The sequence below is a fragment of the Halichoerus grypus genome, chromosome 13, assembly GCF_964656455.1.
Source record: "Halichoerus grypus chromosome 13, mHalGry1.hap1.1, whole genome shotgun sequence".
NCBI classification, from domain to species: domain Eukaryota; kingdom Metazoa; phylum Chordata; class Mammalia; order Carnivora; family Phocidae; genus Halichoerus; species Halichoerus grypus.
The window spans coordinates 95,206,698-95,344,521 of record NC_135724.1 but is presented as its reverse complement, the minus strand read 5'-3'; the positions used below and the strand labels follow the sequence as shown (position 1 = coordinate 95,344,521).

The 137,824-nt window shown below is 47.9% G+C and overlaps 4 protein-coding genes and 2 long non-coding RNA genes across 22 annotated transcripts; 4 read left to right on the top strand and 2 right to left on the bottom strand.

Annotated features, from left to right (window-relative positions):
- Positions 1-5,953: 5,953 nt before the first annotated feature.
- LOC118528914 (uncharacterized) lies at positions 5,954-6,563 on the bottom strand. Its single transcript, XR_004913855.2, has 2 exons — positions 6,392-6,563; positions 5,954-6,046 (listed from the first exon to the last, which is right to left on the bottom strand). It is a non-coding gene; the product is annotated as an uncharacterized LOC118528914 (long non-coding RNA).
- An 83-nt stretch (positions 6,564-6,646) lies between these two features.
- Positions 6,647-27,347, top strand: LOC118528707 (uncharacterized). Of its 8 annotated transcripts, none has more exons than XM_078061193.1 (7): positions 6,647-6,713; positions 9,246-9,374; positions 9,493-9,615; positions 11,730-11,906; positions 18,048-18,168; positions 18,404-18,496; positions 22,921-27,347. In XM_078061193.1, exons 4-7 carry the CDS (start codon positions 11,892-11,894, stop codon positions 24,714-24,716), a joined length of 2,025 nt encoding a protein of 674 aa, XP_077917319.1. In that variant the 5' UTR covers positions 6,647-6,713; positions 9,246-9,374; positions 9,493-9,615; positions 11,730-11,891; the 3' UTR covers positions 24,717-27,347. The 8 variants fall into 8 exon arrangements, with proteins under 8 accessions (XP_077917319.1, XP_035937201.1, XP_035937191.1 ...); XM_036081298.2 differs by having other exon boundaries at positions 6,667-6,713; positions 9,270-9,374; XM_078061192.1 differs by lacking the exon at positions 6,647-6,713 and adding an exon at positions 6,733-6,840 and having other exon boundaries at positions 7,448-9,374.
- A 3,286-nt stretch (positions 27,348-30,633) lies between these two features.
- On the top strand, positions 30,634-39,967 carry LOC118528898 (uncharacterized). The gene is made up of 4 exons (XM_036081564.2): positions 30,634-30,926; positions 36,360-36,486; positions 36,759-36,851; positions 38,135-39,967. Exons 1-4 carry the CDS (start codon positions 30,750-30,752, stop codon positions 39,196-39,198), a joined length of 1,461 nt encoding a protein of 486 aa, XP_035937457.2. The 5' UTR covers positions 30,634-30,749; the 3' UTR covers positions 39,199-39,967.
- A 14,530-nt stretch (positions 39,968-54,497) lies between these two features.
- On the bottom strand, positions 54,498-55,303 carry LOC144379961 (uncharacterized). The gene is made up of 2 exons (XR_013443578.1): positions 55,077-55,303; positions 54,498-54,720 (listed from the first exon to the last, which is right to left on the bottom strand). It is a non-coding gene; the product is annotated as an uncharacterized LOC144379961 (long non-coding RNA).
- A 100-nt stretch (positions 55,304-55,403) lies between these two features.
- On the top strand, positions 55,404-84,751 carry CHFR (checkpoint with forkhead and ring finger domains). Of its 5 annotated transcripts, none has more exons than XR_004913799.2 (19): positions 55,405-55,493; positions 55,689-55,832; positions 60,637-60,736; positions 63,655-63,764; positions 64,653-64,712; positions 65,072-65,281; positions 70,240-70,407; positions 72,113-72,272; positions 73,178-73,332; positions 73,421-73,583; positions 75,562-75,704; positions 76,728-76,844; positions 77,942-78,025; positions 78,729-78,799; positions 79,706-79,793; positions 81,905-82,012; positions 82,354-82,426; positions 83,531-83,888; positions 84,206-84,751. XR_004913799.2 is itself a non-coding variant. In XM_036081387.2 (19 exons), the coding sequence occupies exons 2-18, from the start codon at positions 55,700-55,702 to the stop codon at positions 83,571-83,573; spliced, it is 1,986 nt and encodes a 661-aa protein (XP_035937280.2). In that variant the 5' UTR covers positions 55,405-55,493; positions 55,689-55,699; the 3' UTR covers positions 83,574-83,611; positions 84,206-84,751. The 5 variants fall into 5 exon arrangements, 3 of the variants coding, with proteins under 3 accessions (XP_035937280.2, XP_035937256.2, XP_035937265.2); XM_036081387.2 differs by having other exon boundaries at positions 83,531-83,611; XM_036081363.2 differs by having other exon boundaries at positions 83,531-84,751.
- A 7,998-nt stretch (positions 84,752-92,749) lies between these two features.
- On the top strand, positions 92,750-137,349 carry GOLGA3 (golgin A3). 6 transcript variants are annotated; one of them, XM_078061177.1, is made up of 27 exons: positions 92,750-93,057; positions 95,072-95,178; positions 98,018-98,306; positions 100,721-100,999; positions 104,014-104,126; positions 109,388-110,046; positions 110,483-110,594; positions 112,238-112,544; positions 113,575-113,777; positions 116,249-116,386; positions 117,666-117,827; positions 118,123-118,491; positions 119,740-119,817; positions 120,574-120,837; positions 121,317-121,411; positions 122,152-122,368; positions 124,300-124,443; positions 125,002-125,199; positions 126,044-126,160; positions 128,737-128,876; positions 129,476-129,608; positions 129,838-129,960; positions 130,923-131,087; positions 131,972-132,135; positions 132,734-132,949; positions 136,249-136,316; positions 137,079-137,349. In XM_078061177.1, the coding sequence occupies exons 3-26, from the start codon at positions 98,198-98,200 to the stop codon at positions 136,268-136,270; spliced, it is 4,527 nt and encodes a 1,508-aa protein (XP_077917303.1). In that variant the 5' UTR covers positions 92,750-93,057; positions 95,072-95,178; positions 98,018-98,197; the 3' UTR covers positions 136,271-136,316; positions 137,079-137,349. The 6 variants fall into 6 exon arrangements, with proteins under 6 accessions (XP_077917303.1, XP_035937022.2, XP_077917302.1 ...); XM_036081129.2 differs by lacking the exon at positions 95,072-95,178 and having other exon boundaries at positions 100,721-100,879; XM_078061176.1 differs by lacking the exon at positions 95,072-95,178.
- Positions 137,350-137,824: the final 475 nt, after the last annotated feature.

The following is a 137,824-nucleotide window of genomic DNA, read 5'->3' as shown; positions in this document are numbered from 1 at the left end:
ACTTAAAAAAAAAAAGGAGATACCAATCTGTTCATAAAAGATTTGGGACAGTTTTGGGAGATCCATATGCATTAAAGAAAGTAGAGTTGCAACAATTGATAAATACATACATGTGATTGCCTTGTTTCTTGTTTTCAGTGATCTAGCTTAAGATTTTTTTTCAGTATTGGCATGGGAATTGATGCTGGAAACACCATATGTAATTAATTCATTAAGTTTGTATTAAAACTCCTGAATGCAAATGCCAGAAATATTGCTCAAAGTAGCTTAAACTAACAGAGGAAATGCCTTTTGTAACAGAAGAGGTCAAGCTTCAGGAATGGCTGGATCCAGGGCTTCAATCACCTATAGACTACTGTCTCCCTTTCTCTTCTTCCCAGTTGGCTTCATTTTCAGTCAAGCTTTCCTCATTAAGTAGCACAGGAAAATACACATACTTTTTAATGGTTCTGGCAAATATGTAAAGATTGACTCTCTTAAGTTCAGACACCCATCCCTGAACCAGAGTCACAATGACTGATTGTCCAGCCCTTGATCCACTGTATAAAACCAGTAGTTCATTGTCCTAAGCTTCACTGAAACCACACAGACTAAACACAGGAGAAGGGTTGTTTCCTTAAAAAATAGAGATAAATTATCCAAAGAAAGGGAGTGGATGTAGAGAAGGCAAAAATGAAATTTTTCAGGTCTAGTTCTAGAATTACTGACTCCCCTTGGTAATGGATTAATCCTGTTAATTGGGAAAGTCACAGCATGAGGAAGCACTGTAACATTTTCAGTGCTCAGGTGATGTCTCAAACCCTACAAAATTAATTTTTGTCTATTCTAACGAATTTTGATCTCATATTTATGAACTGTGGTATGATTTGTAATTTGAACCATGTTAATTATCCCTACGGCCTTTATGTCATACATCATTCTTTGTTTCCTGCTCACCTTTTTTTTTTTTTTTTTTTTTACTTAAAAGTGCTCGTATTGGGGCGCCTGAGGGGCTCAGTTGGCTGAGCGTCTGCCTTCAGGTCAGGACGTGATCCCAGGTCCTGGGATCAAGCCCCATGTCCGGCTCCCTGCTCAGTGGTGAGCCTGCTTCTCCCTCTCCCTCTGTCTACTGCTCCCCCAGCTTGTGCTCTCTCTCTCCCTCTCTGACAAATAAATAAATAAAATCTTTTTTAAAAAATCAAGCATGAAACTTCAAAGAAATTTTTTAAAAAGTGCTTGTATTTATTTTTGTTCCCGTATTTGGAAACAGGCTCTCATTAGATATAGGATTTGTTGGTTAATTTATATGGAAAATGCCTTAAAAAATTATTTCTTAATTTTTAATTGTCTTTTTCATAATAGTTTCTTTTCTGTCTTAGCTTCCCTGATTGTCTTTCCTATTTCTGTGTTCTTGTAGAATATCTACTATATAAGTCTAGGACTTTAATACTAAGGGACATGGCAAAGGATGAGACAAATTTATTTTTCTAACAGATTTATAAGCTAGCTCGAACAGTAAATATACACATGCAGGAGGTTGAGTTTTGCAGGAAACAGACCTTATAAGCAGCTGGTGTATTAGGGACTGCTCTCAGGATCGACCACTGTTAGGGAATGAGGGAAGCAGGACTGGACAGAAGAAAAAGTTGAATAGTGATGCTTTTACAACAGAGGCCTCAGCTAATCTCACAAAATCTCTGAAATTGGCCGTTCAGAGATGAACAAAATTGAGGTAAAGGAGTGGGGACTTTGTACCATTATATTGACCAGTTTTAGGGTATGGGCTGAACCCAAGGAGGCTAATTTTGGTGAAGCAACTCCCTTCAGCTGAGGGCAATTTCTTGAGAGGGACTCATTTATGGCCCCATTTATGGCGTCTGGAGAAATGAGGGCCTCCGTCCTGAAGGAGAGCGTATGCCAGAGCACCCGCTACAACACCAAAGGCAGTAAAACCATCCAGGTAAGACTGCTGAAATGGGTTACAGATTTTGCAGGAAAATCAGAGTATTATTATAAAGCCAGCTTTTAAGCAGAACCAGGCAAAACCATGGTAAGACATACCCAGGAGCACCTGGGTGGCTCAGTCAGTTGCGCATCTGCCTTCAGCTTAGGTCATGATCCCAGAGTCCAGGGATTGAGTCCCGTGTCGGGCTCCCTGCTCGGCGGGGTGTCTGCTTCTCCCTCTGCTCTTCACCCTACTTCCTCTCTCTCACACACGTGCTCTCTCTCTCTCAAATAAATAAATAAAATCCTTAAAAAAAAAAAAAAAGACATACCCTGGGTAGCATCATTGCCTATACTTAATATATACCAATTGTATATACTAAGACAACGTATTGAAAAGTAGTATTTATACCAATAATGATTTCCAGAGTTCAACCAGGTACATAGAGTGACCTAAATCATTTTTTAGCCAGAAAAAATTTCTCTTTATATTTCATTCTGAAAAGTGGAGCTTGAAATTTCACATGGATTTTATAAATAGGCCTGTGTTATATTTTTCTTTTACAAGTCACAACTTAGACCATCTAGGTTTGAATTTTTGACCTACTATTAAATAGCTTTGTGGCACTGGTTTAAATAAAAGTACTCAGTAAATGTTATCTATTATTACATTTGTTGTTATTCTGTCATTATGAAGTGTGTATGGTTGCAGAGAAGCCCCTGGCGGTTTTCGGTTAGCAGCAGTGATATAAATCAATATTTAAAAAGGATAAATGTTGGGGTGCCTGGGTGGCTCAGTCGTTAAGCAGCCAACTCTTGGTTTTGGCTCAGGTCATGATCTCAGAGCCCTGCATCAGGCTCCACACTCAGCGGGGAATCTGCTTGAGCCTCTCTCTCCCTCTCTCTCTGCCCCTCCCCACTGTGCTCTCTCTCTCTCTAAAATAAATAATTCATTAAAGTGTCAAAACAGATACGGAATGTTTTGGAGGACAGAAGGACTACAGCCTGGTGGAAGAGTTCACCACTTCTTACATGATTCCAGATATACAGTGAAGACTATGATTCCAAATTGCCTTCTCCAATTCCTTAACTTTGCCATGTTTTCCTATATTATTTCCCTTTATCTTATCCAGTAGTTTTCGAAGTTTAGGATTCAATGAAATCACTTAACCAGGTTTTTGAGACGTGTTCTTTATCCAGAGGATGAGATTTAGACATTTGTATTTTTAATAAATTTGCTAGGTAAATATGATGCTTGCCAAAGTGTGAGAATCACTGATTTAGCCCTTTCTCTAATATCCTTTCTCACTTTCCTACACAAAAATCTTCTAATTTTCAGTGTTATTGTCCAATTTTTAGATTACAAATCCGTAATTGAAAGCTGTCTGTCAGTCACGTCTCATTGATATCATTGAAAGTTTAATGATCGTACTTTTAACATAGAAATTTCCTTCCTTCCAGGAGTGCCTGGGTGGTGCAGTCGGTCGAGCATCCAACTCTTGGTTTCGCTCAGGTCGTGATCTCAAGTTCGTGATCTCAGGGTCATGGGATCGAGCCCCATATTGGGCTCCATGCTGAGTGCAGAATCGGTGTGGGACTCCCTCTCCCTCTGCCCTTCCCCCTGTGCTCTCTCTCTTGCTTGCTCTAAACATAAATAAATCTTAAAAAAAAAATTTTTTTTCCTTTCTTCCAAAGTAGTAAATCAAAGTAGTTTTTTTTCTTTCATGTTTCACACTTGGGAGTCTAGGGTATTTATGAACATTACTCATCCCAACACAAAATAATGGAACAACTTTTAAGCCACGAGCTTAAGTGTTCCTGATTCAGAGAAAATTAGGAATGTAAAAGCTGTATACAGAGCAAAAGGAAAATCAAAAGACATTTCAGCACCAAGCAAAAAATGTCTTCTGCTGGCCAATACACAAACCTTAGTCTTTATCTGAGAATTCTTACTTGAGAGAAAGCTTATTAACATTTTATCTTTTTTAACGATTTTATTTTATTTATTTGACAGAGAGAGAGAACGAGAGAGGGGAACACACAGAAGCAGGCTTCCCGCCGAGCAGGGAGCCTGATGCGGGGATTGATCCCAGGACCCTGGGATCATGACCTGAGCCAAAGGCAGACGCCCAACGACTGAGCCACCCAGGCACCCGGCTTATGAACATTTTAAATCTGAAAAAAATTTTAGTGATTTCTAACCCAACATCAGAAAATTCAAGCTGGAATCAAACTCTATGAAGATAATTTCCGCATGTACAGAACAGACATTACTCAACATGAAATAACTCATAAGGTAGAAAACCCCTCTAAATGCAATATATATATATATATTTTAATTTTTTTATTGTTATGTTAATCCCCATACATTACATCCTTAGTTTTAGATGTAGTGTTCCATGATTCATTGTTTGTGCATAACACCCAGTGCTCCATGCAGAACGTGCCCTCCTCAATACCCATCACCAGGCTAACCCATCCTCCCACCCCTCTCCCCTCTAGAACCCTCAGTTTGTTTTTCAGAGTCCATCATCTCTCATGGTTCTTCTCCCCCTCCGATTTCCCCCCCTTCATTCTTCCCCTCCTGCTACATTCTTCTTCTTTTTTTCTTTCTTAACATATATTGCATTATTTGTTTCAGAGGTACAGATCTGAGATTCAACAGTCTTGCACAATTCACAGCGCTTACCAGAGCACATACCCTCCCCTAAATGCAATATATATTGACAGTCCTTTAATTGTCATTCACCCCTTATTGAATGCCAGGATATTTATGCTAAATATAAAGTTTCTAACTATATATAATGTGGGAAGATTTTTAGTTATTGCTCAAGCCATATTAAACACCAGAGAATTCATACTGAAGAAAGACTCTATGAACCTAATGAGCATAATAAAGTCTTTAGATACCATTAAGACTTCATTACACATCAGAGACTTCTAGGCCAAGATCCAATTTTACCCAAAATAAAGGAAGAAAACAGGTCCCATCCCCATTGTGAAGTCTGAAAGAACTAGATATGGGGGGATAAACTAAATTGCCTACTTAAATGAGAAGGGCACTTGTGATGAGCACTGGGTGTTGTATGTAAGTGATGAATCACCAGATTCTACACCTGAAACTAATGTTATGCTGTATGTAAACTAACTGGAATTTGAATAAAAACTTGAAAAAAAAATAAACTGCCTACTTAAAAAAAATGCCTTCTCTTTTAAAACGCACTTAGCGGTTTGATCCAATTCACTTAGGAAATCAACTAATTTATCAAGAAATTAGTACCAGGGGCACCTGGTTGGCTCAGTCGGTAAAGCGTCAGCCTTCGGCTCAGGTCGTGATCTCAGGGTCCTGCGATCGAGCCCCGCATCAGGCTCCCTGCTCAGCGGGAAGCCTGCTTCTCCCTCTCCCACTCCCCCTGCTTGTGTTCCCTCTCTAGCTCTCTCTCTCTGTCAAATAAATAAAGAAAACCTTAAAAAAAAAAAAAAAAAAACCTGACAAGTTTGTAGTTACTTTCCACCCAACTTACTTTGGTACTAATTTCTTTTATTATTTTTTAAGATTTTATTTATTTGAGAGAGAGAGAGAGAGCATAAGAGCGGAGTGAGGGGCAGAAGGAGAAGCCGACTCCCCACTGAGCAGGGAGCCCCATGTGGGGCTCAATCTGGGGACTCTGGGATCATGACCTGAGCTGAAGGCAGACACTTAACCGACTGAGCCACCCAGGCACCTGGAAACTATCAGTTTTAGTCAAATCATCAGCAAATTGTGACAAGGTGTGGACTCGTCCCAAAGACTGAGCCACAAAAAACAATATTAAGGATAAGGAGTCTATCCAGTATCGTATGTACCATGTAACTAGTGTCTATAAGCAATCTAAACCGTAACTGATAGAGGATGAAGTAAACAGCAAGTCTGACGACCTGCTGCAGAGGTGATCCTGTTCTGTTGGTCTTGGGAAGACGCTGTCCACTTCATGTAGTTCTGTGCTCCTGAACATTTCCTAACAATGTTCAGGGAGGCTTCCAGCCAGTGCAGTTTTCCAGTTATTTAATAATGATGCCTTGAGACCAAGATCAGCAACTTGAAGATTTAATGTTTTCTGTCGGTAACAGCATTCATGGGAAGCTAAAACATATGAAATGTACGTGACATACATGATAAGTATAGTCTGCAAGTAAAAACTATAACTACGTTGAATGGAAGCCTACATGGTACGTTCGTTATAATGATTTCCCCAGGAGTGGTGGTTCCTCCCCATTTTTTGATAAAAATTTCTAGTAAGATTTTATATTTAATTTTTAAAAACTAGTTCATCAAGTTGTTTTTTGCTATTTTAATCCCTTAACTTCTGCTTTTATATTAATTCCTTTCCACCTCTTTCCATAATTATACTTTTTCTCCCTAAATTCCTCATGTCGTTTATTTTCATTCCTTTTGTCAGTGCTGTTGGTTGGATGTACCAAAACTTACCTAAATCATTTGTAAGTGACTTTGATCTAGCATGAAAAATGGAAAGGACACATAAGTTTCTTCCTGGTGACACATGCACGCTCACTCACACATACATCTTGGGCAGCGCAGACTCTATCCCGGGTCTCTGACGCAGGAACCCCAGGCAGCGCCGAGGGGCTGTCAACCGGAAGCCACAGAACTGCCAATCGGAAGAGGCGCGCCGCAGAGCCCTGGGGGAGATGTAGTTCCGGGGCGAGCGGGAGTCTGGGAAATGTAGTTCCGCGCGCGCACTTCCGCGGTCAGCAGCGTGAGTCCCGGCGCCGCGGGCCGGAGCAGGAGGGTGTGTGCGGCGGGGGGCGGGGCGGCGAGGCTGCGGGGCTGGGGTGGCCTCGGTGTCCGTGCGGCCCCGTGGTGACCCCGGCGCACGCGCGAACTGGCTCGGGAGCCGGGTGCGTCGAGGGTGCGGGGTGAGTCCGGGGACGGCCCCGCGGCACAGGCGCCGGTTCCGGCCGGGCGGGGCGGTCTTGGGGCTGCGTTTAGGGGACGGGGTGAGTAGAGACGGGGCGAGTGTGGGGGGCCGCCTGTAGTGGCCGTGATGAGGACCCGAGGGAGGTCGTGGAGCCGGGGGCAAGACACTGGCGTGTCTGTGATCCATCAGTGTGATCTGGGGCTGGGAACGGGACGAATGGTCGTTAGCGAGTTGGGGGGCTCTGGAGTGATTCTGTTGGAAGGGGCTGTGGGCGGAGGCCTAGACTGGAGGCGGGGGCCGGGATGGGGGTGCGGGAGCCGCTGGAGGCTGCCCTCCGAGTGTGGGAGAGGGTGAGGGTGCCGTCGGGGATGCAGCTTGAGGGCGGCTTTGCCGGAAAAACGGACTCTGGTGACCGGTGATTGAGGTGCCTTTGGGTTGGCAAGTGGTGAGGCCTTTGTGGGGAGTCCGTTTTGGGGGTGTTTAGAGGGCTCAGGATTGGTGGACCGAGGGTTTCATTGACTGGAAGGCCTGTTGGTTCGTGACAGTGTTGGATTTCACGGACGCAGGAAGGTTGAGAAATCTCCCCCACTCCCCCTGTGTTCCAGGAAAGACCTCGCTGCAGAGAACCGCCTTGCCCGGATGACCCCGTAACACATGCCCCCTTGTTGGCCTATGACAAGGCCAGGTGCCAGTCCTCCAAACTCTCATCCTGTGCCTCATCAGCGGCTAGCTGGACTGTAGTCCCTGCTGATCAATGGGTTTGACAAGGGGTCTGGATGCAAGCTGATTGGTGACCTATTGGGAGTTGTGAATGAGCGGACAGTGGGGGTAGGAATTGGAGGTACCAGCCTATTGGTGTTAATGCAGAGCTGGTGGCCCTTTTGGGTGATGATTAGGAGGACTGTAGGGGTGTTAGTGAATGGTGGGTGAGCATGGGGTAGATTAGAAAATGGGGTCTCATGGAAATGAATGGTTAGGGCCCCTGTATGATTAGGGATTGGCCATCCCTTGGGTGTAGTGATGGGGGCTAGCAAGCCTGAGGGGGCTCCGTGAGAACAGTGACTGGGGCACTTTTAGGGTGAGTGGATGGGTAACTGTAGGAAGGAGTTGGGACTCTGTGTTTAGGATTTCACTGACTCCACTTCTAGTCAACAAATAGAATAAACTCTGTCAAGATTATTGGGTGGGAGTGTGGGGGATCCAGTGATGGGTTTCGTGGCGTCAGTGTCGAGAAGCTAGTGGGAATCAGTGATGAGAGGCTGACCATGGCTGGTGTTTGGGGCTGAGTGAGGAAGAGCCTGGAATGATCAGGAATCAAGGGTCCTGTAGATACCTGATTGGGGGTGGGGCTGTGGAGAGACTTTGGATTTCATTGATGGATGCACTTCTGTGTCACCTGGGGGTTGATGATTGGGGGCTTTGCTAGAGGAGTCCCTGGGGATGTGTATGTGTAACTGAAGGTCCAGGAGGGACGCCTGTAAAGTCAGCAGTCAGGGTCCTGGTGGGATGAGGGGCAAGTGGGGGAAGTGATAGGCTTGGCGCTCGGTGACTGTGTGGTCTGGAGACTTGTGAGGGCTCTGTTGTGGTCAGTGAATGAGGGGCTGGAGAATTCTCAGGTGGTCAGTGTGGGTAAGTGGGAGCCTCTGAGTGCTGAAGTTCTGTCCATGGGCTGGGGTGGCAGGGGGGTTCAGTCATTCTGTGGGGACTTATGTGTGATTGAGGCCATCTTTGGTGATAGGACCTCTGTGAGTTGTGTTTGTGGGTTTGGGTGGGTCCCAATGAGTGTTGGTCACGCATTGGCCCAGGCGAGACTCTCACATAGTGACTTCTGTTGAATGACATACTCTTTTTTGTTCTTTGGTTCTTCTCAGCCAGCACGTCACGTTGTTGGTTTGTGATGGCTCCTTTTACTGGAATATTTCCTTATGTTCTCAGTGACCCCATTGGCCGTAAGGCCTCCCCCTTGCTGGCTGAGCCCCTGTGTCCTCCTCCATCCCTGAAGCACCTTCAGCTCTGTCTAGCTCCAGCCCTCTTGAATGTAGTGCCCTGTGATGGGCCTGGTCTTCCTGCAGCCGTCCGCTTCCTGCTCACTGTCTGCACAGGGCATGGGCTCGGCTGACTGAGCTGTGTAGGCTGTGAGCACAGCCTTGTCTCATCTCTTTCCAGCCCTCAGCCCAACTTGGGGTGGGTTGTAACTGCCTCGAGGGGCTGGTGTTCTGGCTCTGCTCTTGTCAGCTGCCCTGGGGCAGAACCCGGCAGCTGGCTAACGTCTGGGCATAATTTTCTCTCTCATCTGTGGCTGACTTTTCACTATATCCATTGGGACATTGGAGACCCCCCTCCCCTGCGCTTGAATGAAGCAGTGCCTTTAGACCAAGCGCTCTTGCTGTCCCTCTGGTACAGGTGCCGCACCCTCTCTCTGTTCAGCTTATTTTCTGGAAAGCTGCCTGCTGGCCCGTCCACCATGCTCGGGCTTCCTCGCTAGCCTGTCAGCTGCGGAGACAAAGCTCAGCAGCCATTCCTGGACCCCAGGTACAGACCACCAGTGCTGGACAAATCTCCGTTGGCAGGACTGCTATGAGAGGTGGAATTTGTCCCTCTTGTTCCCAAGTTGACTGGGTACTGTGATTTTTTGGACATTTCTTTTCAGGTATGTTCTTAGGAAGGAAATAACATCTCTGTGCGATTTCATGCCTCTGAAGTCCCTGGCTCTTGTCTCCTCTCTGGTTGAATGTAAGTGACCTGGTCCATGAGCAGTGAAGGAATTCAAGGTGTAAGTATGTGTATGCATCAAGATTTAGTATTTTTTGTTTATTATACTTACCTGAAATCTTAGTTTTGTTTTTTCCAATAATTCTGCCTAAGGTATCTGTTATGTAGTTTACAATCTCTTAAAAAGTTTTTAAAATAGCAGTTGTACTCAGTTATCTGGTTATTTGGCCTCTTGGGGAAATAATTAAATCCAAATCAGCCAACCCAAAAATCTCTTCGCCAAAGCAGAAGAAAAAGAAAAACAGTTTTATTGTTGCATAAAAATTAAACTTGAAACAAGAATGCACTGAGCTTTGCAGGCAACATGCTGAAGAGACTGCAGAGACAGAAATCTCACTGTTCCCTGCAGTCAGGCGGGTACACCCATTACACACCCATTCTCAAGATAAAGGATAATCTGTTACACACAGTTCTTACTACACTTTCCTGGTACTTGGGGTGGCCATTGTGTTAGCTTTCGCCTTTGTCCAAAGGAAAAATAGCCTTCTCATATCTTTGTGATTGAGGGTGGTTTTATACCTGGGAGCCAGGTGCCAAAGTCAGGCACTTGGTTAGGGTCCTGCCCTTCCTGAGACTCGGAAGTAGGGCGCCTATCCTCCTGGATGCCATCAAAGAGATAGCTCCTGGGTCCTTAAGAAAGACATTTTGGGTGGTAAACTAGATAAGGCTTATTAGCATTAGAAAAGATTTACACACATTTCAAAGGGGCAGAGAAAGAATGTACAATTACGGGTTTTCTGAAGTAAGTGCTTTTTGAATAGGAGTCGGGGGAGTCTCCCTTTTTTGCATGAGGGAAAATTAATTTTTTTTCTTACTTTTATTTTGTGTGCCGCTGATGGCCTCTGAGCTTATAGTCCCCTAGAGGTGTTAGCTGCTCTCCTGCATGCTCTGGGAAGGGCAGGAAGGGGCACCAGGGCCAACAATGTGGACCCTGTGGAACCACTGGACAGCCCTGTGTCCCACCACCCCTTCAAGCATCTCCTCCAGTCAAGGATCAGAGACCCTCAGAAAGAAGCAGATTGGAGCAGTGTCTTTGGGATATGGAGGGGGCTGGGAGATGAGGAAGCGCAGCCCTTCACTCATCAGGAATTTTTTTTTTTTTAAGATTTTATTTACTTATTTGACAGAGAGAGACACAGCGAGAGAGGGAACACAAGCAGGGGGAGTGGGAGAGGGAGAAGCAGGCTTCCCACTGAGCAGGGAGCCTGATGCGGGGCTCGATCCCAGGACCTGAGCCGAAGGCAGACGCTTAACGACTGAGCCACCCAGGCGCCCCTCATCAGGGATTTTGATCCGCTTCCATTACTCCTTGGAAATGAGGCCTGGCTGTTCCTGCTGGCTTCTGAGGGAAAGGCACAAACCCACACACGAGTCTCCCCCAGTACCTCTCTTCTTTTCACTGTTTCTGTTGGCTCCTCTTATTGAGGCTTGCTTTTTGCTCTCCGGCTGATTTTGGAGTTGAGCGCCAACACCCCAGTCTATCATCATCTTGATCTAAGAGCCATCATCTGTTTACCATCCTGCTCAGAAATGGGTTGCCTCTTGGGGTGCCTGGGTCTGCCTTCGGCTCAGGTCATGATCCCAGGGTCCTGGGATTGAGTCCTGCATCGGGCTCCCTGCTCAGCAGGGAATCTGCTTCTCCCTCTGCCTTTTCCCTGGCTTGTGCTCTCTCTTGCTTGCGCTCTCTGTCTCTCTCTCTCTCAAATAAATAAATAAAATCTTTAAAAAAATAGCTTTATAAAAAAAAAGAAACGAGTTGCATCTTACTCTATAGAACCTGTACCAGTAAGTTCATTTAAATGCTCTCTGAAAATACTGCTGCAGAATGAGTGAGCCAAGGTTCTATTTCTGGAGAGCGTCTTGGTGTGATGATGCTCCTCCGGAGATGTGTGGCTGAACTGGTGAGGCGAGTGGCTTGAATCTGGCATTGATAGGTGGGACCCAGGGACTGCAGAGTGTCGCGTGGTGCCGGCCTGACCTGACACAGACTTGCCAGGAGCTCCTCTTGCATCTGCTGCTTACCTCCCAGCCCTGATTCGAGTTGTTCGATTTCCCAGTAAGAGAGAACCCAGATTAGTGACATCATCTAAAATAAAATTCCCACTGTATCTCCAGGCCATGACTGAGGAACGAGAAAACTCGAGCGAGATAAGAAAGAAGAGGCCTCAGAACTAGGGGTGCTCTCTTAGTTTTCAGACATTTGACCAGAAGCCTCTCTCCAGAGCATCAGGACAGAGAGGAGTCACAGAACGGAGCCGATTTTCCAAGCCGCAGAAAATGATCAAGTCACAGGTGAGTTCTTTGTTCTCCAACAGTATTTTTCTGTAGGCATGACAAGACTTATGGGAAAGCTCTTAAATACATTTAAATCATACTCAGAAACAAACTTGGGAAAGAAGGTGTCAGAGAACAAGGTGGATTATGGAATCACACAAAAGTCTTACAGTCGAAGCACAGATATATAGGAAATAAGGTACTTCGTTGCCAGAGGAGAGGTGCAGGCTGTCCTCAGATATACCCGGAAGCGGACATGGGAAGGGAAACGGTAGTATTACGTGGTTTCTTCTGACAAAAAGCAGACCAGCTACTCAGTAGAAGCAGACATTTGCTAATGATTGCTTACAGTGAAGACATTTGGATAGCTGTTTATATGGATGATACAGTGGACAAAGTCCTACTAAATAGCGGCCCTATGATACATAAACCCTGCAATAAAGGAACTTATTTCCCAGTGCTATTTCTTACAGAGTTCCTCAGTTTGAACTAAGGGCATGAATCTAAGGTAAAATTCAGAACACATAGTTTGCTACAGGACCAAACCAGTGGGCCTGGACCACCCGTCTTATCTATATTCTAGTATTAGGAAAGAAACCTAAGTCATCTGGCAGAATTGATCATTAAAAACCTTCAAATGGCCCCCATAAATATTCCCTCAGTTGGAATTTTGGATACGTTTTAGGTAGACATGTTTTTGCTTCTGTTGGCAAAAGCTGGGCATGGGAGTATCTGCCTTTAGTCTTTTTACTTTTTTGACTTAATGGAGAGTGTCACGATGGTTGGGGAACAACATCAGCAGCGCAATCCCAGAGGACACGTGGTTCTCCTAGAAGAAAAGGAATTACAGAGGGGACCCCCATCAGGACCTGCTCTAGTCCACAGCTAGGTTAACACGGCCCCCAGTGTGGGCGCTTCTGCCCTGAGGTTTTTAGTCCAGTCTGGATAATGCGGTTTTAGAGGGACTGCTTGGGGCATTTCCTTCCAAATCACTTTGTCCAGGACCTCAGATTATTAGTCCACACTTTGTTAGATGTGGGCACCATCTGGGCATGTTTGGCCTGGAAAGTGCAGGAGCAGAGTCTGTCCTCTGCTGTCTCCCCATCAGCCCGTCAGGAAGGCATCTTTGTTGCCCCAACAGTCAGTCTAAACCCAGAGCATCCCCATGAGCTTGCAAAGGCAGCACTAGAAAGTTGTTTCTTTTGGTTTTTCTTTTTTCCAGTAGGAGGGGAAAGCTTTCAGGAGTAAGTCCAAAAAACAAAGATCATTCGTGTCCTCCAACCCCATGCTTCCCCAGGTGCTAGCTTTATTTTGTTTTTGTTTTTGTTTTTCTGTTGTTAGTATCAGTGTGTCCCATTTAGTAATCAGAACTTTTTAAAAGTTCATCTCCTGTTTTCATCCAGACCCTTTGTCTGGAAAGATTGTATGCAAGAAGGACAAATACTATGTAGCTTAACCAGAAAGATGCATCATGTTTAGGATTTGGCTGCTAGGGGCACTTGGGTGGCTCAGTCGATTAAGCGTCCACCTTCGGCTCAGGTCATGATCCCAGGGTCCTGGGATCGAGCCCCGCATCGGGCTCCCTGCTCAACAGGGAATCTGCTTCTCCCTCTCCCTCTGCCCCTCCCTCCCCACTCATGCGCGCTCACTCTCTCTCTCAATTAAATAAATAAAATCTTTAAAAAAAATCAAGCTTATTAGGAACAGATCTTACTTGTATTCAAATGTGTCATCCTGCAGGAGGGTTCGTTTTACCTGCCAGTCTGGGGCTCACCTGGGGCACGAGCTAGAGCCCACGAGGCAGGTTCAGTCTTCCATATACCTGCTGTCACGGCCCTGGCTGTGGCCGCTGCTGTCTGGGCTTAGGGACGAAGGCTGGCCAGAGTGTACATAGGCAGTAAGTCCACACCGATAGCACATTCAGCAGTGAGGACCAGAATACTAGTCCTCTCGTGCCACATCGGTGTGGGGAAGGGCAGCTTGCCCTGGGAGGCCAGTCACGTAAAGCCTTCGGTTTACCTGTGCTTGGGCCTTAACCAGGAGCTTGACTCCTCATGAGTTTTCAGACGTGTAAGCAACATCACAGTCAGGACTTGGAACGGGTCCAGGTCTCCAGAGACATTCCCTGAGTCTCGCCTTCATGCGTCCTGCAGTCCTGGCAACAACAGCTCTGCTCTCTGTCGCTGCAGTTCTGCCTTTTCTGGAATGTTGGAGAATGGAATCACACATATATACCCTTTTGATACTGGCCTTTTTCACTTAAATCTTTGAGATTCATCCATGTTTGAATCAGTAGTCTGTTCCTTTTATTGCTGAGTCACGGAACAGTAACCCATCACATGAACACACCAGTTTGCTCGTCCTTTCACTTTTGAAGGACATCTTGGTTGCTCAGGCTTTTAGCAGTTGTGTTCATCTGCATACAGGTTTGAACATAAACCTTGAGGTGAGCAGAAGTTCTCCGTGTACTTGGGCAGGTATGTGGGAGTAGGATTGCTGGGTTGTGTGGTAATTCTGCATTCAGCTTTATGGGAAGCTGCCAAAACCTCTTCCAAGGTCGCTGCGTTCCCACCTTCAGTGCATGAGAGTTGGAATTGCTGTGCATTTGTCACTTTTTATGTGGGTTTTTTAAATTAATTTCAGCACTTCTAATAGGTATGTAGTACCGTCTCATTATAGTTTTAATTCACATTTACCTATTGACAAATGATGCTGAACATCTTTTTGTATGTTTATTTTTTATCTGTATATCTCCTTTGGTGAAGTGTGTGTTAAGATCTTTTGCTCATCTTTCTTGTTTGTTTGTTTTTTAAATAAGAGGGGTTTTGTTCATTTTAATTCCAGTGTCATTAACATGCAGTGTTGTATTAGTTTCGGGCGTGCAGTATAGGGATTCAACACTCCCACACATCACTCCGTGCTCCTCACGGTAAGTGTACGCCTAGTCCCCTGGACCTGGTTCACTCCTCCCCACCCTCCTCCCCTCTGCTAAACACCAGTGCTCTGTAGTTAAGTCTGTTTCTTGGATTGTTTCTCCTTTTTTTTCCTTTGCTCATTTGTTTAGTTTCTTCAATTCCACATAAGAGTGAAATCAGATGGTATCTGTCTTTCTCTGACCGACTTAATTCACTTAGCATTATACTCTCTAGGTCCATCCACGTCATTGCAAATGGCAAGATTTCATTTTTTTTTTTAAGTTTTTTTTTTTTTAAAGATTTTATTTATTTATTTGAGAGAGAGAATGAGAGACAGAGAGCATGAGAGGGAAGAGGGTCAGAGGGAGAAGCAGACTCCCCGCTGAGCAGGGAGCCCGATGCGGGACTCGATCCCGGGACTCCAGGATCATGACCTGAGCCGAAGGCAGTCGCTTAACCAACTGAGCCGCCCAGGCGCCTCATTCTTTTTTTGGTTGGTAATATTCCATTGTGTGTACACACCACATCTTTATCCATGCGTAAGTCCGTGGGCATTCTGGCTGCTTCCAGATCTTGGCTGTTGTAGATAATGCTCCTGTAACAGGGGTGCATGTATCCTTTGAAGTATTGATTTTGTATCTTTGGGTAAATACCCAGTAGCCCAATTGCTGGGTTGTAGGGCAGCTCTATTTTTAACTTTTTGAGGAACCTCCATACTGTTCTCCAGAGTGGCTACACCAGCTTGCATTCCCACCAACAGTGTAGGAGGGTTCCCCTTTCTCTGCGCCCTCCCCAACACCTGTTGTTTCCAGACTTGTTAATTTCAGCCATTCTGACCGGTGTGAGGTGATACCTCATTTGGTTTTGATTTGCATTTCCCTGATGGCAAGTGATGTGGAGCATCTTTTCATGTCTGTTGGCCATCTGGATGTTGTCTTTGGAGAAATGTCTGTTTATGTCTTCTGCTCATTTTTAAATTAGATTATTTGTTTTTTGGGGTATTGAGTTGTATCAGTTCTTTATATATTTTAGGTACTAACCCTTTATCGGATATGTCACTTGCAAATATCTTCTCCCATTCTGTAGGTTAGCTTTCAGTTTTGGTGATTTTTTCCTTCACTTTGCAGAAGCTTTTTATTTTTATGAAGTTCCAATAGTTTATTTTTGCTTATATTTCCCTTCCTTCAAGAGATGCCTATTTTTTAATTGAATTGTTTTCTTATTGTTGAGTGTCAAGAATTCTTTATTCTGGGGGCGCCTGGGTGGCTCAGTCAGTTAAGCGGCTGCCTTTGGCTCAGGTCATGGTCTCAGGGTTCTGGGATCGAGCCCCACGTCAGGCTCCCTGCTTAGCAGAGAGTCTGTTTCTCTCTCTGCCCCTCCTCTTGCTCATGCTCTCTCTCTTTCTCTATCAAATAAATCAATAAAATCTTAAAAAAAAAAAGAATTCTTTATTCTGGATGTAAGTGGTCTGTCAGATTAGTGATTTTCAAATATTTTCTCATAGTCTGTGCCTTGTCTTTTCTTTCTCTTTTTTTTAAAACTTTTTTTTTTTAAGATTTTATTTATTTTTTGACAGAGAGAGACAGCAAGAGAGGGAACACAAGCAGGGGGAGTGGGAGAGGGAGAAGCAGGCTTCCCGCTGAGCAGGGAGCCCGATGCGGGGCTCGATCCCAGGACGCTGGGATCATGACCTGAGCTGAAGGCAGACGCTTAATGACTGAGCCACCCAGGCACCCCGTCTTTTCTTTCTCTTAACAGTGTCTTTCACATAGAAAAAAATTTTAATTTTGAAAAAGCCCATTTCATTGATTTTTTTTCTTAAGTTGATCATATGTTCAGTGTTATATCTAAAAACTTACTGCCAAACCCAGGATCATGCAGGTTTTTTTCCTAGAGCTTTATAGTTTTATGTTTTCCATTTAGGTCTGTGATCCACTTTGAATTAATTTTTATATAAGGTATGAGGTATGTGTTGAGGTTTATTCTTTTGCTTATGGGTATACAATTGTTCTAGCACCATTTGTTGAAAAACTCCTTTCTTCATGGAATCCTTTTGTCAAAATTCAACTGAGTATACTAAGGGGGGTGTAATTGTAAGCTGTTTGTTCTGTTCCATTCCTCTATGTATTTATCCTTTGACTAACACTAGGTTGTCTTAATTACTGTGGCTTTATAGGAAGTTGTGAAGTCAGGTAGGGTGAATCCCGCAACATTGTTCTTTTTCCACCTTGTTTTCACTTTGTAGCTCCTTTGCCTTTTGTCCCAAAACCCTCTATGTACTTTTTCCTGGCCTCTGTAACGCCTTCTTTCCTGGCCTGAAAAGACTGAAAAGTTTTAAGAACATGATTTTTATTTTACTCATCTTTATATTTTTGGCACCATTCACAGTTTGGGGAGCTCTGGTTGCTCCGTATGTGTGTCCCAGAGGATACGTGGAGGAGCTAGCTAGTTGTTACTACGTGGAAGCAGACGCGGAGGGAGGAGAGTGTTGTAGATGTGTAGTCGTGGTTTTGGTTTTGACAGTAACAGGAAAACAGGACTGTCATTCAGCAGGTAGGTGCCAGGCATGCTGGAGGTCTGACACTGCGTGGGGTTCGGCTAAGAATTGTCCCCACATACCAGTGGCACCTTCTTTGAGAAGGACTGTGCTTATTTAAACACAATGTATTCCAGTTTCTTAATGGATAGGTGGATGGATGGATGAGTGAATTCAAAATGATAAATAGCTTAATAACTTTTTGTTTCTCTCAAAGTATAATGAAGGTTAGGATATTATATGAGTTATCAATTGCTATGTAACAAATTACCCAAACTTCAGTGGCTGACAACATAAACATTTCTCTCACATTTTCTCTGGGTTAGAAGTTTGCCAGCCGTGCTCACATCTGGTTCCCGTTCAGGGTCTCACACAGCCCTGTAACGAAGACGTTGGGCCGGGCTGTGGTCCTCTCGGGGTGCAGCAGGGAGATGATCCCCTCCCAGGCTCAGTCACGTGGGAGTTAGCGGACCTCGGTGCCTCTCCACGTAGGCATCTCCACAGAACTGCCTCACCACGTGGCAGCTGGATTCTCCCCGAGAGAGCATGACAGGGCTCCCAAGATGGAGGTGGAAGTGAGTCAGTAAGGCCCGCCCACGTTCAGGAGGGGAGTTAGAGATGGGCGAGGCTGCCTCCCACGCTAGAGAAGAAAGCCTGTGTCCCGCCGTGAGTGCCACTGCAGCTTGAACAGTGATGACGCTTTTCCAGATCTCCTTTGAGGATGTGGCTGTGGGCTTCACGTTGGAGGAGTGGCAGCTACTCAACCCTTCTCAGAAGAGCTTGTACAGAGAGGTGATGCTGGAGAACTACAGCAATCTAGTTTTCTTGGGTAAGAATATTCGTATGTAAATAGTGTGTATCCAGTAACTGTGGGGCCTCTCAGATGTTTACTGATTTTGGATTTAAGTTTCAGATATCAAAAGATTCTTTGATGTCTAGACCCAATTGAAAGATTTTGGTTCACTTGCTTTGTTTTATAGCGTTCGTAGTAAATATTCTTCATATTTAAGAGTCCGTCAGCCCAAGGAATTGGGTCCAGGTTGTCTTATGTTTCTAATTAACAGGTTATCAAATTATCAAACCTGATGCGATTTTCAAGCTGGAGCACGAAGAGCCGTGGATAACAGACGAAGAAGTTCTAAATCAGAACTTTTCAGGTGAGAGGTCATCGGGTGCAAGCTGAATCACAGGTTTCTTTCTTTCTTTCTTTCTTTCTTTCTTTCTTTCTTTCTTTCGAGAGAGAGAGAGAGAGACACAGCGAGAGAGGGAACACAAGCAGGGGGAGTGGGAGAGGGAGAAGCAGGCTTCCCGCCGAGCAGGGAGCCCGATGCGGGGCTCGATCCCGGGACCCTGGATCATGACCTGAGCCAAAGGCAGACGTCTAACGACTGAGCCACCCAGGCGCCCTGAATCACAGGTTTCTGATGATAGGTTGTTTATAATGTTTTGAAAAGTTACTTTGAAATGTTATTTGTAAAACTGTGTGAAGTTCCTGCGTCTGTAGAGTTGGCTCAGGACTGGTGACCTGAGTTCTTCTGCATTTTAACGTGCTCTCTGTCCTGGTCTGTGCATCAGGATGTGCTCTTTGCACGAGCTCGTGATGGTACGTACCCCCTTCCCTGCACAGCGGACCTTGCTTTCTGGGACAAGGCTCCTCTTCCCAGCCTCCTCAGCTCCCTTCCTTCTCTCCTGCACTTCCACTCTGCAGGGGTAGGCTTCCTTCTTCCTCCTGAAGAGTTCAAAACTTTCTCCTGTCGCAGGGATGCCGACTGAGTCCTTTATTTTCTTTTCTCCCTCTAATTTGTCGGATTTCTGTTTTAAGCCCATAGAGAGTAGAAGGTGAATCCATGCATATAGAATAAAAACAGAACACTGTAAGCCTGATGAGGAGGCTCTGCCTCTCTCCCTCCTCTGTGCAGACTGAGCCCTTTGCGGTCAGCTCCTGGGTTCGTTTTGGTGCCTTGATGTTCATCTTCTCCAGGCTCCTCATTAACCCCCATGTGCCGTGTGATATTTTAACGACATTTATGTTGAAGAACCTCATGGTATGGCAACATCTTATCCATTTTTTTGTTTTTTGTTTTTAATTTCTGTGTCCAGAAGTCAGGGTTAACTCCATTAGAACTAGTTTCTTCCACGTGTCATACATTTTTCTCTGCACGTAGGCCTTTGATTATCGTATCCTTTCTCCACGTAGACACTATGCCTCTTCGGTTTTGCCCTTTTTCACCTCCAGTGAATGTTGACTCCCAGCCTTTCTGAAATCTCTGCCCACTTAGTGTTGTATTATAGGAACCCTGGCCCTGGTCAGGCGTTATCTGGAATTTTTCACCAATTTTTAACCAATTAGGTCTTAACGATTTTTTACTCACATATTAAGATGGCAAGTAACTTATTTTTCTCTTTTCCCTGTAGAATTTATGGTGTGTAATTATTAAATGTTTCATTAATTGAGTGTTGTGCGGCCAGGTAAGGCAGGACCTTTCTTGTTTATATTCTTTAGTGCAAAGGTCTACATCTAAGCAACTATCTCAGCTCACCTTAGGAAATATTTCAAATGATAGATGTCTAGGTACCATTCACATGGATGATTAGGTCTGGGTATGTGTACCTTAGAAAACACTGTCTGTGAAGTTAGATTTTTCTCTTCACCCATTAATTTAGAATGACTGCTATCCTGTGGAATGAGAGGAATTGAGTGAAAGAGTCGTGAAATAGCATTGCAGGAGCAGACAATTTTAACGTAGAAGAAAATGGAGAACTATATTTATTCAGTAATTCGGTATTTGAACACAAAGCATTTGTATTAAAATGCAAAGTTTTTTTTTTTAAAGATTTTATTTATTTATTCATTTGACAGAGAGAGATAGTGAGAGCAGGAACACAAGCAGGGGGAGTGGGAGAGGGAGAAGCAAGCTTCCCGCGGAGCAGGGAGCCCAATGAGGGGCTCGATCCCAGGATCCCGGAATCATGACCCGAGCCGAAGGCAGACGCTTAACGACTGAGCCACCCAGGTGCCCCTTAAAATGCAAAGTTTTTTTTATCAAGATTAATGATACAGAAAGGAACTTCTTTAGAAATCCAGTTGTGAGTGCACAGTGTTTATCCTACATGTATTGAGGACTTGCTCCCTGCATGCATTGGGGTTACATCAGTGAGAAATACAAACCTCTTCCCTGCCCTCACGGTCTACATTCTAGTGGGGGACGCAGAAGTAAGGTGATTACCTATTTGATAAGTGCTATGAAGGAAATAAACGAGATGTTGTTAGGATGACCTTGAAATGATTTTTACACTTGAATGAGCCATGCCGAAAGCTGGGAAGAGCATGCCAAATAAAAGGAACAGCCATTGCCAAGGTCCTGAGGCAGAAAAGGGCTTTGAGATCAAAGGGATGAGAAGGAATTCATGTGGTGGAGCAGCAGTGAGCAAGAGTGTGTGAGAGGAAGTCAGAGAGGTTGGAAAGACCGGGGCATGCTAGGGCATGTGAGCCATGGCAAAAGCTTGCATTTATCAAAGGGTTTTTTTTTTAAGCAAGGGGGTAAAAAGCCTGATCACATTTTTTAAAGCTCACTGGCTCTCTGGAGACTAGAATTGGGAGGGAGCAAGGCTGGAAGTAGGAATATTAGTTTGAAAACTAAAGTGAAATGCAGGCAGTATGGACCGGAGTGTGACAGAGAGAAGTGGGTTCACCTGTGCCTGGCCCTGCATAATACCAGTCGGAGACAACCTACTCGTTTTCCAAAATGACAAGATTTTTTTTTCTTTTCTTTTTTTTTTTTTTGGAGAGAGAGAGGGGGTGGGGTGCAGAGAGAGAGAGAGAGAGGGAGAAACGGAATCCCAAGCAGACTCCCTGTTGAGCACAGAGCCTGACACGGGGTCAGATCCCAAGATCCTGAGATTGCACCCTGAGGTGAAACCAAGAGTCGGACGTTCAACTGACTGAGCCTCACAGGCGCCTCAAGATTTTTTTATTTCTTAAATATTTTTTGATAGTTGAACTACTTGAATATTATTTTATATTATTTGTTAACTTGTATATATATTAATTTTATTTCTTGTTTTGATTTTAATTTAAAATTTTCATTTCTTTACTCAGATTTCATGAAACCATTTTTTATGAACTGTTCAGCTGGTCATGCTTACATGTCTACATATGACTCTTGCTTTTTTTTATTTTTTTATTTTTTTTATTTTTTAATGCTTTTTTAAAAAAATATTTTATTTATTTATTTGAAAGAGACAACACGAGTGGGGGCAGGGAGAGAGGGACAAGCAGACTCCTCTGGGGAGCCCGATGCGGGGCTCGATCCCAGGACCCTGGGATCATGACCTGGGCCAAAGGCAGGCGCTTGACCGACTGAGCCACCCAGGCGCCCCATGACTCTTGCTTTTAATCTCTAAACTTTTTCTCAGTCTTTTTCATCTCAATGAATAGTATTAATACCTCTACTCACTTAAGCTCAAAATATTGAGTCCTTTTATTCTTTATATCAGCAACTCTAGTTGGTCCTTTTTCTGAAATTCTGATATGTCTGAGCATTAGATAAGTCTCCCACACACACCAAAAAAAAAAAAAAAATCCTGCAGAAAAGAAGTAGTTGCCTTATATTTGAGGTCTCGCCAAATCTTTTGACTTGCAGGGTACCCCCTGGGAATATTACCTCACAATTACTAGTAAAGAATATTGTAAAGTAAACAAACCTTCACTTTAAAATATCCAATAAATGATCATGTTGTGGAAATCACAAACAGTTGTACTTACTGGGTAACAGAGAGTCTGTCCTAATGTGTTATACAGAGAGTTCTTGTGGTTTGGAATGATTTTCATGGGTAGGATTACATGTAGATTCATTATATAGATTATAGACTCTTAAAATGTCAAAAAAACCTAAATAAAACTGTCGATGCTGGCTATCAAGAAATAGCCTTGATGGTGAAGTCAGTGATTCAGGTGACAATCTTGAATGAGAATGTACTTTAAATGTAACGATCGTACAGGAACCTAATGTTTCTCATCTTTCGGATGAAAGCTTGATATCCTGTATTAGCTCTGTATTCAGTGTTTCTTCCTTCGTAGGATTCAGCAGTGTATACCAGTCTTGCTCTTTGTGTGCTGGTTGTTGCTAGTGTTCGCTGAATCATGAGGCCTCTGACTCGGGGGTGTTACCTGTGGTCTTCCCTTGTCTTCCCTCTGGACATACGGCAGATAATCGGATTGTTGTTGAATGAGGAAATTAATCACTCCAGTATTTGAGCATAAATTGCTCATGATCACTGCTCCTTGAGTGTATTTCATCTTTTCTAATTTAAAAGTTCATGTTTCTAAACATTTGTAACTTTTAAATGTTTTCATTTCTGTTAAAAAAATTTTTTAAGTTTTTATTTAAATTCCAGTTAGTTAACATACAGTATCTGTCAAAATTTCTAATGTCCAGTAAGTAGACATTATATTTGGGAGGGTTTGTTTTGTTTTGTTTTGTTTTGTTTTAATTGGGATCCTAGGCTCCATTTCAGTTTTATTCAATGAGTCTAATCATTGGGGGATTTACACAGTATGATTCATTTTTTTCCTTTTTAGAAGAAGTCTGGCTAGATAACAGTCTCAAAATGTGGCACCAGGATAATCAAGACAAGCTTAGAAGTATGGAGAGAGGCCATGAATATGATGTTTTTAGGAAAATATTTCATTCAAGCATTAACTTTGTTCATTTAGGAATGAGACCCCATAAATGTGGCACAGGTGAAAAAAGTCTGAAACATCCTTTTGAGTTTCTTATTCCAAAAAATAACCATGGAAGAAAGAAACTTGATGAGCTCAATAAGAAATATTTATTGTATGTCAAAGCTGATAGAACCCATGGTGAAATACCATACTGTGATTGCAGTAAATGTAGGAAGGCTAGCAGGACAGGGTCGTGGCCCATTGCAAACCGTAGAACGCACACAGGAGTCCATTTATGCATGGAGTGCGGCAGCGTTTTCAGTAAGAAGTCACAGCTCATCATACACCAGCGGACGCACACGGGAGAGAAGCCCTATGGATGCAGCGAATGCGGGAAAGCCTTCTCCCAGAAGTCACTGCTCACTATTCATCAAAGGACTCATTCAGGAGAAAAACCATATGGATGTGGTGAATGTCAGAAAGCTTTCAGTAGGAAGTCCCTGCTCATTTTACACCAGAGGACGCACACGGGAGAGAAGCCCTATGGATGCAGTGAGTGTGGGAAAGCCTTCAGCAGGAAGTCGCAGCTCAAGAGACATCAGAGAACCCACACAGTCGAGAAGCCCTACGGCTGCAGTGACTGTGGGAAAGCCTTCTCCCAGAAGTTAAAGCTCATTACCCATCAGAGAACCCACACAGGAGAGAAGCCCTATAAATGTAGTGATTGTGGGAAAGCCTTCTTCTGGAAGTCACAGCTGATTACTCATCAGAGGACTCACACGGGGAAGAAACCATACGCATGTAACGAGTGCACAAAAGCCTTCAGCAGGAACTCGCTGCTCATCAGACATCAGAGGATCCACACAGGGGAGAAACCCTATGAGTGCAGCGAGTGTGGGGAAGCCTTCATCAGAAAGCCACAGCTTATCAAGCATCAACTAACTCACACGGGAGAGAAGAACTACCAGTGCGCTGATTGTGAAGAAGCATTCTTTAAGAAGTCAGAGCTAATCAGACATCAGAAGACTCACTTAGGGGAGAAACCCTACGGATGTGTTGAATGTGGAAAAACCTTCTTTGGGAAGTCACAGCTCCTAACGCATCAGAGAACTCACACTGGAGAGAAACCGTATGAATGCAGTGAGTGTGGAAAGGCCTTCACCCAGAAGTCAAGCCTGATTTCACACCAGAGGACACACACAGGGGAGAAGCCCTATGAGTGCACGGAGTGTGGGAAGACCTTCAGTGAGAAGTCAAGCCTCATTCATCACCAGAGAACCCATACTGGAGAGAAACCCTTCGAATGTAGTGAATGTAGGAAAGCTTTTGCCTGGAAGCCACAGCTTCTTAGGCATCAAAGAATTCATACAGGGGAGAAACCCTATGAATGCAGTGAGTGTGGGAAGGCCTTTGTTCAGAAAGTGCAGCTCATTAAGCATCAGAGAAATCACACAGGAGAGAAAACCTATGGATGCAGTGATTGTGCAAAAGCCTTCTTTGAGAAGGCACAGCTCGTTATCCATCAGAGAATTCACACGGGAGAGAGACCCTATAAATGTGGTGAATGTGGGAAGTCTTTCACTAGAAAGTCTCACCTTATGAGGCATCAGAGAATTCATACAGGAGATAAATACTATGGGTGCAGTGAGTGTGGGACTGCTTTCGGCAGGAAGTCGCAGCTCATGATTCATCAGAGGACTCACGTCCTCTAGTAACCATGTGAATGCTGTGAACGTGGAACATTTACTGTCAGACGTCATGCCTTCTGACACGTCCGAGGACACACACACGGCAGGAACCCTGTCAGTGCACTGGGAAGGCAGGTCTCACCCAACAATTTGGAGAGAGGGAATTTGTTTAAGTAAACAGTGTAAGAGAGCCTTCTCCCAGAACACACAGCTTGTTACACATTAATGACTTAACATGGAAGTCTTGCCAGTATTGTGGTAGTACAGACCCTCGTAGTGAGAAGTGACAGCTCATTGTTAGAGGACCTACGCTTGAGGAGAAACTGGACTGTTGTAAAAAGCAAGTGAGAGGTTTCATCAAGAAAGGATAACTCACAGTACACTAGAGAATGCATACACAAAATACTGAAGAGTATGAATTAGAGATTTCAATAGGGAGAAGTCCTCATGTGAAGAATTTTGATAAGCATGATCCTGTTGAAGGAATTCTATAACATTGTGTTTGTTGTATGTAAGTTATAAAAAAAAGTTATTTTTAAAAGGTAGTTGTGTTTTAAGTGTGAAGACTTCTGCTTTCTGCTATGGTGGTACGGCAAGGACCAGATTACTCCCCTGCCTTCGACATCTAGAAACTGTAAAATGTATGTGAAAGAATAGTTTTGAGACCTATGGCAAGCAAAAGTTTGTGATCCCCGGCAGAAGGTGGACAGAGTGAGGTGAGCCCCACAACAGCCCAGCCTAGCGCCTGGTGGCAGCTCCCAGGCTGCTGTTCAGGGGAAAGGAACACGTGGTCTTGTTGAAGAGAGCTGCTGACGTGGCCTTTGGGGAGGCCACAGTAGCTAGAATTTGCAGGGAAAGGAGAAGAGGGAGCTTTCCAGAGAGAGGGCTGCAGAAATCTATGAGGAGTCCCCTTGAGTCTTTTGGCTTAGTGCTGATTTGCATGTGTGTGAAAGGAAAAGGCGTGCTGGAAAGCGGGCGGCAGAACAATTCCCAGAAGTCAGTGCCGGGCTGGGAATAAAGTTCCCACCAGCTGGATTGGAACAGCTTTGAACACATGGGGCATCGTTAGGATTCCCCGCAGAGTATGATCTTGTGAAGTAACTGACCCTAGATTAAAAGCTGCTCTGGACCCACAATGTCTGGCAGCTAAACACTTTCCTGACATGCAAAGAAATTATGAGAATACGACTTGTAACCAGGACAAAAATGAATCAGTAGAAAGAGACATAGAAGAGACTGGAGCACTTGGCATTGGACAAGGGTGTTCAAGCAGCTCTTTCGAATATAGAGGAAAATATGAACATGACAAGACCAGAATGGAAGGTGTATTTCAAAAAGCCCAAGTGGAACGTCTCAGGATGAAAACAGCAGTATCTGAAAATTAAAAAAACAATGACCAAAAAAACCAACTCTGGGTGAAATTAAGAACAGATGAGACATAGAAGAAGAAAAATTGATGAATTTAAGTAAGAATATAAACTGTCCAACTGATGAACAGAGAAAAAAAGCCTGGAAGAAAAGAGAGGAGGAGTCCTAGAAGGAGAGGACAGGGAAGAGAAGTAACAAAGTATCTGAATAAATAAGGGCTGAAATTGTTACCAATGGGATGAAAAGTGTCACTCCACATACTCAAGGAGTTCAAAGAACCCCAAACAAGATACATAAAAGAAATCCTGCTAATGGACATCATAGTCAAATGGATGAAGAACAGTTGTAAAGCGCCTCAGGAAAGAAAGGACACGCTCACAGAACAGAGTAGGACAGCTTGTTCCCGGGCAGAGACTGCTCGAGCCACAGGACAGTAGAGTGAGTGACCACTTCGGATTACTGAGGGAAAAAATAAAACCCCTGCAACCTGGCGTTTGTCTATTATCCATCAGAAATATCTTTCAAAAATTAAAGGGAAAAAAGAGACTTTCTCAGGAAAACAAAATCAAAGAGAATGTATTAGCCGTAGGCCTTCCTTCAGGAAAATTTAAGTAAGTTTGGGGGCAGCAGGAAAATAATCCTAGGTGGAAATGTGTATCTACAGGAAGAAATGAAGAGTTCTGGGAATGGTAAATATCTGGGTAAATATAAAAGATTTTTTTCTCATTTTAAAATCTTTTAAAAAGGTAATCGATTGCTTAAAGCCAAATAGTGACCATGTATTGTGGGTTATGATCTATTTAGAAGTAAATTATATAACAATAACAACACTTATGGATGAATTTTCTAAAATAGTTAAATAGACTGCATCATCTGAGTCAGAAATCTGCTTCCCCAGGGCTCAGGGTGACTTGTGTCCGTAGCATCTACTCAGTAGAGTTGACGTGTGATGGACCTGCATACATGCTGCTTGTTCCTGCTCCCGCTCCTCTCTCTGCACCCCAGGGGCTGCCCTCTAGGGTTTCTGCTGAGCTGCTAGATGAGCCGTGGGAGGAGAGAGGCTAGGGCATTCCTCCCTGCCCTCCCTACTGGGCCTTGGTTTGGGCAGAGTCTGTGCCTGCATGGCCACAGCTCCCGCCGGGCAGTCCTCCTCTGGGGCTGTCGACTCCGTTCTCAGTTCACGCCTCCCTCTCCTTGCTCTTCGGATGCTTCACCATCCCTAGTTGGTGTCCTTAATTCTGAACACATATCTGTAAATAGTCCCTCTATTAAATGTTCTTGAGTTAATATTTTGAGTGTACCCTTTGTTTTCTGTGCCGTGTTGAAGGATGAGCATTTAACAACATTTTGAGTGTGTCAGTTACTGGTGCGTGCGCCTCATGGGGCACAGACTGACGTCTGTCCAGATTTCCCACACTAAATGTCAGTATTTTCTCTTTTTTTTTAAACAATTCAGTAGCAATTATAACAAGTAACAAAGTTCTTTGTGTTTTTTGTTTTGTTTTGCTGCAAATGTAAATGCTCCACAGATTATCCTCTGCTGCGAATCCAGTGGTCTTGCAGTTATTACGAACACTTCTTCAGTAATAGGAACCAGAACATTTATGAAGTCTAATGCTACTCTAGATTAGCCAAGCAGTTTACAAAAACACATTGGCATTTATGTTCAATATGTATGGACAAGAAAAAAGATAACCAGGTCCTGAGTGAGGCAGAAAGGAATGATGCCTCATAGGTCCCAGTATGTCCTTTAGAAACACTGCTGTGCATACCCTCATTCCATATTCTGCTGCTTTTCTATATGATCCATGTACTCTGTAACCCATGGACAAGATTTCCATATCTGTAGTCGGAATTGCCAGAGTCTCTCTAAAGGCTCCACGCCAGTGCCCATCACCAACAGCATACCGTCTGGTGAAGTTAGAGGCGGTCAGGTTGAAGTAGACTACCAACGAGCCCCAACACAGCAGCCCCATCTGCTGTCATTTGTCAGATACCTCTTAGGAAGTTTACCTTTCTTTTCTTTCTTTTTTTTTTTTTAAAGATTTTATTTATTTATTTGACAGAGAGAGACACAGCAAGAAAGGGAACACAAGCAGGGGGAGTGGGAGAGGGAGAAGCAGGCTGCCCGCGGAGCAGGGAGCCCGATGTGGGGCTCGATCCCAGGATCCTGGGATCATGACCTGAGCCGAAGGCAGACGCTTAACGACTGAGCCACCCAGGCGCCCCGGAAGTTTACCTTTCTTTACCCTCTCTCACCTGGTCCTTTTCTCTTGGTACCCGGACGGCTTTTGAAGGGAAAGAATTGCCATCAGGCCACACAGCTGCATTTTCTCTCCAGGTGCTTTTGCATTTCAGTATGCATTTTGAAGAAGCTTTTTCATGCAGGTCTTCCATTTTGTATAACCCCGAAAGATACCATTCACAATATAGTCTGTGCCAGTAAACTCGTGTTTTTCTCTGGTCCTGTCTTTAGCGAATTAGCTAGCCAATGAAATCAGTGGACGTAATTGGAATACAGCACTGTTACCTGTAATGGTTTCTCTGTAATAGGACTGTGTGCTGTGTGATAGCAAAATGGTTTGCACCAGCACAACTCTCCCCTGGCCCCCTGTATTTGTCACAAAGTGAAGGGAAAGGCCGTGCTCACTCTCAGCTTAGAAAACTTTATCTCACGATGTCTGTCTGCAGCTTAGAAGCAGGCAATGTGACATCTCATGACCAGCTCACAAGGATGACAAGTAACTGTGTTACAGGGTTCCCCATCTGTGGATCAGGTGATGCTTATCTTATCATTGTTTATTTCCTTTGTGGGGTCTTCGCAATTTAGATCAGTCATTACTCATTGTATCCAGGTAGTCTTGACATCTTGTCATAGAGGCTGTTACTTTCAGAATTCTAAGATTAAATAAAGCAGGGAACACCAACTTTATTGAATACTTAAATCATTATACTTAGGTATTTTACAACACCTACATCATTAGAAATTCCCAACAAAGAGAGTGTAGCTATAGAAGCAGTCACTGGTAGGATGAAGGGAGAATGCAAGTGAAGTGACATTTGTAATTTGAGGTTCTCATTTAAAGCATTACTCTCATTCCTATCATTAAAATTTATTAACATATCAAGCTCAGATTCACAAGAAGATGGGGAAGCAGATCTAGTGTATGTAAAGAGAGTGGGCATGTTAAAGGAGCATTTAAACCATGGACTTGCTACCCCTGTAGCCATCAGAATGGTAGTGTGTGTTTATCTCCAAACTGTGATGATCACAGGGCAGCCCGAGGCACATGAGCGAGTTATATATACTTACTCTATGGTGTATGTTTGCACAGAGCAGAATGTGTCACGTGATGACCCCTGAGCTCTGGGCCAGCAGTGCTACACGTACAAGGTCGGGGCAGACAGCTAATGAAAAGGGTCGGGCTGCGGGCCCTTTTGTGTCTGCACTGCTGGCCTGTTTCCACTGACTGGTGCACCTGGAGAGCAAGGGCGCCTAGGGGAGCGGCGCTCACACCTATTGCCCACGCTTCTCTCTGCTGTATTTGAAAAGAAAGCCTCTGTACCTCTATGTTTACTGAGTAAACTGTTCAACAAATTAGTATGTGCGAGTGTGATCATTGGTAACGGTGAACTCTAGCTTCCATTCAGCTGGGTATCCCAAACCAGATCTAAACTCTGGCCAGTTTCCAACACGTTTATCATCCACATACGCCTGAAACGTAAAGAGAAAAGCACTGGTAGATTCAGTTGTTGGCGGTGTTAATAGTCAATGCTCTGCCTGGCCCTTGGTTCACCCAGCTGGGGTCTGGGTCTGTGCAGAAGAGAAACGGCCTGCTTTCTTACAAACTAAACTGGAGACTCCCCTAATCCCTTGAAGCTTCAATGAGTAGATACGGACAGTGTACCTATACCGCGAGCACAACTTGTAAGAAAAGTGGAGGTGGGGCACGCTGTGTGAGGTGTACTCACATGCACCCCGCACCTTCTGTATCCGATAACCCCCTGGGAATCCCCACTAAACAGATGGGCAGTGTCTGGCCCTGCAGATTGGGGGGCCTGGACCCCCCCACCCTTGTCCGGTGCTCCGCCCGCAGGAGACGCAGTTGTCCTTGGATGCCTTTCCTGTCCTTTTGTTTTCTTTTTATGATTTTAAGTATCTCTACACCCAGCATGGGGCCTGAATCCACAACCCAGAGACAAGGGGGGCAGGCTCACCCACTGAGCTGGGCAGGTGCCCCACATTCCTGTCTTAATGCCCTCTGGCCCAGCACAGACCCCCTGCTTTGATTAACACGTGAGTATGGTGTTAAACTGCATGCTTTTGCCTTGTTGGGAGGTCTTCCGATGGTAGGAACTCCAGCATTCGTTACGCTGCGCGCACCCCAGGGCTCCTTCCCCGCACCCCGGACTCTCGAAAAGCCAACGGAGCTTACGGCGAGACCCGCCGCAGAGCCCTCTGGGAGACGTAGTTCTGGGGCGAGCGGCACTCTGGGAAATGTAGTTGTGCGCGCCCACTTCCGCGGTCGCCGGGAGCCTCTCGGCGCCGGGGCCCCAGCGGGAGGGCGTGGGGGCGGGGCTGGGGCGGCCTCGCTGTCCCCGCGGGCCCGTGGTGACCCCGGCGCGCGTTCCGCGGGTGGGGGCAGCGTTCGGGGCCAGTGCGGTCTGGGCGGTCCGTTGTGATCGGAAATGCGGAGGTCTTGGGGGCGGCCGAGGGGCGGAGGACTCCGGGGATCGGTGACTGGGCCTCCCGGGAGGGGCCGCCGGACGCAGCGCGCAGCGGCTCTTGCTGTTTGGCGCGTGGCCGCCGGAGCCGGCCAGCGGAGGACTGCTGAGGGGCCTGCGGGGATCGGTGGCTGGGGTCAGGTGAGGAGCCGGGGCCTGTCGGGCTGAGGGCTGGCGCAGCGCCGGGGACAGCGGGGTGGGTCTTCCGTGAGCGCCGCTGCGGTGAGTGGTCGTGCGCCTGTGAGGGCGGCGTCTGGGCGTCTGCGTCGGGGTGAGTGGCGGGGGCCCGCAGGCGGAGTTGGTCTGAAGGGGCCAGGAATGGGGACGTCGGAGGTCTGGACTTGGGGTGCCTGCAGTGGTCGGGGCAGCCGTGGAGGGCGGAGATCGGGTGCCTGGTGGGGTTAGTGGAGGGCAAGTGGAATGTGCTGGCTGGAGGCACCACGGAGTTGAGTGTCTGTGGGGTGACCGACTTGGGGCCTGCGAGAGCTCTGCGAGTGGGGGGACATTCCTGGAGGGGGATTTTTCTCATTAACTTGTTACCGAGCCTTGGGGATGAGTGGCTTGGAGGCCAGCGGGGTCTGGGAGGTGCTGCGCGTTGTCACGAACCGTAGGCTCCTGAGGGAGTGAGTGTAGGACGACCGTTTACATCGGTGACTGGGGAATCAGAGATCAGGATTAGGGTGCCTGGTGGGCGAGGAACTGGGGACCACTGGGGATGATAGAGGGACTGGGGAGGCCCGAGTGTCGATCGTTAGAGAGTCCCTGGGCGCCTGGCTGGCTCAGTCGGTAGAGCTGGGACTCTTGATCTCAGGGCCCTGCGTTCGAGCCCCACGTTTGGCATAGAGCTTGCTTTTAGAAGAGAGAATAGTGACTGGGGAACTACGGGGTGAATGATTTGGGAGCTTGGGGGGTGGAGGTCAGAGATTGGTTGACATTTGGCTGAAACTGGGGGTCCGTGGGGCTGACTGGGGACAGAGTAGGTTTAGACAACTGGGGAGACAGTCTGTGGGGAGAATCCGACTAGTCGTCAGGAAGCCTGTGGGCTAATAGGTGTGAGGGTGAGTGAGGGAGTTGTTGGTGTGGCAGGGCTGTGGGAGTTAGCGATGGGCCGGCTGTGTGAGTGACTAAATGCAGGTGAGCAAGCTGGGAGCGTGACTGGTGGGGTAGCTTGTGAGGGGCTGTGGGGTTGAGGGGAGGTCTTTGAGGCTAATGACTGCGTGGCCTTGGGGGTCAGTGACCGAAGACTAGGGATGCCAGGATATTGGGTATTGGTTGAGAGCTGAATGGGTGACCTATATGATATAATCACAGGTCTGTGGTTGTATTTGTGGGTCTGAAAGTGGGTTTACCATATAGCATAAACTGTACAGCGTAAAAATTTAAGAAGACTTTAGATCACATTTTTATAATATCAGCATGGTTTCTCCCACCCTATGAGAGACGTACCTTTGAAGTAGTGGGATTATTGATAATAATTGTTACTGATATGTATTTTCTATAATCACGTCATGTAGTAAGAAGAGCACTAACTAGCGTTTGCTAAATGTTTATGTGCCTGTCGTAGTTCTAAGGTATTTACATGTATTAACTAATTTAGAACTCTCAAAAACATTATGAGCTTAAAATGAACTACTTACTGTATTTTGAGGGGAAGCTCTGCTGAATTATTCATTTCATCAACTGCTGGATTCATTTTCCTCTTTTATTTATGCTTTTATTTAAAAATGCAATTGTTGTTCTTATTGTCTGTTGGCTGTATATTTTGCACACACACACACGGTCTCTCTTTCCCTTCCCCACTTTGAGAGAGAACGAGTGCTTGATGAAATGCTGCTATGAATGCTGTGGGGTTCCTTCTGCACACCCCATTATTTTGAGTCCTTGTTAGGTCTGTTTAGAGTCTATAGAAAACCCACTGAGCTTTTTTTTTTTTTAAAGAAAATTTTTTTTTATTTATTCATCTGAGACAGAGATACAGAGTGAGAGAGAGAGCATGAGCAGGGGGAGAGGGAGTGGGAGAGGGAGAAGCAGACTCCCCGCTGAGCAGGGAGCCCGATGTGGGGCTCAATTCCAGGACCTGGAGATCATGACCTGAGCCCAAGGCAGATGCTTAACAACTGAGCCACCCAGGCGCCCCCCACTGAGCTTTAAATGCAGGTGAGTTTCCAGCAAGAAAGGGATATTTGCATCAACTAAAGAGAATTTGTTAACTGATTCAACAGATTCCAGTTTCCATGAATTAATTGGCTTATTTGAGATAAAGAAGAAGTCTCAGGACCAAGGATCCTTGGTGAAGAGAATCCTGACCAGAGACCTTTGATTTGAGCATTAAGATAGAGTCCAGAAGATACGCAGAGTCCACAAGCACAGAGCAGAGCCTACAGTTACTGGGCATTTCCCAAGAATAGCAGAAAATGACCAAGTCCCAGGTGAGTAATTCTTTTATTTCCTCAATTGTAGTTCCATACAATTCACCCCTTTAAAGTGAACAATTTACTGTTTTTTGGTTTTGTTTTTTTTTAGTAAGTTTAGAGGCTTTTGCAACTGTCTAATTATTCAGCCACAATCTAAATTTAGAATATTTTCATCCTCCAGAGAGCACCTGGGTGGCTCAGTCGGTTAAGCGTCTGCCTTTGGCTCAGGTCATGATCCCGGGGTCCTGGGATCGAGTCCTGCGTCGGGCTCCCCGCTCAGCGGGGAGCCTGCTTCTCCCTCTCTGCTCCCCCTGCTTGTGTTCCCTCTCTCGCTGTCAAATAACTAAATAAAATCTTAAAAAATAAAAATAAAAAGAATATTTTCATCCTCCCAAAAGGAAACCCCGTCTCCTTAGCAGGTATTCCCTGTTTCTCCCCGCCCCAGCTCCAGGCCACCACAATATGCTTGCTGTTTCTCTGCATTTGCCCATTCTACCCATTTCGTATCAACAGGGTCACACACTACAGGGTCCTTTGTCACTGGCTTCTTTCATGCAGCCTGCTTTCAAGATGTGGCATCATGTAATACTGTATTGTCTTTTGTTGTGGAATAATATTCTGTCGTGTGACTATTAGCACATTTCGTTTATCAGTTCCTCATTTGCTAGACATTTCCACATTTTGGCTATTAGGATGATGCTACTACAAACATTTGTGTTTATGTTCTTTATTCTCTTGGTACATACCTAGGAATGGAATTGCTGGTTCCTGTGGTAACTATATTTAACATTTTGAAGAACTGATAAGCTTTTTTTTTTTTTTAAGATTTACTTATTTATTTTAGAGAGAGAGAGAGAGTGTGCGAGCGAGCAGAGGCAGAGGGAGGGAGAGAATCTGAAGCAGACTCTCCGTTGAGGACAGAGCCTGACATGGGGCTCGATCCCACAACTGTGAGATCATAACCTGAGCTGAAATCAAGAGTTGGGCGCTTACCGACTGAGCCACCTGGACGCCCCTCTGATAAACTTGTTTTAAAGTGGCTGCTTCATTTTACTGTCCCACCAGCCATGTGTAAGGGCCTCGACTTCTCCACTCCTCACCAACACTGTTATCATCTGATTGTGGCCGTTCCAGGGGGTGTGAAATGGTACCCTTGTGATTTTCATTTGCATTTCCCTCTGTACCCACATTGATGTGTCTGGCTATAAAATTTTTATTCACATTCTTTATTGCTTTCAGTTGGAAGGCTCTTGTGTGCCTCCAGCTTTGGGGAACTTTCTTGTTTTATTTCACTGATTATTTCCTCCCCTTTATTATCCATTCTCTCTAGCTCTGGAATACTTGATGGGTTTTTGGATCTATCCTCTGAGTTTAAAAACTTTTCTTTAATATGTTTGACTTCTTTTCTTTTCATCTTTATTCTTGCGGAGTTCATCAGTGTGGTAATTCACACTGCAAACGTCTTCTTTCAGGAGATACATTCTGGTGTCTGGCAAGTATATCGAGCTTTTTTTCCGTTCAGGTTTTTTTTTTTTTTTTTAAGATTTATTTATTTATTTGACAGAGAGAAACACAGCGAGAGAGGGAACACAAGCAGGGGGAGTGGGGGAGGGAGAAGCAGGGTCCCCACTGAGCAGGGAGCCCGATGCAGGGCTCGATCCCAGGACCCTGGGATCATGACCCGAGCCGAAGGCAGACGCTTAACGACTGAGCCACCCAGGCACCCCTCCATTAAAGTTTTAATAACAGCTCATTTAATGATTCCATCTAATGTTTCAATGTGATGGTTGAAGATAAGGGGCTGAGACTCAAGTGTTGTTTACATTAAGATATCTGTTTCAAAATCAAAAATACAATTTTTCTAAGGATGATAACCTTATATAGAATGTAAAATCCAGATCTTGTGTTTGGCTTGAAATCATTCTTTTGGGGGCACCTGGGTGGCTCAGTCAGTGAAGCATCCACCTTCAGCTCAGGTCATGATCTCAGGGTCCTGGGTTTGAGCCCCATGTTGGGCTCCCTGCTCAGCGGGGAATCTGCTTCTCCCTGTGCACCCCCATGCTCTCTCCTTCTCTTTCTTTCTCTCTCTCAAATAAATAAATAAAATCTTAAAAAAAAAAAAGAATGTTAAATAAATGTATCACTTGGGGATGACTTCACTTACAAATAGTAGCTCTAATAATAAGGCCCTTGAAGTTTCTCCTGCAGGACACCTGGAGTAGACAGTCCGGGGCTAGCACAGCTCTTGAGGGCTGCCATGAAAGGCTCCGGGTCTTTCCAGGGTTCTATTCTGCCATACTTCACAAGTTGGTTTTCTGTCTCGCACGTGTTGCCTAATGGCTCAGGGTGGTTACTGCAGCTTCAAGTACACGTCTGCTTTCAAAGCAGGGAGAGGGACGCCTGGCTGGCCCAGTTGGTGAAGTATCCAACTTTTAGTTTCGCTCAGGTCATGATCTCAGGGTCATGGGTCAGGCCCCACATCAGGATTCGCGCTCAGTGCAGAATCTGCTTAACGGTCTCTCTCGCTCTCCCTCTACTCCTCCCCCTGCTCGCTCTCTCAAAAACAAATAAATAAATCTTTTTAAAAATAATAAAAAATAGGGGCGCCTGGGTGGCTCAGTCGTTAAGCGTCTGCCTTCGGCTCAGGTCATGATCCCAGGGTCCTGGGATCGAGCCCCGCATCGGGCTCCCTGCTCCGCGGGAAGCCTGCTTCTCCCTCTCCCACTCCCCCTGCTTGTGTTCCCTCTCTCGCTGTGTCTCTCTCTGTCAAATAAATAGATAAATCTTTAAAAAATAATAATAATAAATAAAAGCAGGGAGAACAGTAGAGAGAGCAGAGGGTACTCTCAGTATCTCTCTCTTTTATCAAAGAAGCAGCAGCTTCCCCCAGATGGCCCTTGCACACTTCCTAGATCCCGCTGCCAGCCCACAATCACAGGACTAACTCTAGATGTAAGAGAGACAGAAGGACAAAGGGAACGGTTGTGATTTGTTACTGGGAACGGGGCGTATTTGCACCCCTCGTACAACTGAGGTTAGCAGACAGAAGGAGAAGAGCTATTCTGAAGACTGCTAGTGGCTCGTACCCCGGGGCCCTTACATCTTTCTTTCATTATCCAAAACCCGTTGGTTCAGAGTTACCAGGAGCGTGCTCTTTCAGGGATCATTGTCGTTTGAGGATGTGGCTGTGGACTTCACGCGGGAGGAGTGGCAGCTGCTGGACTCTGCTCAGAAGACTCTGTACAGAAATGTGATGTTGGAGAACTTGAGCAGCCTTGTGTCACTAGGTAAGGACACAACCTGTGTGGACTCGGCCCAGTCAGCTGTCTTTTCCTGTTCGTTTACTGAAAAATGGGACCTGTGAAGTGTGTAATGACTTAGGGCTTTAGTTTAAGAATTCAAAAATTCTTAGCCCTTCTTTGTCTTCAGAGTGTTTGTCCATGTGCATCCCAAATGAAAGGCCTCATTCACAGCCTCTGAAGCTAAGCATTTGTTTATTCTTTAGAAGCCTAAAGCCCAAGAAATTGGGCTCAAGTCCTGTGTGATTTTCCATACACAGGGTTTCAACTTATCAGACCAGATGTGATCTTCAGACTGGAGCAGGAGAAGCCACGGGTAATCAGTGAAGACATCCCCAGTCAGAGCTTTTCAGGTGAGTCACCTGGGAGGCGGGGGGATTGGAATGCCCTTTGCAGCGAACAGTGAAGACAGTGAAGGGTGGGCACCTTCACAATGTTGTTGAGAGAATTCTCAAAGTCACTAAACCTTTGGAAGTGACTCAGAACCATTGAGATGGGGACACCTGGGTGGCTCAGTCGTTAAGTATCTGCCTTCGGCTCAGGTCACGATCCCGGGGTCCTGGGATCGAGCCCCGCATTGGGCTCCCTGCTCCGCGGGAAGCCTGCTTCTCCCTCTCCCACTCCCCCTGCTTGTGTTGCCTCTCTCGCTGTCTCTCTCTCTCTCTGTCAAATAAATAAAAAATAAATCTTTAAAAAAAAAAGAACCATTGAGATAAGCTTCTCAGATACACAGATATCTATCACTAATCCATGTGAGGATAATCTGCCCTTCTTTGCTTTGATTTTATTTTATTTATTTATTTTTTTTAAAGATTTTATTTATTTATTTGAGACAGAGAGAATGAGAGAGAGCACATGAGAGGGGAGAGGGTCAGAGGGAGAAGCAGGCTCCTTGCTGAGCAGGGAGCCCGATGCGGGACTCGATCCAGGGACTCCAGGATCATGACCTGAGCCGAAGGCAGTCGCTTAACCAACTGAGCCACCCAGGCGCCCTTTGCTTTGATTTCAGAGTGAACTATGCTTCTCTGGTCTGTACTAAGGAGCTCAACCCCTCTTTCTCATGTCAGACCTTGTACATTCATTTTCCTCTCCACACCACAAACCTTATCCTGCTGATAGGTCCCTTTTCTTTTCTCTTGGACACAGGAGTCATTGTCATTTTTTCCCTCTCACTGTTCTAATTCCCACATATTTTCTTTCCCTTTTGACTGGTAAATGCCTCAGATTACTATTGTATACCCACAGTCATTTCCTCTATTCTCTCTTTGATTTCTTTTATGATAGTTTACTCTTTCTATTCCCATAACCAAAGGAATAACTTTGGTGTCGTCATTCCCTGCCTTCTAGTGCAATTTTTTATTGCCTTGTCTTAGAGTTGAGTGTGTGTACAAATGAAACCTTTTGCCTGGGACAGATTATTATATCATTGCTTCTAACAACCTATTTAGTCAATGTGGTTTTTTTTTCTTCTCCTTATCTATTATTGGTTTTCTACCTCAGTTTTCATGAACGCACTTTATTTAATTTTAATTCCCAAACATGTACTGGTGTGCGTGATTATTTCTACAGTTCTAGTTCATCTGGTTCACAGTTATTGAAGAATTCACAAAATGTGTTTTATTATTCTCTTTTCTAGAATACCGGAAAGTTGATGATTACAAAGCATGGCACCAAGAAATTCAAGACAGGCTTAAAAAATTGGAACAAGTCCGTGAAATGAATGCAAGTGGAAAAATATTTCAGTCTGGCATGAACCTTGCACCTTTAAAGCAAAAGCCCAGTAAGCGTGTCTCAAATGGAAAACATTTGAAATACTCGTTAGATTTATTTACTCAGACTGGAAACTGTGGAAGAAAGCAAGCTGGTAAGGTCAATGGATATGAGAAATCCTGTCTCCGTACTGAACATGAAAAAACTCATGTTGGATTAAAATACTATGAATGTAATGAATGTGGAAAAGTCATCAGCAAGAAGTCACGACTCATTGTCCATCAGAGAACACACACAGGAGAGAAACCATTCAAATGCAGTGGATGTGGCAAAGCCTTTTCCCAGAAGTCACACCTTGTTACACATCAGACAGTTCACACGGGAGAAAAACTTTATGGATGTGAGTGTGGGAAGGCTTTCTCTAGAAAGTCACACCTCATCACACATCAGAGAACTCACACGGGAGAGAAACCGTATGAATGCAGCGACTGTGGGAAAGTGTTCTCTCAGACATCACAGCTCATCATTCATCAGCGAAGTCACACGGGAGAGAAACCCTATGCGTGTGGTGAATGTGGGAAAGCCTTCAGTGGGAAATCACAACTTATTACTCATAAGAGAACCCATATAGATGAAAAGCCCAACAAATGCAGCGAATGTGGCAAAGCCTTCAGAGAGAAGTCAAGTCTCAATAAGCATCAGAGAATTCATTCAGGAGAGAAACCCTATGGATGCAGTGAGTGTGGGAAAGCCTTCAGTGGGAAGTCACTGCTCATTAGACATCAGAAAACTCATTCAGGAGAAAAGCCCTATGGATGCAATGAGTGTACAAAAGCCTTTATTTGGAAGTCACAGCTCATCATACACCAGCGGACTCACACAGGAGAGAAGCCCTATGGGTGTGGCGAATGTGGGAAAGCCTTCTCCCAGAAGTCACACCTCATCATACATCAGAGAACTCATAGAACAGAAACCCTAGAAACAGAGTGAATGTGAGAAACTTTGAAGAAAATAATCGCACTTCTCTCTACATCCTAAAACGCATTTATAGAAATTCTCTGAAGGCCGTGAGTATAGGAAAGTCATTGGCAGGAAGTTCTACTTCCTTAAACATCAGAATGCCAAACGGGAGAGTGGGCCTATGTGTGCAGTGAACGCGGCAAAGACTAGAGAAAAGCACTCAGCAAATAGTCTAGTCTCGTTGTAAATCAAATTATTCATATTGAGGACAAAAATAATGATTTAAAAGAATATAGAAAAACTTTGTCAATAGAAACGTTAAAAAAAATCAATTTCCAACTCTGGTATTCCATCTTTTAAAGAAAAGATTATTCAGTTTTAAATGATAAGCATATGAAACCTTAAAGATGCGTATCTGTATGTATATATATGTTAGTACTGATGACAGCCAAGTAAAAAGCCTGTTGCTTCAGAGGAATATAGGACTTATATTCCTGAGTATGCCTACATGTTATAAATTTATATATTTTCATAGCACATGTGAAATTAATCTGTGAACATGGTGTATGTCATGTTTATGACACGGCGTCTGTCAAGAGTGCTACACGATGGATACGTTTGTTCGTACCATAATGGTAGAAGATAAGCTGGACCAAATGATGTATTTATTATTTAACAAACACTCTAAGATATATTGCCAGATATTTTTGGCACATGTAAATGAGTTTGAGAGCTCTTACCTGCTCTGTCTTCAGTAATAGAAGCTGGACTTTTTCAATAAAGTCTTCTGCCTCCTCTGCGTCACCAGTTTATATACAGAACTGTTCATATTAGACATGCAAAGGCAAGAATACACATTAACATATAACTGAGTGAGCAACAGAAAAGCCCTGAATTGCATCGCTCATCATCTAAATATATGAGAAATGGGGTTCGTAAAAATAAAAGACCCACAAAGCATATCCTCCTATTATTTTTTCAGTGGGATTTCTGTATAGATTAGTTGTACATAGGTTGAATATAATAGAGCCAAGAAACTGTATTTTAGGTTAATATGTTAAGACATCATGTAATACTGTTCTCTGTGTCAATCTTTTAATGTTTTCCTAAAGTACTTTGCAAATAATTAGAAGAAACTCTATTTAAAAAAACAAAACATATAGTTCTGTAAGGTTACATGCAGAGACTTCTTGATAGGAGAATAAGAGTTTTGATAATTTGATTCAGACATCTTGTACAGATGAGGCTTTAGAAATCAAGTTACTTTATTGTTTGTAAAAGAAGTCTTTAATGTACAAGAAACCTTGCAATGCACAAGGTATTATTTTGCTTTTAAATATGCCAACTTTGTTTAATTTTTAAATAATGTGTCTTGAAAATGCCAAAACCCTTTCTTGAATGTTGGTGAAATTCAGAGGTTTGCATCACACCCAAATGTGTGATTTTCTTGTGTTGCCAACACAAGAAACTTGTCTTTGTTGAAACCATCTATTATGCATGTTACCTGTGCCTCCGTTTAGAATTTTTTAGTACTTCCTCTCCTTGATAATGTCTGACAATCTCAGAATTCTTTCCTGAATGGTTATAACATTCAGACTTACAGAAGAATGACTGTTTTCATCAGAGAAAGGGAGATTTGTGGACAGTAGTCTTTATATTGCATATCCAATGGCAAATGTTATTTGTGTACGGGGTTGTATCAAAATTAAAGTTAGGACCTAGGTTAGCAAAGTATTGCTTTGGGGGGATGACCTTGACCCCAGATTTCTTATGCAACCCATATGGGGAGGTCTTCATTATTCTGAAGTGTCCTGTGAGAGCTTGTCTGACTTACCAATCAGGGTCCAAGCTTGAGCACAACAGCTACTCTAAGTGAAGCTGAGCGAATTACAGTTGATTAAAGAGGCAGTAGGAGAGCTGAGAAGCCAGAGGGGGTGGTGAGGTGGAGCTGTAAGTATTCACATGCAGTTTCTGCTCCCCATCCTTGCACCCTTGACTGCCTCTGGGTCCGAGGGCTTCATCCTCAAGGGAAGAAGGCTCCTATCAAGCGTTACAACAGTTCCTTGATGCTGTTTTGAGCATGTGCCAGTGAATCAACCATCAGAGAAGGAGGTTACTATTACTACTGGGGTTTTAAATCCACAGAACTAAGGAATTGCTGGCACACATTTGGGGCCAGGTGGACGCTGTATGGAGCCTCTTAGTATTTCCATTATGATTGTGAGTTCCGGTGGGAGACTAAAGCACCCAAATAAGGATAGGACTACTAGAAATTCAGTCTTCAGTAATGAAGATTGGGTTTCCCCACAAGTAAAGAACCTTGACCCACCAATACCTTGCTAATGGCAGGCATAATACGAAACACGTGGCAGAAAAAAAGTTATTTTAAAAAATCAAAGTTTTGTGGTGAGTACAGAGGTGAATATACCTGCCATGTATATTTTTGTTGTGTTTCAACAAATTTTCCTTCCCTATTTTTTTTTTAAGATTTTATTTATTTATTTATTTGACAGTGAGAGAGGGAACACAAGCAGGGGGAGTAGGAGAGGGAGAAGCAGGCTCCCCGCTGAGCAGGGAGCCCGATGCGGGGCTCGATCCCAGGACCCTGGAATCATGACCTGAGCCGAAGGCGGACGCTTAACGACTGAGCCACCCAGGCGCCCCTCCTTCCCTATTTTTTGTTTTGAATTGGAACATTGGTGAGGATTGGTTTTATAATTTAGTTCATAGATCATGAGATCAAGAAAAGTCACATTGGGGGCGCCTGGGTGGCTCAGTCAGTTAAGCGTCTCCCTTCGACTCAGGTCATGATCTCAGGGTCCCGGGATGGAGTCCCGTGTCGGGCTCCCTGCTCAGCGGGGAGCCTGCTTCTGCCTCTCTCTCTCCCCCTTCCCGTTGCTCGAGGGCTCTCTCTCTTTCTCAAATAAATAAATAACTTAAAAGTCCAGAAGGATATAAAGTTTTGGGGAAATCTTACAAACAAACCTGACCTAATGGACATTATAAGCCTCTACACATAAAATCTGCAGAATGCACATTTTTTTTTCAAGTGTCCATAAAACTTTCACAAATACAGACCATGTGTGATGCCATAAATCAGGTCTCCATAGGTGAAAATCCTAGGATATGTTCTCAATAATAATAGGTATAAAAATAAGTCTGGAAAATGCTCAAATATTTGAAAATTAGGCTATATGCTTATAAATAACACAAAATGAATAAATCAAAGGGGAATAAGAAGGTAGTTTGGACTAAAGGATAAGAAAAAAACACAGTTCAAGAGAGGCAGCTGAAGCTGCGTGAAAGGGAAACATAGCTCTTCAATGCTTATATGAGGAAAAAAGGAAAGTCTGATATGAATGATTTAAGCCTCTACCTTACAGAACTTCAGAAAGAGCAAATTAAGCAAATTAAATCCAAAGTAGAAGGTAGGAAATAATAAAGATAAAAGTGGAAATCAATAAAATAGGAAACAAAAATAGAGAAAATTAACAAAAATATAATCAGTTCTTTGAAATTATAAACTGGATAAAGTTAGAGCGATCAAGAAAACAAACTCAAATTACTCGTGGCAGGGATGATAGAGTTTTCCTTACAGATCTTGTAGATATTAAAAGGTAAATGAGGGTGCCTGGGTGGCTCAGTTGGTTAAGCGTCTGCCTTCAGCTCAGGTCATGATCCCAGGGTCCTGGGATCGAGTCCTGCATCAGGCTCCCTGCTGGGTGGGGAATCTGCTTCTCCCTCTATCCCTCCCCGCACTCATGTCTCTCGCTCACTCGCTCACTCAAAAATCAATAAGATAAAATCTTAAAAAACAAAACAAAAAAAATAGTGTGAATTACTTAAAATTGGAAAACAAGGATTTAATATTGAAAAAATTCTTCGTAAATATGGGGTGTATAATACTTTTATTTTTGTGGAAATAAAAGGATATTAATATGTAACTTGAAAGCATCCATCCTTTTTCAAATGTTCACTAATTTATTTAATCAGAAAAAATTTAAATATTATAGACTAATATGGCCTATCATAACAGAATTTCCTGTAATTTCATGATGTGCTCAGAGCATTCAACAAAGAATAATCTCATTCAGGATGGTTGATTTCAAGAGGCTGTGAATGTCTTGTACTCCACTTTTTTCTAAATTCTCTCTACTTCTATGTGATTTGAGCGTGAACCCTTATAGTTACTTTAGTTTCTATACATGTACATGCAGTCTAGTGATTATAAAATACGACAATCAAATTAAAATGAAATTCACTGAGTAGCTCTGAAATATTTTCATGTGCTTATTTATAAACAGGACAACTGTCTAATCTCTGTTCCCAAAAGACACTGAGATTAAAACAATTACCAAACACGGTGAAGGATTTTACTCTATAAAATCTATAAATACGAGACTCTTTGCATCCTTATTGTGAGAACTGATTTCAAAAGCCTGAGATTATCTTCCCGATGGCTTTTAGGAGTCCGGGGCTACATTACAAGAACTAATTAATGCAAAAGTTTCATACTGACAAATCGTGTGGCTGCACCCCAGCCGACTGTAAGCCAGTGGTGGGTGATGGTCCAGTGAGACCAAAATGACCTGGAGAGGGTGATCGAGACACAGGCTTCCCGGGGAACCTGCACGCAGGGAGTCCAGGAGCGACCAACTGCTGCTAGGATCCACGTGCAGCAAGCTTTTATAGCAACTAACCTACAACTTTCTGGACCCTTCCCCTCCTCTTCCTTCCAAGGGAGATGCTCCAGAGCCCCTGATCTTGAACCCTGAACATCATGTTTTTCTACATATCCTGCCTGATGGAATTATAGAGGGAGGTTGGGATCTCTGCATTCTCAAGATAGTGATTAACGGGCATTCAGGGTATGCTCGCACAAACAGCTATCCAGCACATACCATATACAAACCACTTCGCATATCCTTGCTGTGTACGTAAGAATACAACTAACGTGGCTGTACGCTACCGTGGAACAATCCACAAATCATCTTTTGTAACTTGTACATCCAACAAGTAATAAATGTATCATTCCCATATAATTTTAATTATTGGTAGTATTCATGATGAAATGCTTTACTTCTTTACACATAATTATCTACTTATAATTATTTTCTTTATGTATAAAATAGAACACTTATTTACATATGTGGGTTTTTTTTAAGATGTTATTTATTTATTTGAGAGAGAGAGCATGAGAGGGGGGAAGAGTCAGAGGGAGAAGCAGACTCCCTGCTGAGCAGGGAGCCCGATGCGGGACTCGATCCCGGGACTCCAGGATCATGACCTGAGCTGAAGGCAGTCACTTAACCAACTGACCCACCCGGGCGCCCTACCTATGTGGTTTTTTTTTAAGATTTATTTAGATCTCACGACCCTGAGATTGACGTTCATGCACCAGAGAGCTCCCTATGACGCATCTGAGAACATCCAGTATAAGGGGAAACATAAAAAATAGAAATTCAAGTGGTGCCTGGGTGGCTGAATACATATTGACAGTGTAGGAAGAATTGAAATCAAGAGTGGGAAGCTCAACAAACCGAGCCACCCAGGTGCCCCCGATTTTCAAGCTTTAAATGGTGTGTTACATTCCAATGTACACTTTTCCTTCACATAGTTGTGCAGTGTTAACTGTTTGGGAAAACTTTCCCAAACTAAGTGTGCATGCATTTACCCAGTTAGAACATTTATGACCTTCCCCTTAATTCTTACCACAAAAATAGCACGAAGAAATTCTACTATGCAGTTGATAAACTGGTGACTGTATAATAGTTCTATAAAGTTGGTTAATGAATTGGTCAGGAGCAGTAAAATGCTGTAAAATGTGTCCAGGTCATTGAGTCGGCCGCATTCTTCCTTGTGGGGTCCACTCGGAAACAACGATGGAGGTGCAGTGACTCATCTAACTTGTATGGGCCACAGGTTTGCCTACATGTGGGGGCTCTGGCAAAGAGGAGGTTTCATCCATGTTGTGTGACTGAGCTCAGCATTACGAGTTGTGGGAAGACAGGCCCTGAGTTAGAATTTAAAACATAAATGATTTTTTTCTCTCTATGGGGCAGGGCATGAGAACACACACACATTTTCCCTTGAAACAGCAATGTAAGTCAACAGAAAGTAAGAAATACATTTATGTTTTTATTCCATTTGCCCGGTTCTACAATTTGAGTTGTAATAGGATTATTCTAAAATCGGCTTAGGATGTAATAATAATTTATATTAAAATCATCTTAAGATTTATATTTATAATAAATTGTATAGATTTTATATATGATAAATTATATATTAAAATATACATTAAAATTTAAAATTTAACAATCATATGAATTAGTGCTATTAAATCTGCTTATTAAAATTTAAAACAATATTATATCCAAAGTTGATTTTACCAGTTTAGTGCCAGAGGGATTGTCCACGAGGATTTAATAATCACTAGTGCCTTCTTCTTGTTCTTCATCTTCTGAGGTCAAGTTACAGAGGTAGACAGGGGAACACCTGGGAAGTAGAAGGCTATGACCTCCTGAGGGAGAAAAATGCCCTCAGTTCCAAATGTTCTGAAGAAGCGGAGTGGCTTTCTTAAGACACACCATAAGCCTGTGAGGGGAGCACCAGCCCAGGGTGCTCAGGTGAGCATGACTCCCTGGTCAGCCTGGGACGCAGGTGTGCGCGCACACACACCCGCCCTATCCTCCTGATACAACGTGCACAGTGGCCGGTTACTGGTACATCAGACATGGTTTGCACACTTACTCTCAGAGTAAGAGTCAAAGTCACTTTGTTCTGAATTAAACTGCTTTTTCTGTGCCGTGAACATTTTGTACAAAATGATTTTTGTGTTAGTATCTTTATTTTTTTTTTAGATTTTATGTATTTATTTGATAGAGCGAGACAGCACGAACAGGGGGAGCGGCAGAGGGAGAGGGAGAAGCAGGCTCCCCGCCGAGCAGGGATCCCGATGCGGGGCTCGATCCCAGGACCCTGGGATCATGACCTGAGCCGAAGGCAGACGCTCAACCATCTGAGCCACCCAGGCACCACTTGAATTTCTATTTTTTATGTTTCCCCTTATACTGGATGTTCTCAGATGCGTCATAGGGAGCTCTCTGGTGCATGAACGTCAGCCTGCCAGCCTTTCCTGCCCGTGGCCTCTCCGAGTTGGCATCTGGCCGTGAGAGAGGCTTGGCCTGTCCCAGCCCTGAGCCCCTTGGGGCCAACGTGTAAGCAGGACATCTGTTCCTGATGGAGGGGAGGGTCAGGGCCGGAAATCAGGAGACAGTCAGGGGGCCCTACGGGGAATGGCCAGAGCTCCCCGGTCGCCGGTACGCTGCCCTCCCTCTGCGGAAGGTCCCTCAGGCCACCAGCCCAGGCTGCCCTGCCCTCCCCCAGGTAGGCTCCCTGTGGCTCTATGATTTTCGGACAGGTCTTTCCTCCCTTCCGCTGCTCCCAGTACCAGACTTAAAAACAGATACCACGATGATTTCAGCAGATGGGCTGAGCAGGGAGCCTGCTCGATCCCAGGACCCGGGATCATGACCTGAGCCGGAGGCTGCCGCTTCACCGACTGAGCCACCCAGGGGCCCCGCCAAAAATTTTTAAAAGATTTTATTTATTTGAGTGAGGGAGGGGCAGAGGGAAAATGAGAGCAATCCCAGACAGGCTCCAGGCCCCGGGTGGAGCCCCAAACAGGGCTCGTTCTCTCCACCTTGAGATCACGACCTGAGCCAAATCAAGAGTCGGTGGCTTAACCGACTGAGCCACCCAGGCGCCCCAGCAAGGCAAATTTTACAAAAATCTGGTTTACAGAAAACACTTTTTACCCCTTATAACCGCTCAGCTAGCGCCTCCTGGGTTGCACCGGCTCTTACTCAGAGATCGGTTTTTGCTTAGTAACAGGCCGCTCTTGTTTCCCATTGGCCAGGGCGCCCACGCCCGCTGGCGCAAGCGGCTATTGGCTGAGATTGTGTCTGTTGGCCAATTCCCCGCCTCTGCGTTGCTACGAGACAGCACCCTGCCTAGCAACGGGCGGCTCCTAATTGCCATTGGCGGCGGTGCGGTGGGGAGTTAGGAGCGCCTGTTCCGGCTCCTTGACCACCGCGGAGTCCGGAGGGGCTCCTGCGGGCCAGGCCCGGCCGCCGGTGCAGAAGGCGGAGGGCGCCCTGGGGGAGTGCTGGGTGCCGCAGGCTCGGCGGGCCCTGCGGAGCTGCAGGGAGACTCGTCCTCGGCCGAGCTTTGGTGGGGGCTCCAGCAGTCGGGACCCTAAGTGGGGCCGGGGGCGCGGCCGGGACGCATCCGCGAGCTGTGAGCCCGCGGGGGCGCGTAGGGCTGGCCCCGGACCGGCTCTTCCCGCCGCGGGGTCTCAGGGCTGTCCTCCCCTGCACCTGAGTCTCACCCCGGCCCCCGCGCCGACGGCGGGCGCGCCCCCCGTCCCTGCGCCGAGTGCTCTCGCTGTCCCGCCTCGGAGACGAATCCCTGCTGCAGCCAACGCCATTGCTAGCCAGCCGCTCCTTCCTCTGCTCCGTCTGGTACTCGCGTCTGTGTTGTTGCCTTTGTCTTCCGTTATTGTGTCATCTGTGCCCCGCTTTTCTCCCTCCGTTTGTAATTTACACGTAGGAACGTATGCCGCCGAGTTTAAAATATATAAGGTCTAATTTACATTTTTTAAATTTATTTTTACTCTCACCTACAATTTTAAGAATACAGTATCTCTCCATGGCAGCAGATTTAGCACATTTTTATTTCTAGAGGGCATTTGACACAATTGTATATTTTTTTAATATGGCAGTTGATTAATGTACTTATTTCTAAATTTTTCTGTGGGTATTTCATCCCTAATTTTTTTTTCTTTTTTTAAGACTTTATTTGACAGAGAGAGACACAGCAAGAGAGGGAACACGAGCAGGGGGAGTGGGAGAGGGAGAAGCAGGCTTCCCGCTGAGCAAGGAGCCCGATGTGGGGCTCGATGTGGGGCTCGATCCCAGGACCCTGGGATCATGACCTGAGCCGAAGGCAGACGCTTAACGACTGAGCCACCCAGGCGCCTCTGGTTTCCACTGCTTTGTATCCCCCTGACGTGTATTCATGGCTTTGCCTCTCCTCTATGATCATAGGCTCTGTAGGGAAAGACCTAACCCTTGTCCAATGTCCTGCCCTCCGGAGTAGTTCCTTATGGAACAGCGGTGCTTGTTTACATGGTTCTGAGAATCACTTATGTAAGATATCTTTTGTGGAAGCCATATGCGACTTGTTTTTTCAAATCAAATGAATGAATTCTTTGGCAATGATGATGCACAGAGGTAAAATCAAACATTGGGTGTTGGGACATACATATAAGGTCTGGTGTTGATGGCTTGTGATTCTGTAAAATTATTTGGAGGTGTGAAGCCACCTGAGTATAAAGGTGGAGTTGTCTGTGATAAATGTCTTTCCTCTCTGTATCCCCAATTTCTTTCCCTCTTCTAGATTCTTTCAGTAAATTTTCCCTCAGAAGGAAAAGTATATTTTCTCTCGGTCACCTCTCTCATTTTGCAAGCCTTAACCTTGACTGAATTTTAAATTCTCCCTTCCAAGCCTTCAAAATAATTACTGCTTCTGTGTCTTAGTTTTCATTCTGCAGTATTTTTTGTTGGACTGTCACTCATTGCCAAAGGACAGTTTCATTGGCCCTGTCCAATGTCATCTAGATAGTAGATCACTACTGACAACAGCATCCAACAGTTGCCCGGTGTGCAGGAATGACCAGTCACTGTTGAGCATTTGACCCGTATCTCTTTATGATTGCTCCAAGAGCTACTGCTTCCTTTCAGACACTGGCTACTCAGAGATAGTGTATATTTCCCACTCAGGTTGGATGCATTTCTAGATGTTTTCCAATGGATTTAGGCCAGTCTATAAATTTACTAATGAGGGATGCCTGGGTGGCTCAGCGGTGAAGCATCTGCCTTCAGCTCAGGTCATGATCACAGGGTCATGGTTTCTGCCTGCCACTCCCCCTGCTTGTGCTGTCAAAAAAATAAAATCATAAAAAAAAAGATTTATTTATTTGAGAGAGAAAGAGAGAGTGCACTAGCGAGCTCAGCTAAGGGAAGAGGGGGAGGGATAGAGTACTAAGCAGACTCTGAACTAAGCGAGCAGCCTGATGCAGGGCTCCCTCTCAGGACCTTGAGATCAGGACCTGAGCTGAAACCAAAAATCAGACGCTCAACATTCTGTGCCACCTAGGTGTCCCATCTTACAGATTTTTAGATATGTGGAATCATACACTAGATTTCTTTTTCTTTTTCTGGGGTCTCATTGTAGTAATTTTGGGATTTATCCATGATGTTGTATTGTTTGTTCCTTTTTATTGCTGAGTTGTATTCTGTTTGTTAGTCCATTACCTTGGAAACAGACATGGAAAATAAGTGTGGTTTTGGGCACCTTCAATTAGGTAACACTGCCAGCCAACCACAACCATAACCAACCACAACCACAACCACAACCACAACCATAAAGCTGCTGACCTCCGGTCCTTCTTGAAGCAGTAAGATCCACTGGAGATTTGTCAAAGGGGCATGGTTCTCTCTTGGTGGCTAAGTTAAGATTCCTATGGATGATGCTTTGTTTTGGCTATATTGAACATTTGATACCTCTCATTATTTCAAATATTACTCTTTCAGCTAGTTGACATTCTGCCTGACCTATTTTTATGGACTTTCATGGAAGCCTGTCACCATAGCTGCCAACCTGGAAATGATTTCACTTGTCACTTTCTTAAGTTATTCCAGATATGAGCATACTAAATTAACTTGTAAGCATGCTGTGAGTCATAAAGAAGCTGGAATTTTTATAGTCATGTTTCCTCTTAGATTACTAACATGAATACAAATTAGTTCTTGAAACTGAAACTAACCATGTAAAATAATCTAGTTTCATCTTTTTATTTATTTATTTATTTTAAAAGATTTATTTATTTATTTGAGAGAGTGAGCAGGGGGAGGGGCAGAGGGAGAGAATCTTCAAGCTGACTTCCCCCCGATCATGGAGCCCAAGGTGGAGCTCCATCCCACCACCCATGAGACATGACCCAAGCCAAAACCAAGAGTACGCAGCCCAACGCACTGAGTCACCCAGGCACCTCTAGTTTCATCTTTTTAGGCAAAGAACTCTGCACAAAACAACTGTATAATCTCAATAAGAAACATCAATTTTTTTTAAAGATTATTTATTTGAGACAGAGAGAGTGAGCATGGAGGGGGAGAGGCAGAGGGAGAGGGAGAAGCATACTCCCCGCTGAGCAGGTAGCCTGATGCGGGACTTGATCCCAGGACCTGGAGATCATGACCTGAGCCGAAGTCAGACTTTTAACCGACTGAGCCACCTAGGTGTCCCAAAATATCAATTTAAGAATATTTTTTCTAGGGGTACCTGAGTGGCTCAGTGGGTTAAGCGTCTGCCTTTGGCTCAGGTCATGATCCTGGGGTTCTGGGATCGAGTCCCATGTCCCACTCCCTGCTGAGCTGGGAGCCTGCTTCTCCCTCTCCCTCTGCAGCTCCCCCTGCTTGTGCTCTCTCTCCCCTGTCAAATAAATAAATAAAATCTTAAAAATATTTTTTCTTTTTTTCTTTAGAAGGAGGGGAGTAGGGAGAGACAGAGGGGTAGGGAGAGAGAGAATCTTAAGTAGGCTCCATGCCCAGCACAAAGCCTATCTTGGAGCCTGATTTCACAACCCTGAGATCATGACCCAAGCCGAAATCAAGAGTTGGCTGCCTAACCCACTTAGCCACACAGGTGCCCCTAAAAACAATTTCTAACAAAAGCCAAATATTAAGTACTTGGCAGGTGCTTTTCTTTTTTTTTTTTTTTTAAAGATTTTATTTATTTATTTGAGAGAGAGAATGAGATAGAGAGCATGAGAGGGGGGAGGGTCAGAGAGAGAAGCAGACTCCCTGCTGAGCAGGGAGCCCGTCGTGGGACTCCATCCCAGGACTCCAGGATCATGACCTGAGCCAAAGGCAGTCGCTTAACCAACTGAGCCACCCAGGCGCCCGGCAGGTGCTTTTCTAAAAGTCCTGAAGACTTAACCCAGCATGCATTCATCACCTCATAGGAGAATCTTGATGGAACAGCGTTTATCACGCTGACAATTTGGCAACATCCTAAATGCCACACAGTAAGGGAATTTCTTTTTTAAACAATGCATCTTTATTTTTTAAAAGATTTTATTTATTTGGGGCGCCTGGGTGGCTCAGTCGTTAAGCGTCTGCCTTCGGCTCAGGTCATGATCCCAGGGTCCTAGGATCGAGCCCCGCATCGGGCTCCCTGCTCGGCGGGAAGCATGACTCTCCCTCTCTCACTCCCTCTGCTTGTGTTCCCTCTCTTGCTGTGTCTCTCTCTGTCACATAAATAGCATGGGGCTCGATCCCAAGACCCTGGGACCGTGACCTGAGCCGAAGGCAGACGCTTAACGACTGAGCCACCCAGGTGCCCCAACTTTTTTTTTAAGATTTTATTTTATTTTTTTAAAGATTTATTTATTTATTTATTTATTTATTTGACAGAGAAAGAGAGAGAGAGATAGTGAGAGCAGGAACACAGGCAGGGGGAGTGGGAGAGGGAGAAGCAGGCCTCCCGGCAAGCAGGGATCCCAATGCGGGGCTCGATCCTAGGAACCCGGGATCATGACCCGAGCTGAAGGCAGACACTCAACGACTGAGCCACCCAGGCACCCCAAGATTTTATTTTTAAGTAATCTCTACACCCAATGTGGGGCTGAACTCAACCATTTCAGCCAGCCAGGCACATCCAGTAAGGGAATCATTAAATTATTGTACATTCTTCCATTGGAATGTTAGGTAGCTCCTAGGATGTATGTTTCATAGACATTTCAGAACATGGAAAAGGCTCATGATCTAATGTTAAGTGGAAAAAAGCAAAAAACAGGAGTTTCTCAAGTGTCCTTGAAACTAGGGGCAGAGATTGTTGCATAGGTGAGGTAATTTTTCATTTTTTTCCATAATTCATTAGTTTCTAAAATTTTCTAATTTCAAAGGAGTATTTGAACTCATAAAATGTTTTTCTTTGAAAATGAAGTTTACATATGTCCTAAAACAGTAGCAAATTTTAACTCCACTGAGTGCTTTTTTCTGTGTAACATTTACCTGTCTGCATTGCTTTGATTGCACTTTTTCTTAAAAACTCTGACATAGATATTAACAAGTCTATTCCTCTAGCCATATTAAAGGATCTGTCTTTGACCCATGGGGTAAGTAAAATATCATTTTACACACCAAACATTTGTGGCATTTATTTTATAATATGTCAAGAAGGAACCTGAAGTCCTTGTTAGATCAACATTAGGGCACCTTTGAGATTCAGAACTCACTCTCATGCAGTGAAATGACTTCTGTCTCCAGGGAAAAGGGTCTTCTGTTCCCATGGTTTTGCACACACTCATTCTCCCCTCATGGTGATTCCTTCAGATGAAGGGTTAGCACAGAGCCCAAAAGCAAATGGCGGGGGGGGGGGGGGGGGGGGTAGGCGGAAGCAGAGGAGAGAAGGGGAAGCATTTCTCATTTCCCATCTTTTTATTTCAAAAATCAGCCCTGGCTCTGATTTTCACGGGTTCTTTGGCTTTTCAATGGCAGCACTTTGCTTTTGGAACCTGTTCATACTCTCAGTCACCAGCCCATCGCTCCACCCCAGTGGCCCTGCTTTTTGGGTTGCATGCCATGGGGTAGAGGAAGCTTGCTGTCTCATGACCAAGTCTGCAAGGTTTGAGGAATATCCATGATTTTCCAGGTTGGACTTTTCTGAATGCATTTTCCTGAAATACTATAAGAGGTATTTTCAAACTGCAATTACATTACATTATTATGACAAGTTTTTTAGTTTGGCCTCAACATTATAGCAGTTGAAAGTTGAAATATGTTCTAGGTGACAAGAAACTTTTACTTTACGTGGTGTTTAAATAAGGTCCTGCCTGGATGACGTTATGCTGTCGTGAGGGATGTCTTCTGAGGATCAGTGGGGTTTTAGAAGAACATTTTGCCCTCTCCAGATATTAGCTGACATGTCCGTTGTTGCTCCTGGTTCTGCGCAGCCGACCACCCGCTGTCTTTCATTTGGAAAGGCCCCACCCATTTGTGGACAGGTTCTGATACCACTAATTTTTATTTTTGAATGCTGGATCCCTTTTTTACATACTTGTATATATTTGGTGAAGCAAAGAAATAGGGTAAATAAGTCAGTAAGACTTTCTCTGATGATGCAACTGAAGTTAAGATGAAAACCCCCTTAATTTTCCTGGATTACATTCTCAAAACAGAAGTACAAGTAATGATTAATCATTATTGACCTCAATATGTTTTGTGCAGAATAACATTACATCATTTGAAGGAATTTAGTAAGTCCTGGTGACATACCCAAAGTAGATGTGTTCTATTGGAATTAGAGAGAGATCAGAGTGTCAAGAAGTGACTTGGTAAGAGTTTCCCTGCTCAGGGGAGTGGCCAGTTCTTCGTGGAAAGCTGAGATGCTGCTGGGGCTAGAACACCTGTGTTCTTGAACAAAAAGGCCTGCTTAGCCAGGCATATACTGTCTCCAACACCCAAAGAGTCCAATAAGGTGCTATGTTTTGCTGTTTTTCCATCTAAACAAAAAAATTTTTTTTGAGATTTTATTTTTAAAGATTTTATTTATTTATTTATTTGACAGAGAGAGCAAGAGCAGGAACACAAGCAGGGGGAGTGGGAAAGGGAGTAGCAGGCTCCCCCACGAGCAGGTAAGCCGATGGGGGGCTTGATCCCAGGACCCTGGACCCTGGACCCTGGGGTCATGACCTGAGCCGAAGGCAGACGCTTAACGACTGAGCCACCCAGGCGCCCTGAGATTTTATTTATTAGAGAGAGAGCACAAGTTGGGGAGGAGAGGCAGAGCGAGAAGCAGGCTCCCCGCTGAGCAGGGAGCCCCATACTAACTGGATCCCAGCACTCCTGGATCATGACCTGAACCAAAGGCAGACGCTTAACCGACTGAGCCACCCAGGCACCCCTAAACCAAATTTCTTATGCGGAATTTTTAATTCTGGCCTTTCCTATGTTTGGAATCTGAGACAGCAGGAGAAAGGCGCTGTGCTAAGGCTAAGTGGACGGGTGCCTTTGGCCTGACCTCCTCATCTGTCCCCGCGGTCCTGACACCCGTCACCCAAAAAGCCTGGGACTCTGCCTTGGGCTCGGCTGCATCCCAGCTCCGGACGGCCTGCCTGTGTAGACTGACGTGGAGAGGCCCTGGTTCCGAGAGCAAGTCCAGAGACCTCAGCGCTCCACAAAACAGGGGTGAACAACCTCAGAAGGAGAATATTCGCTTTCCTTATTTATTTATTTTAAAGATTTTATTTATTTGACAGAGAGAGACACAGCGGGAGAGGGAACACAAGCAGGGGGAGTGGGAGAGGGAGAAGCAGGCTTCCCGCCGAGCAGGGAGCCCGATGCGGGGCTCGATCCCAGGACCCTGGGACCATGACCTGAGCCGAAGCCAGACGCCCAACGACGGAGCCACCCAGGCGCCCCCGCTTTTCTTAAAGAAAAAGGGTATTCAATGAGAAAAGGTATTAATTACACACTGCAAAACTGAACGAGACAAAGGCGTATACAGTCCAGTCCCGGGACTGAGGGGCTCCTTCCCAAGGGTGCACTTCCGTGAGCGCACGGACGGAGGTGCGCCTGCTCCGCCAGCGCCCCGGGAAAGCCCCCGGAAAGCCCCCGCGCTCCAGCACCGCCAACCGCGGAGTCGCAGGAGAGCAGCGGGGACCGCGCGGCCCACCGACGCAGCTGCTCTCACTCGCCCAGCCCTCCCGGCGCATTACCCGACCTCCCGGCCTTCGCTCCCCGGCGGGTGGAAATCGACATCCGCAAGTGCCGCTTTAATCTCACTTATCTCGCCACATGTCAGGCAGAACGTCGTTTCGAACACTTCCAACACGGCTTTGAGGAATTATTTCGGACGCCCAACCCCCAAGTAACTCCATCTCTTTTGCCCCGACTTAACATGGCGCCGACCGTCGACATCTCCGTAGACGAAGTCGTCCCGGCCATCACCAAAAATGGCGTCCAGACCCTCAGCCAGCCGTCTGCGCACACTCCGCCAGCCCCCACACGCCCACTCCCTGGGGCCGCTCCGGGTTCCGCTCTAGCCGCCGCGCTCGGTGCGCGCCACCGCCAGCCAATCGCAGGGCACGGACGCTGCTAGCCCCGCCCGACGGATCAGCTGAGGGATCCGCGATGTCTGTTGACAGCGGAGGCGGCGGCGGCGGCGGCGCGGCCGGTTCCGGGTTCGGCGCGGGGCGGGGGGTAAGCAGACGGCGCGGGGCTGCGGTGGGTCGGCGGGCGGGACGCGGCTGCCCCGGAGGAGGCGGGCGTTCGGCCCGCGGCGGCGGCGGCGTGGCGTGGGCGCCGAGGCCGGGAGGGCCGCGGGGCGGAGCGGCGGCCCGGAGCCCCTGCTTCTGCGGTCCGAGAGTCTCACCCGGCGTTTCCGGGTCTCGTCAGATGTGAATCCGATGGATCAGCCCGGGGAAGCCGAGCAGCCGCCGCAGCAGCAGCCGTGGGGGAGGCTCCTCCGCTTGGGCGCCGGAGAGGGCGAGCCGCACGTCCTCCTGAGGAAACGGGAGTGGACCATCGGGCGGAGGAGAGGTGCGGGCCGGGGAGCGGGGATGAGGGCGGGGGCCGGGGGACCGGGGTCGGGGGCCGAGGACCGGGGGCTGGGGAGTAGGGCCGGGAGACCGGGGTCGGGCGCCGGGCCAGGCTGCACCCCAGGCCGTCGAAGGCCCTGGGCGGGGCCCGCCGTGCTATCCAGTTTTTCCGGTGGAATAGGCTCTCGTGTAAGAGCCGCAGTTTACTCACTCACTGGTGGGCCGGTCCCTTCTCGGGGCTTTCTGCAGATTATTTAATTGTTACAACTTCGTGAAGTAGGCGCATCAATGTGATCTACCCCTAGAATGCAGTCTCCTCAAGTTCACTGCTACAGGGAGCATCTCCGATCTCCATGGAGTGAAATTAAAGTCAATAAAAAGAACCCTGGAAAACTCAGTGTGGAAATTAAACAACACACTTTTTTTTTTTAAGATTTATTTATTTATTTGACCCAGAGAGAGTGAGAGAGAGAGAGAGAGCATAAGCAGGGGGAGTGGCAGGCAGGCAGGCAGAGGGAGAGGCAGGCTTCCCGCCGAGCAGGGAGCCCGATGCGGGGCTCGATCGCAGGACCCCGGGATCATGACCTGAGCCGAAGGCAGCTGCTTAACGACTGAGCCACCCAGGCGCCCTTCAGCAACACACTCTTAAACAACCAATGGGTCAAAGAAGAAATCACAAGGGAAATTACAAAGTACCTTGAAATGAATGAAAATGAAAATATGATACGCTGCAGTTTATGGGATGCAGCTGAAGCAGTGCTCAGAGGGAAATTTATAGCTGTAGGTGGCTACATTTAAAAAGATCTCAAGCCCCTGCTCTTAGAATGGAGCTGCTCAAATATTGATTGATTGAATGAACCTGGGAAGTACAGGGCCCGAACAAAATCCTGCAGCTAGGTGAGACGAAATGTGGTCACCCCTCCACGCTTAATTGCCTCTAGGCTCCTAAGTGGCCATCTGGCACTTTGACCTGCGTTGTACCTTTCCTACAGGGAGAGAAGTGCGCTGGTCAAGTCAACCAAAAAATTTAGTTTGTTTGAAAGTTAATCACTCTGACTTTATATATATATACACATATATATACATACACACTTTACATATTTTTTTATTTTTATAATTTTTAAATTCCAGTCTAATTAACATACAGCGTTTAGTTTCGGGTGTATGATAAAGTGATTCAACAGTTCTATACATTACTCTGCTCAACAGAAGTATAGTCTCAGTCTGTTCACCTATTCATTCATCCCCCAACCTCCTCCTCTCTGCCAACCATCAGTTGTCTATATTTGAGAGTCTTTTTGTTTCTCACTTTATATTAAAAAAAAAGAATGTGAAAAAGTATTGTTTAAAAACAGATATTTTTTATATGTTAACTATACTGGAATTAAAAAAAACCAAAAAATAAAAGCCAAGTACTATGATAAAAAATAAAATAAGGATAATAAAGTAAAACACTTTTTTTTTGTTTTATTTTACCATTTATGATGTACCTGAACCTGTTTTTGTTTGTTTTTGGGTGTTTTTTGGTAGTATTAAATCTCAATATCAAGTTAAAATTTTTTTTTTTTTTACAACTTTGAATGTATTTACATGTCATTGGAAACTTTTGAAAAATGCATTAATTGTTTTTAACTGATGTGGTAGGAATTTGGTGACGAGCAGAAGCCCTGTTTCCAACCTGGCACCACCACATAACTTGCTTTGGGCTGAGGACTTAACTTCCCATACCTTTGTACTTACTTCATAGAGTCACTGAAGAATAATTGAGGTCTTACCTGCGAAACGTTTAAAAGGAGCCTGGCGAAGGGTTAGCACTTAATGTTAGCCATTGTTATTATAACACAGTATTTTAACATTATTTTGCATGTTAATACAAGGAGCAAAAACATGTTGTGAGTTAATCATCTTAGTAGACTTCCTTTTGGTGAATGTATTAACCTTTTCAGCAAAACAGAAGTTGCTGTGTTAGTCTGCTCAGGCTGCTGTAACAAAATGCCACAGACCAGGAAGCTTAACCAACAGAAATTTATTTTTCACAGTTCCTTAAGTCTGAGAAGTCCAAGATTAAGGTGCTAGTTGATTTGTTTCGTGGTGAGAGCCCTCTTCTGGATTGCAGACAGCTGCTTTGCTAGTCTTCCCATGCTAGACAAAGATTTGTTGTCTCTTCCTCTTCTTCTAAAGGCACCAGCCCTATCAGATTAGGGCCCCACCCTAATGATCTCATTTAACCTTTATTGCCTCCTCACAAGCCCTGTCTACAGTTACATTGGGGTTCAGGCTTTTAACATAGGAATTTTGGGAAAGACACATAAGAGTTGTAGAACTTGGTTATATTTATTTTAAAACAGTAACATGCCTGCTATATATAAGGCATTATTTCGAGGAGAAAGGGAGAGCTGAGTTGGTATGTGTGGGAGGGGAGATGGAAGTCCTCACCTTCCCAAAGAGCTTCTCATGCTCGGAGAGTGGCAGAAGTGTGCACCAGCCTTGTGAGAAATTTAACCAACTGAATGATAAGCAGGGCAAATGCCAAGAAGAGAACTTAGCACAGAGTATCTTGGATCCAAATTAGAATGCTGATATTCAGGTGTAGAGAAGCTTGTTAAAAACCCATGCCAGGGGGCGCCTGGGTGGCTCAGTTGGTTAAGCGACTGCCTTCGGCTCAGGTCATGATCCTGGAGTCCCGGGATCGAGTCCCACATCGGGCTCCCTGCTCAGCAGGGAGTCTGCTTCTCCCTCTGACCCTCCTCCCTCTCATGCTCTCTGTCTCTCATTCTCTCTCTCGCAAATAAATAAAATCTTAAAAAAAAAAAAAAAAAAAAAACCCATGCCAGTGGCACGGTGACTAGTGGTGGGTTGGGGGCTGCCAGCAGACTATCCTGCTGGTTATACTCTGTGCTGGGAAGATCATGAGCACAGGTGAAATTTGCCTTGGATAAATGTAACAAAGCACTTCCCATAATGTATAATGTAGAAGTAAGATTTCTAATACTTCAGGTTTATGGAGATACAGGTCACATATGGTAAAATTCACCCCTTATAGGTATTCAGTGAGTTTTGAGAAATGGAATCACCACTGCTGTTAAGAGGCAGAATGTTTCCATCACCCTAGAAAGTTCCCTAGTGGTCCTTTGGATCAGCCACTTCCTCTCAATCCCAGCTCTGGCAGCTATCCATCTAATTTCTATCCCTATCATTCTGCCTTTTCCAGAATGTCATCTAAATGGAATCACACAGTATTCCACCACAGTCTGTGTATGGCTTCTCTCCTTTGACATAATCCTTTTGAAATTCATTTCAGGCTGTTGTGTGTGTCAGTAATTCATTTCCCTCCCTTTGTTTCACGCCCAGTGTGGAGCCCAACGCAGGGCTTGAACTCGCAACCCTGAGATCAAGACCTGAGCTGATACAACGAGTTGGACACTTAACTGATCAAGCCACCCCGGCACCCCAGTAATGTGTTTCTTTTTGATGCTGTGTAGTATTCCACTGTTTGGATGTACCACATTTTGTTTTTTAATTCACCGGTTGATGGACCTTGTATTGCTTCCCAGGTTTGCTTATTAAAAATAAAGCTATAAGCCTTAGTAGCTATAGTATAAACTTAGAAGCAAATTAGTGGTTAGATAGTAAAAAGCTCTTGAAAATTTTTATTCCTTTGGTTTAAGGAGAGAACAAAATATTTGAGGATTTCCCCCTTGCATTTAATGAGGGTATAATGATCATATTCAGCTGTAGATGCAGCCCCCTTCTGTTTTAAATTTTCTCAAACATGTACCTGTGTCTGTAATTTGCTCAGTCATGTTTTCTGTGACTCTTCGTTAAGATACTGAAGAATTACTTAACTAAGCCCCTTAGTTTTTTTAAACTTCTGTTTTTATCAGGCTAGCTGCATATATGTGCATATTGTGAAACTGTCACCAAGAAGCTCTTGATGTATAGCCAGAGCTGTTGATGGGGTGGGTATCCTTTAGGTCATGGGGAGTCAGAAAGGTGCAAGACACAGTCCCTCTCCCTTTGCTTTGGATTAATACTTAAGTGCTTTTTTAAAAATTGCTTCCTAGGGCGCCTTGGTGGCTCAGTTGGTTAAGCGACTGCCTTCGGCTCAGGTCATGATCCTGGAGTCCCAGAATCGAGTCCCCACATCAGCCTCCCTGCTCCGTGGGGTGTCTGCTTCTCTCTCTGACCCTCCCCCATCTCACGCTCTCTCTCTCTCAAATAAATAAAAAAAAATCTTAAAAAAAAAAAAATTGCTTCCTATGGGGGCACCTGGATGGCTCGGTTGGTTAAGCATCTGACTTGATTTCAGCTCAGGTCATGATCTTGGTTCTGGGATCGAGCCCTGCATCGGGCTCCAAGCTCAGCGGTGAGTCTGCTTGAGACTCTCTCTCCCTTTGCCCCTTACCGCACTCTCTCAAATAAATAAAACAATAAATCTTTTTTTTTTTTTAAAGATTTTATTTATTTACGACAGAGAGACACAGCGAGAGAGGGAACACAAGCAGGGGGAGAGGGAGAAGCAGGCCTCCCGCCGAGCAGGGAGCCCGATGCGGGGCTCGATCCCAGGACCCTGGGATCATGACCTGAGCCGAAGGCAGACGCTTAACGACTGAGCCATCCAGGCGCCCCAATAAATAAATCTTTAAAAAAAACAAATTGCTTCCTTTCTTGCTTGACTAGGTGTTGTCTCCTACAGTGCATACAACATAGGTCCTGATTTTCAACCACATGCTTTGATAAGCAAAGGGCAGTATTGTGCACAGTCCCCATGGTAATATCCAATGTGTATCCTTTCTCTGTTTTAGGTTGTGACCTTTCATTCCCCGGCAATAAACTGGTCTCTGGAGATCACTGTAAAATTATAGTGGATGAAAAATCTGGTCAGGTGTCGCTGGAAGATACCAGGTAAGCTCTTTCTGAACTTTTTCCTTCTAAAGATTTCTTGTTTTTGTTTTTATGTAATCTCCACACCCAATGTGGGGCTCAAACTCACAACCCAGAGATCAAGAGTCACACGTTCCTCCAACTGAAACAGCCAGGCGCCCCTCTTTCTGAACTTTTCTGTTTTCTCTTGAAGCCATTGACTATAGAGAAGAAACAAGGGCTTGTTTTCTTTCTTTTTTTTTTAATTTATTTGTCAGAGAGAGAGAGAGCATAGCAGGGGAAGCAGTAGGCAGAGGGAGAAGCAGGCTCCCTGCTGAGCAAGGAGCCCGATGCGGGGCTCGATCCCAGGACCCTGGGATCATGACCTGAGCCGAAGGCAGACGCTTAACTGACTGAGCCACCCAGGCGTCCCAGGGGCTTGTTTTCTATGACACAGGAGTTCGCTAGGCTGTCAAGTTATTAGAAAATATATTTTCTGGTTTCCAGTAACACCTCGGTGTCTGTGACCCGTCTTGAATGTATTCAAATTAAAGCAAAAATATTCCTGAAAAAAGACTTAAAAGGCAGTGATAACCTATTCAAGTTAGACTTCTTTCCTCTAAGTCAAAAAAATCTTTAAAAAAAAAATTGTTATACAACATAAGTAGTACATAAAAATGAAAAGCTTTCCCAAATTCCACTCACCTGTTAGAAATACATACGTATGTATTTTGTATTAATGACGTTTTGTTAGATACATTGTCTGCTTTTTTCACTTTTATTTATGGAGTGCTTATGTGTCTGTGCATCTAGATTCATCTTGTCTTTTTCATTATGATTATGTAATAATTTACCTGTCAGCTCCTTTACTGATGGAGATTTATTATTTTGACTTTTTGTTATTATAAATGACACTATTCTCTTCCAAAACCCTTTGCATTCATGTCTGATTATTTCTTGGGATAAATTTATAGGAAGGAATGCTGTGTCAGAATGTGCCTGTTTTAAACCTGGTACAAGTGGCAGATGGCCTTCCAGCAGTATGTTGAGAGTATGCCTTTTCCACCAGATGAATTTTTATTTTTGTAAAGGTCAAGTGCTGTGAGATTGGTTACTACAGTTGTAGGGATAGAAGACTAGGAATTCGTTTATTAGGAAGAAATCATGCTCCTTTCCCCTCTTCTGGTAGGTAGCAGACTAAGTTCTTTATTTCTCAGCCTGATGTAGAATAATGTAGCACTGGTTCTGGAGCTGTCCTCTGGCAGGGCCTGGCTTCCCAATACTGGCCATATGATGGTTTTAGCTTCCTGTGGCTCTTGTAACAAAGTACTACAAACTTAGTGGCTTAAAATAACACAAAGCTGTGATCTTATGGTGCCGAAGGGACAAAGTCTGACTCGGGTCTCATTGGACTAAAATGAAAGTGTCAGCAGGGCTGGCTCCTTCTGAAGGCTCTAGGAGATAATCCATTCCCCGCCTTTTCCAGCTTCCAGAGGCCACCGCGTTCCTTGGCTGAGGAGGCTGGAGGGGAGAGGGTGTTCCAGGTAGAAGGAACTGCAGGTGCTGAGGCCCAGAGGCACAAGCAGGCCCTGCGTGCTCAGAGTAAATGGCGAGTGCAAAGCGAGGCAGTAGACTGGAGCAGGAAGGCCCTGGTGTCCGCGCTAGGGAGTGTGGACTTTAGCCTGAGAACAGTGAGAGTAATCAACGGGGTTTAAGCAGAAGAGTAAAATCAGACTTTTTTGGTTAGAAAGAGCATGAGAATGGATTGTGAGGAGAATCCTGGCGGCAGAGACCCTGGGTGTATTGGGGAGCACCACCAGCTTTTGTAAGTGAAGTCTCGCTGGGACACAGCCACAGCCCCTTGATTGGGGCCTGTCTGTGGCTGCTTTCCTTTCACAGTGGCAGAGCTGAGTAGTTGGGACAGAGACTGTGTGATCAGACAGCCTGAATTATTTACTTTCGGGCCCTTTACAGACACTTAAGTAGTGGGCATCTGCTCAGATGTAAAAATAAGGCCTTTTCACCACTGGAGGCCTTAGCAGTGAAGCCATAGAGTTAAGCTTGGGTGGTTTGAATGCCTGCAATTGGGTCGGTTTGCTTGCTTGCTGAGTTTTGTTCTCGTCTTGTACTCTGTTCCCCATGCCTGCGGTGTGCGCTTCGTCCACTCATGATTTTCTGTCCGATTTCTACCCAGGAGTCCTTCCTCAGGAAGTGCTGTTCCATCCTGTCCCATCTGACTTAGGCTCCTGTCTGTCCCCTCAGCAGCCTGTCCCTCTTCCACCTGTGCTCCCTGATTGATTGGAGTGACCTCCCAACTGAGGGACCACGCCATCTTCCAGTCCATAGCCTGGCATTTATTTGCTTTTGCTCGGAACCTCTCTCTCTCTCTCTCTCTCTCTCTTTTTTTTTTTTTTTTTTTTTAAGTAGGCTCCACTCCCAGTGTGGAGCCCAATGTGGGGCTTGAACTCATGATCAAGACCTGAGCCGAGATAAAAGAGTCGGATGCTTAACCGACTGAGCCGCTACTTGGAACCTGTTACTTAAGAGGTGTCAGTGCTGATTTGAGGAATGAGCTGACCTGGTTGAAACTCCTGGAGGGAGGGGTAGATCTGTGGACAGAGCGGAGTGCAGAAGCGGTAGAGAAGCTGGAACTCAGAGCTGCTGGTACAAGTCCAGGGGTCCACCAGGAGGCAGATGGAAGAGAACGTGGCGTGGGGAAGAGCAGACATGTTGATGAGATTGGTTGCTGGTTTGAGGGGGCAATAGGCAAGCTTTTTCTCAGGAGAATTACAGTGTGGCACTTGCGTATGTGGCTCCTTAAATATTTACATTGTTCTTATGAGCGTTTTATCATTTTCAAAGCAGTAATATTGAATTGTTTTCGTGGTGGTGGTAGAAAAATAAATTTAACTTCCAAGTTATTTTAAGTAGGATAAATTGCAATTTTGTTGTCTCTACAGCACCAACGGAACAGTAATTAACAAGCTGAAGGTTGTTAAGAAGCAGACTTGCCCTTTGCAGACGGGGGATGTCATCTACTTGGTGTACAGGAAGAATGAGCCAGAACACAGTAAGAGAGAGGGAGTGGACAGACGGGTGGCTCGTGGTGGGGAGGTCCTGCCGCGGCTAGGAAGTGTCGTTGAAAGGAAGTCTGCTGAAGCAGCTATTTCCCTTAGGAATGTTAGTGTTAGCTACATTTTCTTTGTTGTTGATGTAGATTCTTGGTGTGAGTCATGTCTGTTGAAGAATGGGAGTGTTGACCTTGCAGTCTGAGTCCCAGCCATTCTTAGAAATCCCACCATGGTCATGAGCTTTGCATCTCAAAAGGGCCAGGAGAAGTGAACGGAGATGGCCTAGGTGACAGCAGAAGAAACCTGGGTTGTGGGGAGTAAGACCTAGAATAGGGGCTGGAGGCCAGGGGTCGCTTGGCTGTTGGAGACCTTACAGGAGACAACAGACGTCTGACTGGATCCCATTTGGCTTTTCCAGATCTGAGTATCTGTGTTTGGGGAAGAAGAATGATCCAGGACAAGGGGAGTTGAGGGAGTCTTTCGAAGGTTACCCCCGAACTGGAAGAAGGAGGCAAATATTCTCAGGCTGTCTTCAGCGTAGTCAAAGCCAGCCCTGACCACATGGCAGGGTCTTCTGTCTGCTCCTTCTGGTAGTTTAAAATGACAAGCAAAGCACAGATTCATTACCTACTCATCGTTTTGCCTTCCCCAGTCTGCCTCCTGGCTCCAGACATTTTTCCCTGAGGCTTATTTATTTTAAAGTTGGTTAAGAAATTTTGGGTCCCTTGTTTTGAAATCCCTTAAACTGGTTAATGTTGTTACTAGCTGGTAAGTCAACATAGTCAACAAGGACAAAGGGACTGAGGTGACAGAAAGGAACAGAAGAGGGAAGTGAGTTCCTGCTGGTGCGTGGGCACTCTGTTCTGATTTGGTTAATTTCCTTTTAGATGTGGCATACCTCTATGAATCTTTAAATGAGAAGCAAGGCATCACACAAGACTCCTTTGGTAAGTGAAACCATAACCAAGTGGGTGCGTAGTAAGGGCTATTGATTCTTTTTTTTTTCTTTTTTAAGATTTTATTTATCTGAGAGAGAGAGAAAGAGCACGGGCAGGGGGAGCAGCAGAGGGAGAGGGAGAAGCAGACTCCCTGCTGAGCAGGGAGCCTGATGCGGGGCTCGATCCCAGGACCCCGGGATCATGACCTGAGCCGAAGGCAGACGCTTACCGACTGAGCCACCCAGGCGCCCCAAGGGCTATTGATTCTTACTAGGAAAGCTTCTTCATCTGCTGGAATGTCTTGCCTGAAGTCGCGGTGCTCCACCTGAACCCTGATTGTGCTCTTTCTGCTCCTTTTGTGCTTGCAGAAGCTAATAAAGAGAATGTGTTCCACGTGACCAAAGATACCTCAGGTGCAGGGCGAGGTGACGACCCCCAGGTCCTGCTGTCATCACCCACCACTCAGGTGTGCTTTGAGGAACCACAGCCATCGACGTCGACATCGGACCTCTTCCCCACGGCTTCTACCTCTTGCATGGAGCCCACCTCTGCAGGGCACGCGCCTTCCTCCAGCTCTGGTGAGAGGGAGTCTCTGCTTTCTGGTCACTAGTTCTGACCTGTGTTGCTACGGAGACAGACAGAGAAGCCACTGAGGAAGTCAGGGGTGTCATCAGGCATCAGGCTCTCAGTAGCAAGATTGCTGTAGTAGTAGATGGTGTCTTGTTCCATCTGCAATAGAAATGCTGAAAGTCGGAGACCAGAGTACCATGGTATTTCTTGTAGTTCTATTGGGATATAATTCACATACCATAACAATCACCCAGTTGAAGTGTACACTTCAGTGGTTTTTACCATAGTCATAGTGTTGTGCATTCATACCACTATATAAGTCCAGAACATTTTCATCACTCCAAAAGGAGACCCCATACCCATCAGCAGTCACTGCCCCTTCCCCAGCAACCACTAATCTGCTTTCTCTCTCTATGGATTTGCCTCTTCTGGCCATTTCATACAAGTGGAATCATGTATTCTGTGGCCTTTTGTGTCTGCTGCTTTCCCTGAGCATAATGTTTTCAAGGCTCACCCAGAGTGACATAGAATTTATTTATTTATTTTTTAAAGATTTTATCTATTTATTTGAGAGAGAGTGAGAGAGCACGCGCACACATACACACACGCCAGGGGCAGAGGCAGAGGGAGAAGCAGACTTCCTGCTGAGCAGGAAGCCCCACTCAGGCCTCAGTCCCAGGACTCCAGGATCGTGACCTGAGCTGAAGGCAGACGCTTCACCGACTGAGCCACCCAGGCGCCCCTGGAGTAACATATAATTTAAAACCAGTTTTACATGTACTGGTCCTTATGGCATCAACTCTTTACCTTCCTCCCTGGTCACTAGAGAAGATTCAGAATCTCTAGGTGCCATGTGACCTGAGCGTTTCTTTGTAGGTATTGTTAGGGTATGAAATGTATATATATTTAGTGAATTGGATCATGCTATATATGTTAATTTTTTTAAAGATTTTATTTAGGGCGCCTGGGTGGCTCAGTTGGTTAAGCAGCTGCCTTCGGCTCAGGTCATGATCCTGGAGTCCCTGGATCGAGTCCCGCATCGGGCTCCCTGCTCGGCAGGGAGTCTGCTTCTCCCTCTGACCCTCCCCCCTCTCATGTGCTTGCTCTCTCTCATTCTCTCTCTCTCAAATAAATAAATAAAAAAAAAAAAAATTTAAAAAAAAAAAAAAAAAAAAAGATTTTATTTATTTGACAGAGAGCAAGCACAAGCAGGGGGAGCAGGAGAGGGAGAAGCAGACTCCCCACTGAGCAGGGAGCCAGATGCGGGCTTGATCCCAGGACCCCGGGATCATGACCTGAGCCGAAGGCAGACACTTCACTGACTAAGCCACCCAGGAGCCCCTAAATATGTTAATGTTTTAGTTCACTTTCTTAGCTATTCTTCTGTATTTTTCTTCCAGTTTCTCTTTAGGATTATCTTTTTAAATTAAAAAAAAAAGTCTTTTTGAGATTTTGATTGGGGAGAATTGACATTTTTACAATACCCAGGATAATGGTGTTTTATCCTGTTTATTAAGCTCTTTGATGTTCTTCAGTGAAGTAAGCCTTTTTCACTTAGTTTTGGGAACTCTAATTTATCCCTAGAATGCTTCATCTCTTGTTCTTGTTTTTTTAAGATTTCATTTATTTGAAAGAAAGCAAGCAAGTATAAGCCGGGGAGGGGGGAGGAGCAGAGGCAGAGGGAGAAGCAGGCTCCCCGCTGAGCAGGGAGCCTGACGCAGGGCTCAATCCCAGGACCCCGAGATCGTGATTTGAGCCGAAAGCAGATGCTTAACCGACTGAGCCACCCAGGTCCCCCACCCTCTCTCATTCTTAATGTTGTAGTGCACGGAGACCCTCTTAAATCTCAGTGAGGGTGTGTTTGGCTGTGAATAATGGAAAACATGGCTCCCAGGACAGAGTCTGAAGACTCACAGCCCAGCACTGGCTCACCAGCTCAAGATGTCACCAAGCACTTTCTGTCCTTTGCATGTGCCTCTTTGTCTTCTTTTAATCTTGTGGTTGCAAGAAGGCTGCCAGAGCTCTAGCTGTCACAGCCACATTCAGAGGCAGGGACCAGCAAAGCCTTTGTAAAAAGAGCTCTATTGTGGGTTCAGCAGCAGAAGAATTGTTCCCAGAAGACTCCTCCAGCTCCTTGGCCGACCTGGCTGTACCGCTGCCAGGTAGTCCTTATTTCTGTACCTGTTTTAGTCGGATTTGGGGAAGGAGAGGCAGTGACCTTACTGCAGGGACTCAGTATGCTTCCCTGAGACCGGAAGCCTTCTTTCTCCCACACTGTTTGAACCTATTTCCATTTTGAGAACTTGGTTTTTACTTGCTAATACTGTTGCTCTTTTTAACATAGGCAGCCCCATCTCTCCTACTTGTTGTCCCCATTAAGGCTTTGTAGCACCTACCACCTTCCTTACCCAGAGCCTCCTTTGCTCAGCCTAACTCCTCAGCAGCAGCGCGCTCCACACAACACCCCTCTCTCTTTTCCCAGGTCTGTGGCACCCCGTCTGAACAGTAACATTCTGATGTGTTACTGTGACTTTTCAGGGCATCCATGAAAGGGCTTCGTAGGTACTTATTAGGCATGCTTAGTTACAAAAAAGGCTGCGGACAGTGAGCACTGTGTCTGAGTCTCGCCCACCACCTCCCAGAGAAGACCAGCAGCATAGACCAAGCCAGTGACCAAAAGAGGCCCTCCAGCCTGTCTCCTGGTACTCCTGAACTGTAGTCCCAGTTTCTCAAGGCCTTTGACTTACTCTATTTTAGCATCATTACTTCAAACTCCTGACTAAAAGAAAAGGCGATCGTACTACCTAGATGAAAACATGCCAGATACTGAAAAATTACCCAGGTGGTTGACGTTCTTCAGGTTCTGTAGGCTCATGTGCCCTTTATAGTACCGCCTGGGTTCTTTAAATCACAGAGGCACTGCACAGTTGGGGCAGGTGCTGCCCTGCTGCTGGCTCCACCCACCCGAGGGATCGCCCTTGTGATGGCAGCCCCAAGAGGAGTACTAGTGACACTCAGTGACCCTGAGTGCGGCCCCAGACCATGTCGAGTAGGAACACAGACAAGATGGAAAGCTGTGGGCATTCTGGATTGAGTGCTAATCTCCCAGCTGTATGCCTATATAAAAATAGGCTTTGTCTCTAGTCCCAAGCTGTGCGTTTTGTGGTTATCGTAATAGTTTTTCAGAATCGAAGCATAAAACGGCTCTGGCCTATAAAGAAAACCTACTTCACCAATAGAAATTTTTCCTACATAGTACAGTGTATAATATGTGTGGTTAGGTTTTGATAGATTTTTCGATAATGTTCTAATTTCGTTAAAGAAACCACAATGAGATACCACCTCACACCTATTAGAATGGGCAGCATCAAAAAGACAAAGGATAACAAGTGAGGACGTGGAGAAAGGGGAACCTTCCTGCACTGTTGGTGGGAATGCAAACTGATGCAGCCGGTCTGGGAAACGGTATGGAGTTTCCTCAGACAGTTTTTAAAAAGAGAACTACCATTTGATCCAGTAATCCCACTTCTGGGTATGTATCCAGAGGAGGTAAAAATCACTATCTCAGATATCTGCACCCCCATGTTTCTGCAGCATTATTCACAAAGGCCAAGACATGGAAACAACCTAAGTGTCCAGTGATGGGTGAATGGATAAAGAAAATGTGATGTGTGTGTGTGTGTATACACATACTAATTGTTAATATTACCATAAAAGGCCAATGCATTTGTATATTGTGTAATTAAAAAAATCATAAACAGAAAATATTTTGCTTTAAGCAAATTGTTAAGATGGAAAGCTTAGCTCCAACTGTGTAAAGTTGGGGAAATGTTTCTGTGTATCTCTCTAAGTGTATACGTACTAATAAAATAGCCAGCCTGCTAAGTGTGAGGTTGGGTGCCAGGTGCTTTGATAAGTTTTAAGTTAATCCTCACCATGGATCTGTTGGAGAGGTACCATCATCATGATCTTCATTCTGGAGTGAGAAGCTCCACTGAGCATAGGAGGCCCTCCCATGGTGGGAGTGAGAACCAGAGCCAGGAGCCAGCACCTCTTTTCTTCCCTTGGTGTACAAGCTCCCCATTTGCTCCCCAAACAATTCTAACCTTTTTCCTTTGGAGGCCATAGGGCAGTTTCTTTCTTTTTCAAAATAACAGCACTTACCACTTGAATATTATAGACTACACATGTATTGTACTGTGGTATCATAAACTAGGTCTTTATTCAGATAAAGGTTATTGGAAAGTCTCCTTACCTTTCTCCGGGGCTCATTTAAATCTTGCTTATGCAGATCAGTACTTTCCCTATGAGTTACTCCTGCTCCTTTCCTTTATCACCTCACCGTCCCTCTCATCTGTCTGGCCTTCGTGTCCTTGTCGTCTGAAGCCTGTTTCCCTCTTCTTAGAGGCTGGTGTGTGTACCTCTGTGCTAACATTAGTTACAACATGGTGAGTGAGTGGCATTACTTAGCATGTGGATTGGCCCTGTGTTAGACTAAACGTTCCAGGGCTGATCCCAGTCACAGACATGTCTGCATTTCTTTCCCCGTTAATGTGCCACTTAATCCAGCTCTACCCGGCACAGCAGTGGGCACAAATGCATTTAAGAAATGTAGTTGAGGGGCGCCTGGGTGGCTCAGTCGTTAAGCGTCTGCCTTCGGCTCAGGTCACGATCTCGGGGTCCTGGGATCGAGCCCGGCGTTGGGCTCCCTGCTTGGCAGGGAGTCTGCTTCTCCCTCTCCCTCTACTGTTCCCCCTGCTTGTGCTCTCTCACTCTCTCTATCAAATAAATAAATAAACTCTTTAAAAAAAAAAATGTAGTTGAGTATTTCTAGTGAGTGTATGTTATTGAGAATATGACATCTTGGATTACCTAGACCTGACTTGAATCTGTGATGCTTTACCTGTTGTGCTCTCTCCTTCTAGGGCAGATGAATCAGAACCTCTCTTGTTTGTCCTTCTCACAGGCTCCAGAGATGCAGGCATTTCCCCGAAAGAGTGTGGTCCATCTGTGGCAGGTGATGAAATCCCTACCTTTCCTTCAGCTCTCCCAGACAGAGAGGGAGCATCCTTTTCTATGTCAGAATCCCAGGATCAGGAGGATTTGGAGCCCATCAGGAAGAGAATGAAAGGAGGTCAGAGTCTTTAGAGAAAAATCTGCACTTAAAAAGACAAAGTTAAAAAGACTGTAAAAAATATTTGGGAATGTGTAGTGGGACAGTGGCTGCCCTGTGGCAGTGAGACCAGGAGGCTCTGGAAGGGAGGGCCTTGGGGAAGGGGACTAGAGTACTGGGTGTGTTGCATGGAAAATTGAATTGACTGGCTTGGGGAGGGTGTGGGAAAACTCAGCAACAGTACATAAAATAATAAGTATAAAAATGAGGCCATTTTGGGGGCGCCTGGATGGCTCAGTCAGTTAAGCATCTGCCTTCAGCTCAGGTCGTGATCCCGGGGTCCTGGGATCGAGTCCTGCATCGGGCTCCCTGCTCCACAGGGAGCCTGCTCCTCCTTCTCCCTCTGCTCCTCCCCACCCCCCCATCTCTCTCTCTCTCTCTCTGTCTCAAATAAATAAAATCTTTAAAAAAATAAATAAAAATAAGGCCATTTTTTATTCCAGCAAAAATGAAAAATTGTATAAGGAAGAAAACTTAAGTTGTTTTTTTTTTTAAAGATTTTATTTATTTGAGAGACAGAAGGAGAGACAGTGAGAGAGTACAAGTGGGGAGGAGAGGGAGAAGCGGGCTCCCTGCAGAGCAAGAAGCCCGATGCGGGGCTCGATCCCAGGACCCTGGGATCATGACCTGAGCCAAAGGTAGACGCTTAACTGACTGAGCCACTCAGGTGCCCTGAAAACTTAAGTTTCCTTAATTAATAGTATACTATTTGGTTCAGCAGTGAATATTTACCTAAGCATAAGGTAAATACGATATACTGAACCAATAGTCCTGTTACAATAATACTGCGAGTAGGGTTCAGGGGGCAGAATCCTTCTCTACCTTAATAGATGTCAGGAGATGGTGTCTAGAATCGATGAACCCAAACATAGCATTACAGCTCAGAAACATGGAGGTCCATACCAGCAGAAGTAGCTAAAAACACGAAAGTCATTAGCTCGGAGGCAGTTAGGCCACGGCAGAGGGCTACTGCTCTTGCTTTCTTTTAAATGTTTGACTTCGTAAATTGTGTGCAAATACTTGTTTAATTAAAAATAAAAATTAATCTGTGGTTAGCAACACATGAACACTATAGAACACCAGCAGAAGGAAAGAAAAAAAGATTCACAGCTCCTGGTAACATCAGAGAGTGTACTTTCCAGTGTATACACAAATCACATTGTTTGTTTAAACAAAAATGACATTACACACAAATATTGTGCGACAAATGGCCTTTATCTTTTTTTTTTTTTAAAGATTTTATTTATTTATTTGAGAGAGAGAATGAGATAGAGCGTGAGAGTGGGGGAGGGTCAGAGGGAGAAGCAGACTCCCCACTGAGCAGGGAGCCCGATGCAGGACTCGATCCCGGGGACTCCAGGATCATGACCTGAGCCGAAGGCAGTCGCTTAACCAACTGAGCCACCCAGGCGCCCTGGCCTTTATCTTTAAGCATGTATCCTGAGTGCCTCTTTTTGTCATTAACTGTTCTTCTAAAACAAAACTTAAGTGTATTGGAATATGAAACTTCTTTTAGACCTTCTTAAAAACGCCCTTTAAAATACAAACACTGGCGAGAGCTGTGTCTTCTGTCCGTAGGTTAAGGTGTTTGTAAAACAAGAAGACCCAGTGTCTGCTTCTTCCTCCCTGGGTTGTGGTGGTCAGAACGCATCCCTTTCTCTCACAGATGGGGAGCCTGAGCTGACCCTGCAGTTGTTGGTTGTAGACCAGTGTGGAGACAGCCACAGCGCCCTTGGGAATGTCAGGTCCGAGGCCGTGAAACCAGACAAGATGGAGGAGACGCTCACGTGCATCATCTGCCAGGACCTGCTGCATGACTGTGTGAGGTACGCTACACGCCACAGGGAGACCTGCAGGAGCATCACAGCCGGGTCATGTCGGCTTCGACGCTGCGGGGGCTACTGTTGTCATTTTCTTGGGTGGCCAACCCGCCCAAACCCCGGCGCCTGGGACCAGGGCTGTAGAAGAGCCCACAAGGCTGATGCGGCAACGCCCTCAGTCGACACAGGTCCCAGGTAGCGCCGGTGGCCTGGCGCTCTGCAGACGCAGAACGGAACAAGTGTGCCGAGCTTTAAGGGAATGTCGTGGTTAGCACAGAGGGGGTGCCCCGGAGTGAGGGTCCCAGGAGGAGCTTAGGGAGAGCCCCCTCCTTGCTTCTCTGTGGGAACTTCAGGGTGAAAGCCATCTGAACCTCCACTTGGATGCAGGCCTTTTCCGCGCTCAGGGCCCCTGTTCCTCATACGCCTGGAGCCACAGCCTGCTCTGCTGTCCCTTCCGAGGCACAGACTGTCGCTTCGGTTTCTTTTAATTAACGAGGACCACGTCAAGGTGGCTGGGGTTGGACACTGTGCTCACACGGGTTGTGGAAGGCAGGTGGCATTCCCAGTCTCTTAGCTGAGGATGCAGATGCCGCCAGCAGTGGGCCCCACATGCAGGTGGTGTAACGCCCCAAGAAGCATGGGTTCTAGGCTCTGCTGAGTCGAGTGAGCTCGGCGGGGGGGGTGGGTAACTTGCTCACTTTTCTGTTTTGTGACCAACCCTCAGCCTGAGCGAGGCCACGTCCTCCTATGGGGAAAGAGGCAGCATGAACTGGGGTCCCTGCTTCTCATGCTCCAGGCAGGCCGTGCCCCATGTACCCTGGCGTCTGGGGGGCTGCTGCGGCTTGGCAGACAGATGCTCCACCAGCGAGTGCTCTGCGGGGGCGTCTGCAGACCTGTCCTTGTGCCCTCAGCCTGCAGCCCTGCATGCACACCTTCTGCGCGGCCTGCTACTCGGGCTGGATGGAGCGCTCCAGCTTGTGCCCCACCTGCCGCTGTCCCGTCGAGAGGATCTGTAAAAACCACATCCTGAACAACCTGGTGGAGGCCTACCTTCTCCAGCACCCAGGCAAGTGGAGAGCCTGCCCAGGCCTGGAGACTGCGGGTGTCCGTCCTGGGGCCCCTCAGCCAGGAGAGCCGTGTCTTTTGCCTTCCAGACAAGAGTCGCAGCGAGGAAGATGTGCGGAGCATGGCTGCCAGGAATAAGATCACTCAAGACATGCTGCAGCCCAAAGTCAGGAGGTCTTTCTCTGACGAGGAGGGCAGTTCAGAGGACCTGCTGGAGCTGTCAGATGTGGACAGCGAATCCTCGGACGTTAGGTGAGCCTCTGCCTGGCTCTGAGTAGGGCAGGGAGCTGGGCAGGCAGCACGGAGTCCGAGTCCAGGTTCTGCACTGAGCAGTCCAGCTCCTGCGTGGTCTGGCCTCGCTTCTCATGGGTGACGTCAGCTAGTGATGTTGCCTGCCTTGAGTGTGGCAAGGATGGGGTGGGCGCCGGCCAAGGACAGCCACTCACTCAGCTGACTGGGGTGGGTATTTCCACCCTGCCTCCTCCAGTACCCCCCTCCCTTTTCAGGTATACACGGAACATTTATTTTTTGCTGTTATTTATCTGTATTTATTTCCAGCTTTATTGAGATGTAACTGGCACACAGCACCCTTTGAGTTTAAGGTATTCTGGCTAATGAATGGCTGGACTGGCGTCTGTTCTAAAGTAAAGACCACCACGCCCCACACCCTGGTGTTTGCTGACACCTCATCAGGTGCCTTGATGCACCAGCTACGACGGCGTCACGATTTAACACGTTCTTTGTCCCACACACGCGCACTTAGGCTGTAGCGCATCTGGTGAGCATCGAGTCCCACCCTGTGAGTTGCATTGTCATCGTTTGTCAGGACAGTACTGTAGGGAAGCTGCGGCCACCTGGCTGAGGACGCAGTCCTTCGAGACCTTACATTGGCTACTCTACGGTGCCGCTGTTTCCTGACTCAGAAGTGCACCGGCTGAGTTTCAGGTGGAGGCCATCACATTTAGAAAGACAAAAATCAAACCTCCCAAATGCACGATCTTTTGTTTCTTTTTGTAGAATTTAGCAAATGATGGCCAAGCCAAAAGAAGAAAACAAAAATCACTTTAGCGTGAACATTTTATTGTGTATCCTTCTGGCCACTCATACATGTAGCCACACATACTTCTTTTGTTAAGTAAGTAAAACACGATATGTTTAGAAATAAATACTCTTATAAAGATGGGATTATACTGTACATATGGTTTTATAGAGTTTCTGGTATTCTGACTTGAGAAGCTGTGCTGCAGTTTTAGTTACAGTTTGAGTTACTGTAACTGCAGTTGCAGTTTTGTGCACGTGTCCATTAACTGATGGAGGTAAGTAACGGCAGAGTGATCAGGTCAGGTCAGAGAGCCTGCGGCGGGGCGCCTGGCTGGACCTGGCACCTGTGTCATCCAGTGTCCGTCAGAAAGGTTTGTGGAAGGGTGTCAGGAAACCCTGCCTGCACTCGGTGTCGCCCAGGATGAGGGCCGTCTCGTTCCTAAATGACGTTGAGTATTTTCTCACTGTGTTTTTCTAGTTAGGTCTTACCCCGTCCCTCACTGGCTCCTGCCATTGGAGGCAGGCTCAGGAAGGCGTCCTCTGAGATGAGGGAAGAGTCTTTGTCTCTTTTTCCTGTGGATTCTTTTTACCATTTGTGTTTTTAGAAAGCTCAGCTGACGTGCATAAAGCTAGGTGGGGCAGGGCTTCTGCTGCCGGGTCGGGAAGCCCCTAGAGGACAGCAGCACTCAACTGTGGCACAAAACGTGCTCTGATTTGAATGCAGTTTCTTCGGTGCCCAGGGTGCAAGTCCTGAGTGTGCTGGGCAAGCTGGGCCTGCCCCTGGACGTAGTTCACAGCTCGCCCAGCATCGAACCTGTGAGAGTGCGTCCTGCCCCGTGTGGGGACTGAGCGGCCAGGCTCTGGGGGATGCTGTGCCGAAGCAAGGGGTGGGCAGGACGTGTCTCCGTATGCTAGGAACCGCCAAGGGGGATGAGGGTGGTGAGGAACAGAGCCCTCTAACTGCTGCTCTGCTGGGGTGAGCACTGACTGGGCGGCAGCAGCTGGTGCAGAGCTGAGGTGTGAAGTGGGGGACAGTGAGCAGAGAAGACGCCTCCAGGCTTGGGATCTGGATCTGGTCCTGTCATCAGGGCTAGGGGCATGGCCACCACCACCCACATGCTTGTGAGCAGGGGTCACGCTGCTTCTCCGCACTCCAGGTGTTCGTGTGGTTCGTGTGCTTTCCTTGCAGCCAGCCGTACATAGTGTGCAGACAGTGTCCCGAGTACCGGAGGCAGGCGGGGCAGCCCCTCCCCTGCCCAGGGCCTGGCAGCGAGCCAGGGTCAGCACCGGCTCCTGGGGATGCACCGTCCACATCCACCAGTGTCACGACAGGTGAGACGCCACCTTCCGTGCTGTCGTCCTACTGTGACCACCCAGGATGCAGCTGTCATTCCTGCGGACTCCTCTCCCATTCCTACCCGACTCCTGTCCCTGCCTCCATGGTCTGCCACCTCTCATAACCTGTTGCTTCTCCTGGTCTGTTTTGGGCTAAGAAACCAGAGAGTTAACTTGTTCTCTCGTGGACCTCTGCTCCTGGGCAGTCCTGGGGGTTCAGTCCTAAGCCTGACATTTGGGCCAGATGCCATCAAGAAAGGGAAAGAGGACAGGTGGAATCTACGTTTTTGGCCCTGGCCATTCTGTAATTAATGGCCCCGCAAGGCCTAGTTTCTTAGAGCCTGTCATGAGGCCACTGAGCCAGGATTGTGACCCAGAGCCGTGTTATAGCCATCTGCCATGATGCCATGCTGTGGCTGTCTCCGTCGGTTCCCGTAGGCCCTGTGGACAGGGATGGGCAGCACCTGGTCACGTCCCAACTCTGCCATTCCTCAGGTGGGCTCCATCGTTTTCAGACTGCAGATGGAAGTCCCCGGTGGCACGGGGCCTGTAGTAAGTGTGTGTGCGCAGACGGAGCTTCCTGTGTGGCCGTGGAGCGCCGGGGGCTAGGCTGTGTGGACACAGCTCCTGGGGTGGGGTCAGCCAGTCATGCCCACCGGGCCTGTCACTTGTTTATTTGGAAGACACAGAGATAAATATAGAACTTGCTTTATTGTTTTATGGCATGTGCTTTATGGCCTAAGGAAAGGTTAGAAAACCTTCAAGTGATCTTTGAAATCTTGCTACAACCGCTGATCCGAAAAGTCGCTTTGCTTATTTTTCATTTTATTTTAAAATGCTTCTTTTAGATGGTAGGCTATCATTTGGCCACTTAAGAAAACAGGTCTGAGTTCTCCCTGGGTTTTCTTGTGGATCAGTCTCCTTGTGTGCTTTCCAGCCACCCCCCTAGATGTGGGTCTAACCTGTTCTTTCTGCCTGTGCCCCGGTACGTGCCGCCTGAATATGCTGTCTGTTCTGCAGCCCAGGATTATGTGTGTGCCCTGCAAGGCAGCCATGCCATATGCACCTGCTGCTTCGAGCCCATGCCAGACCGGAGAGCAGAACGTGAGCAGGACCCCCGCATCGCCCCCCAGCAGTGTGAGTAAGGGTGTGCACCTACGCTGCCTGCCTGAGCATCCTCCCCACCACGGAGCCTCTCCTGTGGATCCTTCTAGGCTCAGGTTTCAAAACGGTGTTGACTGCTGTGCATGGTGTGAAGTAAAGACATGGCTGTGTTTTCTCATCTGCAGAATCGGTTGTCACTGTGCAATCGTGTTGAATAATCGTCTTTTTCCATCAATTGATAACCCACCCCTGTCATACACCAAGTTTCCATGTATGGGTGGTTCTCTTTCTGAAGTCTGCATCTGACGTCAGGACCATGATATTTCTATAATGTATCACTTTTTTAAGATTTTTATTTTATTTATTTATTTTAAAGATTTTATTTTTTATTTGACAGAGAGACAGCCAGAGAGGGGACACAAGCAGGGGGAGCGGGAGAGGGAGAAGCAGGCTTCCTGCTCAGCGGGGAGCCCGATGCGGGGCTTGATCTCTGGGACCCTGGGATCATGACCTGAGCCGAAGGCAGACGCTTAACGACTGAGCCACCCAGGCGCCCCTTACTTACTTACTTACTTATTTATTTATTTATTTATTTATTTAATTTTTAAGATTTTATTTATTTGTTAGAGAGAGTGCGCATGTGCGCACACAAGCACGGGGAGCAACAGAGGGAGAAGCAGTGAGCAGGGAGCCCGATGCGGGGCTCCATCCCAGGACCCTGGGATCATGACCTGAGCCGAAGGCAGAAGCTCAACGACTGAGCCACCCAGGCGCCCCTTTTATTTATTTATTTTAAAGAGAGTGCGTGCACGTGGGGGGTGGGGGAGGCAGGGGAGGGGCAGAGAGAGAATCTCAAGCAGACTCCCTGCTGAGCAGGGGGCCCGACGCGGGGTTCAGTCTCGTGATCCTGAGATCATGACCTGAGCCAAAATCAAGAGTTGGACCCCCGCCCCACTGAGCCACCCAGGTGCCCCTGTAATGTGTCACTTTTAAGTGTAATAAAGGAAATACCGTGCTTTAATTTACAACTTGGGATTGCTGTTTAAAATGGAGTGTGTCATGTATTTAACGGTTACTTGAGTTTGTTCTTCACTGAAATGGCCTGACTGGCGGTTGTGCTGTGTCCGCAGGTGCCGTGTGCCTGCAGCCTTTCTGCCACCTGTACTGGGGCTGTGCCCGGGTCGGCTGCCTCGGCTGTCTGGCCCCGTTCTGTGGTAATGCCGGGGCTTCGGCTGGCTGCCTTTAGCCTTTGCCTGTTCTCTCGGTGCATTTGAGGGTGGTGACGGGGTCGTGTGGCCCGAGTTGGGGGAGGCCACCGTTAGCGACCCTACTTTTTCCTGACATTTAGAAGTGTCACTCTGCTAGCTCAAAACCAAGCAATAACAGAACAACCCCAGGGATGCCGAGTTCAGCCGGGAGGGTTTCCTTATGGGCAAGGAACACCACCACTAAAAACGCCCAGTCTGGCCGCGGTGTTGAGTCTTCACAGCGCCAGACCGGGTTCCGAGGAGACTGAGAGGGCCGTCCATTTCAGGAAGGAGTGGAATGGAAGTCATTTTGCCTGTTCTCTTTTTAAAACTGTATTTTTTTTTTTTTTTAAGATTTTATTTATTTGACAGAGAGAGACACAGCAAGAGAGGGAACACAAGCATGGGGAGTGGGAGAGGGAGAAGCAGGCTTCTTGCCGAGCAGGGAGCCCGACGCGGGGCTCGATCCCAGGACCCTGAGATCATGACCTGAGCCGAAGGCAGACGCTTAACTGAGCCACCCAGGCGTCCCTAAAACTGTATTTTGTCATGGAACTTTTTATTCTTTCTAGACCCTATAAGAAAGGAAATTTGGTCATCTTAGTGTCTGTGAATGATGCTTTTGTAGAACGTCTGTAAGACGGGTGACTTTGCGTCCTTCCATTGGCAGAGCTAGACCTGGGCGACAGGTGTCTGGACGGGGTTCTGAGCAACAACCACTACGAGTCGGATGTCCTCAAGGTAACAGACTTCCCATACAGGCGTGGGTGGGGCTCAGGCCAAGAGAGGCCCCCCCCGTAAGGTTTTCAGCTCTCCTAATGGCTCTTACTAGTATTGCCACTGAGTGCACCCCATGGGTGTTTTTCTGTGTTCCCCACGTTCCCAAAAGGAGGTATTTCCTTCATGCCCGTTATGCCACGAATCCACAGGAATTGGCTCCGGTGCCTGTTTGTCCCTTGCAGAGAGTTTCTGGGTCTGGGTGGGGGTGGGCCGGCCCTTTGGTGGAACCAGGGCCTCTCTCTGACGTCCTCCTCTCTGACATTTTCCTTCCCATGTTTTAGGAAGCTGGCCCGACTCCTCAGCACCCCTGCATTCTGGTTAGATGTCTACGTGGTGCTTTCTTGTAGGTTCGCACAGAAGGAGCCAAGCAGCTCTGTGTGTCTGAAGGGCAGAGCGTAGATCCAGACCCTCCACACTTCCTTATGTGGTCATGGGCTAGAGCTGCTCTGGCCAAGGTTGGGTGTCCCACCACTCCTGTGCGAGGAATGTCTTTGCGGAATTTTAGAGAGAGTGTGGTAACTCACATGTTCAAAGTTCTGAAGTTAGCCCTCCTTTGGAGGCTCTGACAGAGCATCTCAGACAAGAACCCTTGTGAACTAGGTGGTGAGCTAAGTGTTACCACGTCAGGCTCGGGCAGCGGGGTCCTCGGGCTGTCCCAGGTGTCCCGTGGTCTTGGAAGCAGACCCCCACAACTGCACACAGCACTCCCCCTCAGCTGCCCGATACAAATCCCTGCCATGTTTAGCTTGCCTGGGCTGTGGCTTTACCCACCTAAAAGGGCCTTTTATGAAACTTCTGCCTTCTTGTCATTTTAGTGTTTCTTCTTCCAAGCTAGTATCTTAAGATTTCCCTTCTTCCCCGTCACAGAATTACCTGGCAACCAGGGGTTTGACGTGGAAAAATATGTTGACTGAAAGTCTGGTGGCTCTGCAGAGGGGCGCGTTTTTACTGTCTGGTAAGCATCGTGGCACTTGCTTCCCTCTCTGCAGAGGGGGTGCCTTTGACTCTGTAACGCAGTGGAACCTGCCAGGTGGAGCACGGGCAGCTCCCGTGCGGCTGCCTTCCCACACGCACAGCCTCGCCCTCCGCCCAGCCTGACAGAGGCACACAGGAAGGAAGGTGCCAACACTTCCGGTTTTCTTTAAAGTTCCAGGGTTTCTCTGCCATGGGGAAGGGCGGGCCCCAGCTGAAGAGACCGGGCCTCTACCTTTGTCAGCGTGGAAGTCCCGGGACTGGCTGCTTGTTACCAAACTCTCAGGGCCCTCATTGGCCTCTCGCTTGGTGTGTGGGTGACGGGGTGTAGGCTTGCCCTGTCTCCCAGGGACACCCAGGACATTGTGAAATGTGATTTTTGTCACTGAGGGAGGGGGCTGCAAAAAAATCAAACGCCTTTTTTTTTTTTTTTTTTTTTAAGATTTTACTTATTTATGGGGCGCCTGGGTGGTGCAGTTGGTTGAGCGACTGCCTTCGGCTCAGGTCATGATCCTGGAGTCCCGGGATCGAGTCCCGCATCGGGCTCCCTGCTCGGCAGGGAGTCTGCTTCTCCCTCTGACCCTCCCCCCTCTCGTGCTCTCTCTCTCTCTGTTTCTCAAAAAGATTTTACTTACTTATTTGAGAGAGAGGGCGTATGTGTGCAGGGAGGAGTAAAGATGGAGGGAGAGGGAGGAAGGGAAAGAATCCCAAGCAGACTCCCCACTGAGCGTGGAGCCCAATGCAGGGCTTGATCCCACAGCCCTGAGATCATGACTTGAGACCTGAGCAGAAACCAAGAGTCGGACCCTCAACCGACTGAGCCACCCAGGAGCCCCAAATGACTTTTGTTTCTGAGACATACATTATCATGAAAGACTTTAGAAGTTGTTGGGGATCCTTCTAAGCAGTTTCTGTCTTGTGGACACATTCTCACAAGTGTCTCAGGTCTTCTCTGCAGCAGCCCTGGGGTTGCCCAGACCTATCATCTGAGCCTGAACTCCGTTAGCTTCTTAAGGACTACTCTAGGGATGACATGGCTCACAAAGACATGTGAGTGACAGGGAGGCACGAAGGATAAGTGAACATCCCTGGGAATCCCAGCACCTGAGCACGCAGTGACGATCCCTGCACGGCCTCTGCACCTGCCCACAGGTGCACACCATCCTCGTAAATGAAGCCCTACCACCTGTGCTGTTCTGTAGCCTGTTTGCTCAGCAGTACACCTTGATTTTTATTACGTAGTGTTCTAATGCCATGGTTTATTTCGCCGATTCATGAGTAGAGGATATTAAGGGATTTTTTCTCCTTTTCACTCTCTGAGTCAGCACTGTAGCTGCTGAGTGAGCATGCAGTGTGTTAGGCTTGAGAAATTGTTCCATTTGGATAAATAAGTAGGGTTGTTGGACAGCGCTCAGCACAGTTGGGACTTTGCCACAGTGACTTTCCTGCTCAAGGACGTGCCTCAGGTGTGAAGGCCAGCATCTTCTTGAGCCCCGCTGCCCTGCAGTCTTGTAAATACAGAGCAGGCAAACTGGACGTATCGTCGTTTGTCTGCCTGTGTTGGAACATTAACAGAATTGAAGATCTTTTTGTTTCGTGGTTCACTGGCTTGTGACCTTGGCCCACATTAGGCTGCCTGGATGTGGGGGTCTGGTTGGTGTATGATCTTTGTCATATAAAGGTGCAACGGGTTTGTGTTGCGCTTGTGTTTTCCACTAACTGATTAGTATTTTACCTTTGGTGTATGTGTTTCCATTGTGCTGTTTAAGCTGTAGGTAGTCAGATTTACAAGTCCTTTTGGTTTTTGGTGCTGTTTGGTTTTTGTGACATACTTAGAATAATATTCATTCCTTCCAGTACTTTTTAAAATTTTTAAGATATTTGAATTTTTTTTATCCAAGTGGAATTATTTTGGTGTGAGGAAATAGGTTGGTTTCGTTCTCGTTTTCTGCATGTCTGGCCCCTGTCTCTGCATCCTGTGTGGATCGGTGCTGGGTTTCCCACTCCTTTGCAAGGCCACAGCTGTCCTGCCATTCTGGAAACATGAGGCTGCGTGCTGACTGGCATGCCCACCTGAGGCTGTGTTCCTTGCAGATTACAGGATCACGGGGAACACCGTGCTGTGTTACTGCTGCGGCCTGCGGAGCTTCCGAGAGCTGACCTACCAGTATCGGCAGAACATTCCTGCTTCTGAGTTGCCAGGTAAGGAAGCCCCCTCACCCCCAACTCAGTTCTGCCTAGATCGGCTTCTGTGTTCCTTCTTACAATAGGTACTCCGTTTGGGCCTTTGCTCCACGTTCTTAGTGGATGTCTGCCTCAGCAGGGACAAAACTGAGCAGTAGTCTTACTTCCTAAACTGGGTTTTCAATTAAACTTTTTTCCTTTCCTGAAATCTTGAACAGGCCAAGGACACTAGTTATAAAGCATGACAAAATGCGATGCCTTTCCCTGCTGTTTGTCCCTTTGGGTCTTTACTTAAATTCACGTAGCTGAGCTTGTGAGTGTGATGTGCATTACAAATACATCATTTTTTCTCTTCCTAGTGGCTGTAACATCCCGTCCTGATTGCTACTGGGGCCGCAACTGCCGCACTCAGGTGAAGGCCCACCACGCAATGTGAGTGAGACACGCTCTGCTCGGCGGGGGCACGGGTGTCGGCATGGGTCCTCAGGGCTGGGAAAGGGGCGCCAAGATGGTCCTCCTGCAGAAAGGCACACCCCCATTTTCCTAACAGGAAGGTGATTTTTTCTTTTAAGTGTTTTGGCAAGTTGATACCTCAGCTTTTAGGGATGTTTATGAACTAGTTAATTATTTACTTGTAAATATACTAGTTTCGTCATTTTGTTTGTCTGAAGTCCCGTGGCATATAAAGTGCTGTCGTTTCTGTGTTCTGCAGAACACAGCTGCTGTTCCCCGGAGGGGTTAGCACTTTCTTAATCGGTGGCTGTGGTCACTGAGAACTTCTGAGCCCCCAGCTCTGTCTTCAGTGCCTTGAGCAGGTGTCTGTGATGGCTCGGTGACTCTCACCGGGCATTTCCGGCTCACAGTGACATCTGCATTGCCACGTGGGGTCATCTGTAGGTGCAGGTGAGGTGATGATGTGACTCAGTCACGGACTGATGCTGTTTGAGGCTACTGTGATCCCCAGTCATTCATGGTTCAAATCAGAGTCACTGAGTGTGTCCCTAGTGCAGGTGACAAGGACCCAAGTAGAGGCTCCCTCAAAGACGGAGTCTGTGGAATAAAACCCTTGTTTTGTAGTTGAGCATAGACAGTGTGAAGGAGACCATTTCATTATAGGGAAAGAAATTTTACTAGTAACTCGCTGATCTTTCTTAATAAAAACATGGGTAAGGATAGCGAAGACATACCTGTCTTCCTCTGGGGATGCCCTGCTCTTCACAAAGGGAGGTGGTGGTGCTGTCGCCCAGCAGGCGAGTCTGTCCGTCCCGCGGGGTGGCCCCTGGTGCCATGGGGACACTGAGGAGGCTTTGAATCTTTGAGTCTCTTCTCTAAGGAAATTACCTAAAGATGTCTGACTTTTGAAATTTAAAAAGGAAAAAGAAGGCTGCCGTAGGGATTAATTTCTTTGATGGTACTAAAAACGTGCCTCCATGCGCCACCCCACATGCAGTCAGCTTCTCATCACGTACTTCCAGGGGCTGACTTCAGGATCCGCTTATGTGAATACTTGTGTAATCTCACTCTTTCTCCCTGCAGGAAATTCAATCATATCTGTGAACAGACAAGGTTCAAGAACTAAGCATCTAGGAGGCGCCAGGTGGCTTGGCGGTATTGGAGGTCAATGACAACGTTTCAGAAAATACTGGATACAGACATTTTAAGGGCATTTTACAGTCCCCCAGGGGATGCTGGAGGTTTCTGCGTCTGGCACTGTAGTGTGACTTGTGGAGTGAGACCTTCTTAGCGAGACGCCCCCCCCCCCCGCCCCCACCCCAGTGGCCTGGGAGGCCGGGGCGGCACGACCCACCCCTCCTCTGAGCTCAGGCCGCCCAGAGCACTTCGGCCAGAAGAACCGCTCTCAGCCGTCCCCTCCCATTGAGGCGATGACGTTCAGGTTTGCTCTTTATACCTTTCCCAAAACTATGGTTCAAACAGACCTCTCTCTTCAAGGAAGCTTCCATGGGAGAAAAAGGAAAGTCTGTTGTTTAAGGGAAAGGGATCAAAAGTTTACAGCCTGCAGGGCACACCCGAGCGCCCCACTGCGGGGACAGCCACGGCGGCTTAGGCTTTTTTGTAATAGGTTTGGTGCTTATCTTCTAGTGAGATTTATCACAAATGGTAGCACAAGTAATATAATTTATAATTTACAAATTGACTAAAATTGGGATAGTAGGGTATTTGAAAGAATAAACATGTGTTTCTGTTTATTAGAAAAAGAAAAAAATCAGATGTCCAGAACTGCTAACCCTAGACACCCAGCGTCAAGTGTGTGGCCCTGTCCTAAGAGGGCAGAAGTTGGGGTGCCACCACCCTAAGCCTGCTGTGGAGCAAAGCGTTGGTGCATGCTTCTCGCTCTGTCAGCTCAGCTGCAAGCCCCGCTGAGCTGCCCCACGATCTTCATTTCTTCCTGCGGGGCCGGGTCAGCCCTGGTGGTGCCCCCGCCCACCTGGAGCAACCCTTCCTCGAAAGTACGAGAACCCTTTGCTCCCACTAGGCCTGTCCTGCGTTGGGTTTGCCATGTCATCTGGAATAATACTTGAAATTTTGTTCGTTAAAAAAAAAGTTTTTTATCTTTTGTTGAAATCATATGTTATTTTTGTTTGCAAAATTGTAACCTTTTGCTTCTTCTCAGGAATAGGATTTTCAACTATTGTCTTGCTCTTGATACACACTCTGAGAAGCAGCGCTCTGTTTGTGGAAGAGGCCTCCTCTCCCTGCATTCTAATAAACAAGCCGTGTCTGTTTCTCTCCCCTCCACACTGGTTTGCGTGTCGGCTGCGACGTGCTGCCCCTTCTGTCACGGTGGGCGGGCTACCGGCGCGGCTAGTGGACTGACTACTGCTCCTGAGACCCAGCTGGTAGCCCCGCTCTCAGACGAGCCACATGGGACATGGGCTTGGGGCCCAGGTCTGAGTACTTGGTGAAAAGGGAAAAGGCACAGGATCTCATGGATCTATCAACCCCAAGTGACAGCCTTTTGGTTGCGTGTTGAAGCTGTGGCTTTGTGTCTAAGCCCTGGGCTCAGCCTGTGCAGGAGGGAGGCCTGCCCTCCACATCTTAGGGCCTTGCCTCAACACTCCCTTCCCTCCCAAAAAAGTAAGAACGAAGATGTGGCTCTTAAGGGCTATGCCAGCTTTTTAAGCCTAGGTTAAAACAGAACATGTGACTTCCCTTGGGCTGCACTGGATCCTTCCATGAAGGAAGGACACACATCATGTTAGACTGCGGGGTCCACGGTGCAGGGCCAACTCTGCTGGGACTTGGGCTCCCTGTTTCTGACGAGGACTTGTCTGCTCTCACTCATGGGAGGAGCTTGGGGGCAGGACAGTTATTCTCTGGGCTGTTTCACAGACCTGGGTGGGTGTGCAGTCGGGAGGTTTTTATGACTTCCTATTCCTCAACACCCTCCCACCCCACCTGACAGCCAGTCCACAGTTGGGCTGCAGCCCTGTGTGTGTGTGTGGAGGGGGGAGGTGGTGGTGATGGTGGTGGTGGTGGTGGTGATGGTGGTGGTGATGGTGGTGGTGGTGGTGGTGGTAGTGGTGGTGATGGTGGTGGTGGTGGTGGTGATGGTGGTGGTGGTGGTGGTGGTGGTAGTGATGGTGGTGGTAGTGATGGTGGTGGTGATGGTGGTGGTGGTAGTGATGTGGTAGTGGTGGTGGTAGTGATGGTGGTGGTGATGGTGGTGGTGGTGGTGATGGTGGTGTTGGTGATGGTGGTAGTGATGATGATGGTGGTGGTGGTAGTGATGTGGTGGTGGTGGTGGTGGTGATGGTGGTGGTGGTGGTGATGGTGGTGGTGGTGGTAGTGATGGTAGTGGTGGTGGTAGTGATGGTGGTGGTGGTAGTGATGGTGGTGGTGGTGGTAGTGTTGGTGATGGTGGTAGTGATGGTGATGGTGGTAGTGATGGTGGTGATGGTGGTGGTAGTGATGGTGATGGTGGTAGTGATGGTGGTGATGGTGGTAGTGATGGTGATGGTGGTGGTGATGGTGGTAGTGATGGTGTTGGTGATGGTGGTAGTGATGGTGGTGGTGGTGATGGTGTTGGTGGTGTTGGTGGTGGTGTTGGTGATGGTGGTAGTGATGGTGGTAGTGATGGTGGTGGTGGTGATGGTGGTGGTGGTATTGGTGATGGTGGTAGTGATGGTGGTGGTGGTGGTGGTGGCGGCAGTGGCGGCACAGGCTGCTGGGGCATGAGTGGCCAGCTCAAGACTCCCATGTGCTTGTGTGCAGGTCCTTGGGCCAGTCCTGGAGCAGGCACAGCTGGATATCTGCTGCCGGCTTCCTGCCCTCTCCTCCTCCCACAGCCTCACCCAGCCCATCCCCAGACCCGTGTCCCTCTTGGTCTCGTGCCCGCCTCAGAAGAGGGGCCAACCCTGCCTACACCCCCATCTGCGGCACACCTTCCTGGCCTGTGGGTCCGAGCTGTGAGGGGAGCCGTGGACCTCTGGAGGATCCTTATTGGGCACAGCCAGAATCCAGCAACTCGTCTTGGATCCCACAGAGCTGACAGGGTCAGAGTCACAGGCCCAGATGCAAGAGCAGCAGAGTGGTGCCCCAGGGACGCAACCAAACTGGGAGAGGAGGTGGAAAGGGTCATCATGCAGCCTGCAGAGAGGAGGCCCAGAGAAGCCCGTCTCTGAATCGGGATGGCTGTGGTGGACACCAACAGTCCGAAGCCAACCTCCAGGCTGGAGGGAGGAAATGAATGGGGGACTGATTGGATTCAGAAAGCCCAGGGTAGATCTGGCTTCAGGGGTGGCTGGATGCAGGAAACAACGCCATGCTGGAACCCTTGTCTCCCTGTGTTGATGGCCACCGCTTCCCAGACCTCAGCTTCCATCAAGCAGGAGCAGGTGAACTTACCCACTGCTTCAAATGGAAACTCATCCCTGACCTAATCACTAGTGGGCCAGACCAAGGGCTCCCGCCACCACCTGGGCCAGCAGCACTCCACAGGCAGGTGGGGTCCCCTCAGGCAAGAGGAAGAGGAGTGTCCCAGGTTGTCAGCAGGAAAGCAGACCGGGTGCTGGCAGTGGTTCTGGGGCTTAAACCCAGCAGCCGCTCAGCCTGCTAGACCTCAGCCTGCTGAGGCCTGACCCTCATGGGGACTACACTGGCAGCGGCCTGGAGGGAGCACCAGGCGGGTCTCAGTTACTCCCCTCGGAGATGCCAGCCCGTGTGGGGTGGGACATGGAGGAGCCCAGACACACTTGGGGGGAGATTCACAGCTCCCTGCAGAATTAATTTCAAGGACCTTGAAGCACATGGAGTGCAGCCCAGTCACGCCTCTCTCACTCTATGCCGTCTCTCAGGACATTGGCAAAAGTGAATGCAGCGGAGTGAAGCCATGTGCATTCTTTCCTGCTTTCAGCCACTGTCCCAGCTATTCGGAGGGGCCTGAGGGAGACGCCGTTCTGAAGATTGGCCCGCTGAAGGTGGCCAGCCCCACCATGAGCTCTGTGACCTGCGGAAGGGCTGCCTTGCCAGCTCCCAGGAGACAGTCATTCTGGTCTCAGGAATGTCGTGACCCAGTAACTTAAAGACAGCCATTTAAAAATCATGAAAATTTGGAATTCATAAGTCACGTTAAAGGTAGTAAGCACTCAGGACTCCTCTCTTCCTAGTGAATTTACTCCATCTGACCATCACGTGTGCTCTCGTGGGTATTTGCGTTGACATGTCTGCATGATGCAGGTTCTCTATGATGGTGTGCATCCTGCCCACCCACCCGTTTGTGGACCTCAAGTTGGTGGCTTGAAATTTGTCCCCCTGGGAGGATTCACACCATGGAAATTGATAAATGCTACAAATCAGGGTCATTTGTTTTTGTTTATTCTGGAAAGAAGTTTGCACAGCACACGACTGCAGCCGACCAATGTAACTATGAGAACTAACACAGTTTGAAACCACCATGTTTTGGGGTGGCTTGTTACATAGAAAAGAGTAACAATATCATGGTCCAGGAAGGCCTAGTACTGGGTGGCCCTGCCCCTCCTCCAGAAAATCTTCCCTTCTGCCCACCCCACCTGTAGGGCCCTCCTACACCCTCCACTGCTGCAGAGCACCAGATGGTCACTCAGCTCGGTTCAGATCCCCTCCTCAGAGAGGCCTCCCTGGACACTCACCTCATGCCATCCTCCAACCCAGCCATGCTAGCATTTGCCCATTTGGTGCCTGTCATTATGGGAAAATAAACATTTGCTTACTGTGTGTTTCCCCCTCAAAAATCCCGAGCGGGGATCTTCCTGCCTTGTTCACTCTTGTGTACTCAGCCCAAACATCTGACCTGGGCAAGCATCTAATGATTGCTGGCAGACTAATCAGCTGGTGGTTGAGTGCACGGATGAATGCAAAGACTCAGCTTAGGCATCACTTGGCAGGATCTTCCCCGATGCAAGAGGACAGCTCCTTCCTGCCTCTCTGTTAAGCCTCATGCGCTCTCATTTTTTTTCTTTTTTCTTTTTTTTTTTTTTTAGATTTTATTTATTTATTTGAGAGAGAGAATGAGAGAGAGCACATGAGAGAGGGGAGGGTCTGAGGGAGAAGCAGACTCCCTGCTGAGCAGGGAGCCCGATGCGGGACTCGATCCAGGGACTCCAGGATCATGACCTGAGCTGAAGGCAGTCGCTTAACCAACTGAGCCACCCAGGCGCCCTCATTTTTTTTCTTTTTAAGATTTTATTTTTTTGAGAGCAAGTGAGCACGAGCAGGGGGTAGGGGCAAAGGGAGAAGCAGACTCCCTACTGAGCAGGGAGCCTGATGCTGGACTCCATCCCAGGACCCTGAGATCATGACCTGAGCTGAAGGTAGACGCTTAACTTCCTGAGCCACCCCAGCACCCTCATTTTTTTTTTTTTTTCCTTGTATGTTTGTCTCCTTCTGAAAGGAGCTTGAAACTCATCAGTGGCTTTTCCACTGCTCTGACAGACCCTGTGCAGCTTGCCCCTCATGGCAGACCCCCTCCCACTCTGTGCTGATTCCTTTCCTGGTAAAGCTCTTCCCCAGACCCTTACCTGCCTGCCTCTTTGTCATACAAGTTTAGCTCAACTATAATTTCCTCAAAGAAATCTTTCAACACAGGACTCTCCTTGCTGTTGCCAGGCCTGAAACACTTCCCACAGTGACCTGCATGACTCCCTACTTTATTCATGTGTTTGCTCAAACTCCTCTTAGGGCCTCCCTAGACGGTCTGTCTAAAATAGCAGCATGCCTCCACACCCTGTTTCTTTACCCTGCTCTTTTCTGAACTCCTCACTTACTGTCTTGTGTTTCTGTGTAAGCACCCGTGACAGCAGGGATTGTGAGTGTCTAGAGGAGTCCTGGAGTACAGGAGGCCACAATGAATACTGAGTGAATGAATGATGTAAATGGTAGCCCCTCCCACTGACACACACAGTTGGCTTCACAGGAATGATGCCCTGAAGGGCAGGTCTTCCCCACACAAAGCTGGACTGGAGCAGGGATCCTGTCTCCTTTTTTTTAAAAAATATTTTATTTATTTATTTGACAGAGACACAGCGAGAGAGAGGGAACACAAGCAGGGGGAGTGGGAGAGGGAGAAGGCTTCCCGCTGAGCAGGGAGCCCGATGTGGGGCTCGATCCCAGGACCCTGGGATCATGACCTGAGCCGAAGGCAGACGCTTAACGACTGAGCCATCCAGGCCCCTGGGATCCTGTCTCCTGCTCCCCGGCTAGCCCCTATACTTAGAATAGTGACCAGCACATCCAAGGCACTGGAATGTGTCCACCAATGGATGGATGACAAAATATGGTGTATCCAGACAGTGCAGTATTATTCATCTGTAAAAAGGAACAAAGTTCTGATACATGCTAAAAATGATTGAATCTCAAAGCCTAATGCTAAGTAAAAGAGAAGGCAGTTACAAAATGTCACGTATTGTGTGATTCTTTTTATATGAAATGTCCAGAATAGGCCAATCCATAGAGACAGAAAGTAGTTAGTGGTTGTCGAGAGAAGGGGGGTTGGGGGGACTGCATGCATATGGACTAGAGGGACCCTTTGGGGGTTATGGAAATGTTTTATTACTGCATTGAAGTAAATCCAGCTTTATTTACTAAAATGTAAATAACTGTAAATTTAAAAATTGAATTGTACACATAAAATGGGTAAATTATACTGTATATAAATGATACCTTAATAAACTTAAAATTTTTACTTAGCATTTTTTTCCCTGCACGGATATGCCGTTGGTATATAGGCTCATTTGTTTTAACGTTTAGTGTTGTTGGTCACATTTTACTCGTAATTTGTTTCTCCAGTTTCCCACACTGCACCTTGCATAGCTGTAGTATGATCTCAAAACCAGGAAACACGTCAGTCCAGAGTGTGTACAGCTCAGGATGCAGAATTGCTTGCACCACAAAGACCTCTCTCCTGCCCCACTTTTCCACCCCCCCCACCATTCCTTGGCAACCACTAATCTGCTTTCCATCGCTATAATCATATCATTTCACAAATGTTATGTAAGTGAAAGCATATAATACAGTATCGTTCTTTTGAGATTTTTCCCCTCTCAGCATCATAATGCCTTGGAGACTCATCTAAATCGCTGCATGTATCAATAGTCCTTTTTTATTGCTGAAGAGAATCCCATGATGTGGATGTGGATGCTCCACAGTTTGTTTAACCATTCATCTGTTGTGGGGTTGGTCGGATTTTGGTTGTTTCCAGTTTTTTGTGTGGATTTAAGTTTCATTTCTCTCTGAGATAAATATCCAGGGGTGCTATGGCAAATAATAGTGTCCAGGTTTTTTTGTGGATTTAAGTTTCATTTCTCTCAGATAAATATATCCAGGAGTGCAGTTGCTGGGTCATACAATCAAGTATATGTTTAATTAAAGAAATGGCCAAACTACAGAGTGGCTGTACGATTTTATAGTCCCACCAGTAATGTATGAAAAATCTAGTTTCTCCACATCATTGCTAGCATTTAGTATTGCTACTATATATTTTAGCTGCTCCAGTAGGTATGTGTAGTAAGATCTCGAGGCGGTCTTAATTCACGTTTTTATAACGGCCAGTGGTGTTGAACGTCTTTCACAAGCTTGTTTGCCATCTGTGTATCCTTTTCGGTGAAATGCCTCTTCATATGTTGGCCTATCTTCTAACTGCATTTTTTTTTTTTAAGTTTTGGGAGTTCTCAATATATTCTAGGTTCCAGTCCTTTATCAAATATACGGTTTGCAAATATTTTGTAACTATCTGTAGCTTGTCTTTTCATTGTCTTGTTGGAATCTTTCTCAAAACAAACGTTTTTAATTTTGGTGAAGTCCAGTTTATTCATTTTGTTCTTTTGTGGTATCATGTCCAAGAACACTTCAGCAAGCCCTCAGTCCTGAAATTTTTCCTGTTTTCTTGTAAAAGTTTTATAGTTTCACATATTTCTGCATTTAAGTCCATGATCATTTTGAGTTAAATTTTGCATTTGCAGTTGAAATGACGATCTATGTAGAAGAGTCCAAGGAATTTATAAGAAAAACTCCTAGAACTAATGAGTTCAGCAAGTTCTCAGGATACAAGATCAACACACAGCATTTAATCACATTTCTATACACTAACAATGAACGTGTGGAAACCAGACTTTAAAACGTTACCATTTACAATTACTGCAAAGAAAATTAAATACTTCGGTATCAACAACATGTACAGGATCTAGGTGGCTCAGTCGTTAAGCGTCTGCCTTCGGCTCAGGTCATGATCCCGGGGTCCTGGGATCGAGCCCCGCATCGGTCTCCCTGCTCAGTGGGAAGCCTGCTTCTCCCTCTCCCACTCCCCCTGCTCGTGTTCACTCTCTCGCTGTGTCTCTCTCTCTGTCAAATAAATAAATAAAATCTTTAAAAACAAAACAAGAAAACCAACATGTACAGGATCTGTACGATCAAAATTACAAAATGTGAAAAGAAGTCAGAGAAGACCTAAGTGGGAGACATACCACGTTCACGGATTGAAAGTCTCAACATCGGAAAGATGTCAATTCTCCCCAAATTGGTCTATAGTTTCAGTGCAATTCTATCAAAATCCCAGGAAGGATTTTTATACACATAGAAAGTTTATTCCAAAATCTGTATGGGAGGGCATGGGTCCCCAAATACCCGGAACAATCCTGAGAGAAGCAAAGTGGGAGAAATGCCCGACCCAATGTCAGGGCTTGCTGGAGGGCTGCGGCGCTGGAGGCCGCGCTGTGAGCGAGGGACCGGCCACGGAGGACGTCAGGGAGAATCCGACAACCCCGAAACACCCCACAAGCAGCCGACTGATTTTGGACAAGTGTGCAAAATCACGTAATGCAGGAAGGACAGTTTTTTCAATAAACGGTGCTGAAACAATTTCATACCCGTAGACAAAAAGAGGAAAAAAACCTTCACCTAAACCTCATGGCCTATTCCAACAGTATTTTTATTTATTTATTTTTAAGACATTGCTATGGCTCCACAGCAGGAGTTACTTTTGCATTGGCACCTTAAGATAAATAAGAACTGGCGCGGTGGGAGGTGGGTGGTTCGGGGTTCGAGGGGCGGCGGGGACGAGCCCCGGCGCCCACCCCACCCAGCTGCACGGACTCCGCCCATCGTCCCCCACCCGCGCCGGGGCCTCTTAGCCACGCCCCGCAACGGGGCCGAGGGGGCGGAGCGAGGGTGACCACGCCCACAGCCTGACAGATTGGGCGGGGCGGGGACCAGAGCCCTGGCCACGCCACTTCCGCCGGAAGTTCTCTTGTTTAGCTTCCGGCTGGAGTTGTCCTGCAAGTCCAGAAGTTGCATTTCCGTAAGGGAGAGACTCGCAAACTTACTTTCTGAAGTCTGCCTCGCGCCAGTTGTGAGTGGGCTCTCGAGTCCTACCCTGCGGTCGGGGCAGCCCGGCCCGAGGGCGGCTGTTGGCAAGCAGAAGTGGACGGTGTGTCTTCCGGAACGGAGGCAGCGCGCCCAGACTGTTTCCGGAGGGTCCTAGCCGGTCGCCGCGCCGCGCCCCGCCCCTCGCGCGGCCACGTCTCCACTGGAGTAGACAGGCCGGCAGCCGCCGAGGCTTCCACAGCGCCCGGGTGAGGGTCGCGGGCAGGCGCCCGGGCCGGAGCTCCGGCCTGGGAGGGCGCGGGACGGCCGGGGGGCCGCGGCGCGGTCGGGGCGGAGGCCAGGCGGCGGGCGAGGGGCGCCGGGGCCTGGGCGGGCGGACGCGGAGGGCCGGCCGCGGCTCCAGCCGGAGCGGTGACGCCCCGCGTCGGTCCCGCAGCTCGCCGTTGGTAGCCTCGGGGCCTGGACCCGGCTTCCTGAATCCCCGCCCGGCGAGCCCTTCCCGAGCGCTGTGTCCGCGGCACGGGGCGCGATTTCTGTCGGGCGCCCACCGCTGCTGAGGGCTGCTTGGGAAGCGCCGGGCGGCGCGTGAGGGAGGGCTCTCGTCCTTGTGCAGAAGTTCTGCCAGGGTGACGAGCGCGCGTGCGGCCGGCTGCGGGCGGTCCCCGTGGCTGCTCGCCCCTCCCTGCACCTGGACCCCGGCCAGCTTCGGGGGCTGGGGGGGGCCTTGCCCGAGGGATGGGGCTAGGCTCGGCCCCTGGAACGGAGCAGGCGGACGGCGCGGCCTTCGTTCTGCAGACGTCGGTGGGCGTTAGTGGCGTGACGGGCGCTCTGCCGGGCCTCGGACACTCCGAACTCAGCCTCGGTGGGGCGATGGGCACGACAAGTCAGTGCTAGTGTGAGGTGCTGCTGCGGGGTGGGTCTGTGGCCGGCAGCCACTCGTGCGGACCTGCGGGACGGGAGTGTGGCGACCCCGAGGGAGAGTAACTCTGCTGACCGCCGTGAAGAAGTGTGTCGGGGCTGCAGTGAGAAGGGAGCACGGGGACGGGGATGCGGCGTAGGGACGGGCCGGGTGGCCGACCCCTTCCTAGTCCGTGGCCGGAGGCTTGGGTTTTATTGCCAGTGTGATTGAAAACCGCTGGCACGGAGTCTGCCGTTTACAGGTGACTCACGCCTTTAAAAACGTTTCCGATCGTTCCTTGAGTATTGCCGACCCGTTTCTGGAACGAGCGCTTTCAGTTCACGCACCTTGGATGGCAAGAAAAGCAAATAAAAATCATCTGGCATTACCAAGGTTCAGAAGTAGCGTTGTTTTTTTGTTTTTGTTTTTGCCAGTCGCCTTCAGCAGGACACTTTCCTCAGTGAGAGTATCTTCAGTTGGCTTCACCTGTGTTCTGACGAGCAGCAGCTGCAGGGAACACAACACTAGTAATCAGTGACCGTTTGTGGAGGGTGTGGGACAGACCTGTGCCTTGTTGCCTTTAATCTTGGCAAGATTTTGTATTCTGTCATCATCTAGCTGATGAGGAAAACGGCAGAGTGGTTAAGGAACCTGCCAGGACCTTACCTGAGGGTGGCGGAGTCAGGACTGACCCTGGGGCCCACCCTTTCCCTGGCACGGCTCTGCAGAGCTTTGCACACCAGGCGCTGTTTGCCGGTGGTTCCTGGTGTGGCCTCAGCTGGACGTTATCTTCTTGAGGAAGTCCTGTTTGGTCTCTGGCCATGCTGTTCCTAACTGCCAGTGGAAACAACTTAAACGAGGCGGGTACGAGGAGCACTTCGTGTGCATCTGGAACCACGTAATCGGCTGTGTGGGGGAAGCCAGAAGTCACACGCACATGCCTGAGCCAGTTTTCTCAGTATGAAGTCTCTCGATGTCAGATGGCATGAATTCAGAGTTAGGAACACTGTATAAGTCCTAATTTTGCCCCGTGTCTTCCCTTTAGGAAACACAGCAGAGTGCAGGTGGTCAAAAATGCTACTGTGATAAGACTGATATTTTAATTTTTTTTGAAACCAGGAACTGGAATGCATGTTACTAATAACAGCTTCCTTGTTCTGTGCTCCCAGCTGTCTGACCCTTCTCCTTGCCCTGTTTTTGTCAGCAGTGAGGGAATGAGACCCTGACGACTGAGTCACGCTAAGTAAAGTTCACCTGAAACTGAGGACAGACAGAGAGTGCCAGCTTATTACCTACAGGGACATGCCACCTCGCCAGAGGCCGCTCTGGGCAGTGAGTGAGTTCTGTCTGTTGTCCGGCCGCAGGGGGAGCTGCACGTGAACAGGAGCCATCTTTAAGAGTTACCAGGACACGTTACCCCAGTCCCAGGGTCTCATATTGTGGAGGGCTGCATCATCCAACTCGGAAGCGGGTAGGACCTCTCGGGATTCAGCAGGTTTCTTGTTTTTCGAGAAATCCAGATAAAGGGAATTAAATGAGTGGAGTATGTGATGGCATCGGGCTCAGATGGCCTGACGCATTTGTCTCCATGTTTGGTGGAACTTGAACATCTCAGCCAGAGTTCCTCTTTCCTGGACAGTGTCAGGGTCAAGTGTTGTTGTCACTGCTTGCCTCGGTGGCGCGCATTCTCCTCCGCGGCTCCTCGGCCACCCCTCTGCCTTCCGTTGTCCGGTTGGTGTGTTCTGTTTCTAGTGCATGAGTGAAGTCCGTCTGGTTGCCTGCTCTTCCTTCTTACCCAGGTGACATTGCTTATTCGGGGTGTGGCCATTACATGCTGCTCTGCCAGTTGATAACTCCCAGGGGCATTCTTTGTCTCTCACTGGAACTGTAGCTTCCAAGTATTTTTAATAGGAATAGTTAGAGTTTTTCTGTATTTGAACAGGCAGTGTTGATGTTCAGGAGGCAAACACTCTATTGTTGTGGAGCCACTAGGTTGGTTGCTAAGGGGTGGAACTTGGCAGAACCAAAGACTGAAGTCAGTAGCCTGTGCTGAGCACAGCTTGGAGTAGGGGATGTTTGAGGGGTGGGGCAGACTTGGAGCGGTGGTTTCTGCCTCCGAGGTTCCTGCAGCATGATGGAGGAGATGGGCACACACACACATTTGCAGTGTGGTGTGCACAGAGGGGTTATCTCGGTGGCAGAAAGGAGTGGGCTAGGCGCCTTATCTGAGGCCCAGGAGAGACTTGAGAGGAGTGCCGAATGGTAGACATGAAAGGGTCCTTGGGAATTTGCCTGGTGGTCAAGGGGGGAGAGGCATCCATGGCAGAGGAACCAGCTTCTGCTTGAAAAGCACTCATCTGCCGTTGTTACCCTTTCAGGCATCAGAGGGACAGGTGATTTACACACCTTCACCCCTGCCGCCACATTGGAAGGCGAAAGATTTATGCGTTTTGAAGAGAAACCAGAGTATGCCGCCACTTTTGAAAGCAAAATGCAGACATTTTCTTTTGTTAAAGAATGTGTCAGGATGAGCAGCACATGCAGTGTGCCCTGTGCATTTCACGTTCCGCTCTGTTTGTTGCTACATGTTCTTGAAGTGGCAAGCCTGTGATCCAGGGGACAGCCTGGCTATCCTTTTGCTCATGTGCCGTGCCTTGCTTTGTGGACATCTCCATAGGATCAGTCATCTATAGTAGCCAGGTGGTTTTCCATGGAGCTGGGACCCTGTGGAACGGTGATTTTTGGAGGGCCTGTGGGATGTGCACGGACAGGTGTGGAGCCTCCAAGAGCCTGTTTGTCCATCCCCCCTTCTCCCCCACCCTAGAAAGGCTTTGGGGATGAAAGAGGTTACTGATTATTGTAGAGACAAAAACAAGATAGAGAACTCATTGCAGACAGGATCATGTTCTGGCCAGCCTTAGTAACTCCATTTCTGTGATCCAGGTATTGTTTCAGTCTTCAAATATTTACGTAAGCCAGACACTGAGTCACACTGGCACCCAGTGCTTTCCAGTTAGCTGGTTGGATTGTAGTCCCCCCTGATGTCGCACATTCTATCATGCTTCTTTCTGGTACAGCCCTTAGTGCTGGTTCTGCACTTAATGGTACATGTAACCTTTTCATAATCTTATCAGCACTAGTACTGAGCCACAGCATCTTTTGGCCTGTAGGGTGCCGGACAGCAGAGTGGAACATGCGGATGGTTAGAGCTGCAAGCCAGCCACTCCTGGGTTTACACAGGGGACACTGCCATCACTAGTCACTCGATCACGGGTAAGACCAGGTTATGTCAACTACCAGTGCTGCCTGGTCCAGGGGTACGGCAAGAGAGGATTGTGGAGAAAGAGGCACACCCACATCCTCCTGCTGTGGTGTCAGCATCATCCCCCCTCCCTGTGTGGCCACTGCTCAGGCTCTTATCTGAAATGTCTATATGGGATTTGTAAACTGGAGAAGGAAGTCATGTAAATTTTTGTCCTGAAACTCGTGAAACACAGAATACTATGTAGAATAGTGTGAAACTTACTTCAAAGGAAGAAAATGCCAACATCTCTGCAGAATGAATGGTGGCTCAGACCTTATCTGATGATGAGGAACAGGTTATGAATATCCTCGGTATGCTTCCAGAACGGTAACCAGTTGCCGAACTTGGGGCGAAGTTTTCCTCCCTTAAACTTAGCCTAGTAGGATGGGCTAAAAGCTGATCCTGACAGAAATGAAAGACAAGACTGGTCACTTGCTATGAGATGCCTTCTCTGGACCCCGATTCCCAGGTGGCTGCCTCTCCATGTGTCCTCTCCCTGTGCTTCCTGTGATACAGTGTACTGTTTCCATGTTCCGTGCACTTGGCGTCTTCCACCATCAGGTCAGGCCTCCTGGGAGGGGAGCTTGCCCTACGAGCCCTGTGAGTGCTTAGGCCTGCGTGTCCAGTACAGACGTCACTGGTCACATGTGGCTATTTAACTCAAATTACTTAAATTTTAACAAACAACTCAGTTCCTCAGCCTCCCAAGCCCTGCCTCTACTAGGAGGCTCCCTGTGGTGCTTATAGTTCCAGTTCCAGCCCTGCCCGGGCAGGATGGCCCTTAGTACAGACATTAAGCACCTTCAGGAACGGGCCCAGGTGTGGCTGGTTCAGCATTTTATCCTCAAAACCTAGGATATTGTAGGTACTGAAGGGTTGTCTGCTGAATGAATAAATCTGTGTTTATTATATAGATGTGAGTTGGGAGCCAAATGTTAGTCTTGGAATTATTACTCAAATCTGACAAATGAAGATTCATAATACTTTCTTTTTTCCCTCCTATCAGGTATCATGATATTACTTGGTTTGATTTCAAGCCACTTTTGAGACTTTAAATCTCCCCAAAATGGAAAGCCTACTGTGGTTCTTCCCAGAAGCTCTTGGCTGCTGCTGATGGCTGAAACTGCACCTGCCGGCGGCTTGCTTGCAGCCCCCGAGACTCAGCCCAGCCTGTGCCGTTCTGACCATGGACGGAACGCCAGTCAGATCTAGTAGTGGCACCCCAGCCGACCCGGAGGCCCTCCTCAAGCCCCCAGGCTCACCGGCACCGCCTGACCAGTGGGACGAAGCCCAGTGTAAGTCAGTGGTTACTCTGTGCTGCTGACATTTTGCCTTTAAATAGGAGGACGTGGATCCTCTTGCATTTTGGAACAAGACTGTGGTGTGTAAGACCATAATGAACTGTATGTTCAGAGTGTGTTTTTACTAATCAGATGAGTGTTTTTTCTTAGTTGCAACTTTAAATCAAGTACCGTGTGTGTTAAACAGGATAGGAGCTGCCCCATGCTCTGCTCCAGCAGGACGCAGCAGTGGGTTCTTTCCCCTTACGTCTTCTGTGGGTCTTCACTGACACATTGTTCCCTGCCTTACATCCTACCTTTCTTGTCGGTTGGTTGCCTAAGTTTTACTAACTGGGATCCAGAAATGGCCCAGTAGTGATCTAAGGGTTATTGGACCCCATTTGCATGTTAGCTGATGGGTTATTCATGTGTCAGAACTACAGGGTGAATTATTCACTTGGTTCTTATGCCCCTTCCTGTTTAGGGGGGCCGGTGCAATGTGTGCTTGGAAGTCGTAGAGTCTGTAATACTGGTTTGCAGGCAGAAATTGTGTTCTGTTCTTTTTTTTAATAAGATTTTATTTATTTATTTATTTATTTATTTATTTATTTATTTATTTGTCAGAGAGAGTGAGTACAGGCAGGGGGAGTGGCAGGCAGATCAGGCAGAGGGAGAAGCAGACTCCCTGCTGAGCAAGGAGCCCGATGCAGGACTCAATCCCAGAACCTCGGGATCATGACCCAAGCCGAAAGGCAAACATTTAACCGACTGCGCCACCCAGGTGTCCCTGCATTCTGTTCTTGCAAATGATGTTCAGGCACCTAAAATGGTTTTGTTGATTACTGCTCCTTCAGTGCCAGGCAAGGCTGGTAACAGCAGGGGCCCAAGACCAAGGATTCAACAGCAGGATAGGGATAGGGAGCCCGCTCTTAGATCCGTCACTAAGAGCTTGAACTCTCCAGCAGGGTTCTTATTTGATCTCATTTCAGTTCTTGTGTAAATGGAGGAGTAATGGTGCATGCACCGTAGGATAGTTGTGAGGACTGAAAGAATGGTGCATAAAACACAAGTACTCAGACAGACACAGTGGGAAGTGGTAGTAGCCATATTTTGTCATTGTCTCGTCATCTTTGTTACTTGTTTATCCACGATTTGGCTTGTGTTTGGGAACAATAGTCTTAATGTTTTTGGGCCTTCTTTTATATTTTTTAAAAGTATAATGCTCAAAAAATTATTTTGCCATGTAAACAGGAAGATGTAGAGACTCTCCCAGATCTATAAGCCCATCAGAAAGTGGTATTGATCTGATTACCTTGTATCTGACATCCAGGCTTCCCTTCCCCCTCACCCAGCATGGAGCCAAAGGGATGTTTGCATAAGAGCAGATGGTCGGGTCAGGGCCGTGGTCCAGTCTCCTCACTCTGCTTTGAGTCTGTGGTGCCCCTTTTGTTTTTCCTCTCAGGAAGCATGACTGAGTCGCTGTATTGGTTGGAACTCAGATGTCAAGTATCAGAAACCCATTTTGAATTTCCTTGGGCAAAGGGCAATTTCCTGGATGCATCCTGGGTACATCCAGGGATCCAAGTGGTGTGGATCCCTGTGGGAGGCTGGGACCTTGCTGCCCTTGGGAACCTCTGGAACCACACCCAGAGGCTCCTGGACCCTCCCTTCCTCCCTCCAGGTGCCATCTTGGTTCTTGACTGCCAACTGGCTCCCTGACCGGGGTGAGGGGACAGGGAAGGTAAAAATCATTTAATTGTAAGAAGTCTTTCTTTTTCTTTTGACAAGGAAATAGGTTTCAGTTAGTGTATGACAAATCTGTGTATAGTGTTGTTAGTGGGTAAAACTGAGCTGGATACGTGGGTGTATAGTCACCACTGTTTAAGCTTGGGTTTTTATCTAGCAGGTATTCATCAGACAGAAGCACAGACTCTGACTCTTTGCCGTAATTGTTCGGGTCAGTTAATGTACCTCTTTGCCTTAGATTTCTCGTTTTGGGGGATGAACTTATGCTGTGAAACAACTTTGGAACTGCCCCGGTGTGAGGCTGTCGCTCTGATTAGCGCACTGTTTCCGGCGCCTGTTAGGAACGCTGTCAGCTGTGTTTTTAGCGTTGATTTCCTTCCGCTATTTTTAAAATCAGACTTTCATGGGATTTCTCATTGGTCTTATTTAAATGAAAAGGAAACATTACTACTTAAATCCCACAATCTCAATTCCACAATGAGCAGTTGAGCCGCTTGTCCCATAGCACCCGCTGATGTGAGGAGAGCGAGGCCTGCCCTCCTCCCAGAGCAGTCTCATGGGGCGTGGAGATAGCTCATTCTCCTGCATCTAGAGTCCCTTCTGTCCTGTGTTAGCTGCGTGTCTGAAAAACAACTTGATCTGGTTGTTGGAACCGTGATGGCCCAGCGTGCTGTCTTTTCCAGGTGCCAGTGTCCAGGCACACAGAGCTGCAGATGGAGGAGGAGGCCTGGATGTACCCAGCAAGGGCGACACCTGTCAGAATGGGCCGACGCCACCGTTCCCAGACCCTTCGTCACCTCTCGGTTCCCCCACAAGCCCAGGGGGTCCCGATGTCTCTCCAGGTGTGGCTGGTTTCCCTGACAACCTAAGGAAGTCTCAGGGGACTAGTGCTGAGGGCAGTGTTAGAAAAGAAGCTTTGCAGTCTCTCAGACTCAGTCTTCCTATGCAAGAAACGCAACTGTGTAAGCATCTGTTCCCACTGGGCTCTTCCCCACTCTCCCCCAACCCCCTCCTGCATCCCTTGGTACTCACCACCCTTCAGAGGCACGTGCCCTAACAGCTTGCTGCTCGTCCCTCTGTCATCACCATTTTATCCCTGTGGTGGGTTGTGCGTTGAGCAAGTGGCTCCCTTTTAGAGAGAAAATACACTTCTTCCTGGTCGACACTGGGGATGCTGCTCCAGGTCTGGGTTTAAAGGACTGCGCGGCATGTCTTTTGTTACCGTGGATGGTGAGCAAGCAGTCAGCAGGGAGTTAAACTTTGACAGCGTTCTTTTCTGTATTATTTTAGTCAGTGGGGGAACCCAGGGATGAACAGGTCACAAACTGGCAGCTTGTGAGCCCTGGAAACATCCAGTCCTTTTTCCAGCACGTTTGTCATACACAGACACACATGATCTTACATAATGGGATCGTACCACACATGCCGTTTTTACCTCTCACGCCCCTCCCCTGCAGGCAAGCCACATTCTCACACAATCCTTTATAGCCCCTGCAAACACCCAGGTTTCAGTCATTGTGTTTTGAGAAGAGATTAGATTGTCATATCCTGTATTTCCTGTTTAGTGTTACCATGTGGAGATTGCCCCCACACTGTCTGATGCAACTCCAGATTCATTCTTGGAAGGCTGGTCAGGAGCCCCTGGCATGGCCGGCTGGGTCTCTGCATTTGTTCCATCGGCCAACATGACTAATGCTGTGGAGAGCGCCATGGCACACGTGTTGGTGCTTTAATTTCTGTGGGCTACACCCCAGAAGCAGAATTCTTGGTCCAAACAATGGCATCTTTATTTCCATCGTGCACGGCCCTATCGCCATGCCACTAAGGACCCTGAGAGGCACGGGCTACCCCAGGCTCGCACTGTTTTCCGTTTCACCAGCCTGTTGGCTGTGCCACAGTGCTTCTCCAGTACTTCAGTTTGGAGCTCACACTTCCCTGATCATTTGGGCATCTTCTACCTGTTGGCCGTTTGGCCGTTCTTTTCTGTGAATTGTTGATTTGTTTGGCCCATTTTTCTTTTGGATCGTCTGCTCTTTTCTTCACAGGCATTATTTTACTAGGGTTGCAATATGTTTTTTAAAATTTCTGCAAACTTAGGGGTGCCTGGCTGGCTCAGTCAGTAGAGCGTGCAACTCTTGATCTTGGGGTTGTGAGTTCAAGCCCCGCATTGGGTGTAGAGCTTACTTTAAAGAAACAAAATAACTTTTAACTGTCAACATTGAAGTCCAGAGCTGTCACATAAAAGTCTGGATTCTTTTTTTTTTTTTTTTTTTTAAGATTTTATTTATTTATTTGAGAGAGAGAATGAGATAGAGAGAGAGCATGAGAAGGGGGAGGGTCAGAGGGAGAAGCAGACTCCCCGCCGAGCAGGGAGTCCGATGCGGGACTCGATCCCGGGACTCCAGGATCATGACCTGAGCCGAAGGCAGTGGCTTAACCAACTGAGCCACCCAGGCGCCCTAAAAGTCTGGATTCTTGATTGTAGGGATTTGTGAGCCCTAACCCCAGGTGCCCACATGGCGGCATCCTGCGGCCACCAGCTGCCCCTCTTGGCGAGTATGCACCCAGCCCTGAGTCTGGTGACTTGGGCTCCCTGCTTGAGGCCGTAGACCCCTAGGTTTTTGCCATGTGGATCCCTTAGCCTTGTGAAAAGTACTAGACCTTTTTTTCAGTGATAAACTCACACATTAGTAATGACTTGGTGAGTTCCTAGTGAAGTTCTTGGCAATCTCAGGTTTTAGAGATTATTGTTATAATTATTTAAGATTTGTATTTATTTTGTTGGGGGGGTGCGTGCTCGCAAGTTGGGGGAGGGACAGAGGGAGAGGGAGAATCTCCAGCAGACTCCCTGCTGAGCATGGAGCCTGACCTGGGGCTCGACCTCATGACCCTGAGATCGTGACCTGAGTCAAAACCATGACCCCCTGTCAGATGCTTAACTGACTGAGCCACCCAGGCGCCCCTGAGGTTTTAGGGATTATTTAAAACAACAGCTGCTTACCTTCTCAGAATCTACATCTGAAGATGGTGCTGTCTGTAAAGTGGTTAAATTACGACATTTTCCTGCTCTTACCAGTCTAGTAGCTGACCTTGCCTGTGCCCTTGGCAGCATTCCAGGTGCACGGCTGCTGAGTGTGAAAGAATCCTGTGGCTGTCGTACCTTTTGCTCACTATTCAGCCCTTTTATTACCCAAAATAAAAGATTTGGGTTCTGAGATATTCTAAATTCTGTTTTTGGCCAAAAAGTTGTCATTTCCCCTCCTGTCCTTGAGCCTGGCCCCTGGACCGGAGTTGCCTCTGTCAGGAAACTGAGGTAAGCAGCCCCAGACCTTGCGGGGATGCCTGCTCGGCCTTCACTTTGAGGTGAGTCCTGAATGGGTCACTGTGAACAGTCTTTTCCTTTTGGTTTTGCAAAACTTGACTGTAACATGACTTGCCGCAGGAATTTAGATAAGCTGTGGGTCAGATCGTATCCGCAGATGCGGCCGTGTGAAGAAGGCGTGTTTGGTGTCCCCTGACCACATGCTCGGATTATCCCTCAGTACAGTTCTGTGGACACGACTGCCCACGTGCTCCTATACCATGTCCCGAGCACAGCTGGAGCTTCGTGGGAGCTGAGGGTCCCTGAGCCTCAGAATACTCAGCCCTGGCACTGACTTTAGATTTAATTCTTTTGTTGCTGCAAGTCACGGGTGAGCCGTGTCCGTTTTCCAGCTGGATGCCTGTGGGAGCGGCACACTGGTGGCGTGAGCACAGACCCCGTGCTTTGCCAGTGGGTCTTCCACCAGGCAGGTCCAGGGCTCACGGTTGTCTCTCCATCAGGAAATAGCTCTTTCAACCTAGAAGGTGAGGTATTGTTTGAAGTTAAATCATATTTAATTGGTAATTGAACGCAAAACAGCCAAGCTGCTGTTCTGATTTGTCCTCTGTGCCCTGGTGCTTTATGAGTTTTTGAATGGTCATTTCCTTACCGCAGGTTCAACAGAGGCTTCCTTGCCCCTGGAGAAGGAGGAGCAGGTCCGACTTCAGGCTCGGAAACGGCTAGAAGAACAGCTCAAACAGTACAGGGTGAAGCGCCAGCAAGAAAGAGTGAGTCTCCCTGTCTTGAACAAGCTAATGGGGAACGTCATGTGTGGAAAACAGAAACTGGACATAGTTTCTAGGACCTGTCGTTGGTTCCTCTGTGCTGGGATGGCCTTCTGTGCTTCTCTGGGAAGATCATTTCTCTCTGCAGTTCCCTCCCTGTGGGGAGATCAAAGCAGGATTGTGACTTCTGCCCCGTATGGGCTGCCTTCCCTTGGATCAAGCGTATTTGATTCCTGTATCTGCCATTTGAAAAGCAGAGACTGCAAGTACTTGGGTACTTGGGTACTCCTTGAGCAGTCAGTTCTAGGTTTCAGCTGTTCATTTCATTAGTGGTGTAGTGTCTGCTGACCGATGGTCCATGCAGTGTCAGAGTGTATGCCACGTCACGTGGATTTGATGAGTACGTGCTAAAGTCAGTTCTATTCAGGTGTGAAACTTTGGTTGGCATGCTAATGAAAGCAGTCTTTTTAATCATATCAAGTGACTCTAGGCAAATGGGTTTGGATGTTCGTCTCATACTTTGTCTAACTTTTCTGTACTTGAGAATTTCAAATTTAAACGGATTCAAAGTTAAAATTAAACTAACTTTTTTTTTTTTTTATTAAGATTTTATTTATTTATTTGAGAGAGAGAATGAGAGAGAGAGCACATGAGAGGGGGGAGGGTCAGGGGGAGGAGCAGACTCCCTGCAGAGCAGGGAGCCTGATGCGGGACTCGATCCCGGGACTCCAGGACCATGACCTGAGCCGAAGGCAGTCACTTAACCAACTGAGCCACCCAGGCGCCCAAAATTAAACTAACTTTTAAACATGCTTTCAGTGAGTGATTTAGTGGTGACATGTCCCCGTCAGGCTCTTTGTGTTCCCAAAAGGGGACTGTGCCATGATGGGTGTCATTGCTCCAAAGCCAGCATGAGTGGGCTGGAAGAGCCACCACCAGGCTCGTCTGCCTGGTCAGGGGCTTTCGGGGTCTGTCCACATGGCCCAGCAGAAGTTATAGCGATAATAGCTAGTAATCATTTCTTGCCAGACACTGTGCTCAGTTCCCTATGGAACAGTAACCTGAGGCTCAGATAGGTAAGGAGCTAGTCAGGGGTCACTCAGTGGTGAAGTGGAGAGTCAGAATGTAAACCAGACAGTGTCTGTGGGCCAGGGCCTGTGCACACTGTCTCCAGGGGCCTGTCCTCACTCTGCCTCCCGGAGGCCTGCCTGGGTCGTCCAACATTAGATGGTTAATGTGTCAGAAGTTCAATGTAAGATTCCAAATGTGAAATTTAACATCATTTTCCATCTTTAAAAATGATATAATATACACACATAACTGATGGTTTAAGTGGAAGGATATTTCCTTAGTCTTCAGTAAGATAACTTCTCTTCAAGTGATGGAAACGGGCATTGCGTTTGTTACATGCTATTCTGACCAACTTACGGTCCCTGCGTGCTCAGCTGCCCCAACCCTGAAGTAGGCAGAAAGACAGGCAGCAAGATGCTGGTATGAGGACCACCACCTGTCCTGCTCCAGCGACCCTCAGGGCAGGGCCAGCGGAGGCAGAGTGCAGTCTGGGGGCTGCTGTTGTGTGGGCAGACCAAAGTCTCCTTTAGTCCTCCTCAGCCCCGTGAGGAGTGGCTGTCGGTGAAGCTCAGAGCGGAATGGCTGGCTGTGTGGGGGCCTGAGCCTGCCTGTCTGCATGCCGAGCTATGCTCCCCACTGCAGTGCTTGGTCAGCACCACCTGCCAGCGTGCAGTGCAGGATTGCCGAGCGGGGTGTTTTCTGAGTACAGGTCAGTTCAAAGGGGAGACTCTGCCAGAACTCATTATGGTGGTAGGTCCATGTGAAGGGGCTTATGACCATCTCAACAGGTGCTGAAAAGGTAGGTGTTTGATAAAAATCAAAATATGCAAAACAAGCGAACAAAAACTACTAAACTAGGAGCAGAAGGATATTTCTTTAGGAATATTTTGCTTACACGAGGAACATAGCTCAGACCCGTATTCACATGCCACAGATGGCAAGTAAGAGGTCTGTCCCGTTTACAGTCTGATAAACACTTTGAGAACATCGTTATGCCTTGATGGTGGTTGGTTCTTCATACTGCCTGCCCTTCTCACCGTGTCCTGAGTGCTGTCATCCTTCACAGCAACGTGTGTACCAGCATTTCATTAGCAGCCTCTCCTGATCAACATTTTGGTTGTTTCTCAATTTTTGTATTTTTTATTTTAAAAGATTTTATTTATTTGACAGAGAGAGAGAGAGAGATCACAAGTAGGCAGACAGGCAGAGGGAGAGGGAGAAGCAGGCTACCCGCTGAGCAGGGAGCCGGATGCGGGGCTCGATCCCAGGACGCTGGGATCATGACCTGAGCTGAAGGCAGACGCTTAACAGACTGAGCCACCCAGGCGCCGCAGTGCCTTGGTATAGTTTTGTGGACAAGTCCTTGAATGTCAAATTATTGGGTAAAGGTTTTATGTATTTGTTAGTTTGATACTTCTTGCACTCTGGATAGGCTGGACTGGTTTATACTCTAGTTAGCAGTCATGAGACTGCTAGTGTTGTCATCCTTGTGAGCATTAAAGTAACAAAAATTAGATTTTTGTCCTCTAATAGGTGAGAACAACAGTGTCACCTAGCAGTTCGCACCTTTTATGTGTTAGTGGTTTGTGTCTTTTTTTTTTTTTTTGAAGATTTATTTATTTTAGTGGGGGAGGGGCAGAGGGAGAGAGAGAATCTCTGGCAGACTCCCCACCGAGCTTTGGAGCCTGACGCAGGGCTGGGTCTCACGACTCTGAGATCACAGTCTGAGCTGAAACCACAAGTTGGACACTCAACCAACTGAGCCACCCAGACGCCCCATGTTTGCGTGTCTTTGTCAGTCTTTGCTCATTTTTCTGTTGGCTGTCTTTTTGCTACGTAGGTGCTATATACAGGAAATTACTCCCTTTTCATCTTTATTACAAATATTTTTTCCCTGTTTGACATATCTTTTAACTACTTCTCTGGCATATTTTTCACTGCACATCAGTTTTAAATATTTGTAGTCAAAATTTTCTATCTTTGCTGTTACTTCTTTGGGATTTATGTTATATTTCAAAAGGACCTCCCCATTTGAGGAGTATAAATAAGTTCCGTGTTTTCTTCTTATAGAAAAAGTATAAGATAGTATAAAAAGTATTTTAAATGTGTTTTTTTAATATTTAAATCTGCTCCGTTTGAAACGTGTTGGATGAGGGCGAGAGGTGGGAACTTGCACCTGTGTGGATAGCGGGTTGGTCCTCACACTGCTCATTCCCTCAGCAGTTGCGGCCCTGCCTTGTGTGGCTCCTTGAACATCTGCAAACCCACCTGTACTTGGACGGATTTCTGGGCTGTATTCAGTGTCATCTGCCTGTCTTCTGCTTTTCAGTTCTCAGTGGATCTAATTACTGTGGCTTCACAGTCTGTGTTAGTATCTGGACCAGCCAGTCTATCCATTGCCCTGCACCCCGACTCTTTTCCAGCTATTTTTGCTCATTTATACTTCCTGTCGCATCCCAGTATCATTTTGAGATGTTTCCCTTTCCCCACCTTGTCTCCTTGCCCCGTCGCGATTGCACTGATTTCGTGGAATAAGCATAGGACTGGCTATTTCTCTGTAAGAGAAAGTCATTTTGAAAAGGCAGCTGGGGGGTACCTGGGTGGCTCATTCGGTTAAGCGTCCAACTCCTGCTTTCAGCTCAGGTCATGATCTCGGGGTGGTGAGATGGAGCCCCGCGTCGGGCTCCACACTCAGTGCAGAGTCAGCTGGAGATTCTCTCTCTTTCTCCCCACCTCCCTCCACCCTCTCTGCCTCCCCCCTTGCTCACACGCGCACGCTCTCTCTCTCTCTCTCAAATAAAATCTTTACAAAATAGCAACAGGGAAGAGTGTCTGCTGTCACCCTCCATCTCCTTTAAGGCCCTTTGGGAAATTCTAGTTGACATAATAATATAAGAAAAAGAAGTAAGAGATACAAATACTGAAAAAGAGGAAAAATGTTATTTGCAGGTCTTGGTAATGCCTTGGAAAACAGAGCATCAACTGAAAAAATTATCATTTATTAAAATATTCTAAAATTATTAAAATAATGATTCAGAAAATTGTCAGTAAAATACAAATAGAAAAATCAATAGTTATCCTAATGACTAGTTATAAAAATAGTGGGAAAAGATAGTATTTATAACAATAAAATGATAAAATATCTAAGAATTAAATTAAAATGGCAATAGAAATGTTTTAGAATCGGGGAGCCTGGGTGGCTTAGTCAGTTAAGCGTTTGCCTTGGGCTCAGGTCATGATCTCAGGGTCCTGGGATCGAGCCCCACATCGGGCTCCCTGCTCAGTGGGGACTGTGCTTCTGTCTCTCTCTCTGCTTGTTGCTTCCTCTGCTTGTGCTCTCTCTCTCTGACATATAAATAAATAAAATCCTAAATAAAAAAAAAAGAAATTATTTAGAATTTAGATGAATCCTACATATTTTCCTTTGTTGAGAAATGCACAAGGAGGTATGAATAACTGGAAGCAGCTTGTTATCTCTAAATAGTTATAAATCTAAGGTCGTTGTAATTCAGCAGGGCTTTATTTAACTAGAACATTTCCTGGGCACCTGGTGGCTCAGTTGGTTGAGCGTCTGACTCTTAGTCTCAGCTCAAGTCATGATCTCAGGGTCATGAATTCGAGCCCTGTTTGGGGTCCACGCTGGGCATGAAGCCTACTTAAAAAAATAATAATAACTTAGGGAGGCCTGGGTGGCTCAGTTGGTTGAGCGTCTTCCTTCGGCTCAGGTCATGCTCCCAGGGTCCTGATATTGAGTCCTGCATCGGGCTCCCTGCTCAGCCAGGAGTTTGCTTCTCCCTCTCCCTCTGCTGCTCCCCCTGCTTGTGCGTGCTCGCCCTCACTCTCTCCCTCCTTCCTTCCTTCCCTCCCTCCCTCTCTCTGACAGTTGAATAAACAAAATCTTTAAAAAATAATAACAACTTGAACATTTCAAGTCTGTCGAGAAGAGTGAGTGCAGGAGGACTGCCAGGAAAGCCTCATAAGAGCAGGGTCGTGAGGAGGGACTTGCTCTGGTAGAAGTTTTAAGATGATTCCAAGTCACAGTTATGAGAGGCATGTGCTGGACCCGTGACTAGGTGCGGAGCTGGTGTGTGAGGGTTTGCACAGGGAGGGTACTTGGTGCAGCCTTTCTGGGTGGCAGTATTTGAACGCTGCTTGTCACTTTTCAACATCATTTCTGTACTTTTCTTTCTCAGTCCAGTCAGCCTGCGGCTAGAACGAGACTATCTAGTACACTCGACCCGGAGCTCATGCTGAACCCAGAAGCCTTGCCCCGGGCCAGTGCTGTGGCCCTGACAAAGGAGTATTCCTTCCTGCGCACCAGTGTCCCTCGAGGCCCAAAGGTGGGCAGCTTAGGGCTCCTGACACATCCTAAGGGGAAAAAAAGTTCCAAATCAAGCAAAATTCGGTCTCTGGCTGATTACAAAACTGAAGACGAAGGTTCTGGGAGTTGTGGTGGAAACGTTCCGGCTGTAGACTCTGCCAGGGGCTCCCTGAAGCAGAACCGCAGCAGTGTGGCGTCCGTGGTGTCCGAGGTTAGCCTGTGTCCTGAGGCCGATGATCACCTGGAGAACGTGTCCCTGACGGGTGACAACACGTCTGAGGCCGATGGGAATGAGAGTGACAGCTCCTCCCACAGCAGCATGTCTACCCGCGGGACGTCTGGGCTTCTGGTGAACACCCTGGGCACTCGAGAAGCCTCCTACGTGGTCAACGGCCAGGAGGTTGCCGCGGGTGCGCTGGGCCAGTTCCCCTCCATCACGGATGTCCTCCAGGCCGCAGCAGCCGAGCACCAAGACCAGGGGCAGGAGGTCAATGGGGAGACGCGGAGTCGGACAGACAGCATCTGCAGCAGGTGGGTGCCGTCTGCAGACCGCCCCTCCGCTAGCGGAGCTGACAGCGCTGTTCTGCTCTCCTAATTATGTGTTTAGTCTTTAACATTTCATTTATACACAACTCTGTTGCCCTGTAAAAAATGGAATAGATCAGTAACCGTTTCCATTATTAAGATCCGGTGTTTTCCAGTATTTGTGCAGACGTGTCTCTAGGACTGCACAGGTGCTTCCCCGGGCTGACGTTTGACTGAAGGTGTTCCAGCTCCATGGGGGTGTGTTTATTGGTAGCATTTGTAAGAGCATTGATGCTTGATTTAAATCTTTTAACTTATTTAAAAAAACCGTGGGGGAGAGGAGCAGCGGTGTGAGGAGCCTGGAGACGCGGGGCAGGTGAGGAGGAGCGGTGCTGCGTCCTGCGACGTCAGGTGCCTGATGCTCCGTGCCCTTGTTCCCCAGTGTGTCCCTGGAAAGCTCTGCTGCCGAGACCCATGACGCCATGCTGCAGGCCCTTAAAGACAAGATGAGGCTTGAAGGGCAGCTGGAGGCGCTGTCTGCAGAGGCCAGTCAGGTAATGGACGCGCTCGGGCGGGCGAGTGGGCCGCGGCTGTGAGGGGTGTGCGACGCCTGCTGCTTGGGTGCGGTTGTGCACATGTCTCAAAGCGGAGCCCGGGCTTCTGTGTCCTCTCCCTTGGCTCCCTGAGCCTCAGGAAGAAGTGCGCTCGTTTCCCGTCTGACTGCGTGCCTCAGTTTTCCCCGTATCCCTGTCCTAGCTCTGCTGATAGATACCTACCTAACCGTCCTTTTGGTGGATTTCACTTTCCTGGCATGGTAAAATTGTTGTCTCTGTCCCTTTAATTCTCTTTGCTGTGGCTTTTGCTTTTCCTGATGAGAATTTTGCTGTATCTGTTTATTTCCATCCCTTAATTTTCAGTTTTCCTGTTGACAGTCAGGGTAAATCTGTTCAGTGGAAGCCAGCCCTGGGTTTGGTGTGGAGAGCAGGGACGCACATGGGTACAGAGGTGGTGTCGAGGCCACGCAGGTGTTCGAGTACCGGGCACAGGGGTGCGGCTCTGCCAGACGTGCCCCTCGTGCCTGATGTGGTTTTTTGCATGACGTGGTCCTGGGACGCAGACCGACCCCTCTGTGTACATAGACCTGTGTTGACTGAGGAGGTGGTTGCTGGGAATGAAGGTGAATTTTGGTGGCACATGACTTTCACTGTCTGTCCCTCATCAAATGCATTTTTGCTTCATCTGCACATTCAACCCCATGAATGATGTCGGAACCTTTGTTTGCTTTTATTTTACTGTACCTTCTTTTCCTCCTGGGATACTGATTGGCTCTTGAGTTGTGTGAATTGTGACGGATGTGATCCTTTCTGGCTTTGCTGTAAAAATCCAAGTTCTACTTACTGCAAAATCTCATTGCATTTGCTCAGTTAACTCGATTTTTTTGGGTATTTGTTCTTCTGTTTGTTGAATTTGATGTTTGTCTTCCTGATGTTGGTTTTCTTCTCGTGTGTTGATGTGCATTTGTCTGCCCATCTTTGCACTTTGGAATTCCTGTCCACACCCCTGATAGACTCATTTTTGGGTAGGCGGGAGATGCCGATGGCAGATGGGGCCTGTGCCCTTCACCTGTCGTCTCTTGGACGTTCTCTGCTGCCCTGGGCTAGGGCTTGTCAAGGCCCCACCCTCCCTCTCACCTCCTGTCTTATCCTACAGATAGCGTCCCTGTGGTGTCTTGTCTGTGCTGTGCCCCGTGGCCCTGGCCAGAGCCCCTCAGAGCCCTTCTTGTGTAGTAGGAGGTGGTCTCCCTGCAGGCGTGTTCCCAGATCTGAGTCCGACGGCGCTTGGTGTTGTGGGGTTCCCTCGGCACCCCTGGTAGTCTGTGTGTGTGCGCGTGCACCCTGGTGCACTTGTTTCTTGAACAGATGTGTTTTCCGACATCCTTGTGGGTGAGCAGGTGCCTGCACAGCTCGGGTGTTACTGTGCAGAGAGTAAGCAGACTCTGTGGTCACCCCTCTTGCCCCTTTGGCCTGTTTGGAGAACCTGCCTTCTTTTGGGAGAGCCATCCTGTTAGAACAGCTGGAAGCTTGGGAAACATGGTGCTTTCCCCTGTGTGTCTCACTCGTTCATTTTGGTGGCCCTCGTAATGCACAGGGTGCAAGTGGCTCATTTTCTGACAGTTTCCGATGGGGGGTCTTCCCAGGCACTTAAAGAGAAGGCAGAGCTGCAGGCGCAGCTCGCCGCTCTGAGCACAAGGCTGCAGGCACAGGTGGACCAGAGCCACAGCAGCCAGCAGAAGCAGGACTCCCTCAGTTCGGAGGTGGACACCTTGAAGCAGTCTTGCTGGGACCTGGAGCGAGCGATGACTGACCTGCAGAACATGCTGGAAGCCAAGAACGCCAGCCTGGCGTCATCCAACAGTGACCTGCAGGTGGCAGAGGAGCAGTACCAAAGACTCGTGGCCAAAGTGGAAGAGATGCAGAGAAACATCCTCAGTAAGGACAACACAGGTGAGCGCTCCCCAGCCAGGGGGGTGGTTTATCTCGTCTGCTCTGGGGACTGACCTGTTACATTAATATGCTGGGAGGCGTTGTATTCCCTGCTAATTTATGTACATGCTGTCCACTTCTCTAAAGTAAGTATTGTTTTTGGTTGAGTGCATGGAATTCTGTACAGTTTTGCACATGCAGCAAAGGGGAGAGGCTTAGGTCTTAGAAATGGACTTTGGACCTTTGGTAGTTGGTGGTAATGTTTCCACTTATTCCGCCTTTAAAGCCTGCTTATTCCTCAGAATTGCAGGATCTATTTTAAAATATTTATTATTTGGGTGCCTGGGTGGCTCATTCGGTTGAGAGGCTGCCTTCGGCTCAGGTCATGGTCCCAGGGTTCTGGGATTGAGCCCCACATCTGCTTCTCCCTCTGCCTCTGTCTGTCTCTCATGAATGGATGAATAAAATCTTTTAAAAAATTAAAAAATTTAAAAAAATATTATTTATTTTTAAAGATTTATTTATTTATTTATTTATTTATTATTTATTTATTTGAGAGAGAGCACTAGCAGGGGGAGAAGCAGACTCCCCACTGAGCAGGTGCCCTCTTATGGTTTAGCATCACCTCCTTTGCATCTTTATGCTTTTTAGGGTGGTTTTACTATTTAAAATGAACTCCAAACACTGCCGTGTGTTCTTAGTGCAAGAACTCTGTGGTGTGTTTTATGGAGAAAAGAACGTGTGTTAGGTGAGCTTTGTTCAGGCATGAGTTATGGTGCTGTTGGCTGTGAGTTCAGTGTTGATGAATCAACAATATAGATTAAATAAGGTGCCTTTACACATAAACACTCACGAAACAAGGTTGTGTATTGACCAGTGACCCCCTATTTCTCCCCCGGGAGCCATGGTTCAGCACCCTCAGTTGCAGTGTGAGTGAGAGTCGGCTGTGTTTCTCAGTCTCTGCTGAGAGCCTAGCTCTGCGTGGCGTGTCCCTGCAGAGCTGCCGGCTCTCCTGTGTGCAGCAGGTGCTCTGAGCTCTGCTTGCTTTCAGTGCATGACTTGCGACAACAGATGACGGCCCTGCAGAACCAGCTCCAGCAGGTGCAACTGGAGCGAGCAACTCTGAGCAGCAAGTTGAAGGCGTCCCAGGCCGAGATCTCATCTCTGCAGCATGTCCGTCAGTGGTACCAGCAGCAGCTGGCTCTGGCCCAGGAGGCCCGGGTCAGACTGCAGGGCGAGATGGCCCACATCCAGGTATGGCCCCTGATGTGTCTCGATGGAACAGTTGCCTTTTTCCTAAATTAATTTTTTTAAAGATTATTTATTTATTTATTTATTTGACAGAGAGGATAGGTAGGCAGAGCAGCGGGCAGAGGGAGAGGGAGAAGCAGGCTTCCCGTTGAGCAGGGAGCCCGATGCGGGGCTCGATCCCAGGACCCTGGGATCGTGACCTGAGCCGAAGGCAGACGCTTAACGACTGAGCCACCCAGGCGCCCCAAAAAGTCTTTCTATTTTTAGATTTTATGGATACAGTTTTGAAAATATGTTGCCCATTCATCTGGCCCACACCCCGTCCTGCAGAGCGAGCACTGGCCACGACCTCTGATGCCAGGAGTCTTCCAGCGTCTGCTTGCACATTTTTTTTTTTTTAATATTTTATTTATTTATTTGACACAGAGAGACACAGCGAGAGAGGGAACACAAAGAGGGGAGTGGGAGAGGGAGAAGCAGGCTTCCCGCTTAGCAGGGAGCCCGATGCAGGGCTCGATCCCAGGACCCTGGGATCATGACCTGAGCCGAAGGCAGACGCTTAACGACTGAGCCACCCAGGCGCCCCTGCTTGCACATTTTTAATTCTAAAATCCCCTCCCTGGAACTCCTGTGCCCAGAGCTGTGACAAGTCCCTCCGGGGGGGATGCCTGCCATTGTTTGAATCCAGCTCTCAACCCCATGTCTGCCTGGGTCTCAGGACTCTCGCCCCAGCTTCTGTGCCCTGGTCGCTGCCCTCCTGGGTCGTTTCTGACATGCGCGGAACACAGCATATGTCACCTTCCTGGTTGGAGCTTCGCTTTGCTCCAGCTGCTTGGGCACCAGGTCTTTCCTGCATGAACACTCTTGTTTCTCTCCATTTTGTTGGGGGTGCAGGCATGTCCACCTCTGATTCTGCACGAGGAGTGGGGGAGCATGTGACCGTCCAGGCCCACGGAGTAACACTGGGCCCTGCGCTTTTCCTCGAGGCCTCTCCCTCTGGGCCCATCATGCTCCAGAGGCGCTCGGGATGGTAGGCAAGTGGCTGAAATGCACTTTGCTCCACATCTTGGTGCTTTGGACTAATTAGATCGCGAGGATGCCGAATGGTGCCTCAGTCAGCCTCTCTCTTTTTTTTGAATTCAGCTATAGGTTTTGTTCTCTGTCTCTTTCTTTTTTCCTTTGGCCAGATTTCACGCGCAAGTGCAGACTGGCCTATCTACCAGAGATAAAATATTACAGATTAATTAAAACTTTATTTCTTAAGTAGAAGATGTAAAATACTAACTCCACCAAATGCTTTTTTAAAAAAATAAACCTGAAGTCTACAAATACATGAAGTAGAAATATTCTTAAATTTGTGTTACATATGTTTTAAGCCAAAGGACCATACGGGTAAGCATTTATTCTATTTACAACATACTTGGAAATCACTGTACAAGTTAATGCAACCTTGAAGCAACAGTGCATTTATATGAGGCATAAAATATTTAAAGAAGCTACATTTATGTGTCTTCACATAGACGGAAGTGGAGGGAGGGCCCTGGGCAGTGGAGTCTGGGAGCCATAACTGCTTTTCTCAGATACCTCTGGAGCCCAGGGTCAGCATTCCTGATTCGGGTGGTGAAGACCTTTCCTCCCTCTTTCCCTGGTAACATAGAATGTTGCCAGGCACATTTAAGAGGCAGGACAGAGCAGGGTCATCGTTTTTCTTTCATTGCCTTAGAACACAATCCCAGCAAATGGCGCCTCCTCCTGCCCTGGGTAGCTTCCATTTAGACCCCAAATTCACAACTTCTGGTCACATCTGGCATCTCAGAAGTCAAGAAGTGTTCAATTTAGATCTGGAAGTAATTGTGGGAAGTTCCAGTCCCAGACCCGTGTGCCTTCAGGCTTCTCTTTCCTGAGCTCCCTCTTGAGGCTGGCATGCTGTGCTGGGCACCTTCTGTGTGAGAGACGGTGGGTCAGAGGAGGCCTGACTGTCTGATGGCCGGGGGTCTGACCCCGGGCTGGATTGCTTCCTGGGAATGGCCAAGGTCAGCCTGGCAAGTATCTCAGACAGGCACTGGGAGGGCAGGGCATGACATGTGTCTGGTCATAGTTGGTCAGGTCATTTTTGGGGCAGATCCCAGTCCCTGCTGTCCCTGCAGCCAGATGAGGCCCCTCATCTTTGGGCTCACACATATACCTTCCCTGGGAACTTTTGTGTAGGTCTTGCTACAAAGTGCATAGCCTCGGGGGGATTGACCACTGACATCTGGGCTGCCAGCCTGCCCCTCTTAGGCACAAGCAACCCAGATGGCCCAGGTGACAGGAGGGTGGGCAGTGAGCCCTGTGTGGTGGGGTCCTGGGGAGCAGCTTTCCCTGGGGGCCATCGCTGGGTAGGGACCCTCACCGTCATGGCCTCAGGGATAGGCCAGTCTGCACTTGTGCGTGAAATCTGGCCATTTTCTACCTTGTGGAATTTCTCTCTGAAGGTTGGACAGATGACCCAGGCAGGCCTCCTGGAGCACCTGAAACTTGAGAACGTGTCCCTGTCCCACCAGCTGACGGAAACCCAGCACAGATCCATCAAGGAGAAGGAGCGCATTGCTGTCCAGCTCCAGGGCATTGAGGTGAAGGCTGTGCCGTCCCGGGACCACGGCTGTTGGTGTTTGTCTGGGGCTGGGGCTTTGTTTGTTTTGTCACTGGTCAAGGTTAAAGTTTACAAACACATGTACATAAACATTAACATTATATATACGTATATACATTCAAGTGTCTTTAAAATAATCTTTTGGACAAGTGGCAGTGATTTAAGGTTGGGGATTCCGACCCTGACATTCACCAGAAGCTCATATGTTTCTCTGATCTGAGCTGCTGGTGCCAGCTTGTCTTCCATGATGCACATGGGCCCTGCGCTCGGCCGGTGGTGGGCAGGTGCCCGCATAGCAGGTGGGAGAGGCAGTCAGCTTGGTGGATCTCTGAAAGCCTTACAGTAACAAGCATTTTCTTGTCTCTGAGCTCTCAGCTTGTGTCCTCTTTAACCACCGGCAACTAACCACACGCCCGAGTTAGGACAGGACCAGTGCGTCTGCGGATTATTTCCAGGGTGGTGGGGCGCAGTAGCTTTGACCGGGTCTCCTTAGCTGGGAGACCCCGTATGATTTCTTACCCTCTCTGAGCCTTGTTCCCTTGTTTTATAAAATGAGGATGATAATAGGTACTCAACAGACAGGCTTGTCGGGAACTGAAAAGGAACAGTGCACAACATGTGGGCAGCGTGTGGTCTGAGTTGTGTGCCGAGGATGTGGAAAGTTGGCGTTCTGGGACTGTGGCTGTTCCCCTGTCTCCCGCTTCTCTGCACCCCTGTGTCCTCACGGGTGACGAGGGTGACGGAAGAGCATCATGGCACGGCAGACATCTGTTTCAGGGGCTCAGCACCAAAGAACTGAAAAAACTTTAAGTTATAAACTAATGTTTTTCCCTGAGAAGCATACCTAGGTATTGGATTTTATCTACATACTCACACCATAAAGAATGTGGTATTTGTCTCCCAGCCCTGCTCTGGTTTCCCATCCCCAACGCAAGGACACACTGCAACCTGTCCTTGCGTTAGAGGCAGCCGGGGAGGGGTCGCTCATCACTTTATCCCATTTCTTAAAGCGGGTTGTCTGCTTGCTTCTCCCCTCGGCCAGGCCCGAGGGCCAGCAGAGAGAACCGTGGGCAGAGGAATAGGTGGGGTGACCTGTCTTTTGGGCAGCAGGAGATCACCAGCCTTGGGCCCCTGTGGCCCTTGGCTCCTCTGTGTGCAGGTCGAGGACAGGACAGTGATGTGGATGAGGTTTTCCCACTCAGACTGCTGTGGTCTTCAGGTTATCCTGCTTTTTAAAAAACACCGTTTTCTGTCCTTAGGCCGACATGTTGGACCAGGAAGCTGCCTTTGTGCAGATTCAAGAGGCAAAGACGATGGTGGAGGAGGACCTGCAGCGGAGGCTGGAGGAGTTTGAAGATGAGAAGGAGCAGCTGCAGAAGATGGCGGCCTCGGCTGCATCCCTGGAACAGCAGTTGGAGCAGGCAAGCACCCCGTGGCCTCGTGTGGCTGCCCTGGTGCCACACACGGCCGTACTCGCCTGGCTGGCCTCACTGTGTGCATCTGTGCTGCGGTGTCTGTTGAATTCGTTACGGTGTCACATCCACAGTCCGGCTGCGGTTGCAGACCTGGCCGGGTGTTGACTTCTGCTGGTATTCTTCCACACCAGAACTTTCCATACGGAATGCTGACCCCAAAGCGTCTGTCCAGGTGATCTAAGCCCTGAGCGCACACTCTTGGAGCAGGGCAGTCACAGTGAATCAAGCTCCTGTTTTCCAGGTGAATTTGACTTTGCAACAGCGAGACCAGCAGCTTGCGGTGTTACAGCACGAGCACCTCGACCTGCTGAGGCAGCTCACCTCGACACAGGAGACACTGCAGGCCCGGGAGCAGTCCCTTGGCGACCTGCAGATGCGCTATGACGAGCTGCATGCCAGGCTGGAGGAGCTGCAGGGGGAGGCCGCCTCCAGGGACGACGCCATCCGCTTCCTGCAGAATGAGAAGATTGTCTTGGAGGTGGCTCTGCAGGCGGCCAGGAGCGGCAGGGAGGAGCTGGACAGAGGAGCCAAGCGATTGGAAGAGGGCACCGAGGAGACATCACAGGTTTTAGAGCAGTTGAGGCAAGAGTTAGCCGTGAAGTCCAGCCAGGTAATGCATTTCGCTGCCATTCTGTGATGAGTGGAAACCACACGTGTAAGGCCCGGTGCTGGCTGTTGGCTCCTGTTTGAGCACCTTGTTTTGTAAACATGGAAGACTGCTTCTAGGGCAGGGCCCAGGGCTCGGAAGGCGGGGTGGGGGGGTGGACGGGGACCCACACCAGCAAGCTGTGTGCTTCCCGGTAGCTGCTGGGTGTGTAGATGCTGAGGGCTGGGAAACCGAGTCATGTTTGGTGCGTTGAAAGTAATCTACCAGGGAGCACCTGGGTGGCTCAGTCAGTTAAGTGTCTGACTCTTGACTTTGGCTTGGGTCATGATCTCAGGGTCATGGGATTGAGCCCCACATCGAGCTCCACACTTACTGTGGAGTCTGCTTGTCTCTCTCCCTCTGCTGTGCCCCCGCCCCCCACTCCACCCCTGCTCAAGTGCACGTGCTCTCTCTCTCTCTCTCTCTCGCTCTTTCTCAAATAAATAAATAAATCTTTGAAAGAAAGAAAGAAATCCACCAAGAAACTCCAGTTTCTGTCCACAGATGACGTGGAGCTCAGATGTGGGGAAAGTTGTGTGGAACTTTTGGTTTGTCCCTGCTGCATGCCCATAGTGGGGCCCGCTGTACACGTGGCAGGACGGTGGTGTGTCCGTGGGTGAGGGCGGGAGACACGGGAGGGTCCAGGCATATATGGACATGAGCAGCACGGCACTCCTGGGAGCCGTTACGCTAACAGCGTGATGTGACCTGACGTAGGCAAACGTTAACAAACACAGGACGAGGAAGGTGCGGGGTGTGCAGGCAGTGGAGTTCGCCCTCCCTGAGCATCAAGGACGAGGAAATCGGTGGCAGGTTTCCTTCTGGGAAGTAAAGTACAGGGGGCCTGTGTTTCCTCTGCAAACACTGCCCTGGGCCCAGTTGCTTCTCAGACAGGACACGAAAGCAAGTCGAGAAGCAGAGGGTGCGTAGTTTAGGGGGATTGCGGGGACCTTCTGGACGAGGCTGAATTTGGTCTTACTGTTGGCTCAGTAAGAGGGATGCCAGCTGACGCCTGAGAAATGCAGACGTGGGGTCTGGGGCGCTCTGTCACACTGGAGTCTTGCCTGTGTTGTTGTGCGGTCTCTGGAGGTTACAATGTTGACTGAGATGATGATCCTACAAACAGAGGGAGGCGGGAATGGGGGCTGGCCTCCCTGTCTCCCTGGGAGCAGAGCGGCCTCAGTGAGGTCTGCGCGCGCGTGTCCTTTGTAGGTGGAGCACCTACAGCAAGAGGCCGCCACCCTGAAAAAGCAGACACAGAAAATAAAGGAGCAGTTTCTTCAACAAAAGGTAAAAATGTGTTGTTGGTTTTCTTTATACGCAGCAAGTGTGTGAAAAAAATCACGTGTGGTTTAATCATTTCTCTAGAACAAAAATGGTCAAGAGGAAAGCAATGTTTAGACCCCCTCAGTTGTTTTGTTTTGTTTTTTTTTAAAGGCACCGATCCTTAGCTGTGCTCTCACCCCTGCTATTTTAAGGTCTCAAGTCAGGATGCAATTTCAGAATAGGGTTGGCATCTGTGATGCGATCTTGGCCTTTTGTCACGTCAGAGAGCGCATGCCGGGCTATGACACAGACTGACTTCTGTTAACATGTCTTTGAAAAATTAGACCCTGATCTAGTGTTGAAGTAAGTCCTGGCCCATGCAAAGGGTGGGGGCTCACATTTTATGTGAGCGAAGCTGGTGTTGGCTGTTGGAGGAATGAATGCGAAGTGTTGCTAGCACCAGGGTTTTGAGAAAGGCCAACCCAAGGGAGAGCTAGAAGTGGTTCTGGATTTTGTTGCTGGGACGCAAGCCGGGGGAGGACCCAGCAGAAGCCTGGCAGTGCGGCTGAGGGGAGAGCACTCGCCAGGTGACACGTGTGCGCGGCACCCAGACGTGTTCAGGTGCGTAAGGTGATGCTGCGCCTCGGTGGAGGGTGTCCTGGGGTTGGTGGAATATGTTATTCGTAGTCTGAAACACGTCCTGCCGCGGATTGGTGGTGAGCATTTTTGTTGAAGGAGACTGCACCTCGTGCTGGCTGCAGCCTCTGGCTTGTTGGGCAGGTGATGGTGGAGGCCTACCGGCGGGACGCCACCTCCAAGGACCAGCTCATTGGTGAGCTGAAGGCCACGAAGAAGAGGCTTGACTCAGAGCTGAAGGAGTTGAGGCAAGAGTTAATTAAACTTCAAGGGGAGAAGAAGTCTGTGGAGGTAGAGCACGTGCGCTTGCAGAAGGAAGTGTCCCATGTCCATCAGCAGATGGCCGACCTCGAAGGGCTTCTCCAGTCGGTGCAGAAGGAGCGCAACGAGATGGAGACGCACTTGCAGGTCTGGGGTGCATTTGACTTTGAGGTTCTGCCAAACATGCCCAGGGGTTTCTTGTGCAGGGTGGAGGGCAGGACCGCCTGGAACAGGTCCGTCCTGGAGCTCCTGTCCTGGAAGGACGGGCAGACGGACAGGTTCCCCCCTGGAGGCAGCACGGGGCTGGAGGCCGTCAGCCGTTCATAGTTCACCCCAGCGGGTGCTGGGAGGGGCCTGGGGGGCTCTGGGAGGGGTGGTCCCTCGGGGACTGTGGGCAGAGCCACAACCAAAGGCTGACCTGGGCGTTCCCTCCAGCACTCTGGACCGCTCTCAAGTGATCGCCTATAAAAGAGCAAACCTCTGTCAGGGTCCTCTCCAGAGCCCTTGTCCTTGAGGGTGACCCTGAACCGGCACCGTTGAGCCACGAGGAGCCTGGTCCTGAGAAGCAGGCTGCAGAGGGAGGACTTTGCTTTCCTCACTTTGTCTTTTCTTCCCTTCTTCTGAAGTCTTTGCAGTTTGATAAAGAGCAGATGGTGGCTCTTACAGAGGCCAACGAGGTGCTCAAGAAGCAAATTGAAGAGCTACAGCAAGAAGCCACCAAGTAAGTGGACCTGAGGCTTGTGCAGGCAGAAGGGGTGAGCGCGGGCGGCCTTGAGCTCTGTGGGGGACACGCAGCAGCCGAGGGCCAGGGGACTCTGAACACACTGTCAGTTGAGCCCTTGCTAAGGAGAGGGGACACAGGATGTACTTCTAGGCAGCCAGGGAAGTCAGATTCCAAAGTTAAGGCTGGAGAGGGGGTCCCGGCATGGTTTGGTGGCTGCCCGTGGTTAATAGGCACTCCCCCTGTGTGCGTGCTCCATGCCAGGTGAGTGCGGCAGCGCCTGCCCCTCCCAGTTCCCCCAGCAGGGCTGACTGCGTGTGTATCCCTCTTGCTATGTGTATGCACGGCAGGTAGCCTTTTGGGGCCTTTAACCCCCGTGGCATGTCTTGTGTCCTGCGTTCCTTTACTTTCGTCAGCTGGAGATTACTTGTGAGCTGCGTTTTTGAGATTATTATTGCTATTCAAGAAGAGCCCTGGAAGCGTTTGGAAGGACAGCAGTATTCTCTGATTTTCACGAGATCATTTAAGCGGCTCTGAGAGGGGAGCAGGGCAGAAGTAGGTGCAGTGCTGGGCTCTGTGAGGGCAGCCGACACCAACCCCACGTGCCGGCTCTGGGCGGAGCGGCAGTTAGCCGGCGTGGGGCTGGGGGTGGGCAAGGACGAGCCTTGCCTTGGTGCTGGTGCCAGGACATCTTGTTGGAAGTGAGTTCAGACTCCTCTGTCCTGCCTGCCACACCCTAGGGCCATCACAGAGCAGAAGCAGAGGATGAAGCGGCTGGGCTCAGACCTGAGCAGCGCTCAGAAGGAGATGAAGACCAAGCACAAGGCCTATGAGAATGCGGTGGGCATCCTTAGCCGCCGCCTGCAGGAGGCCCTTGCAGCCAAGGAGTCGGCAGACGCAGAGCTGAGCCAGCTGAGAGCCCAGGTGGCCGGCGGTAGCCGTGACCTCCCTCTGCACGTGGGTAACCCGTCTGCTCTCGGCCAGGCTGCCAGTGGTGCAGACTCAGTCCTGGGGACTCGAGGTGTTACAAACGTTCGAGAGTCTGGAGACCCGGGGCAGAACTAGCGCGTAGGCAGCCTTTCTGTAAAGTATTGTGTGCTAGCGACGTGACCAGGGACTTGAACACTGCGCAGACGTTCTCTCAATTCACCCTTGCTCGCCTGCGCGCCGTCGCCTCCTCCCTCAGCCTCCCTGCCCACTCCTGTCCTTCTCCACACCCCCTCCGTGTCTGGGGAGGGATTTCCTGAGTGCCCGTGTGGGAGGCTCAGGGGGAAGTATTTGGAAAGTCCAGGAAAGCTTTTTGGAGGAAAGAATCTTTGAAATGGTCTTGAATAACAGGAGGCGTTGGAGTCCGGGGGGCACATCTCAGCAGAGGAGTGCTGTGCATCTCGAGGGCACGGTGGGCCCTGGGGGGGGTGGGCTGGTGTGAGATGGAGGGCTGACTGGTGGCTCGGGCAGCGTGAGACCTCACTCTTCTCTGGTGGGACACTGACGGGCGGTGGCTGAGCACAGCTGAGGCTGTGTCCGGGAGACCACGTGGGCTCTCCTGCCGTAGCTGAGATGGCCGGGCCACGTGAAGGCTGCAGAGCGGCCAGTGGGACAGGCCACTGACGGCTTGTGGTCACTCAGGAGGGGAAGCTGTGAGCCGGCGGGGCAGGCCGGGGCCAGCAGAGGGAGCAGCACCCAGTGTCCAGCTTGAGGGTGGTTGCAGCGGGCTCTGCTGACAGGAATCAATCGGGGGAGGCAGTCGGTGTGGGCCAGAGTGGGCCGGGAGTGGCTGTAAACACTCAGACTCGAAGGAAGAGGGACCCTGCACGTGGTGAGGGGCATGGGCTCTGCTCTTCCTGCTGTTACATCATGAGGCAGAAGCCTTTTGCTCTGCATTATTTTTTAGGATAAATGGGCGGATGTCCTCCTGGAGGAGGATGGAGGATGGGCCCTGGGCTTACAGGGCGTTTTTATTCGTGTGATGGAGGCTGCCGGAGCCCCCCGAGTGTCCCTGAGTCCTTGGTGCCCCACACCCTGCCGGCTTTGGCCAGCATCGAGTTTTACCCGACTGCATTGATTTGCTTTTTGTTTATTCCTACCCAACATTTCATTTGTGTTTAGCAGTCGTGTTTCTTACTAAATGAAGTTTGTCTTGATCTTCTCTCCATGTAAGAATTTATTAGTGGGAAGCCATCATGGCACGTTTTCTTACCAAATTAGGTAAACTTAATACTTCTTTTACCTAATTACTTTATAAAATAGCAGGAGGGGGAAATTTTATTAAGTTGCAATTTCCCTTCAACCTAGAAATGTTTCTCTGCTTCTTTTTTGATTCTTTGGCTTCCCCGGTGTCAGGGATCGATTGTAAATGCCCCGGGGAGCCTGTTCCCCCCCCCCCCCGCCCCCCCCCGGGCACTGCAGCCTCAGAGCCAGAGTCCTGGTTTGGTCTGTGCTTCACCACTTGTAAAATGGGGCCTTCGGCAGGCTACTCACCTTCTTGATCCTCAGTAAAATGAGGCCAAAATGGAGTAAACAGTAGAACCTCCTTGGTCAGAATGGCTCCGTGAAGAAACGCACACGAAGTGATCAGAGTAGTGGCTGCACCACCCAGCAAGCATGAGCGTGAGCACACATGTGGGGTGTTAGTTCTACCGCACCTGGTACAGCTTGCTTGCCACAGATAGTAATTCATCGTTCTTAGTTGTGAGCCAGAGTTTTTCTGTATTTTCAAAGCATTTAACTCGGGGGAGGGAAGTACGGTAGGACCGCAGCGCCTGTCGAGCATGGTCAGCAGGCTCACGCGGTGGGTGCGATGCAGCCCTGCAGGGAGGGAGGTGAGTGCCTGTCACATGCCGTATTGAAACCCGTGACCAAATCCACTTTCCCGTCCTGGCTGTTAGGAGAGAATCCAGGCTCTGGAGGCAGAACTGCAGGCTGTTGGCCACAGCAAGACGATGCTGGAGAAGGAGCTCCAGGAGATTATCACACTGACCAGCCAGGAGCTGGAGGAGTACCGGGAGAAGGTGCTGGAGCTGGAGGACGAGGTAGGCCGAGCTTCGTCCTCACACAGCTGGACGAGCCTCACTGTCCCCGTGCAGCTCAGGTGCAGAGAGAAAGGCTCCTGGAGAGGCAGAACTTGGCCTGTAGCTCAGCCCGCACTGTGCTTCTGTGCGCCGTCTGACCGTTTGTCTGGGTCCCTCTCACCGCCCCCCCCCTTATTGAGGCTCCCCACACGCTCTCTTGAGCACCCCTCTGGTGTGGTGGTTGTCAGAGTGTTAGGATTAAGATGTCCCCAGTAAGAACACTCTGGTTGCAAATAATGAGAAAACCTGTTCTTTAAAATAACTTCACGTAACTCTCGGGCCCAGAGAGGCTGTGGCTTCAGACGATGCTACGCGTGGCAGTTGGTGATGTCACCAAGGGCTCTCCACGGGTCCCAGGCTCCCCAGGAGAGAGCTGGGGTGTGCTGCATCTGCTGCAGTCCTGGGGTGGTCTGTTGGAGCTTCTTGGTGCAGTTGTTCCGTTTCCGGTGTGGGGGAGCTTAGCTCCATTAGCCAGAACAGGTAATTATGTAACTTCACAGTGGTTTTGATCTGTTTCAGCTTCAAGAATCCAGAGGCTTTAGGAGGAAGATAAAGCGCCTTGAGGAGTTGAATAAGAAGTTGGCCCTTGAGTTAGAGCATGAGCGAGGGAAGCTTACAGGCCTGGGGCAGTCCAACGCAGCTCTGCGGGAACACAATAGCATCTTAGAAACAGCTTTGGCCAAGAGGGAGGCAGACCTGGTTCAGCTGAACCTCCAGGTACTCAGACCCTTTGCCAGAGGCAGGGGACTCGCTTCAGGATAGGTGACTCTCAGTCTGGCACATGTCGCCTCACGCAGCTGTCCCAGCCGCCCGCAAGCAGAGTGCTGCCCCGTCACAGAGACTCAGAACAGGGAGGATCTGGTGACATATGAAGCCCACCTTGCAGCTCTGGGGGGTGGGGCAGAGCTGGGAGCTCCTAATGCTCCCCCTTACCGAGGTGTGGAGGCACTGTGCTCCGCCCGTTAGCTTCCTGGTGGGTAGGGGACTCCCTGCTCAAGCTGGTCCCACTGTTCATAAGAGGCTCTTCCCTGTGTGATGCAGAGCTGGGATTTGAACCTTGGTGGGGCTCTCTCTCCGGACCCTGTTCTCGGCTCCGGCTCTGCAGCCTCTCTGGGGCTTGGGGAGGAGGCCTGGCACTTCAGAGCCATCTTCGAGGGGCAGTCAGCGGCCAAATCCAGCCCCCGTCTCAAATTATCCAGCCATTAGAGAGCTTATAAACTTTTATTTGTCACTGGTTCCCACCCTTGCCATATCTGGTGGCCTCATCCATCTGCGTTACCTGCCTCACCAGGGAAGTATTTGTGTTTCGAAGCCCCGATTACAGGTAACCTTTGGGTCCTTGCTCTGTGCTTGAATACGGCCATATGACTTTACTGCCATCTCAGACTTCATGTTCTCCAGAGATGGAATTCTCCCTCCTTCGCTACCTTGTGCGCTTGTCGGTAATGCATCGTGTTGTTGTGTGCCACCATCCTGCCAGGTTCCCCGCGTGGCACTGGGGCCCCACAGGCCTTCGAAATCTGAGTCCTTCCTCACTCACTGCTCCGGTGATGTGCCATAGGTGCAGGCAGTCTTGCAGCGGAAAGAGGAGGAGGACCGCCAGACGAAGCAGCTCGTCCACACCTTACAGGCTGCGCTGGAGCGAGAAAAGGCCACAGTGCACAGCCTCAAGGAACAGGTGTGTGACCAGCTTCCCACTGGTTCTAAATTGCAACTTCAGAGCCTGTCGGAATGCAGTTTTTCTAAAAACTGAGTATGTGCACGCTTGACACCTCACTTCCCTTCCAGCAATTTATTGTACGGATATCTTTGCTGATGTGTTCTGAGAACGATGTCATCACAGCCTTGGTGACAGTGAGCAGCTGGAGGGGGCCCTGATGTCCATCCGTAGGAGAGTGGACTTGGATTAACCCAGATGCAGTCATATGGGCCTAAGATGCACGCACAGAGCCGTGTAGAGACGTATTTGCTGGAGAACAATGTCGCACACGTAGTGTTGAGTTAAAAAAGCAAACTGCAGAACAATAGATGACCCCATTAGTGTTAAAAGAGCAATGGAGAAAGAAGGTTGCATGCACTCTTTGCCGTTTCCTGGCTGGCTCCTTTCCATGCTCAGGTGTTCACCAGTGCATCAGGTCAGTCTTCCAGCAGAGAGGCCTGTCCCACTGCCCCTGTGAGCTGGAATGGACCTCAGCTCCTGTTTCCCACCATGGTGCCGTGTCTGTTACTCCTCATCAGAACATAAGCTTCATGGCTTGAGGGCCGTGACTCATTTACCCTCATGTCCCCAGTGCCTGGCGCCGAAGAGATGTTCAGAATGTGTTTGCTGTGTGCAAGGGTGCATGTCACATCCTTTAAAAATGTTTCCGTGATGATATAACAGGTAGAAAGAAAGAAATCGTTCTTCATTTTTTTGGGTGAGACAGTAAAATATTCTTTTAAGATAGTACAGTTTTAAGATCTGTTAAGAACATGTTACTGTGGGGACACCTGGGTGGCTCAGTCGGTTGAGCATCTGCCTTTGGCTCAGGTTCTGGGATCGAGTCCCATGTTGGGCTCTGTGCTCAGTGGGGAGCCTGCTTGGGATTCTCTCTCCCTCTGCCCCTTCCCCCCACATGCGTGCATGCGCACTCTCTCTCAAAAGAAGAATTTGTCACCATGAACAGACCCCCGTTTGCCTTGTCTGGTTGGTTTTTATACCTTGCGTGGAGTTGAGCTGAGTCAACTACCCTCCCTACTTTTCTACCCCCCAATTCCTATCTTTTGCTCACTTACTAATTTTATTCTCCCTTTAATGAAGTTGAATTTTATTCTCCCTTTTATTCTCCCTTTATTCTCTAGTCAGCAGGACTGACAGAGCTAGACTCCGCCGACTGACACTTTCAGTTCCTTCATTCCCTGTCTGCTTGGAAAGGGATATTTTTTTTCTTTTTTTTAAAGATTTTATTTATTTATTTGACGGAGAGAGAGACAGGAGAGAGGGAACACAAGCAGGGGGAGTGGGAGAGGGAGAAGCAGGCTTCCCGCTGAGCAGGGAGCCCGATGCGGGGCTTGATCCCAGGACCCTGGGATCATGACCTGAGCCGAAGGCAGACGCTTAACAACTGAGCCACCCAGGCTCCCGGGATATTTATTTTTTCTAAGTATGATATTAAACAGTACACAGAGATATAGTTAGAGCAATTTCATAGTGTAAGGAAATTTGTGAATAGAAGTGCTGGGGAAAATGATGGATATGTGACCTTGGCTTCTTTTTTTTTTTTCTTTTTAAGGGCAGTAACTGTGAACTGTCCTCATTTATGTCTCTAAATGCATTTCATGAAATTGGACTGTTTGAACAGTACATGCTAGTAGTAAAAAGTAAAAAAAAAAAAAAGTCATAAAGATTGAGGTACAGATCATCTTTAATTTGTACCTGGTGATAAACCACTGTAAACATCTTCTGTTGGAGTTTTGTTTCCTTATTTATAAGAGTTTTTTCTATATTTGACTGTCGTATATTATAAATATTTTTATTAAACTTTTATTTTTTTTTAAAGATTTTATTTATTTATTTGACAGACGCAAGCAGGGGGAGCAGCAGGCAGAGGCAGAGGGAGAAGCAGACTCCTTGCCAAGCAGGGAGCCCGATGTGGGGCTCGATCCCAGGACCCTGGGATCATGACCTGAGCCGAAGGCAGACGCTTAACTGACTGAGCCACCTAGGCGCCCTTTATTAAACTTGTAAAAAATGAAGTCCCTGCTTGTGCAGTTAGATAAGAAAACCGAGTTACTGGAAAGGAAACTGGAAGATTTTGTTATATTCTGAGAATTTGCTGGTCTCAGAAACCTTGAGAGAAACTATCGTTCGTCATGAAAAGACTACTGTGTCGTAAATGGATAGTAATCAGTAGCTTTACTGCAGTTACTTGGTGTGATGGAAGGATATGTTCCTCCCCAAAAACATGAACTAGGACTGGATTTAACAAGAAATAGACATATACTTGAGGAGGACAATCGAAACTATTTAGACCAAGGAAACCTTGCATGCATTTGTTGGTTCAGCAGATCCTGGTGGCCGCTGTATGTTGCCTGCCTGCGTGTGTTAGGGCTTCAGTCCTCTGGGAGCTTGAGAAGCTTTGGAAGAAGCAACTGCAGGAGCAGCTGGCACGCGGGTGGGGTGGGCGGTAGCTCTCTTCACAGACATCACACGAAGGGCGTGTTCTGTGTGGTTCTTGCCTCTGTCCTTGGTGACGCGGGTTTCTGTTGTTGTAGGTCGCTGCTGCCAAGGCGGAAGCAGGACATAACCGCCGCCACTTCAAGGCTGCCACCTTGGAGCTGAGTGAGGTGAAGAAGGAACTGCAGGCCAAGGAGCAGCTGGTGCAGAAGCTGCAGGCTGAGGCCGAGGGTCTCCAGTGAGTGCCAGGCGGGCAGAGGGCTGGGTCAGTGCCACGGCCGGGGACGGACGGGCAGGAGCGCCACCACGTCTTCTGGTTAGGACCTTCAGCACGTTCAGGTCACCTGGGTTTTAGCAAATCTCTGAGCACTCTGGAGGCAAATCTAAGAAGGAGAATGTATCCGATCCCTGTCTTAGGAAGCCTGCAGCTCAACTCTGAAATTTCCGGCCTGGCATGGCTGTCCCCACTCCACAGCTGAGGGTCCTTCACCAGGAACAGAGAGCCCTGTGTGAGGGGCGCGTGTCCCGAGGGCTGTGCCCCACCACCGAGGTTCACTGCAGCCTCCAATTAGGGCAGCCTTGAGTTGAGCACATGCAGGGGTGCGTGTTGGGAGCTTTTCTCCCATTGTAATCCATAAAATGGGCTAGCAAAATGTTCTTCCCGGGGCTTTTGTGAGGATTCGTCATGACAGAGCACTACAGAGCTCCTAGAACAGTCCCCGCCCAGAGTGAGCAGTGTGTGAGTTTCTGTCACCCCTGATGGATAATGTTCAACCGAGCACACTTTGTGGTAGGGTTAGGGTGCTGTGATTTCATGCTTCCTTGTTTTTACGCTAGGATTCAAGAGGGGAAACATTCCCAGGAAATAGCACAGTTCCAGGAGAAGCTGGAGGAGGCCCGGACCCAGCTCCAACTCCTGCAGAAGCAGCTAGACGAGCAGCTGAGCAAAGAGCCTATAGGGAACCAAGAGGTGACCTGCCTGGGAGGCTTTGCATTTCCACTTAGCGGGACTGACAGAACTAGACTCTGCTGATTGACACATCAGTTCCTTCATTCATTCCCTGTCTGCTTGGAAAGGGATATTTATTTTTTCTAAGTATGATATTAAACAGTACATAGATACATAGTTAGAGCAATTTTGTAGTGTAAGAAAGCCACTTTAAAATTCTTTTGGTCATGTGAGTTTCTCTCTCCTCTAGATGGAAAATCTCAAATGGGAGGTGGAGCAGAAAGAAAGAGAAGTCCAGTCCTTGAGGCAGCAGCTGAACTTGACCGAGCAGCAGAGTAAGAAGGAACTGGATGGAATACAGCAGTTATCACAGGTATGTGCTGTGTAAAGGCCCTGGGGCAGAAAGTCAGAGACCGCACCTCACAAGGTGCTAAGTGCATGACGTGAGTTACCCCAAACCGAATGCTTCCACCAAACCATTTTGCAGACATTATCCGTTTCAGAAAGAAGGCCAGGTCACACAGCTGAAGGAGACCAAGCCCTAGCGCTACGTACGCCCTGGGCTGAGCTCTGTGAAATGTACCAGGAATGGGATCTGACGCAGCCCAGTCAATGAGGCAGTACATGTGAAAGGTTCACCAGTCTGTGATGCACTTTTCCACAAAGAAACCTCTGTGCAGGCTTGACCACTTGCACAAAGGATCAGAGAGAGAGAGCTCTCGCCAGGATTCCTACTTGTGGATGTCTGGCTTGAGTAACGGGATTGATTTATATTCTTTCTTCCTAATGGTGAGGCTTATTCCAGTAGCTGACCTTGGAATGAATTTATGTATGTATGTATGTATGTATAGATTTTATTTATTTATTTGACAGAGAGACAGCGAGAGAGGGAACACAAGCAGGGGGAGTGGGAGAGGGAGAAGCAGGCTTCCCGCTGAGCAGGGAGCCCGATGCGGGGCTTGATCCCAGGACCCCGGGATCATGACCTGAGCTGAAGGCAGACGCTTAACTGACTGAGCCACCCAGGTGCCCCTGACCTTGGAATTTAAATGGACTCTTGGGATCCATTATAGACAGTGGACACGGGAATATTGCTGGTTCCTCGTCAGAGGCTCTGAAATTTGGGTAAGGACGTTGAGGATGTGACTGTAATGGGACGCTGCCCAGCCCAGACCATGGTGAGGAAATAGGCTGGCGTGGCAGCACCGCGTACAGCATCACAGAAAAGTTGCTGTTAGTTTCTAGCTCCTTAGACTTGTGACATACAAGCTAAGATCTTAGCAGCACAGGTAAGATCCTTTAGTTTATAAAAACGTGTGACTTCCCTTTCTTTAGAATATCAAAGCTGAGTTGGAGGTGGTACGGGACGATCTGTCCCTGACCCAGAAAGATAAATTCATGCTTCAAGCTAAAGTGTCGGAGCTGAAGAACAACATGAAGACTCTGCTCCAGCAAAACCAGCAGCTGAGACTGGACCTGCGGCGTGGCGCAGCGAAGACGGTACTCAGACCCCGCGCCTCCGTCCGGTTCCCGGGCCCAAGGCACCCCTGCTGGGCGGGTGGCTGGGGTACCTTCTGGTTACTCAGACAGGAAGTTCTGTGTAACCAACACTGAGCAGCTGCTGTGTGCAGTAGAGGATGTTGGAGTCTTGTGCTTGGCAGCAGGCCAAACCCTTTTATCTTGGTGCCTTTTCCAAGAGCTTTTTGCTTCTTTTTATGAATCACGTATCATTTTGTTGTAATACGCTTTATAAGCCATATGAGGGCTCGTTTCCTGGTGTTCACAAGAGCCCCTGGCCTGGTAGGTGAGCCAGCTGGGGCCAGCACTGCCAGATGGGCTTGGGGGCCTGGGGAGCCCCGCCCAGACCCTCTGTACCCAGCATTTGTTTCTCTGCTCAGGCCACGTAAATATTCTCCAGGTGCAAAGAAATCCCTCAGACTCAGAGGTTTATTTAGCACTGTTTGGCTATCTGTGGAAAAAGTTTGAAGTTCTAGAAAGGGGAGTTGTAGGAGTTAAAAATTGACGTATTTCTTAGGGATATGCAGGGTCACGGCGGTGGTCTTTTGTGGAAAGCCCCCACAGTTCCCATAAGGGTGTTCTCGCTTGTGATTTAGGTCGTCCCCCTGAGTAGCCAGCATTACGCTGTTTGTGCGTGGTCACGTGCATTAGGAGGAAGCTCACCCATTCAGCCAACATTCCCTGAACCCTGTGGCTGTCAGCTCTGCCAGCCTGGAAGCAGGGGGCATGCCTTCCCCGAGGGCCCATCGTGAGCTAGGATGCCCTCTGGGAGCACTTGTTGTGATGATCGGGGACCGATAAGGGGAAGGTGTGGTTGGTGTCAGCTTCCAAGTGAGAGGGCTCTAACCATGTGCTTTTAAAAACAGAGAAAGGAACTGAAAGGCGAGGCCAGCTCTTCTGGCCCCGTGACGCCAGTGAAGATCCCTGACTGCCCTGTCCCGGCCTCCCTGCTGGAGGAGCTGCTGAGGCCCCCACCTGCCGTGAGCAAGGAGCCCCTCAAGAACCTCAACAGTTGTCTCCAGCAGCTAAAGTATGAACTGCGTTCTGTGTTCTATCTCACTTGGTCTTTAAAAATAGATTGCATGTTTAACTTGGAAGAATCCTGGTGCCAGCCCTGCGTGCCCCAAAGAGGCTGGGCAGGTCTGTGCTATGTGGGGTCACTCGGGCCCTCAGTCCCTGTCATACAGGAGGACTGCCTGGAGCTAGGTGACCCTTGGGAACGCCACACATAGCTCAAGGTTTTGCTCCCAAGAGCTTGAGGCCAGTGTTTGCAGGGCGTGGCCCTGTGGGGACATCTTTCTGACTCTGAGTGGAGGCCATGTGTAGGCCCCCAGTGCCGTCTCACCCACCTTCTCCCTGAGCACAGGCCCGTGTGTGCAGACCTCTGCACCTGCAGAGAAAACTGCTGAGCCCCATAAATCGTGTGACCCCCCCCCCCGGGGTGCTGCTTCCCAAATAGACAGGTTCTGTCAGCCACCTGAAGGTGCCGCAGATGAGCAGGCTGCTGTCTGAGTCAGGCTTGTTAGGATCCGTGTTGGAGATGACCGGTTGCCTCTTGGGGAAGTAACAGCGTCGTTTCTGGCTCTCATTTGACTGGCCTGCATTCCTTGCTTCCCCTGTCCGCCCAGGCAGGAGATGGACAGCCTGCAGCGCCAGATGGAGGCACATGCCGTCACCGTGCACGAGTCACTGTCCTCATGGACTCAGGGGGATCCCGCTGCCAGTGCTGCTCCCCTGGGAGATCACGCCAACCCCAGGGGAGATACGGAGCGACACAGTCAGTGCAGGGTCTCCAGAGAGGCGCTTGGAACAGCGGCCGCCGAGCACCCCCACTCCGAGTGCTTGTAACTACCCAAAGGAATATTCTTTTATCAATATTATTTATTTGACTGTTTGCTCTGTGTTTTTCTAAGAGATGAAGTTTAAATTTTGCATCTGCCTTTTCAAGGAGTAAAAGAACTGAACAAGAGCCAAGGATTAGAGAAATAGTAATTTGCAGATCACAACTAGCTTTTCCCATGAAATGACCAAATGCTAGCAACCTAGTTTAGATCTCAGTGAGTTTTTGAATGTGTCTGAAGGGTTACTTGCGGGAGGAGGTCTCTGTTGAGTGACTGTAGCTGCGGCCCCCTGAGGGTGATGCCAATCAGTGGCCACCGGTGGAAACGCTGCATGACTGGGTCCCGCTTCTCCCTTTCCAGATTCCGTGAGAGCTTTAGCTCCCTGCAGAAATGAAACTTTATTTGCACCTTTGGTTTTTATTTTATTTTCAATAGCTATCTCACCATAGGATGTGTATATAAATACTGAAAATCATAAGCTAATCTTTAAAAAGTGTATTCCATATTATTTAAGAATGACCTGAATTGTCTTTTTATTGATCGCCTTTTGAAAATCTGCTGTCAGGAAGTAACGTACATGTAGGATTTAGGGATGTCAGTCAGAAAATTATATTTTAAGAAATATAATTATTTTATTTACTGTACCTTCTAAAACCAAATATTCTTGGAGTGAAAAGGTTTTTTGTTTCAGTTCCACTTTATTTTTGAGAGCCTTGTCCTAAGTGCACACCCCACCCCATCTGACCCTTGGCCCTGCATGGCCTCACTCACCTTGGCTGTCCCCTAGGCGGGCCTGGCGGCCATAAGGACACCAATCACCATGTGCTGGCCTGACATGGGAGATGGTTGGGGAGGGGTCACAGGAGAGGAGGGGAGAGAGGGACCAGGGCTCCCTGCAGGGCTCTGAGCCAGGTGCAAGGCTTCTCCAGGCCTCCTCCCCCTGTCCCCCCCCACCCCGGGCCCACATGAAAATACGTCCATCAGGGCCTGTGTGGTCATCAGTGGTCATCAGGGGACATGCTGAACTCATTGCGGTGACAGCCTTCAGAAGGTCCTGTAACCTCTCATCTGGAGGGTTTTCTAGAACGGGCACGTGGGCTGTGTGAGAAGCCAGTGGAGGCCTCCCGAGCTCCCCTGTAGGTGAGAGCCTGATTTGGAAGCAGGCTCCGTGAGCGTGGGAGATTTACTTGACTGTCTATGACCCAGGAGGGCTGTAACTTTGTCCCCTATTGGCCAAGAAATCTAAGCTGATAGTTAACTGTTGTCGGAGAAGAGAGGCCCCCAGTGCAGATCTGCTGGTCTGAAGATGAAGTTGGAAGTGTTACTGATCAGGCCACATATGCTTGTGTCAACTTACTACTTACATCTCTTTTGTGGAGAAAACGGTTTGATATTTTTAAGCTGTTTGTGTTCTCTTACGCTATTAGAAGGTAAATTGATAAGGTAGCATTAACCACAAAGATGCTTAGTGTTTAAAAAAATTCCCTAGCAAGTATTGAAACTTCTGAAATATGTATATCACTTGTACAGGGTTAATCTTGAAATAATACTTGAAGACTTCATTATAAATATATCCTATTTTCATCTTAAGTTGGAAATCGTTTTTGACAAAATTGTTTTTGTACCATTAGAAAAGAAAAATCGTAATTTACATTCTTATTTATTTTGGGTGTTTTATCCTCAGTTTTAATTTTAAAACCAAGACATGACACTCAGCCTCATGCTGTGGCTACTTTCTCACTGCTGCTTATTGGAGGTCTCCCAGTGAAAGCCGGTCACTGTGCATTTTTTATTAGGAAAGGGTAAACGGATTCTGAATAATCCTCAAGTGAAAGCAGATTTCTGTTCCTCACCCTGTTTCCCTCATGTCTTACTTGTGTCTGCACGTGCGGGTGAGTGCGTGTGTCTGTGCACCTGCAGGCTTGTGCGGGCCTGCAGTGGCCGCGCCCCCTGCTCTCCTGATGTCCTGTGCCACCGTCATGGTCACCCCATCTTTCAGTTCCGTCAACACCCAGCCTGCCTCTGGTCTGACCTCCCTGGCTGTCCCCACGCACTGTGATGTTTCTTGTGTGGCCTGCAGCTCCTGACCTGGGGCCCTTTTGTTCAAGCTGACACCACCTTTAGGCTTCTTAACAAGTCACTTAGAAGAGGAAGCTGGACTTTGAAATCACCTGCTTCTGATTTATTGAGGGTTATTATTATTTTTTTAATCTCTAAGGGACTTGATTGGCACTTCTACCTCCCAGGCTACATTCTGCAGTGAATATCATTTGAAATATTCTGTTTGTGGGCAGAAGTGGGAATTTGGAATTTACTCATGGAAAACAGCAGTCCAGTCTGGATTATTTATAGGAACAGGCTTGCTGTTACAGTATGTTTGTGTATATTATTCATCCTGTGTGATGAATACTGTATTTCTTGTTTTTCTTATGTTCCCAAAAAAAAGCTTATTGCAGTGTGGTTATCACTGATTTTTCCATGGAACACATTGGATAGATGCCACGGATCTTACGGATTTACATGGTTTTGTTCTACTGTTTGGAAGGTATAACAGGCAAGGGTTTGATAGGCTTTTTCTCTGGCCTGGGTCCAGGTCATGGGACAGACCTGCTAGGAAGATTCTCATTACACTCTTTCTTAGTTTGAAGACTTTTCTTGGTGTAGGGTTACTTACTGCAGAAGCCACGGCATATAGTCCTACTCCTATGAGTAACTTTTTAAATAGAAATGAAATGTCCTGTGTAAAGATTTCTAGTAGTGAAAGGGACCAGTGTATCTGAAAGACAAATGTCCTGGAGCCTTCCTCAAGGACGCCTGTGACGTGTGAGACGTCCTGAGCCTTACGCAAACACGTTCCAGGCAAATCTGATTGTGTGGTGGTCTCAGGTTATAATAGGACCCTTGAAGGTAATGTTGTAGAGGGTCTAGAAAACTGGATGGCTTTAAGTTACTCATTTCTGTTAAAAATTTCCTCATGAAAGGGAGTCCTCAGGTTGGGGCTGTTAGGGAAAAGGCGTCACCATGCACAACGAATTGTAACTTTAAAAAGCATGTTGATTTTTTATAAATTTAAGTGTGCTGGGGAATTCCTTAAATTTTGTGCAATAAACTATTTTTTGTTAAAGATTTTCATATTTCATTGGGGGCCTTATTTTAATATATATAGTTTGCCGTATTTGGGAGTAAATTTAATCTTGGGTTGTTACAAACGGTTTAAATACTTGTCTTAAAAGAGCATTTTACTGTTCTGCTAAAAGATTCAGATGGGTGTGAAATCTAACTTGTGCTGCTTTTGACCACAGCAGAAGAATGGCAATGTGTTAGCCATGCCCTTCCCCGTAGCCCACGCTGCACCTGCTGCCACACGCAGGTGGGTACGAAGGAGAGGCGTTCTGCTGAGCGGACCGAGAGACGGGAGGGCAGGTGCCCTTTGGGCTGCGGGCATGTCCCCGAGCATGTCCCTGTACGGGGTGCTGCGTCCACCAGTGGGCCCCACAGACTGTCACGGCTGACGACAGCTGGACCATTAATACTTCTCTGAGTCTCCGTGTCGTGGCCCAGTTTCCCCTCTTCCATCCATACTCTGTTTTCAGAAGAGTTAGCCAGACGTGGGAAGTCTTCCGTTAAGTGTTCTCATTAATGACCAGCATGATAAAACTGTATAGAAAAGAAGTCAGCTGGTGATCACAGAATGTGGTTTTGTGGCGGGATTTATGCATTACTTTCCTAGGACTCCGCTCTATCAGCTTCCCTAAACAGGGGTCCGTTAACACACGCTGCACAGCCCAAGTGAAGTGAAGTGAAGATTGCTGACTGCCTCTTGTGTGGCCCTGACTCCCTGAAAGGGGGAGGATGCAATCTTTGTTTTCTCTGCAGTAATCAGGAAAGGAAGGGTCCTGTGTCCCTGAACTTTTTTCTTTTGCCTGTAAGATTGCTAAACATTTGTAAGCACCAAACAAAGCATGCTGCACCCTCGGTGGTTGTACGGTGGGTGTTCAGGAGGGGCTGGGCACCGATCGGTGGAAGGTGCAGCGGGAGTGTGTGCTGAGGGAAGGACCCAAGACTTACCACTGAGGGGGAGCCTGGTATTTAGAGATCACCAGGTCACTCAGAAATCTCCTACCTCGTGCAGGTTATGTGGGAAATACAAATAGGACTGTTTAAGCTGCTACCGTCCGGTTTGATGGATAAACACAGGAGCTGTTGGAAGAACCTCCAAGCCTTTCCTAGATGAGAAGGAATTCTCAGCAATCAGCAACTTCTAAAACCAGAAGCAGCATTTACTGGAATTCTGCTTGCCTTCATGCATGTTCTCACTCAGGACAACGAGTGTTGCAGATTCTGGTAAAAAGTATACTTTGGCGATGTCTTTTCCTGGAAACAATGGGAGATACTAAACTGTGTTGGTCTTCCCTTTTTTTTTTTTGCCTGTTTGGTGTGGGGGTGGGCCCTTCTCGCATCCCAGCTCAACTCCTGGAGCTTGAGACGGCCAAGGGCTCGGGAAACAGCGCCATGACATCCCTTTGCAACAGCGTGCTTCCCGGCTAGGCTGGAAGTGTGTGGGTCATGGCCCCATCTCGGCAGGAGCGCAGTGGCTCCGGGAAGCACCTGGAGGTTCTCATCCACACGGCCTGCAAACTGCAGGAGGAAATGGTCTGCGTGCTTTTCACACATAGTCTGGGTCCAAACTCCACAGAGGGGGGGACGGTAGCCAGCTTAAAGGTATCTCACAGGACACCTCATTTTGTTTGTGAGCTTTATTTTTTTTAAAGATTTATTTTTAGGGGTGCCTGGGTGGCTCAGTTGGTTAAGCGACTGCCTTCAGCTCAGGTCATGATCCCTGGAGTCCCAGGATCAAGTCCCACATCGGGCTCCCTG

What these genes read in the sequence shown, in the direction of transcription:
- LOC118528707 (XM_078061193.1), top strand. An exon ending in CAGCAATCTAGTTTTCTTGG is followed by an intron (nt 18,169 to 18,403) that starts GTAAGAATATTC and finishes TCTAATTAACAG; the next exon opens with GTTATCAAATTATCAAACCT. An exon ending in TCTAAATCAGAACTTTTCAG is followed by an intron (nt 18,497 to 22,920) that starts GTGAGAGGTCAT and finishes TTTCCTTTTTAG; the next exon opens with AAGAAGTCTGGCTAGATAAC.
- LOC118528898 (XM_036081564.2), top strand. Translation starts at nt 30,750, where the DNA reads ATGCGGAGGTCTTGGGGGCGGCCGAGGGGCGGAGGACTCCGGGGATCG. An exon ending in GGATCGGTGGCTGGGGTCAG is followed by an intron (nt 30,927 to 36,359) that starts GTGAGGAGCCGG and finishes GTGCTCTTTCAG; the next exon opens with GGATCATTGTCGTTTGAGGA. An exon ending in CCCCAGTCAGAGCTTTTCAG is followed by an intron (nt 36,852 to 38,134) that starts GTGAGTCACCTG and finishes TCTCTTTTCTAG; the next exon opens with AATACCGGAAAGTTGATGAT.
- CHFR (XM_036081387.2), top strand. Translation starts at nt 55,700, where the DNA reads ATGGATCAGCCCGGGGAAGCCGAGCAGCCGCCGCAGCAGCAGCCGTGG. An exon ending in CGCGCCTTCCTCCAGCTCTG is followed by an intron (nt 65,282 to 70,239) that starts GTGAGAGGGAGT and finishes TCCTTCTCACAG; the next exon opens with GCTCCAGAGATGCAGGCATT. An exon ending in ACGAGTCGGATGTCCTCAAG is followed by an intron (nt 78,800 to 79,705) that starts GTAACAGACTTC and finishes TCCCCGTCACAG; the next exon opens with AATTACCTGGCAACCAGGGG.
- GOLGA3 (XM_078061176.1), top strand. Translation starts at nt 98,198, where the DNA reads ATGGACGGAACGCCAGTCAGATCTAGTAGTGGCACCCCAGCCGACCCG. An exon ending in TCCAGCTCCAGGGCATTGAG is followed by an intron (nt 116,387 to 117,665) that starts GTGAAGGCTGTG and finishes TTCTGTCCTTAG; the next exon opens with GCCGACATGTTGGACCAGGA. An exon ending in GCCGTGACCTCCCTCTGCAC is followed by an intron (nt 122,369 to 124,299) that starts GTGGGTAACCCG and finishes CCTGGCTGTTAG; the next exon opens with GAGAGAATCCAGGCTCTGGA.